Source organism: Liolophura sinensis, chromosome 6 (assembly GCF_032854445.1).
Source record: "Liolophura sinensis isolate JHLJ2023 chromosome 6, CUHK_Ljap_v2, whole genome shotgun sequence".
Taxonomy (NCBI): Eukaryota; Metazoa; Mollusca; class Polyplacophora; order Chitonida; family Chitonidae; genus Liolophura; species Liolophura sinensis.
Window position 1 is genome coordinate 71812469 of NC_088300.1, and position 144179 is coordinate 71956647.

Below are 144179 nucleotides of genomic sequence, written 5' to 3' on the forward strand. Positions count from 1 at the left end.
ACATGCAAATATGACTTATTGTATAAGATTGCAGAGCACAGTCGTAAATCATTGTGGTGGTAGAAATCGTCATTGCGGGCATTGTTTGCAAATCAGGGACAGCATTTCCTAAACTCTTCATGGAAAACAATTGGAGATATAAGTCGGACACGAATACGGATGGACAGATGAACAAAATTACTACAACATAATACACTCCTCCTAATGGCAAGGGCGTAAAAAAACATTACTGTCTATTAATGTACATGTATGTGAAGCTAAGTAAAAAAGCTTAACCTTCCATCTGAGTACATATATGTCCATTTTCACACCATTCCTAGACTAGGCAGCTAAAGCAGCCTAGAGACCAATATGCAGGAGCTTGAAAACCTTAACACCAACTCTGGCACCGCCACTTTCCCTTCTTCTCACAATACCTCTCCTTACAGGCCAGCTAAAAACAATTATTATATTTACAAAGAAATCTTATTCTGGGTCTTTTATGTCATTTGATACCTTACCAACCAAAATTTTTATTTATTCCTCAAGGCCAAGAAGATACTTTTAATATTTCTGTATTAAGTTTGCATTTTGCATATCATTATCATGTTTGTCCTTAGCAAAGGCAAGTTTTGCCTCTGCTAAAGCAATTTCAGAGGAAGGACCTCCTCCTTCCTCAAAATTGGAGGGCTTTATGATGCAAATGGAAGGTTTAAAACATGATCTGGGTGTTGAATCCCTTCAGTGGCCAGTTCGTCTATAACTGTTGTACCTGAAATGAGAGCACTTTGGTTTTACCTTGTAATATTGTTTGCCTAGAAGTATGTATTAACAATGTTTCCTATCTTCCTTTTCTGTAACTAGAAAATTAGGCCATTGTTAACTGTTTGCTTCTCATGACTCTCCCTTGCATTTAAAATCGATGGAGAAATAATTAAAATTTAGTTGAGATTGACCAATAAAATAGTTTTCTTCACATCCACACTGGGTTTTCTAGAAACAAAAGGACATATAATAATACTTTTGGTGCCGAAATCTACATTTCTCAAAGTATGAAATGTAATGACACAAAAACAATATAAAAACAATGGTCTTGCACAAAATCATTCACAATGAAGCTCTTTTGAAGGAAATTTGGACGTCTGTCCTCCTTGAACTCCATGTTGGGGAATTTTAAACTTGAGGGTGGTGTCACGTGGTTAAAGTGGCGTCAATTCATTGAAGAAGCAGCTTTTCACAGGGAACATCTGAGAAGGAGCTCATTGACTAACAACAGAGTCACCCTAGTCAGGTAAACGTCATGTACAGTAATAAATACGCGCGTTGAGAACAACCCTTCCATTCTCCTTCAAAATACCACCTGCTGGTTCCACCAAGTAGTTTAATTAATCCCTCAAAAGAGCGTTATTTTCATATTTTTGACAATCCCATGCCAAAAAAAAAAAAAAAAACGCGAACTGTGCTACAACAACAAGGGAACAACATAGGTATTTTTCCCTCTTAACGAATAAAAGACTTCTGCGAATGCCCCAAAGAACGTTAAAAATAAAGTCAGTCACCTAAATTCACTTAAATATGTTGGAGGGAATGCAATTGACCCGACTTACCAAGTACACTTCTGTAAGTATGCTTCTAGGCCCAAGTGCATTTGGTCGAAGTAAACTTTTAAGAAACCGGCCTGAGGGCTTGTGCTTTTTCGTGCATGTGATATTCGGAACAAAAGTGCGAAGAAAGTTTCCAGGAGATGTGGGCCCGGTTGTTCAAAACTGGTTCAGATTTAACTTTAAGCCAAGACTTCAATTTTGTACTTAACCTAGAAAAAATTGCGTAACATTTGATTAAATATGAACTAAAACTGATGCTATTGTACTTTGATTTTGGAGAACTGCATTGGCTAAAAATGTAAATATAAAATATGACTTGATACCAGTATTAGCTAATACTTTCGAACAACTTTCTCCAAATATCTGAAGTCAGTATGACCATTTGTTGAGAAACCTATTGGAATGTTCTCTTTCAATTTAAATTCAGCTGAAGCAGATATCTTAATTGTGGTTTCACAATTTGGACAAATTGAACCCCGGTATCAGCTGACTTTGCTGTGTTTTTGTTGTTTTTTTTGTACATGTTTATGGAGTGTAAGCAACTCTACCAAACTTTCTTTGGCGTCTTTGCCAATTGTCTTACCTCATTTAGAATATTTTATTGGTATTTCTGGTATATTTCTACTTGAATGCACATGTGCTCATTTTTACCATTGCCACTTTTATTATCATATAGCACTACTGTTATTATCGTATAGCACTACTGTTATTATTGTATAGCACTACTGTTATTATCATATAGCATTGTATTTTCTGCTTTCGTGAAATTTAGACTTATTTTTTGGCATATCATGACATGTTCATGTTTGTTGAGCATGTGTTTATATGTTGTTTAATCATATGTTTTCTAGTACACTGAACGGGTCCACCACATTGTATATCAGGGAACATAAATGGGCCAATCAAGAGTATACTGACCAGTGTATGTAGTGTGTGTTCATGCCTAAGGCTTGCTTTAGTGTCAACTTGCTGCCAAAGGACAATTTACAAGTAAATGTTGGTAGAAGAAAAGATCAAGGAAAGTTATCCGGTTCACACAACTCTATGGTGAGGATAGCTTACCTCATTTAAATTGAGCTTTGGTGACACAGAATGCAACCTGCATCCTAGAAATGTGTATTTTTATGCACTTGGTCAGGTTTTCTTCGCTAAAGGTAAAGTGAACTGGTAGTACAACCATTGCATACTTGTTACTTGTTGCTGTGAACATGACCTAATAAACAACTATATAAGCATTGATAGATTCAAGATTTGCTAACAATGACAATGATCTTAGCTCATCCTTCCAGATATTCTGCCCCCTTTTCAACAAAAGCAGGTTTTTTTAATGAAATATTATGAAGAGCTGTAAATGTGGCATGTGGACTGTCAAATACTTCTGGTTAATGATGTTCCCTGTCTCCTCCAGATGTATTTTTCTGGATGATATCGAAATTGAGACCAAACCGGGAGATGATATAGTTCAAAATCCATAGGCTTCTTGTTTTGATGTGTAATATGAAGTCATGAGAAAAATTGCTTATGACTTTTATTGTCTTGTTAAAGCATTGCTCAGAGGTTGAATGCAACCCAAAATCTCCAAACTTGTGAAATGTAGAAAGACATGTTTGAATGCAGTTTCAAATTACTAATAACGGCACTAAATTATATTTGTATAAAATTGCATCATGGCATTGTGGAAAAATGTGACGGATCTTCTGTTTTGTGACTTGTTTCAGCTGAACCTGCAACTTTGTTCACCTTTATATATATATATATATATATATATATATATATATATATATATATATATATATATATACATACACATATGTAAAATGTACCATTGGATAGGTTTTGATTTTGAAATTCTCTAATTTAATAATTTGACATTGAAGTGGCTTTTTTTGACAGTGTCATAATTTTCTCTTCAGTTCAGAAGCTTTTCTTCAACACCTATATATACAAATATGTATGCTTGATAACTTTATTTTTCAGATTTTAGAACACTTCAATTGCATTGAATTAATTTGGATATGATCTTCATGACATACATTCGAGGTCATTACTGTAAGACATTGTACTAAATATATTCTTGTTGGTTATTAATTGCTTTATGTTTATGTCGACTTCCTTTTGGTTACTTCATCTGCTTATTATGGAGATGCATACTCTTGCTGTTGTCATATGTATCAACAAATACAGTCGCATTACTGGGTCCACATGGGTCAGATAGGAATGAAACAAAATAAAATAATAATAGAGTTTTAAGTTCAGTTAACTGTTTAACAAACAGTTGACATTCTGAAAGAGTCAAAAAGTGTTTACACTTGCTTATAAGCACAATTTTAATCATGTAACACACTGGTGCACATCGTCTTTGGTGCTGAATATGCATTTTATTAAAATTATGTTGCCCTGTATTTCAAGAGAATGTTAAGTAAAACTGTTGAATTTTAACTGTTTGATACGTTAATCTGCTGAATATTAGACGTATTTGTTGCTCACCAGCATGTACATTATATGTACCTGTATATGTATATATTGCAAAAGTTAGGTGATTTCTTAATGTAAGTAACGTTAAAAAAAGGGACTTGTGAAATAAAGGTCTACGAAAAGTGAATTGTTGTGTTGTTTCACGTTGATAAGGATGAGCTGTATTATAATGGAAGACCACTGATCTTCAGGTATACTGAATTTTCCATATTCCCCAGCCTCCATCGATGATCACTTTCCTCCTCTGGCTACCACATGACATCACTTTCTTCCACTGCCACCCATTTGCCTCCACTGCCACCCATTTGCCTCCACTGCCACACATTTGCCCCACTGCCACCCATTTGCCCCACTGCCACCCATTTGCCCCACTGCCACCCATTTGCCCCACTGCCACACATTTGCCTCCACTGCCACACATTTGCCTCCACTGCCGTCTACTGTAATTGCCTCGAATGAAAACAAGTTGTCTCCGTCGGCTATCACTTGCCAGGTGTATCGACAACGTATGTGCGTATGCATTAGTTCACGAAAATGCCAGAGCACATTTCAGTATAGGCTTAGACATCGTATACATATAAGAATTGGAAGCAGCTTTGCGTCAGGAGAGTCGGCAGTTGCCCCTGGTACCTACAGGGTGTGCTTAACATCCTCCTTTGTGCATAGTCGGGAGCGGTAGATCCAGGGTCAATCCTGGGTCGAGTCACACCTAAGACTTTAAAAGAGGAAGTTGTGACTTCCTCGCTTGGCTTTCGGCATGAAGGGGATAGTGTAACGACTGGTTGACCCGTATCAGTATAGTGGTTTGGGCGGGGCGCTTTACTTGCCTTCAGTAAGGCGTCTCGGTGAAGCAGTACTAGATAAAAGAGCAGTGGAAATCCGTGCGCAATTACATGCACTCTAAGGATTCTTTCGTCGTCATATGACTGAAAAAAATTTAAGTACGACGTTAAACCCCAAGCGCTCACTCACTCATTTGCGATTAGTTCTTTTACAGTATATTGTAGTCTCTCTGAAAACTTTTTATGGAATTCCTCCACACACTACTGTCGTACATGGTTTAACCACAGTCGATTTTATGGCATAAATGCGGTGGCCCATTTGTGACTTACAACGATTTGTTTGACAAGAAAGAATTTCAACTTCATACACCGCGAATTGCACAGAAACAGAAATAAAATAGGTAAAACTGATACATTCAGGTAGAAACTTCTGAAAGTTTTTTTTCTGTGATGTAAGCATCTCCATGCATGGCAGAAATGTTTCCTACGCAGGGTTAACGCTGTAGCGGAATTGCCCTTTTTACCGCGGTATAAGCCCTTTTTTGTCTTCGCGGTGTATAGGTTTCCTACGTCATGGGAATGCAGTTTTCTCGGAGGTGGAAATATAGATGTTTCTTAATGTGAACATTTTCTCGGTGGTGTAACCGTTTCCTCCCGAGGTTTCTCGGGTGGAAAAGTGTAAAAGAGAAATGAAAAAGATGGATGTAGCTGGAGATTAACTGTCACGTGGGTTTCCACTGCATGCAGTTGGGGGAAAATTACCTCGCGGAGAAAACCTCTCCGCCTCAGAGAAAATCTTACCAGACATAAAACATTTCAAGTATGCGGGGCAAACTCTTGCATCGTGGAGAAAACTGTTTACTGCAAATTACACTATGGGCGACCACATACGCTGTTCATTATAATATTGTGTTCGTATAATGTTTATCTGAACTTTGTCTTGTCCAAATACGCCTGACAAACTCTTCGAAAGACGAGCATTTATCCTCTTTATATATACCGATTATGCGTGTCGTATATGGGTGATTTCCATTGCCCAGCATGCAAGTGCATGCTTTTAATACGAGATTACTCTGACGAACACGCGTTAATTCCTGACATTTTCTGAAAGCATGTATAGGCTTTAAGGAATCAAATGCAGACACAATACAGTCCTGTCATATCATTGGAATCCGAATGCTACACAGACGGATTAGATAGGACCGTATAAAACATACGCAACTCCCATGAAGGTTGACACAGCCGTATTAACGTACAGAAACCGAATCTTACACAATCCAGTTATATGGTTCATAAGAGGAAGGTCAACTTTTTGAACTTGTACATTGTTTCCAGTGACTCTGATGGAAGAAGGTAAGAATGACGAATCATCTGGCGACTGTATAGATTGTTGGGCTCCTTCTTTGTCATTTCATTTTAACAGCATATACAAACTGGCTAGCAAAAATTAAATCGATTTTAATTTCACAGTTTTAGTCGAGATGCCAATGGCATGAATGCGGTAGAAGGGACATGACTTTGATTTAGGCCTACACCCGGTATATATTTTGGATGCCGATGTTGATGCGTTCTGCTTTTCCTTTTCTTTCTTGTCCATTTGACACGGTGCGAAAAGGGTAAACGTTCGGGCATGCTTAATGCATTATTCGCCAGAGGTTATATTCTGACAAAATGAGACACGGTCAGGGTAGGGGTGGGGTGGGGGTGAGAGGCTATGGTATGGGTGGCAGGATGACTGAAGGGAGGCCACGTAATACACCGGTCACGGAGAGGTGAAACCCGCCGTCTGTTGACTTGGGTCATAGACACCCCGATAGCTACAAGTACAGTCTCACGATCAGCTATTCTTCACCGTTATATGTAAATTAATCAAAGTCTATACCTGTAGACCCATCAAAGGCCCATTTCAGAAAAAAATAATCTGTTAAATTTAACAGAAAGTCTTTGGTTTGAATGTTTCTAGCATATATTCTGTTAATGCAACTGAGTATTCTGTTAAATGCAGCATACGTACATTGTCTCTGATTCAACATAAGACTGTATTAGACTAACAATTAAGACATGTTATGTTGAATATGACACGGTGGTGTGTTAGAATAAAAGAATACATTATAGCATCACTGGAACAACAGAATTTCTGTTAAAATTAACAGATTAATTTTTTGAGTGTGAAAACAACGACCGATTTTACAAAGCTAATTCAAGCATAAGTTGGAAATCATATTTATACACTTATTTAGACCATATGAATTAAAACTGGTCAACCATAACGAAAGTTATGTAAAAACAAATATATCTAAATTTGAACACTGGAAACTGTAAACTGCGTAGGCCTACGTGTTTAATCGAAGTTATATATTCTGACAACTGAACAATCGATTTGTGGAATCCCCAGATTATCATGCAAGTTAAACTGCTGACACCAAAAACTAAGCCAAACTTAAATTTTGGGAGTATGGCGATAAACCCAAATAAATAAATAGCAGCATGGTTAAGCGTGTTGTATGTACCTCAGTTGCTGCGTTGAACAGTGTCATGGCTTCCATTTACACACGAGGTTATCCTTAGAGTTGAGCCATTGCGCAGTGTACCATCTCGCAGCTTGAAGCGTGTCCTCCCAGCGTTCGCGTGACCCTTGAACTTGCTCGCTCTGGTCAGCCGGGCGGTTTAGAAATAGGGAGGGGGCCTGGGGTTTATGGTGTAATCGCTCCACTCAAATCAGCTCGCGGCCATTCCCTGGTGGACCTAGGACAGTTTATCTAAACAGTTCACGGAAGGCCTTGTCTCATTCTTTGTTGGCTCCTGTGAAATTAACAAGGAAGCTTTAATCCCTCCTGACCTCCAGGCAATATTCCCTCCCCCTCGTGTCTTGGAAATGCGTGCACTCAGCTTCGTTTTCCACATATTTAACCCGTCCTGATTTTTTATGACCTTTGGTTTCGATTTTATCGTGCCAGATAACATAAAGCATGTTCATCTAATACAATGCCAGTAAATACATACAGTGAATGTTGTTTTTGGCGGGAACAGAAACTTCAGCGGGGATCTGTACCATACTGATTTAAATACTTGATCGCCATTTACTCAAGACTGGAACACACGAGGTGCTGGCTCAAACCCAGCCGTGGACATGGAATTCATAGACCCAACCCCCACCCCCAACCCCTCCCCTCGTTCCTTCTCCACTGCTTGTTACACTGTAAGGTAGTATGCTTTTGGCTAGACCACAGTTGTTTGAAATAGGGTGTCACTTTGGGTAAGCCATACCGATGTGTTAAGGGGGGATGCTTTGGTTAGACTACAGTTTTGTTAAAGAGGGTGTGAATTTGGGCAAACCAAAGAAGTATGTTAAGGAAGCATGCTTTGGTTAGATTACAATTATGTTAAGGGGGTATACTTTGGTTAGACTACAGTTGTGTGAAAGGCGGGGTGACTTTGGGCAAACCATACAATTATGTTAAGGGAATATGCTTTTGGTTAGACTATATTTGTTTAAAAGGGGGTGGGGGAGGGGTGAAAGGGGGTATGGCTACGGTTGTGTGAAAAAAGGCGAGGCTTTGGGTAAATCATACAGTTGTGTTAAGGTAGTATGCTTTTGGCCAGACCATGCATTTATGTGAAAGGCGGTGTGACGTTAAGATATCATGCATATCATGCATTTTAATAAACAAATGGTGCGGATGTATTCAAATGGAGTAAATAACAATAAGTAATTCTGAACACGGCTTCATTGCTGGATCTAATTTGTCTGTAATGTCACACTTCACATATGTTACCGTCCATAAGAGTTTAAACTGGGGTGTAGTGTATATGTCCGCATTTATTTTAACCTTGTAGTTATTGGTTTGGAAGTCAGCACAATTATCAAGTACATGCCTGCCCAAGGTCAGCTGGTATACTGTTCCTGAATCGAGTGTGATGTCTGGTGTCTTCGGCCTTGTGTTCCAGTGAGGCAGCACTATATGAAAAGAGACAACAAGGAGAAAAGCCTTAATTGTGAATTTAACGAAATAATGGTGAAAATAACGTTAAGCTAGAATCAAAATGTCTCATATGAAATTTGAATATATATATTTTAAAATATCAGTATTGGCTTGCACTTTACAGGCGTCATGATGGTTTCCTCTATTCATCTGATGAGCCACAATGTTTCGTGCACCGCAATAACCCAAAAGTTAAAGCGTGTGCCACAGTAGCCTGACATTCGGATAAATGTGGTCGTTTATTAATGGCATGCAATTTTGAATTTGCATTTATAAATATACTTCAAAGTACGATCGCCAACAGCACAGTAAAAATGAACAATTTTTTTTAGAGAAAATATTCTTAACAAAAATTGCTTACTTACAAACACTATTTTTGCAAAGAATCTTTCTTTTTTCAAATGGGATATTTTTTCACAGAAAAAAATAATTTACACTGTGCTGGAAATAATTTTTGTCTGCGAAATGTTTCGACCTCAATGGAAATATTTCAACAGCAGTGGGAATTGGTCTCCGATGAAAAAAAAAACATTCTCTGTAAAATTGAATTTCCCCTGTAAAACAATTACGGTGTTTGTAAAAAATACTTCTGTTTCTAAAACAAACCCTTTTCTATGTAAAAGAATATTTTTTGTGCTAAAATTATCTGCTAAACTAACACAATGTGACTTCGGAATGCCGTCTCAGTGAAAAGTTTTAAAAAATATAAGCAAAGGCATTCGTGAGACGTCGATTGTAACCCGTTACTTTGCGTGCTTTTAATTGATTATCGATGTGAAGATTCTTTTCAGTTTATATTTTCTACATCGTTTGCAGTGTCCACTCGTACAAGATTGTAGTTCATGCTATAAAAGCAGTGAGAGTCAAAAAACCTTCCATTAACTAACACAGCAGACTGCAGTAAGTTTTTCATCTATTGTAAAAACAACTTGAGTGAAAAGACACGAATGATATTCAGGAGCATAAACATCGTTAGCTCAGTAAAGAGTACTGTGACTTCGTACGAACTTTTCTCAACAACAATCGTAAGGCGAAGGGGTGCGGAGTGACGAAATTCAAGGGAAGATATCACCTTGCAGTGCTGGGAGGTGAACGAGAGGTCACGAACGTACCCGAGTCGTCCAAAGATGGTTCAGTTCCGCACTTCCGTCTCTGGCCTCTGATACCCCGATTCGAGAATTTCAATAATTTTTCACGAGGTCATTTGCTGTTCATCCGGGCATGTAAATGTAGCCAAAATGTCAAGTTTAGAAAAACATTTGCAGACAGTCTACAGCGTATGTAGTTGTGTGGAAAACATTGATCCGGGATACACTTTGTGGCATTGTGTAAGAAAATTATTATATGTTCGGAATATTAAATGTTTACCAACACATGATCTTAATGCAGTAGTTTGTAGACGTCTTAATTGTTTGTAGGCGTCGCGGGGTGGGGGAGTGGTTCGATACCCGCCTATGATTTGAAAGAGAAACCAGCCTTCATGTCCGAAGAGGGAATTGCATCAGAAACCCGGTCCTTGCGCCATTGTTATTGCATTAAACAGAGGCTACTCGTGTATCGGTTGACGAGGGGTGTTGCAGACATGAGCCCCCTTAACCTCTTCATGACCTCCAATTGAGGAGGAAAATAAGTTAAGATTTGGCGTAAATTATCAATAAAATGGAATAAACAGAAGACAAAGGGCCCTCGCAAGCGGACGGAGGAAATCAGGTGGTCAATTCATTCAATCAATCACTCAGTAAATCTGCAAACAAGACCCTCTGGAATTGACCTATTTGTGCAACTGGAGAGTAGTAAATGTATATATATACGAGGTAGCATAAGCCGATTATGAGTGGTATAGGTCGAATATTACAGATCACCTGGATATACATAAATACAGGTATAGGTATATACATATGGGTCCTATATATATCACATAATTTTAGCGTTCAGCGGTAAACAAGCTGAACTTAAATGGCCTTTAAGGCGATCAGTGACAGTCTAACTACCGTGTAATCTGCCGTTTCACCTCAGTCTGAATGTTCTTGTTTATAATATAGCCATGGTTAAGGTCATGACTTTCTCGATATAAGTGGGCCTATTTACAGTGTATACTGATCGTGTATAATCTCATACATCACTGTCTGCCATTGCACATAGTCCATGCATTGCCCTCGTGGTGTCCCTGGACACGCCAGCCCTGCAAAGTATACGTGCACAGGAGGAGTATAATTACACGCTCGCTCTTTATGGTTAGATAATGTTTGTGCAAAATGTATCACTTCGTAGTATGTGTTTTTAAGTTTTGAAACATATACATAACCCGCTTTGGCTGCAAAGTACATGTAAGTCACCGTTTACAGAATTTCACGTGAATTTCACACACCATGTTTAAGTTTTCCTACCCCCAGCTGCAGACTGGGGCGCGTGTATAGATCTGTACTTTCAGACCAGGGCGTTTAGAGATCGTGGTCGAAGATCAGGCTTGGAAGGCCACTCTTTCAATAAGATTACAAATGATGTTTTCGGACGTATTCTAGTAAATTAAATCCCCATTTTGCGATAAAATGCAAACACCGTTTACCGAAACTAAGGGTTACCCTGTTGGTGCAATGACTGACGAATGCAATGTCGTGCAAAGAGATTTCCCCCACATTGCAAGACCCCTTTTGTTATATAGTCACGTGATACCGGTACCTTCATATATTAGGACTTAAATTTAATTTCTGAATAATCCTTTTCAGCAAACCGTTGTGCTCAATGGCAGTCAAACTGGTCTATAAAAGATTCAACTGGATTAAATCATTTGTTTTCATTGAACACTTACCTGTTTGAACAATTGCCTCTTAATTTGTATTGAACGACATTAATTTTGTTTGCGGTTTAGGTCGGTTGATGATTAAATACTTTATGTGACTGCTTGATTTTATGTAGTGTATTTTGGAAAAGGGACTGAATTAATTGAGCACTAAGTCTTTAATTAACACAGCCTTGCAGGATAATTATTCTCACTTGTGCTCAAAGCCACATCCGGGTGACCCACGGCTTTGTTGTACCAGATACCATCTCATGGAAGGTATATTTGTAAAATACAGAAAATACGGAAATTTTAGTTTTCTTCAAGAACAAGAAGCCTTGAGATTAAACAAAAAATATATATTGTAAGGCAATTTTAAAAAAACTGCTATGAAATAAACGCTGTTGTTACATGGTGCGGAAGTTTTCCATTTCAGCTAGATGATGGCTTTCTCAGTCGGCATGGGAGGGAGTGTTGTGGGGGAGGTGGAAGTGGTAGTCTTCGAATTCACGTGAGTCAGTGAAGCGGGCAGACGACACTTGTTTACTGGGCGACTCTCAAGGGTCAAGGGGTCACCGAGGCTTCGTTTAAAAATAAATTACCTAACATGGAGACGGGGTTTGGACGTTGCTTTGTGAACAGGAGGGGCATTTGGGGGTCGTTTTGCATAAGAAAAGTTTCACCCGGTCAAATGTGGACGACCTGGTATAAAATCTCGACTGTCGACTTTTTTCACGTTTATACGAGTTCGGAACTGGACATCAAGCAACTAGATCATCAATTATATCAGCATATATTGTCTGCACCCTCACGTGAGAGATTGCAGTTTGAATTCATTATTTTGATGCCCAGAAAAAAGCCTAAATAATCTTACAGATGTATGACCTACCGGATTTGACTGAGAACCAAACAACTGATTATAAACACAGGTAAGCAATTCGATTGTTATAACTTTCTTAATTATCTAAAATTATTTTTTGTACCAAGACATGTATAAATTAAGATTTTATGGTTTAGCTATTAAACTATTTAAAACGTTCCTTAATAGTTAAAAGCTGACATAATTCATTATTAAAAATTCTTAATTACTGATAGATATATTTGACAATGAAGTCAGAATATAGAAAGTATCTTTCCATACTGTGCTTTATAACCAGCTATCCACTTTCGCCTCCAAAGTACCAATTTTAATTCCCCTGTCAGTTACCTTTTTAAGTGGGTTTCTGATACTTTATGTTAAACTACCGAAAAAATGTTGGCGCTATGAGTTCGTTTTCTACTATCTCTTCTAAAATGTTTCCTACATTAACTTGCGCAAAAAGATGTAAGTGGAGAAGTGATGATTTTTGAGCATATGTTGAGTATAAAGCTTGGAGTGTGAAAAGGTTTGAGCGTTGTCACGCTTCATACAAAGTAATAACTGTACTAATATACAGTAATATACTAAGTAACTTGAAATACATTGGTATATTTATTTATGTACATTTCTCACGCTAATATAGCTTTTTATGACGACGTGTACCCACAAAGATATGAAACGGCATTTTCATGTATGTTGCATGGTCGGTGTGATTCAGCCATGTTCAGACAAGGTGCAGATTTGTGTGGAAAATGAGATGTATAACCAATGGTCACTGAGTTCAAGTTCAAGTTCAGCTGGCTCGAACAGCAGCATGTAATATTACCTAAAGGTATAAGTGTACAGCAAAGAGCGCCGCATTAGCACAGTAGAAATCCACACAGATTCTCCACGGTTGATGGCCATCATGCAGGCATAGGCGTTTCCTATTGGAATTCGGATAATCCTGGCCTAAAACCGAGCAAATAGAGGGACACAATTACCACACACCCAACCCTCCCCCGCTTGCCCGCCCTTATGAGTGCTTAGCTCTCCCACCCACGATTTCCTGTACCAGAGCGACTCTGTCCTTTCGCTGACCCATTCACACTCCTCGCCCATCTGTCCCATCGGTACATTGCTCTCTGGGACGTCAAGCACGATTGTATGTCTCAGCCAATTGGCACAATGGTCCAAAGCTTACCTGTGGAGTTTATGTTGCTCGTGCTTCTATACACTTCAAGGAAAAAATATTATATGTCCTGAAATTTGTTTTTTAATTCCTTGTTTATTTCCTGAAGTTTATCAGGTACCTAATGAATTTTCTACTTTTCTGCTGATCGCCACGTGCTATGATTGAACAAATCTTTTATGAATCCAGTCTTTCATTTGTGTGACATGATACATTCGCTGTTAACTAATTATTGCACCTATTGTACAGATGTTCATTTAATCATTCATTCTACTAATGAAGCTATAATCACCGCTACATGATTACGTTGTAGAGTTTTTGCATTATTACTCATTAATGGTACGTTTTCACCTATCTAATTATTCGCATCTTGGAGTTTACATATAACTGCACAGCGCACGTGACACGGTTCATGTTTACATTTCAGTCTTTGAACGAATAACTAAAATGCATTTTAAAAATTGACATTTCAGTATCCCATCCGAAGGAAAGACAATGCTGGAAGATGTCGACTCGAATATTTACCAGCAGGTATCACAGATCATCATCTCGACTCTGTTGCCGTTCATACTATATGGGTTATCCTGCAAACTCTGGTACTTCTACAACGTTAGCACGAAGGACAGTAACTGTGACCTGCCTCTGCCCCCCGGCAGTATGGGCGTGCCCCTTGTTGGAGAAACCTTGGACCTTATATTTGGGGTAAGTTGTTAGCGCCTTCTCTATTTTAACTTTCGATAAAAAAAATCCTTGATTTGTTTTTAATGCTGTACTCGAGAAATGTTCACTACAGTAACGGCACTCAGGTTTGCAGGTGGAGCAAACCGGGATGCCCGGAATAAAACCACCTACCTCCGCAAAATACCTGTACCTCACAAAATCCCAGTGTTAAATAGCAGGCGAAACTGTCACTGCTGGCTTCCAACATGCGACTTTGTTGGAGCAGATGGTCGTAGTGTATTGGTGATATAATTATCTGAGCTAGCGAGGTTCCAAGTTTGATCTAAAGAATGCAATTGTTAGTAAGGGTGAATATTGGTATACATACGAATTATGCTGCCAATAACTGTCCCAATATAAAATTACCATATATGGATTTGTATACATGGTTTACGTTTTTTTCTTTCAGGGCAGCAGATTCTACAAGTCTCGCTGGAAGTCGTACGGGAACGTTTACAAGACGCATATCCTCGGACGTCCGACAATCCGCGTCATCGGCGCCAAGAACGTCCGGAAAATCCTGATGGGCGAGCATACTTTGGTGACGTCAAACTGGCCGACAAGTACCCGGATGATCATGGGAGAGGGCACCTTGGCCCACTCTGTTGGTGACACCCATCGCCTGAGACGTAAAGTCGTACTGAAAGCCTTCAGCCATGACGCCCTGTCCAAGTACGTCCCTTGCGTCCAGGAGGTTGTACAAAATTCCGTTCAACAATGGTGCCAACAAGGGTTCGTCTTCGGCTATCCCGAGTGCAAGAAACTGACATTTGCTATTGCATCAAAGGTGCTGCTTGGGTTCCGTATCAACGAGAGGGAAACCAGTAACATGCTCAATGTGTTCAATCAGATGGTATCCAATCTGTTCTCCCTGCCCGTCTGCGTGCCTGGATCTGGCTTGTACAAGGTGAGTTTTAGGGAGATAATGTGAACATGGCACTAGACCACAGTTGCTGATAGGGCAATAATCACGTTATCTCTCTCATGTAGGCAGTTATAATTATTACGTACAAGAAGGAAGATTTTTTAGTTAATTATAACGTTTGTAAACTACCATATAATAATGTAGGAACTAACAGTTAGCAATTTCCTATACATTTGCTGAGCTTGTTTTCAGTCAAAAATTTGCAAGTAAGTATCTCTTTTAAAGCTTTACTTCGGGTGAAGTGGTACATGGCGTGCTTATATAGTTTTGTACACCTTTCTTTCTGACAGGGTATCAAAGCGCGCGACTACCTCCTGGAGAAAATTGAAGAATGCATTCGAGAAAAAGAGAGTCGAGGGACTGTGAACGATTTCACCGACGCTTTGGACCTGATCATGAACATTCAGGACGGTGAAGAAAGTATGAGCCGAAGAGAAGTCAAGGAGTCCGCTCTGGAGTTGTTATTTGCTGGTCATGAGACCACAGCCAGTGCCTCCTGCTCGATGATTCTTCACCTGGCGAAGAATCCCGATGTTGTGGAGAATGTGACACACGAACTTGCGGCACATGGGCTGCTGAGGCAAGATGCCCTCTCCCTGGACCTGGTTGTTCTCAATAAGCTGACCTACACCAATAACGTAGTCAAAGAGGTCCTGAGAATATTACCGCCTATTGGAGCGGGATTCCGGAAAGCTCTGAAAACCTTCGAGATTGAGGTAGGTACTACATGAAATATATTGTTGTACTATATTTGGATTTAGCCCAGTATCAGGCTACCTATGCGTGGAACCATGTATATTCCACGCGGAAAAATTCACTGATCCTTACAACTCGAACACGTTCTTAAATTTGGTTTGCACTGATTCTTTAAGTCATGCGAAGTGTAGACATGTTAAAGCCCACATCGGTGAACCATCTTATAACGGTAATCTAGCCGCTTATAATATTAAATCGAACAAGTAAAACCAACATCCATCATGTTTTCAATTCGAGCTTCCGCTATACAACAAGGTGGTAGGACTTTTCGTTGGGAATTTTTTTGTATTTTGCTTTCTGAGCTTTCAAATGTAAGATTGCTATAGCACTTTGATTTCGTTGTGAACACGTAGGCATGTCTACCTTGCCTGATCTTCAAGCATGAAACATGACAGGCCTTAGTTCGACGTCCGGATTCCAAATTTCGGCTGCATCTTATGAACTCGGATAACTTTTGAATTCATTGTATAACGAACATTTAGATATACCAATCATTTGTGAAATTTTCCGCTGTTGGTATAGTTAGTATAGCAGTGGGCAACAGTTAGTTCCATTTAGGTGACAGGTTGCTTTTCTTCAACAGTGTGAATATGAGGGTATATGGACAAAGGCAGTGTCTTCGTGTAAATATAGTTGAGGAAGTGTATTAATCTGAAAGACAACAAACACTTCTGTGTGTATCTGTGCGTTCAAACACGCAAACATACAGACAAGCATCAAGGAAATATAAGCTCGTACATTTCTCTTTCCCATATCCGAAAAGAACGAATATGGTGAGTCTTTCCTTCCACCCGAGCTAATCTAGACGCACCAATCATTTTTTCAGTCAACTTAGTTTTCAGTCCAAATACAGAACCGATGTATATTTTACACAGATCGTTATTTTTGTTGGCACAGGGTTTTAGCCTATATTTCATTTGTTTGTTTTTTCAGGGTTGTCAGATTCCAAAAGGGTGGACTGTAGCATACAGTATACGAGACACACACGAAACATCAGAGTTTTTCACTGAGAGTGACAAGTTCGATCCTAGCCGTTGGGAAGCGAAGGCGCCGTCCGATCTATTCCACTACCTCCCGTTTGGAGGCGGAAGTCGGGCTTGTGTAGGAAAGGAATTCGCCAAGATCTTACTGAAAGTGTTGCTGATTGAACTGAGTAGAAGCTGTAGCTGGAGGTTGCTGAACGATTCGCCAACTATGAAGCGACTTCCGGTGCCCCATCCAGATGACGGACTTCCGGTCCAGTTTACAGAGGTGCCGCCTATGAGACAAAGAGCGTTCACCTTTTAACAGTAGCCTTTGTTAATCGGGTTTGTAGTTTGTTACCAAAGTACCATCCCCATTGTTGTCACTGTAGCTTTGTGAATGACTGTTATTCTCAAGAATGGTGGGCCTGTATACAACTGTTTCATGTAATACCTAACCTAATTGTTAACTGGATTATGAATTGTCACATTATATGACATCAATATGCCTCTATATCAGAAGTTTTGTGAATGTTCACTCAATTTTATCGTATGTACTTGTACAAGGATGTGGTTTGGAAGCAGTTTTGGAATCATATTTTATATAATTTATTGTGAGGCGTGAGGTAAATTAAAAGTGAACGTGATATGAGAGTTGAATTGCTTAGCTTTAAAATATTTTATTAGTTTAACATGAATGTTACTAAATTAATGTACTTGATACATATCTTATATTTATAATTTCAGTATATGCATGATACTTTGAATGGTAAATGATATAGTCATTGTTTAGAGTAATCCTTATTGAGGCATTGTTGAACTTGCGGGACTATAATGTATACATGCTACCCTAAGTAGAAGTAAGCTTATTGCATGGTCACGGTAAATATGGAGCGTCGATGAGGAGACGAGAGGAGTCTCCACTCACCACTCTCAACCGTTTCAGTATTAATTCAACTCCAGTACAAAGAGTCGTTCACGTTTTTGTCATTTCACAGTTCATGGTTTTACATAGTACCCTTGCTTTCAAGTTGTTTATATGGTATAAGCAATATGTAATTCGAAATACCTGTATGAAATAATTTATTCACCTGTCATACGTCATCACTTTTTGTTATCGCCATGAATGTTCAAGGCACCAGCTGTGCATAATTGCAATTTGGCCGAAATCTAATCAAAGCGGTGCTTATCATTCCGATGCATTTCGTAAATAAATAATTCTTCACACCAGCACTTTTTATATTGACCTCTTTATAGAGTGAGTGGATAGAAGTTTATGCTCTACTTGTCTAATTTGACATATCTATTTATTTGATTGGTGTTTAACGCCGCACTTAAGAAATGTTCTCTTTTGAGATGACGGTAAGGACTATGGGTGAAGGCAACCAGAGTGCCGAGAATAAACCATCGCCTTTCGCCGGTGCTTGTCTCGCTATTATTATGACGGTGGAACCGAAATAGCGAGAGCTGCATTCGAATAGGCCTACGCAAACTCATTGATTGGAAATTAAACACGCTAAAGGGGGGCCCAGCTGTTTACTTTAATACATATAGAGATATAGTCACGAGATAAATCATGGATTTCTGACCGATTCTCACACTGCCTCCGGAAAGGTAACGAGTTTAACCGCTGTCAGAGCGAGATGGCATCAGCTACGGAAAAATATTCTGGTACAACAATTTCTACTACAAACCCACATTGATAGAAGTCTGCTAATTTGCTAGCTATCAGCATTATTTCGTTGAAATTATGCCTGTAAGAGGCCTTATATGTTAAGCTGGAAGTCAGGAAGTGTACAAAACGTCTTAGCCATGACCGAACTCAGGACTGGAATTGGGTCTTCTGTTAACGAGGCGGACGCGCTCACTCAATGACCTTATCGTTTGTGGAAGTTTCACGTTAAAGTTGTGTTTTCTGTTACAAACTTCGCCAAGTGATAAATCATAGCAAGTGTGTGGAATTCAGAATGCGGGCATGAAGTACTCTGACTTGTTGGCAAAAGTTTTTGATGGAGAAAATATCACCTTCGATGTTATTCCTGAAAAACATACGTACGTCAATCTTCGGATATCATTGCCGTCAAATAAACGTTCCTCAGTGTGTAACTTTCACATATAAATGTCTTAAGGCACGTAACGTGATATTCTTGACATATCACCTTTATTCTGGTCAATATATGCGGTATATTAAGCATGACAATCCTATTTCTCTACCGATAAATCAGTCACTTTATCAACAGGATTAGCACAAATACGAAACTCTCCAATGACTGTCTTCTGAACAGGGTTGCTCTTTTTGCCATCGTCCATGTAGTATTTTACTTTTAAGAGAACCTTAGTAAAATTAAGCGGAAGTGGATAGCTTCGCAGCTTAACACTTGACAGCCACCGGCCAGTATGCGAGAGCTGCATGTGTAAAGGATGTAGTGTTTGCTGGTTTTACAAGATTCAACTGAAACTACAGGCTAGAGTGTACTCGTAAAGTGGGCGAAGTATGGATATATAACACACGAGTCCTCGTATATACAAGTTATGACGTATATGTCTGATTTAGTTGCATTAATTAAACAACACAATCTTGTACCCAAAGCTTGGTTTCACGATTTATTAAAGGCTGCTATAACATGATTTATCAGTCGTTGCGGGTTAAACGTTGTTGGCTTGTGTCAAATCATTTCTGTTTTTTTGTTTTTGTTTTTTTTTTTTTGGTAGTTTTTATTCGTTTTATTCTGTGGACGTTTGTAAATGATATATGTAATACCTGGTACTTCTGACCGAACGGAAATAGACGACCTAGGCTTGTAAGCAGGACGCTAGAATGGCTCGAAGGCTTGTGGACTTGACCCATGTGCACGGTTGAACGCAGATTTGACACAACAACTGGCCAAAAGCAAAGGTATTGTGCGACACGAAAAAAAAATCACGTTCCAACACTAAGAGTTCACATGCAATAAAGGGCAACCGGGGTGAACCGGGGCATCTATGAATTATCCAGTGTTGTTATCTCTCGGAAGTACCAGTGTGATGTAAAATCTTGTCGCCACATGAATTTGAAGCCCATGTCACATTTTCAGTGAACTCTATCGCGGGCAGACTAACCTGTGTTTTGAACAAAATGTTGGCATCTTGTAAACAAGTCAGATTTAAACCACTTGTACTCATGTACCCTGACCTGTTGCCGGCCGGAGACCTGTAGCCATTGCTGGTAGGGGTTGGGCATTGGGGGTGGGGGTGTGTTTTGGTGTGGGTCCTGGAAGAGTGAACGGCAAATTCTGCAACTAAACAAGGACAAGCAGTTGTTCTGGATTGCAAGTATTTACCACCTGGTATAGGTAGTCCTGTTATTGTTAACGACACCCTAATGTCCTGACAACGTCTCTCGTAACTTTTGTACTATAATTTATTTAATGTGTAAATACATGTAGTTACTGTACCTGTGAATGTCAAAATGTCTGGCCATTAGCACTATTAAATGATTCAAGGTTGAACCGTTCAATGTGTCGAACTTTTGAACTTGGTGAAAACTTGAACTTGAACTCGATCAAGTGTTCCGTTATTCCAGGCACGTCATTTATACTTACATGACTGAGATAGCTCAGGCATGTATGCATACATACTCAGTGAAGAGCGTTGTTTACTCCAGCAGCCATAGCAACGCCTTGCCCAGGTTAAAATCCCACATTATATTATACTAGTCATTACCTATAGTTACATTAACATCGGAAATTCCAGTAAATATATGTTTTAATTCAGTCCAGTCTTGGGCTGCTTGACAGGTAGTTTCTTCATGGACTGAACACTGACCACTGAACTGAATTGTAAATTTTTATTTTATCCCCCCACCAACGAATACGCATATACATGGCATATGTTCATTACAAACAAATGCAAATCACCTGGAGTCACCATTAATTACTATCAGAAAGATTTCCAAGCGTTAGCCGGGACGACAGCATCGAAAGCTATACTCATATTTTTCCGGACATAGATTGTGTTGATTGTATATAATTGGGAGCTATTATTTTTATAGTCATGTAGGATGTAAATGATATGCCTTATTTTGGGTGGCATTATGACATTTCACATCACATTTGCACCACACATTATGTATACACCATAAAGGAAACTTTACAGTCAAACTCCTAACCAGCAGTTGGCTGAGGGACCTGAGTCCATCCCTGAGGCCGCATATCACATTGAATTTAGGTCGAGTTGACACCTTATCAGACGAAGACGAAAGTGAACCTCATTTTCTGGTAAGGAAATATTCGAAACTCGATAAGAAATTTGGTCTTGATCAATATTGTTCTATGTTGGTTTACAACTTTATTTTAAAGCTGACGGGCATGAAAACAATACTGTAAAGTAAAATGCTATATACATGTACCAATCAGCCGATAGGTTATAAATGCCAAGCAGGACGTTGGGGTTCAACCCGATTGGGTAATGTCCTGAGATACACAATTACTTGTGTCAGCACACCCTGAATGGAACGGTTGTGATGTCTTTGATATGGCGTTATAGTGAGGCAGCCTGGTAAATTCGTCGACATTAGAACTTGCCGAGATACAAAGATATATCATCTTAATGGATGGTATCTCCAATCCTAAGGTTAGAGTGAGTGAATGAGTGAGTGAGTGCTTGGGGTTAAACTTCGTGCTCAACAATTTTTCAGTCATATGACGACGAAGGAATCCTTAGGGTGTATGTAATGTACCTCCTTGTTGCAGGACGGATTTCCACCACTCTTTTATCTAGTGCTGCTTCACTGAGACGACTTACCGAAGGCAAGTAAGCCGCCCGGCCCGAGCCATTATACTGATATGGGTCAACCAGTCGTGGCACTATCCCCTTCATGCTGAACGCCAAGCGCCTAAGGTTAGATACAGTATAACTGTCCTGTATGCACTGATTGCAATGTTGGCACAAATTGGTATATTCTACCAAATCGCCATGGTGAAAGAATGTCAATATTCAGACACTCTGGATCGGCCAGAAGAAAAGCAAAAATAGACATTTGAAATAAGAAATCCACTTATTTTTTGAAATTATTTACATAATGACCACAATGATGAATTAGGCAGAGGAGCAAATTTCTTATTCTTATATTTTGTCATTCACACAAACTGAAAATAAACTTTACAAGTATTAATAATAATTTACAGTGATTCATGATAAATACACATGCATGTATATATTATATTCCCAAAATATAAAAGCTTTATTACAAATGTGGGGAACACCTTATTACATTAAATACCCTCATTTTCATAAATACACCTGACAATAAATGCGGTTATAAATTTTGGTCGAAGAAATTTGATCTTGAGGATCTGCATATGAACTTTTACCAGATTAAAACCTGGCAATTCTACTTTTAAGGCTTAAACTGTGGTCTGAAATACAAAGTTTCTGGATTATTCCTTTTGACAGAATCGCTGATTCGAGCCCAACCATCCCTGTTACTCATAATTTCTAAATTGTCAAACTCTGCGATGCCGTAGGGATCGGTACCTACACCCACAAAACCGCTCTTGGGACCTTGGGGTACAGAAGTTGTGAATAGTGTTTCGTTGTTCAACATGCCCGTAATCCCGTTGGACTGGAAAATGGAGAAAACATATCGAGGTAACAAAGACTTTATACCATTTACTATTTGACTGTTATTAAACTAATAACGTTTATGAAGTAAATTCACAGACTCAACATATTGGGCAATAAACAGTTACATATACACTACTGTATAGGGTCTGTACACTACCAAATCAGTTTTGGTAAACCGTAATGCTTTATATCAAATCCACACTATCGCAAAAATTCAACTATATTATCAAGAAAAGAGCGAGTACTGAAAACTTGACCCGCAACACCTCAAACCTAGATTTGTATTTATTCACTCCTCTTTCCAAGCCCAGATTGTTTTAAGAGTTACTTCCCCTATATGTACATCCCATTGAGAATGAAATTCACACAATGTAGTCAATAACATCCCCGTAGTTCTCTGTAGCCAAGGTGTTTATAAATAATAAAAACATCACTAAAGCTGAAAAATTATATAAAGATTGTTTAAAACAAATGGCCGTCAGAGAAATGTTGTTAACAATGAAAAAATATGCTTGGGACGCCGTACATAAAACGTCATGAATCCTCGTCATGAATCTACGTCATAGCCTTTGTAAATCCAAGTCGTGGGTTTTGTAAATCCACTGAGCAATAGTGCCAGGATTAATTCCACAAAACTCCCTAAAGCAATTCAGCTTTGTAACTCCACTGGAAATGTCGAGAACCACTTTCACACAACTTCATATATCCAATGAGCTTTGCAAGTCCACCCAACAAATTTGCCAGATACCACTATCACACAACTCCATATATTCAATTATAACAAAACCTCATATATCCAATGTAAATCAATCGAACAAATAAGCCAGGGACCACTTTCACAAAACTTTGTAAATCTCCAGAAATCACCTACACAAAGCTGTATCCACTAAGTAAATATGTCCGTGATCAATTTCACAAAACGAAAACAAGTCATTTTCTCGTCCCTTTTTCTGGAATGGCACTGACCATATTACAAGATTATAGCTTAGGTGGTGAGTTGAGCGAGAATCGCTACGGTAAACCCGAGTTACGAAGTTTTGTGAGTGTGGCGCCAATATATACCTGGATGAGTAAGCCTAATGTATTCCAGTCTGAACTCGTCTGGGCAAGACCAGATTTCAACACAGTCTTCCCACCTATAAATGATAAAAGTGTTGATTGTTTAGCCATTGCAATCAATAAGGACTCGTTGAATTTATAACATTTGATGGTCTTCTTATAGGTGAAATTTTCTCTAAAAGTTTTGAAATTTTACAAGAAGAAATAATGAATAATAATAATGACTCTTTGTCTAGTCAGTGTCGTAAAGTTGAAGGGTTTTAAACTTTAGAACGAGGTGCTGAAGAAAAGTGAGCAAACGAAGCACAAATTAAACAACTTTCTTATCCTCTGATGCTACATTCACTTATTGGCTGTCTTGGGCGACTGGGAACCATCAACTTCCCAAACAAACCACGCTTGTTTAAGAGAATATTATACCATGTGTCTTCTTCATTTATCACTTGTCGTGTATAATTAAGGTGATCAACGCTATACATCCGTTGACATAATGTACTGTGATACCATGATGTATCCTGATTGGCAGCATAGAGATACGCAAAAGGATAGAAGGGGTATCCAAGGAGAGATAACCTAACGAGATAAGTCTATACCGATCCACTTATCTAATAATACACGTAACCTGAATTTTAGACAAGTCCGCTATATTCTTCTCCGAACGAAGCACAGGGACGCAGTGATTAGGCTGGCTGCTGATAATTTTCCTCCTGATTTCAGCAATGCTCTGTTTAAAATTAAACCAGTTAGAAGATGAGAAGCACCTACCCAAGTCATTAGTGAGTACATATCGTTGTTGTGACGGATAAATATATAAGAATATTCCCCTTGTGTCAGCGGCTTGACAGCCTCCCTGGCTGACGCGAGCCGCCACAAACACACCCCGTGCCGCACTCACGGTCACAGTCCTCACGTCACACTGCACGTAAATGTCAGTCCTGCCAGAAGAAATAGAACAGTTTACATTAAAACTATAATGTATACATTTGTTTATTTATTTATCTGAATGGCGTACTCACTTAGGGTGGCAGGAAACCAGGCTATGTACATTTATTCGGTAAACTAAGACATCCCCTGGACAAGGTGTATTGTATTGAATACGTTCATATGACCCATTGCGTCCTCTCCACTCATCAGTGGAAAGGTTTGCCAGCAACCTACGGATGGTCTTCGGTTTACCACGGGCTCTGCTCGGTTTCCTCCAACCATAATGCTGGCGGCGTCGTATAAGTGAAATATTCTTGAGTACGGCGGAAAAAACAATCAAATACATAGATAAATCAGTAAATAAATAAATATATGAAATGTTACATGCTGCATGCCTCAAGCTCTTTATGTATGCGTATACGTATATGTCTTTCCCTGCCTTTTGGCGCTAGAACACCTTGCAGTGTTAATATTATTTAAGACGCGCCATTTAAGAACCAACTAAAATAAGTGTGTCCTGTAAATTCCTGTACTGAACATTACCAATGTTTTTTCCTCAACTTTTTTTGTTCAAATCTCACACCCTTCCATTTTTCTTCTCCATCATGGGGGATCAAATTAAATGTTGGTGCTTATCCATGCCTTTGGCAGAACTAAGATCTTTACAGCACCCGTTATTCAGCCCTGATCTATTAAAACTTGGCAGGTACAATATATTTTGGGGATATATAGTTTCCCTACATTCAACAATCAGAACATGTGTGAGAGGCATTTAGAAGTTGGCACGGACAACATTCAAGTGTTGATACCGATGCTAGAATCTGCATCCAAACGTCCTGACAATAAAACCAAGAAGTTGTAAATCCATAAGCAATGCTTTGTCCAGAGTATTCAACAATTATGTCTCAAGCTGTATCTCACACGTGTCAAGGGCGATAACTCAAAATCAGGACTAAATTATCTCCCTGGAAAGTATTTGTCAATTTCATACAAGAATGCAAAGTGATGTGAAGCCATAATCATTAATTCATTCTCTAAGAATGAAGGTCTTTATTTGAGTGTCTTATTATTAAGCCTAAGTTTAAATCACCATGACACCAAAACCAATAAGTGGGTAAAACCTAAATTTCCAAATTAGAATTATATCATATAAAGTTAAAGTAACCTCAATATAAATAGGAATTTTTTTTGTTTAAGACCTCACTCTGTTGAAGGCGAAAGGTTGTCGCCGCAATGTCAGTAAGTAATATACATTGTCCAGTAGAACAGTTTTATAGTGTTATCTTTTAATAGTATACTATCCTGGATGTGTGAAAATCTACATTCCTATATATAATATAAAGCTGATGCCTATCTGGACGATGTATAGTGTAGACATTTACCAGTTGGGACTGCCGATGATATTAAGCGTTCTGTTTCCTGTCTCGGCCGCGCACCAGTGCACTGGCTCCTGAACGACCACCTGGCGAATTATCCCACCCCTATCCGCGTCTCCCTGGACCACTTCCCACACCCCAACCTGCTGGGCCAGGTTATAGGGCTCGGAGTTCACCTCGTAGTCTAGGAAGAGAAACAGCAAATACGACACATGACAATTCTGGAATTGCGTTTCGTGGCAGGAGAAATGCGCCCTGGTTACACTTTCAATGTTTTAGTGTCCAGGTGTTCAGGTGTCCAGATGTCCAGGTGTCCAGGTTACAGGACAAACACACGCACACAAGAAGAGTAAAGGATTATGTAATAAAGAGTACCAAAAGCGTTACACAGATAAAAAATATTCACACGCAGAACAGCTAATACTGATGAGTATGCTGTCCGCTTATATAAAAATATTTTAATTTCCAACCGATCAAAGAATATAACCTACTATCAAAATTATCTTTGTAGGGTAAGGGGAATGGCTCTGAAGGTGGTGGATCGGGGGCAGTGCCCTTTTGTCCAGTAGATACCGTAGTCAGGGTGTACATCTCATCTACTCCCAGAGACAGTGTTACGGCACCATTGACTACCTGGGGAAGACATCAGTAGACAAACATTCACTTTTCCTTGTCACACCAGTCCGACCTTTCTTCTACTACCATACTGTACTGTACATATTTTATACTTCCGTTGACCACAGCCCAGTATTTTTTTCACAAGAGTTACCATTCCATCAATTTAAGTTACTTAAATTTATTAACTTATTTGATTGGTCTTGTACGCCGCACTCAAGAATATCTCACTTATACAACGGCGGTCAGTATTATGGTGATAGGAAACCGGGCAAAGCTCGGGGAAAACCCACGACCATCCGCAGACTGCTGCAAGATCTCCCCATGAGAAGAAGGCAGCATAAGATCAAAAATCTTGACTTGAACTCACAGCGACCACAATGATGAGAGGTTTCAGGGACATTGCGCCGTGCTGACGTGCCTCACAGACCCCAAGTTAACCATTCTAGTGTTATACCAACAGAATATCAAAAATGAAAAAAGTTCAAATATGAATAGAACTCACATCAATTTGGGGCATTTCTTTGAAAAATGTGCTGGGGTTTCCGTCAAATCCAATTTTTGTGTACCAGACATTTAGGGATGTGACATAAGCCTGGCAAAAAAAAAAACAACAAAAAAAAAAAACAACAAAACAAAACATATGTTTAAGTGGCAGAGATATAACTACACAACGCTGTCATTAAAGCCAGTCGTGATCATATTAGGTTTCGGCAATGTACTTTAGGTAAGGAATAAGAAGAAATCATTATGAATGACTTCATTTGGACAAAAAACACACATGGGACTTAAGCAGGGTATACCTGAGATTGTTGCAAAAAATCGAGGGACGCTAATCCATTCGAATTTGCTATTGTTTTAGAATAGCGCAAAAATCTACCCTCCACAAAATATCAGCCTCGTCTGTGCACGTGTTACCATTCAAAATCCGTATTATATTTCCTAAGATTTCTACAGCATTATAACTTTTTTCAAACATTTGAATTATTCTAAGGCTATAAATAATACAGGTAGGAATGTAATATTTACTGAAAAGTGATATTTTGAGATATTCTTAGTATATACAGAAAACTTGATGAGAAACTGTAGATGTTTTTATATAGCCTCTTTAAAGACTAAAAGGATACTTAAATACTGGACGAGCCCTGCTTTACAAGGGCGGCTCCGTTTCAAGGGGCCAAAGTATGACTCAGTTTCTAACCGATCAAAGTGAGCGTATTTGATGTGGTTTTAGGTAATACTTGTCAATACTCACAAAGCTGCCAGACAGCTTGAAAGTGGCGTTCTGTGGGCTTACATCGTACTTGGCTAACGGTGGTCGAATACAAATCGAATGGTTATGGCTCTGGAAAAACATGAATTAACATCATTTGCAAGATCATGTGAATTATATGTATGTGTGCGTGCGTGCGTGTGTGTGTGAACTGCATTGTGTTTGGCAATATTTGTGAGGAATATATACGGGTCAATATACGAAGAAAAAGAAAACAGTATGTGATGTAGCAGTGTAGCAGAAATGACAAGTGATCAATCATAACCACTGAAGTACAACCACTTAACAGCGTCATATAAATTACATGTGGTCACACATAACTGCTGATGTCCATTTACTTGACGGATCAGACACATGGCATGAGGCAAAATATAACCGGTTAAATTCTCTTACCATAGTTTCAATGACAATAGTGAGAGATTGTTGACTGATGTTAGTCAGGGACACGTAACTTCCTCCAGAAGCCAGCTTCCCTACCCCGTTACCGTGAGGGAGGTACCGCCATCCAGGCTGGGTAAACTGTGTCGTGTGAGCTGCGGACAATACACGCAAAAATATGAGCGGTAAAATCCGCAAACACAAATTTTAACACTTCGAATTGCCAGACAGTTTTCTTGTGAAAGTCAAAATAAGATTTTCATTTATCCACCTGCCTTACTTAATTAGTGAAATGACAGATTGAATGGCCGATGATTATAGTCAACTTCTTCATTATTCAAATCAATATTAATCTGCTCAAAAGTTCCTCAAAAGTATTACTAAATTAATGCCTTGCTAAATATAAGTTATGTCATAATATACCTGATACCCAGATAGGCGCCTCGATAATGTAATTGCCACTCCATGGCTCCACCGCTGTCATGAGACCGTCACGGTAAAAAGGGAGATTAGCGTAATACGACGCTATCAAATTCCATGAAATGGTGCTGTTGGCAAACCAAAAATGCCACCATCAGTGTTTAAGACATATACAGCCATCCGTTTAAAAGTCCCACCAGTGCTGCATTTACAGCCCATTACTCTGTGTTATATGATTTCCAGGACAGCAATATTTGCTTTAAGGCTCTTGGTGTTAAAAATTCACGGGACTGGTGATAGCTTTTATTAAAATAGCTCTTAACATCTTGACCGTTTAGCGTCTCCATTCAGGATCCTCTTTGGACACAAAATTCAAGACACGTTAATGTACATAAAACATACCAAGACAGAAGTACTTCGAGTCATTTACTTACATGGATATGCCTCCTAAAACTGTATAGTTATTATCTTTGACATTGCATATGGCTCATTTATTTATTTATTAACTTATTTGATATTTAACGCTGGACTCAAGACTTGTTCACTTATACAACGCCGAAATGGTTAATGGAAAACATTGCATGCGCGCACAGTTTGTATGCACGAAACTCACGCAGTCATATATCCATTTACGTAGTTCTGGTTCAAAATCTGAAACAAGAAAATCCAAGGTGAGTAAATAGCGTTGAAACACGGATGAGTATCAACTAACACCTTTGGTTCTTATTAAATAACACCTTCGCAGTGAGTACTCAGTATTGCTCTGTACGGACTAAAACATCCTTATCAACATCGTCTTTCCCACCATATACAAAGTCCAACAATGTACAGCTACCGGAAAACCGGAGTGCCTTGGTTAAACTGACGAACTTCCCATCCAACGATACAGCCAACCCGATCACATGAGCGTTGTCGACCGATCATTTTTGACCAAGGACACAAGAGTTAGTGAAGGCAGGAGCACGTCCAGAGAACTATTATACGCAGATGATGACAATCTTATATACGGACGTAAGAAACTATACAGGACCACCAGACGATCGGAGTATGCCCTGTCAGTTAGCCGACAATCTACCGGACTTCTACCTAGTTTTGAAAGCAACGAACCGTGAGTAAAAGGATCGTCTGCTTGTTACCGATCGTCTGCTTGTTACCGATCTTCTTCGTTTTACCGATCGCCTGCTTGTTACCGATCGTCTTTGTGTTACCGATCGTCTGCTTGTTACCGATTGTCTGCTTGTTACCGGTCTTCTTCGTGTTACCGATCGCCTGCTTGTTACTGATCGTCTACTTGTTACCGATCGCCTGCTTGTTACCGATTGTCTGCTTGTTTTCGATCGTCTGCGCGTTACCGATCGTCTGCTCGTTACTGTTCTTTTGGTCAACATTGCATTCTCGTTCATTTGTTTGAATCATGAAATGTTTTGCCTTCCAAGTTTACAGAAGCAGAAAAACAACTTGATTTAGGATTGTTTAGGTAATGAATGAAGTACACAGACGTACCCTCGCCCAACATCCACCACCAGTATTGTCATTGAAAGTGCTATAATCTTCAGAAGCCCACAGCTGTTTGTCTGTCTTCACAGCACTTGGTGTACTAAATGTCCCGGGATAGTGTGTCCTGTACGAAACAGATTTAAACAGTTCTTTAAACGATTAGAATAATGGTTCAACTTCACGTATTTAATTGTGTACTGACGAGGCTTAAAATTTTTAAAGTAATTAGGGACATCGTGTAGTTGGAGATAGATGTGCACCAATATGACTTCATTGGTTCAGAGTTAGTAGACTGTTAGAAATCCATTCTACGTTCAGATGCACCTATTTATTTCTTCCATTATCCTTTCAAGAAAGGGGCCTCCGTGGCTCAGATGGTTAGCACGCTAGCGCAGCGTTATGACCCAGGAGTCTCTCACCAATGCGGTCGCTGTGAGCTCATGCTGGTTTCCTCTCCGGTCCTACGTGGGAAAGTCTGGCACCAACCTGCGGATTGTCGTGGGCTTCTCCCGGGTTTCCACCCACCATAATGCTGGCCACCGTCGTACAAGTGAAATATTCTTGAGTACGGTGTAAAACACCAATCAAATAAATAAATAAATAAATCCTTTCAAGCAAAAAAGCGAATAGACAGGTATCCTAGATATCTGTTTTCACCTTTGTTGTACTGAATTTTCGTTTATCTGAGTTGATCAGATTAAAAGCGATCTCGTGTCTTTGAATTTCATACCCAAAAATTAAAATAAAGCATAATGTGTTGCCTTTTCCCGCGCAATGTCGACTCCCCGTTTGAAACTGAACTGACCACTGTTCTATTGCAATGCATGAGTAAAACGTTACTAGTTTGGCCACAAAACGTCATCATGTAGAACGACTGAAGAACACACCACACTTTGGCCCTATTCACTTTAGACAGGACTGAATAACAGACCACACTTTGGCCTGTTTACTTTAGGCAGGACTGAACAACAGGCTACACTTTGGCCTGTTTACTTTAGACAGGACTGAACAAAAGACTACACTTTGGCCCTGTTTACTTCAGACAGGACTGAACAACAGACAACACTTTGGTCCTGTTTACTTCAGACAGGACTGAACAACAGACAACACTTTGGCCCTATTAACTTTAAGCAGGACTAAGCAACAGACCACATTTGGCCCAATTTATTTCAGGCAGGACTGAACAACAGACTACACTTTGGCCTTATTTATTTTAAGCAGGAAAATTTACCCACATTGAATTCAGATGTAGCCTAGATTTGGTCGACTTAAGGGTCGGACGCACACATGAATTAATGTTATGACGCAAGTCAGAACAAGTTCAACGCTCACAAAACATGTATGTTCAGTTCTGAAGCGTGTTAAAGCACTCATAGGCTGGAGATTTACTGGTTATTAACAACACGACTGACCCGATGTAATCCATAGATGCGGCCAGCTGAGGGTCCTTCAGAACATCATCAGCAATTCCCCACCCTCCATCTGCCGCCACAATCTGGACATGGTTCATACCTCGCTGGTCCAGAGTTTTCCGTAACGTCTGCACAAAAAAAAAAGAAAAAAAAAAAAAAAAAAAAAAAAAAAGAAAAGAAAAGAACACTGTCTTATCGTTGGTCTCAAATATGTTATTATCACGTGTAAATATAAGCGTCAAGTCCGACATTCCTATACCATTCGTAGTCCATAAAGGGCGTTCCAAGTCGATAATCGCAAGGTCCATTTCCACAACGTTTAACACTAACTCCCGAAGACAAAGGTATGTAAGAAATTATACAAATAAGAAATAAAGCCGGTAACACACAAGAGAGAAGCTGTCATCAGTTTTCAATGATGCCTGGCAGACAATGAATATTCCAGGCATGAATTACATATCAAAGTTCAAATTCGTAGTCCGTGAATGAGTTCCATGACAAATAACAGCTAAACAAGTATCTCAGTCGCGCTTTAATTGCAACTGTTCATAATGGCATCATGCTGATGTAATTAGCATGGCTACCTTTACGGCCCCTAGCCCCAGGTTAAGCGGTATTAGATACAGTTTGAAAATGACGAGCGTTACAGACCCTAACCGATCAGATTATGATTCAAAAGTAACGGACGATTACGTCTTTCCCGTTAATATGTAAAGATCTCATGCTACAAGAGGCGCCATCTATGATGTTACACATGACATACAAGATAGACGGTTACACTGGGCAACCAGCGCCATCTATGTTGTTAAATACCATTACTTAATGTTACAAACTAACTGTGAAAATGGATTAATTTTCAGAGTAATATTTAAATATTGCATGTAAAAATGAGTCATAATGGACACCATGTGCACACTCAAGACCTTTTCCCCTTTGTTGGGGAGGGAGGTAACCTTGATATGCCATGTCGTTTAGTCGAATATTCAAATTCAGTCCGTATTCAATGAGTATTTGTTTATTTTGATGGAGTGGGGGGTGGGGGTGGGGGTGCGCAATGGCCCGGGAGCGTCCCACGAATGCTGTCGCTGTGAGTTCAGGTCCAGCTCATTCTGGCTTCCTCTCCCGTCATATATGGGGAGGTGTGTGTTTCCCCGAGCACGGTTTCCTACCACCATTATGCTGGCCGGGGGCCCTCCGTGGCTCAGTTCATTAGGGCGCTAGCGTAGCGTAATGACCCAAGAGCCTCTCACCGGATGTTGTGTGTTCAGATCCAGGTTATGCTAGCCTCCTCTCCGGCCGTACGTGGGAAGGTCTGGCAGCAACCCGTGGATGATCTTGGGTTCCCCCCAATAATGCTGGCCGCCGTCGTATAAGGGAAATATTCTTGAGTACGGCATAAAGCACCAATCAATTAAATTTGGCGGGGTTGGAGGGGGGGGGGGCGGTAGGGTGGAGATAAAACAACCAAGATAGCATGTCCTTTAACTGTATCGCATCGGCTGTTGATATCAACTTAGTTTAATATCCACAATAGCCTTTTGGAAGAGGGTCTGATGAGTAGACTCAAACAGTCAAGCTTTTGTAGCACTGTATCTAATCTATAACCTTCTAGACTTTATCAGTGAAGTCAATGGTAATAAGGGTTTGTGGGACAGTCAGGCTGCCATTATATATCAGATGCAACACGTGTTTGCGGACTGCTGTAATGGCACGTATGCAATCATGGCTGTGCCACTGACCTCAGTGTGAAGGTGTGTACAAAAATTAGTCCATCTGAAAGTATCTCCATAAATCCGACTCGAGTATCACCCGACCCGAGTTTGATCCCAGGTTTTCTGACTTCTAGGCGAACGCTCTAAGCACTTGGCCACCGAAGCAGTTTGTAAGATTATATATGATTAATAAACGAATAATACATCAAATCACAGAATAGAGTGTTCCACAGATAACAGGATGAAAGAAACTGGTCGATGTGCAAGTTGCCTCGATCAAACCACCTGGCGGACCCTACCGCTCCACAATCAACCACCCACGGTACCATATTTTGTGAAAAAGTATGACCCCAAGTCTTCCTTGAATCTTTCTTGAATCCTTGTTCAAGTTCCCAAACGCCTGTTCTCGTTTTCTGGGGGGTGGGGTGGGGTGGGGTTGGGGTGTATAATAAACGTTGTTGTTTTTTCGTACGAACGTTGGTGATGCAAAAAAAGTAAGACTGCAGTTTGCTCGGCCATACACATATGAGTAGCATTTACTTGATGATAGTCCTTCTACGATGTCACTCATATACATCTTATGATGTCAGTGATGGAAATCATTCATTTTTCACATCCACTGGCAATTTGGCTATTAGGACTACATGGTGCACCCTCTTAATATTATACAAACCATACTAAGGCATGATCAGCTAAATGATTAGGTGGATTAACCTATATCTCTACTTATTTCTAAAACGAACGGTAATGTTTCAAACTACAGTCGGAATAAAATTTAATGTATGTAGAAAGTCCAGAAGGTTTTGTATTTTGTTCACGCCACATCAGAAAAACAGCGTACGTATGTACATGCATACAATAATTATATTTATAAATGGCTTAAAATAAACAATACATAAAACTTACCTTAATATACGTTATGTCATAGTTTCTTTCATTCCAAATCTGGAAAAATTAAAGAAAGATAAATAAATAACAATTCAAAGCTTGGCACATTAATTTTTAGCATATTTTTAAAAAAAATATAAACTACAGTAATAGAATCTTTGCAGAGTGAACAAACCACTGGCCAGTTAGCCATAAAGCACACCAACCAAAGCAACCACACAAACAAATTATAGCTACCACAGAATTTACGCTCTTCTCACAGAGGAATTTGTATAGGCTACTTTTTCATTTCACAGTGGAATAAAGTAGTGGCCTACAGCCAAGGCTGCTAAAGGAGCGTACAGATGTAATATAACATAAAACTTGAAGTAATTCAAGGGACTTACACCAATGTAGTCCAGTTGCAGACCATAGTAATTTTTGGCGCCAGCAATCCAGCGAGCGATGTAATCGGCTGTGATGCTCGGGGTATTGTACGGACTGTTTGTACCATTACCGATCCAGCCCGGAAATGCCCAGGGTAAGCCATAGAGAAGGATATCAGGGTTACGCTAAGAAAGAGATATAACCATTTGTCATTTATAAAATCTTACCCAATTTCAATGTAGATCATCAATGTCCGAATAAGAACAATACATAATTTCCATTACTAAAGTAAATCAAGTCAGTATTGTTTTTTTCCAAAACTTCTATGTTAACCCACAATCACTGAGTGGGCTATACTGCACGCCACACGTTGTAAAATTATCTTACACTCTAAGCTTTTTTGCATTTATCACTTACAAATTAGTTTTCTTGCGATGATGTAAGCAATAATGGCATTTGTGATGTTTTCTTACCGTCACCACCATACTTGTGGAGTAAACTATGACAGAATATACACAAATCATTCACACCATGATCCGCATAGACTCCATGATCTGCACACTCACTTGTCGACCATGATCTGCATGCTTACAATGATCTGCACGCTTACCATGATCTGCACACTCACTCGTCCACCATGACCTACACACTTATCATGATCTACACACGTACCATTATCTGCACGCTTACCAGGATCTCCACACTTACCATAATCTACACACGTACCATTATCTGCACGCTTACCAGGATCTCCACACTTACCATAATCTACACACTTACTATTATCTGCACGCTTACCATGATCTCCACACTTACCATAATCTACACACGTACCATTATCTGCACGCTTACCAGGATCTCCACACTTACCATAATCTACACACTTACTATTATCTGCACGCTTACCATGATCTCCACACTTACCATTATCTTCACACTAACCATGATCTACACATCTTCCATGATCTGCATACTCACTCGTCGACCATGATCTGCACAAACACCATTATCTACACACTTACAATGATCTGCGGGGCCTCCGTGGCTCAGTTGATTAGCACGCTAGCGCAGCGTAATGACCCAGTAGTCTCTCACCAATGCGGTCGCTGTGAGTTCAAGTCCAGCTCATACTGGCTCCCTCTCCGGCCGTACGTGGGAAGGTCTGGCAGCAACCTACGAATTGTCGTGAGTTTCCCCCGTGCTCTGCCCGGTTTCCACCCACCATAATGCTGGCCGCCGTCGTATAAGTGAAATATTCTTGAGTACGGCGAAAAACACCAATCAAATAAATAAATAAACAATGATCTGCATACTAACTCGTCAACCATGATCTGCACACTTACCATGATCTACACACTTACCATGATCTACACACTCACCATGATCCAAATACTTACCATGACCCACACTCGGAGGATTCCGTGGCTCGGTTGGATAGCGCGCTAGTGCAGCGTAATGACCCAGGAGTCTCTCACCAATGCGGTCGCTGTGAGTTCAAGTCCAGCTCATGCTGGCTTCCTCTCCGGCCCTATGTGGGAATGTCTTGCAGCAACCTGCGGATGGTCGTGGGTTTCCCCCCATGCTCTGCCCGGTTTCCTCCCACCATAATGCTGGCCGCCATCGTATAAGTGAAATATTCTTGAGTACGGCGTAAAACCATCGTCTACACACTCACCAATACACAGATTTGCCTTACCACCGCTAAGCGTGAAGTTAATAATTCCAAATACGTCAAATGTAAGCTGTGAATCAAAGCATGGCGTGTGATCTTCTATGCAATATACCTTTTTCGCCTCGACCATAAGCCACCACTCATAACCTCTGCGGTAATTTTCGTCCCAACTCTCGTGCATGTGCGAGGACTCTGTACCATCTGCAATGCAAGCATAAAGTGTGAATAGCAAGACAGTATCACGTAACTGTTACCAGCTACCACGGGCACTCCATTCTCACAGTCAATTCTCCTTCACTGCTACCTTCACAATCTCATCATCGCACCTGGTTTGGGAATACAACGCCATAAAATCGTTTGAGGAACGTATATTTTAACGTTTATGAATGTATACATGGGTTACATGACGACGGGGATTCATTAGGTATCTTCTTGCTTAGGGCTGCCGCCCCTGAAGTGTATGTAGAAGATACCATATACTGCAACCTACCAGGTCTATTATACTGACACCAGGTCAATAAGTGCCGTTCTTTACCCGTCTAACAATATATCTATCGAACAAGAGGATAAAGCGAGGCAGCAGCAAGTATACAATTTTTAAAGTCTTAGGTATGATCCGACCCGACCCGACCCAAAGGCGGACGCTCTAATCATTAGACCACCGAAGCATTGGAAGATATATTGTCAGATGGGTAAATAGGTGTGAAACCATGCAGTGTATATAATCAAATCATCGATACACTGCCTTTCAATCGCCAGGAGAGACGAGGTATACGTTCAGTTCCTGTCTCGGGCACGGTATCTGTGTTTTCCCCGCTTTCTATTTTGTTGAAACCTTATGCGACGGAGTTCGTATGGCAGAATGTGTGGTTTCGCCATCTACCTATATGATATATTTGTGCCTCGCATGTGAGAAAGTTTGCCAGTTACTTCAGAAAGGTTGACGGCTTACTACCGAACAACCGTTTATAAACAAAAAAATTTACATGCAGAGTATAAACCTTAGTCCAATGTAAAATACATTCAGGAACTCATTTGACTATTTCTTTTGACTATTTCTTCTTGTGCTTAGCCAAATTCACAATAGGGTTTCAAACTTTAAAAAGATTTCAAAAGGCAAATTATAAATAATTCAATTAAATGTTAATGATGTACATACTTACCCGTGCTTTGAGAGTCTCCACCAATCTCCACCTTAAGTATGTGTAGCGAGGCGCCATAGTTTGGCTGAAATAACACAGCATAAAACATAACTCCTTTGGAACAATTTGTACATCCATCCACATGCCACAATTTATCAGTTTTGGAGTCTTCTTAAGAGAAATGTCTGTCCGAAACAAACTAGCACCTGATAACATCGGTTTTCGCCTTTTTGGTGTGAGCATTTATATATGACACAATGAGTGAAATTTTGAGAAATAGTTCTCAAGTTAGTTTAATCATAACATTAGAATTATTGTGGAAACCAGAAAGAGCCCTTGACAAACACACAGCCATCCGCAAGTCTTTCACACGTATATCAGTGATAAGTGGGAATACACATATGCATGTATCTCACAGACTAAACATGAGTAATTACACGTAGTATCTAACGAAATGCTGTTCAAGAATGATTCTAGAATCTATACAGCATACAAAACCATACAGTTGCAAGTCATATATGATTACAGGTGGTTAGCATGGTAGCGCAGCACAATGACCCAGGAGTCTTTCACCAATGCGGTTGCTGTGAGGTCCATGCTGGATTCCTTTCCACTCGTATACGTGGGAAGTTTGTGGGCAAACTACGGATGACCGGTCGTTAGTATTTCTCCCACCATAATGTGGCCCACCGTATTGAAAGTGAAATATTCTCGAGCATGGTGTAAACATTAACGAATGAAATCAATAAAATAATACAATTATGTGAGCAGAGGTTTTGTTACTCTTTACTGAATATACTGTATCAATACTTCGAATTATACTATTGTTTTAGTAATATATAAATGCTGTATTAATTTACTGACAATTACATGTTCGGTTCATCATCTGATTTGACAGTGGGAAAATAAAGAAGCGAGAAGTTTTTTTTGGAAAAGTCATGCTGTGTACTCTAAGCGATAATGTCCATGCAGTCAATGAGGGATTATAATGATTATGCCCCATATACCTTGAACAAATAGTCAAGAATCTCGTTTAACTGCTGTTCTGGATAGTTCATCAGTAGTTTGGAAGTGGCCTGAAACAGAGGACACATTACTATTAACATAAGCATGCACAAAATAATGTTTAATTAGCATGTCTATCTTTCGCCCAATTTATACAAAATTTACACGAAGGCAATCATATCTGTGCCGACACTGGTGGACATCAATTTTCTTCGCCAAGTATTGGAAAATTCAACTAGGTGAAAGAATAGCAGGTATAATTGCCTTAATAATATGTGAATGATGTTTGACAATATCTTGAGTTTTAATCACATGCATATTTTGAACTTACAAGGCCTTCAGCCCACTGTGGATACTGCACTCTACTTTAGCAGCTGTTGCTAAATTGCCCTTGTTCAGGTTAATATATTTCCACTTTGATGAACATTAATTTATAGAATATCTAGAGCATGACAAACTTATAAAGATTCTACGGATAAACTATATTTCTAAAATCAATATTAGACGAATAACATTTTTCCATAGGATATATGGATGGCTTATACGTATCTTATTTCAATATTTAAGAGTTAAAGTTCTGCGGAAGATGTAGTGACTGCCAGGTTACAGGGAAACTCTTCAATGCCGATGGAAGTAAACTGAAAGAACGTTGACATGATGTATGTGGAGATAAAGACGATGTTACTATATGGCTTTATAACTACATAAGTTTATTCTTCAGTCATTGGGTGATATCACTTTGGGCCTGCCCATTTTGTGTGTCTATCAAAAGTCAGATATCTCTTACGGTTAGTACTTCACAACACTTCCTGAAAGGCAACTGAAAGCTCAGTTTCTTTGTTTGCTTGGGATATTACGTTGTTATGTTCTCTAGTTCAGCTGAGCCATGACGGTGTTTCCCTGTAACGTACAGGTCTCCTGTAATCCCATCTCGTTTATATGGTGACGCCTCTTTAGAATGTCATGCCGTTGATACACCAGTGTAACTCCTCGTCCAGTAACAGCTTAGTGACAACCGGCCAAGGAGCACTTTGACCAATTTCTTCCCCATGAGAAACAATACAGGAAGTACTAGCGTTTCTAATTTTAAACGTATCTTATCTTTGACATAATCCGATGTAATGTCAAACCAGTCGTCCTTGTTTGATGCAACAGAGTATGATTTGTTTCGTGTGCAACATCTGGCGGGGTTCAAGACTATATCACTTATATACGACGCCCGCTAAAACCATCCGCACTTTGCTGACAGACCTTCCTCTGTTAGACCTGAGGGGAAGCCACCATGAACTGGACTGAATTCACAGCTATCAGAGCCAGGGGCCCCCAGTTACTGTTCTAGGACCTCTTGCACAAAGCGATCGCGAGCAAATGATTGTAACTGCCGTGGCAACGTTTATCTTGACCGTACGTGTTTGCCATGGTAGTTAGGCCTACAATCAAATTACACTACGATCACTGTGTGAAAAGGGTCCCAGCGATGCTACGCTAAGATTGTCCGTCATACTGGAGGTGTGTTAAAAATGGGCAGTAGAGCACCACGCGTTAAGTATGGCTGCTAAGTAATGCAAATCCTCTTTAGCTATATAATCAAACATGTTTGCATTACAGTTATTTTGTAACACCAGGTATCTCAGGATGTCCCCATGCATGTTAACAGTCCAGTCTTCATGCACATAAACCCACAAACCTAAACATATTGCGGATTATTGTATCAGAGCACTTGACACATGAAAGGCAAAGATAATCCATAAGAAGTAAGAACTTTGAGATAAAACGAGATTGTAACTGGAGATAAAGCTGCAAGTATCTTGTCAATACAACCATGATAACAGAACTCTAAATTTCTTGATTTAGGGAGCATGTGAATTGTCATGCCGTATCCCTGTTGTTTTTTCCATATATGTTATATATATATATATATGTACATTTATTTTCATGGATCATGCATACCCCTTTTCCCAGGGTTCGACCCTTTTCAGTCGAAACAACTATCCTTAGGTTTTGTACAAGAAAACTCTTTGGAATCGATACTGAGATATGTCCTCCAAAACGACTGACTTTAGGGTCTATCTTATACACATAGCCGTTACAATTATATAAAATGATTTTTTTGAATTGTTATTTAACCAAACGATTACGAAATGGTTACAATATACATGTATGGCGGTTTTATAAAGGCGGGAATAAAACCCATCAGGCCTAGATCTATCTCTGAATTCTAATAAAATTTATGTTAATGAATAAGGGGAAATTCCAAAGTAATATTACCTGTGCAACTGTAATTAGAATATAGCAACATTAACATTTATTCTGTACAACCATTATAAATACGTATAATTTGAAGTTCATTTCATGAGATATTTATTTATTTATTTAATTTTTTATTTGATTGGAGTTTTACGCCGTACTCAAGAATATTTCACTTATACGACGGCGGCCAGCATTATGGTGGGAGGAAACCGGACTGAGCCCGGGCGAAACCCACGACTATCCGCAGGTTGCTGCAAGACATTCCCACATAGGGCCGGAAGAGGCAGACGACGTCAAATTAGTCTGCTGACGTCTCGCCCAATATGAGGATTATTGACACCAAATATTTGCGTATCCTATCACTGAGTAACCATTTGACAACTTTAACATTGTGAAGCAATTTATTCCTTTGTCGACAACCTTTTTTGTTTGGACAAAGGCAGGAATGCTCTTCACGCAATGGCCGAGATACAAATCTCGTTGAAGGGTTGACTATCAAGTTGTTCGTTGGTGAATATTTTGAATCCTTTCAACTAGATGTATATAGGTAAATGCTCTGGGTGGTAAAATAATATTTACAAATAAGAGCATAAAAGGTATTTAACTATATGACCAAACTTATAAAAATTTTCCACTGAATCAAAATGTAGTATGTCACAACGTTGGTGGTGAAATGATGCGGTTAAAAATTTCAGATATTTTATTATTTATTTATCTGATTGGTGTTTTACGCCGTGCTCAAGAATATTAAACTTCTATGACGGCGGCCAGCATTATGGTGGGAGGAAACAGGTCATGGTCCGGGTGAAACCAATGACCATCCGCAGGTTATTGCCAGACCTTCCCACACATGGACGAAGTTAAGATATTTTAAGGTTATTATGTAAGAATTATTTTCCATGACATTTGCTTAAGGTTATTGCATATAAGGACAATATTTAATGTAATTGTAGTATTTTAATTGCTGTTGTTTTTTTTTTAAATATTTATAGCTGGTTTAAAAGGCGTGTGTTTCCTCTTTGTTATGATGTTGAAATTTAGATCATTCTTGTGCGTTTTATGGTTCTGAAAATGTACTGGGAATGTAGCTTTGAACACTAATCATTCATCCCACCACTAAAAATTAAGTATTTAATGAAAATCAAAAAAGGTGCTCTTTTTAGAGTAAACTATTAAAGTAAACCTGGTAGACTACCCGTCGCCCACGGGGAAGGAGAAGGCGACGTGGGCGTCATCGACAGCTTACTGTCACCGTCCCCAAGATCGTTGAGAACGGGGAAATCCACATTGGCCATGTCCAAGTCTGGAGCTTTAATCAAGATTATTAAAACTTTGCGCCTGGACCTTCTGTTGCCATATAAAACGTAGCCTACTACTCAACTAATATCAGTTTTATTTACCTCCTTCCCGGAAACCGTTGTCTAGACACCGACCTCCGGGAGGGAAATATGAGTTTTCTCAACAAAGCATCCTGACAAATGCATTATGATTCATATGCTCATGACATACAGAACATAGATCATAGTCAATACTCAGGTGCTCATGTACAGTGGATTTGAAAGGTCTGCATACTGCCTGACTAATGGTAAGTTTATTTACTAAACGTGGCGGATGCCATCAGTAAGCTACATCAGGATTATCAGGCCAGCGTAACGTTACGACCCATTCGAGAAACCGGGCCCCGGACAAGATCTGGTGATCGAGACGTGGAATTATTGATGCCCCTCTCGTTGTGAGCCTCACACACGCACCCCTGACTGTATGTGGCGGACTTACCCCTCCACCGCTGAGGCCACCTATCCCATCAAACCGGCGTCCGTAGCCTGCTGTGTCGTTCACATTATAGACGTTGTCCAGAGAGACGCATTCAGGCAAGAAGACGATCATTAAGATCACAGCCCAGCAAGACACAAACATCATGCTGTCGCTCAGCATGCTCCTCTCGTCGGCTAGTATAACTGCGTTGTGAACACAGTGTTCATTCCTGCCGAACCCACCATTGGAGAATATCTCGTATTTAAATAGAAGCCATCAGCGATCGACAGCCGGAGACAAGGGACGTAACTCTTGGCGCCTACTGACATTGTATACTTTTGCTGCAATGGCTGTAGGGCAGAAGGAGGTTATTTTCACCTCAGGTGATTGTGTGAGTAGCCAGTTCTCACTGAGAGTAGAATGTTAGCCCGCCTTTGTAGTCACGAGAGATTGATCACATGCATGGTATTGTCGGCTACCGTAAAAAAAATAAAGTGCACAGTATAACCAGCTTTCCTTCGTGTGGTTGCCTACATTTATCAATTTTCATACCACCTAAAAGCTAGGACTTAATTCTTTGTCGAAAGTCATTACTCGTTACTATATTGTAAGTTATGGAATCAGATCGTGTTGCCGATGCATTATTTGACACACAACGGGTAACAAGTGCATGTTAACAGCGAAATTTAAGCAGCTTCCGAAGGCCGTAGGTTATACAAATCTTATCCCACACGTCAACAAATGCCCTAAACCGACATATCAGCTGAAAACTTATCCCTACATGTGCCACCTCAAACCTTATCCTCACACGTCAACCAATGCCATACTCCGACATGTCACCTCATACCTCATCCCCACATGTTAACCAATGCCATATCCTGATATATGTCACCTCAAACCTTATCCCCACATGTTAACCAATGCCATATCCTGATATATGTCACCTCAAACTTTATCCCCACATGTCACAACAAACCTTATCTTCACATGTCAACCAATGTCGTATCCCGACATGTCTACCAATGTCGTGTCCCGAGACGTCCAGCCAATGCCATATCCTTACGTCACCTCAAACCTTATTCCCCTCATGTCAACAAATGTCATATCCTTACATGGCACCTCAAACCTTATCCGCACATGTCAACCAATGTCCCTATCCCGATATGTCACCTCAAAGGGGTATCCCCCAGATGCCAATAAATGCTCTCTCCCGATATGGCCAATGCCATATCCCCGACATGTGACACCTCAAATCTTGTCCTCGTGTATCGACTAATGTCTTATCCCGGCCATATCCCCACGTCAGCGAAGGGTGTGGGAAGACAGCTTACAATTAAGTAACCTGTCACGGTACAGACTTTTATATGCATGTTTGCCTCGGATGGATCTGGATCATCTTCATAGACATGAATGAAATGCCGCTAGTAAATCTTTTCATAAATGTATACGCAAATTTTGATCCACGCCCACCTGATTTTTACAGAGCATTGATATTTATAGTTACACCGTCATTCGCAGGACCTACCCCAGCGTCTAGCGCCCCGACTCCATCAAACCGCCTGCCATAACCATTCGTGTCAGTTACATCATACACGCTGTTGTCAGTCCCGAACGTCCGTCCCAAACTCAGGCACACCACAGACAAGCAGACAACTGTGTTACTCCAGGACGCCATGTCACCACTTGTATGCACACGCGTTCACGTCTGAAGTCGAGGTTACAAAGATTCAGCTGGTCGCGAGTTTGGGGACGATTCAGTTGTTAACAGGAACCCGCCAAAGTAACAACATCCTTTTTTTGTTTTCTAACTGAGTTTTATCACGAATGGCTAGGTCCCTCCGACTTATACATGTGTAAAGTTAGATTGTATAAATTGGTTTGTCACCTGTATATGCCAAACACCTGACGAGTGCGAATTTCTGATTGAATTTTGTGTTACAGTCGTAACACGAAAACTATAATAAAATTCTGCCCTCTGCTACCTCTAGCTAAAAACGGAGAGATCAGGATTTTCATGGACTCAATGAACGGTCTTGTTTGACTAAGTATTGTAACCTAGCCATTTTTTGTTTACATTAGATCCAGGTCAGAAGCTTTTTGTCTTTTTGTGGGGGAAGTTAGTTCGTCTGCAACTCTTAAAGTTTTACACAATCCACACATGAAACATGTATTCCTAGGTTTTGCCTGCATGTGTACTTATACATTACTGTGAAACAAATAAACCCAACCATATCAATATGTATCGTATCCTCTGTTCAGTATGGCGAAGTGTTTAACAAATCACCATTAAAATGCATATTTTGTTCCCGATCCTATCGCATAGATTCCTGGCTTAAATGGATTACCTCTCGGGGCATGAAAAAATTTTAATCCTGAAGTTTTTATTGAAAATTCACTCGATCCTGAGTATCCACGATGAGTCTTCACGTAATTATTAATGGTCAATTTAATTGAAGGAAATGATCAGTATTTTGATAGCATGACAATCAATAGGCATGTAGATTGTTATATAAGTAAAAGACCGCGAATTCTATCAAAATCTATCTTAGCAGTATTCAGTGGACACTCCCTGTTGTGGTCTACAGGTGAAGTGTTTGGAGGTCAAAGGTGATAGACATCAGCTTATCGCCAGACAATAGACACATGAGGTGAACTTTGCCCCACCTGCCGGGGTTGACCTGAACAGAAAAATGGATATCAAGTATGGAAGACCATTTGCGGCATAAACTTAAAATATTCAATTTAAACTTAAACTTTAAATAGACCTATGTCCAAGTTGCTTGGAAATAATGTCATATCCGATGAATTATGTAATATTTTCTTTAATCTACACCTGGTATTGTTAATTAAGAATTCAGTGGAATCAGCATTGGCTTCTAAAATGCAAGGTTATTGTTAAAGATGACAGAATCCTTGGGGTTAGATGGCACTATTAATGCCTCAGGTGATTTTTGCGTTGGCTTTCCTCTACTATCAGGTCATTGGTCAGTTCTACACCAGTTTTTGCTGCGGGCTGAAGTCGAGAGGCTTTTCAGATATCTGCTGAAAGTGGGTGGTTTACTCAGGGCACTCCCGTTTCCTCTACCCATAAGCCTGACCGCCGTCATGAATTGAAAACTTCCTGAGTAGAGCGATGAATCAGTCGTTTTGTTAAAAATTCCATGATCTAAATCCGTTTTACCCTGAGTTTTTAAAATTTATTTGTATACTTTTTTATTTATTATTTATATAAATATTTATTTATTTTTAAAGCCATGCTTATTTATTTCACTTATTCCATGGAGGTCAGTTTCATCATAGTTCAAAGAACCAAAGTGACAAGGACAAACCACAGATCTATGGCAAGCTGCTGACATCCTTTCCTCTGCGTGACGTACACACTTACATGTTCTGCTGGAAGACAATTGGTCTTTGACGAACGTAAGACGTAAACAGTAGCAAATTGTACACTTTATTTATTTATTAACCACTGCTGGCTAAAGAACCTACGAATCTAGCGTTGATAACCTCCTGAGAAAGCCAAACAATCAGGTTTGGATTATCTGAATAAATTGTCCAGTGCACACAACGCGTTTTAGTGGCAGGGGCTGTAGTCTGAAAAGAAAAGAGGAATACCTGTTACACTGATTTGCTTGAAAGGTGGGAGTGGGTGGTGCATTCAGAATGACAAATGTCCCGTTACACTATGTACAGCACATCATGCTTATGTTCTATGGTGCAAGCTCAACTGCTAAATCCGGGTTCTAAATACTTATTATGGTTTTCAGGCCAAGTATATCCTCACTTTTTAACAATTTTAGAACAGCTTGCTATTTGTGTTATTGGTTATTTAGAAAAGCCACCGCAATGCCACGCCCAAAGGGAAAATTATTACACAGGGGCACGGCATTCAAGTGTTATTTACTTCGTATAAGGATGAATATGGTATTAACATTTACGACAGGTGTAACTTAATTAATACACTTTTGAACAACCATCCCCAGAATCACACATTTTCCTGTCCGAGGAGCCCTTTCCGTCACCATTTACAAATTGTAACCTCCCAGAACAGTTATTGTGAACTCTGAACATAAAGTCCACTTACCGTGACATAAGTGCGAAAGCAGTTCGCTGCGGACCTTTCCGACGTCAGTCCAGCTGTTGACTAGGAATGCTTGGACAGCAGTGTTCCCCTGAATCAACATGCTCACTCCCGCCGAGTCTACCTTGTTCCCAATACCTACGCTGAAAACTCGAACACCAGCATTAGCAGCTGTAATCGCGTGTTCCGCAGCTTTCACCGGATTATGGAATTTCCCGTTGGTAAGAAACACCGCAACATTGGGTACGTAGTCTCGGTCTCCCAAACAGTCCTTGAAAGCCACAGTGTGGAGTTCATTGAAAGCCTTGTCCACTCTGGATGTGGACCCAGACTTCTGGATGTGGAGAAGGGACTTCATGATTTTGGACTTCTCATAGGAGAAATTCAAAGGAAATTCAAGGACAGCGTCATCGTGGAATTTGACAGCTCCTATCCTTGCCTTATTGTGAGCAATGCGAAGATCTTTGACGAGTTCCGCTGAGAAGTTTTTGGCCAGCTCGAAATCAAGACTTGAAATGTCGACGGAGGAGTCAAATACAAAGACGATATCTCCGATTACATTACAACCTATGGACAACAAGAAAGAACAATCTGGAGTAAATACCAGTTGTACACATATTCAAGGCACATTTAATTATACATTTAATTATATATATATAAGACACACTAAAGTAAACACCTGTGATGTTGTTAATGAAATATGGAGGCACATGGACTGTTATGTTTTGTTAGTGCCATCACCCTATTAACAATGCCATAACTGTTACAAGAACAATCTTGGGTAAGTTTATTTCAGCTATTGCAACATTTTTCGCTGTATTTTAAATATTGTGAATACGGTAGGAATACCGGTTCTATCAAGTTTTCCTCAATCTGACTTACATTGATTCATCTAATACTTACCGAGAAGCCTTAGCGTTGCGCTACTATAAAGTGTGGATGTCAGCACAAACAAACCAATCTTTACCATTAAAGTTTATTTAACTTTTAAATATATGCATAAATTTCAGGTTTGTATGGAAAACAGAAGTTTTGTCACTGAAGACGGGCACATATTGCATGTAGCCGTGCCAGGGCAAGGGATTTCATTGGTTTCAGCCATCGTGGTATCTTGGACGAAAATAACAGTTCCCTTTCACCGACAATCTGGTAAAACGATAAAACCATATTACCAGATTTAAGGCTGGCAGGAGCAGGGGTAACGGTGACTGTTACGGCATTGGTGTTTGGTCGAGTTATATCTGCAAATGGATACATATGCAAATAATGTATAAACGCGTAAATCATAAAACACCCATAAAACAATGGCGTAAACAGTTTTAAATCATTCCTTACACCGGTGACACGTGAGAATTCTGTGAAACTGTTGTGATGAGCTGTAATGGGCACCAAATACAACCGATCCTATTGGCATTAACTTTGAACACACACTAAAACCATAGAAACACCTACCATTACAAGAGGTGTCTTGAAACTCTCCTAGGATTTCCTGTAGCCCATCAAAGTTGTCGACATAGTGGAAATAGCGTTCGTCCGGATCGCTAGAGATCAGGCGTAGTTCGTTCTCATCTGTCCATCCAATACCGATTGCAAACACTCTGACGCCCGCCGCCTTCAGAAGCGCCTGTTCTGATGCAGTTTGGTCTGGGTGAGTAGACCTTCCGTCCGTGATCAGAATAGCGATGTTGGGTATACCAGGTCGGTCCCCATGCTCTGACGTGAAGCCTGTCTCTCGAGCGATTCTCAGTGCAGCGTGGGTAGCGGTTCCTACTTCTGTGCCTTGGAGAGGAGCAAAGGCGCTCACGACTTCCTCCTTCGTATGGTAGGTGTTGAGGTAAAACTCGAATCTCGCGCCGTGGTTGTAGATTATCAGTCCTACTCGAACTCTGTCCTCACCGATTTCAAAATGGCCGATGACACCCAGAAGGAACTGTCTCATCTTTTCAAAGTTCTCCGGTCCGATACTGCTGGATGCGTCCATCAGAATCATAACATCGGCGGCATATGGGCAAGGTTTTTCTGAAAGGTACAGCTGTATTGGCAACGGATTTTGTTTCTTTGCAATTTTCTCTCCAGTCACACTGCACGCTGGTTTTTTGGTAAAACTCGTTCCCATTGAAGCTTTATTATTTGTAAGAATGTCGATTTAGACGAAGGGCTATTTGAGAGGACCATGGAAAGGAAGATCCAAGTTAGATAAGCTATTCATGATTACGATGGGTCATATATGGAGGATAACATCGACAAACTGTTGAAATAACACTCACTTGTTGTAGTTATCGGTGCCAAGGTTGTCGTCGGTAAGGGCGTTGTTGGAATTGGTCGGGTGATCTCTGAAAGTAGGATTATCAAGGAAAATACTGGATTACTAGAAAGAAGATGGTAAAGACGACGACAGTATGCTTATAATACACAATGATATCTTGTTTTACAAGACATTACCCTGTAATTATGTGCGGATAAATCCAAATACAACTTGTCTGAATCCCAGTCTTAGAATGTAAACCGCCCTCGTTTAAAATTTAAACGGAATTGAGGATCAAGAATGACAATGACCTTTCCATTAAATTTACCATGTGGTTCATTCTGCATTAAGCAGCAATTACTACCTTAACAACATGCACTGGCAGCAGAATAAACATTTGTTCCACGGGAAAATGGAAGTTGATGCAATGTGGAAAAACAATGTCTTAAGGGAACAAACATTCACAAGAAGTTGTAGATTCAAGTACCTGGAAAATATAGAAATGTCTACACGCAGTATATGAACGTGCCAAATGAGTGTTTAATATTTACCGTCTGATTCCTTTTGGAAAATTTTCTAACACGATGTATTGAAAATATTAATCGGTTTCAGGCGATTGGGGTTGTACGTGCTCTCTGGACTGACTCACCGGCGCAAGATGTTTGCTGGAATTCGGCCAGAATCTCGTCAAGACCACTGAAGTCCTTAACGTAGTGGAAGTATTTGTCCACCGGATCGCTGGCGATGAGTCGTAACTCTGCTTCGTCCACCCAGCCAATACCGATGGCAAACACCCGGACTCCAGCGGCCTTGAGAAGCGCCTGTTCTGTCGCTGTCTTGTCTGGATGCGTTGATTGTCCGTCCGTCAACAAAATGGCGACGTTGGGGATGTCCGGGCGGTCGCCATTCTCGGCCGTGAAGGAGATCTCACGCGCATATTTCAGGGCCCTGTGAGTGGCTGTACCTTCGTGTATGCCTTGAACATGATCAAATGCCTGGAGAACCTCTTCTTTGGTACTGAACTGGTTTAAGTTGAATTCGACCAATGCTCCGAAGTTGAACGTGATAAGTCCAACGCGGACGTTGTCTTGGCCTACGTCGAAATGCTGAACAACGCCTCTAAGGAAGTTCTTCATTACCAGGTAGTTTTCTGGTCCAATGCTGCTGGAGGCATCCATCAGTATGACGATATCGGCCTTGTATGGACAAAGCGTTCCTACAAACAGAGGTATTAAAACACTGAGGGATTGATGTGGATTTCAATGTACAGTTTGTTATCAAGGAGAAAAACTCTGAAAATCCAGAAAACAGTTCCCTTACTAACAGAATCATCTAAAAGGTACATTTCGGTTGCAATTTAAAACCCGACTGCCGACTAAAATATTCTTAAGCACGGCGTCATGCACCAAGCAATCAACCTATACCATACGGGTTCACAGCTTTATCTTAGTTGTTTTCTCAATATTGTGTAGAAATTGTAACTACACTTGCAATGACCCGTGGTACCTCCATCCCAGACATCGGTTTCATAGTTGCTAGTAGGAAAACATTAAATTATCAAGGCGATTACTACAGTTAGACCGAGGAATGAAGTGAATAAAATTCTTCAAATCTTTCATTTTGTGATATTTCTAAGAATTCTACATCTGTAAACAATCAATTGTGTAATTTTTATTTTTACAAAACTGCAATCAGCCGGTCTTTCTGGCAAAACTTTCTGACATCACGTTGTGATTAATTCCTCAGTACACTTAGACGATGAATGCTGAGCCATCTTACCATCATGATCTGTATGAGTCTTCGGGAACACTTCCGTGAACGACTTCACTGTGCCACCTTAAACAATGAACACAACAATTAGCAGTGTGATTATCAGCATTGTAGGTTAGTTTGTCTCTACAAGAACTCACAGTAAGTGGACGAGCCATTCCATAAGCTCAGAAAGGAAACGAGACGATGTGTCGACAAATGCTAGAGACGAAACCAATTTATTGTGTTAGGGTTTGTACATGTTTTTCACATTGACGATTATTTCCTCCATGAGCCCATCTTTGAACAACGATGTTTCGCTCATATGACAATTGTGTGTCTTTTTAACATGACGATCCCGACACAGTGTGGCTCTATTTCACGACAACAACACAGCGGAAGTTGTTTCAGGAATGGAAATGGCTTCGCTCATATCACCAGGCTTGCACATTGATTGTTTTACATTTCCACAACATCTTTAATATTGTTCCCCAAGATGTATTTTTATTTGAGAACTTACCTTGTCCAAGTGTTGCAATGGCGGACAAGACAGCCCAAAACACCACACTAAGCATGACTCAATTAATAATGACATAACTGTTAAAAGAACAATCTTGGCTAGATTTATTTTGGTTATTGCAACATTTTGCGCTGGGTTTAAATATTGTGAATACGGTAGTGATACCGGTTCTATCAAGTTTTCTTCAATCTGTCTTACATTGATTCATCTATCACTTACCAAGAGGCCATAGTGTCGAGCTACTATAAAGTGTGGATGTCAACACAAACAAACCAATCTTTACCATAAAAATTTGTTTTAACCTTTAAATATACTGAGAAAAATGTCACAGCATAAATTTCAATGAACTTTTGTCACTGAAGACTGGCACATATTGCATGCAGTCGTCACAGGTCAAAGGACTTCATTGTTTTCAGCCATTATAGTGTCCAGATCGAAAACATAATTTCTCTCTGACCCAAAATCAGGAAAAACGATAAAACCACATTACCAGATTTAAGGCTGGCAGGAGCAGGGGTAACGGTGACTGTTACGGCATTGGAGTTTGGTCGAGTTATATCTGTAAATGAATAAATGTGCAATAATGTATAAACGCGTAAATCATAAAACACCCATAAAACAATGGCGTAAACAGTTTTAAAGTTTTAAATCATTCCTTACACCGGTGACACGTGAAAATTCTGTAAAACTGTTGTGATGAACTGTAATGGGCACCAAATACAACCGATCCTATTGTCATTAACTTTGAACACACACTAAAACCATAGAAACACCTACCATTACAAGAGGTGTCTTGAAACTCTCCTAGGATTTCCTGTAGCCCATCAAAGTTGTCGACATAGTGGAAATAGCGTTCGTCCGGATCGCTAGAGATCAGGCGTAGTTCGTTCTCATCTGTCCATCCAATACCGATTGCAAACACTCTGACGCCCGCCGCCTTCAGAAGCGCCTGTTCTGATGCAGTTTGGTCTGGGTGAGTTGACCTTCCGTCCGTGATCAGAATAGCGATGTTGGGTATACCAGGTCGGTCCCCATGCTCTGACGTGAAGCCAGTCTCTCGAGCGATTCTCAGTGCAGCGTGGGTAGCGGTTCCTACTTCTGTGCCTTGGAGAGGAGCAAAGGCGCTCACGACTTCCTCCTTCGTATGGTAGGTGTTGAGGTAAAACTCGAATCTCGCGCCGTGGTTGTAGATTATCAGTCCTACTCGAACTCTGTCCTCACCGATTTCAAAATGGCCGATGACACCCAGAAGGAACTGTCTCATCTTTTCAAAGTTCTCCGGTCCGATACTGCTGGATGCGTCCATCAGAATCATAACATCGGCGGCATATGGGCAAGGTTTTTCTGAAAGGTACGGCTGTATTGGCAACGGATTTTGTTTCTTTGCAATTTTCTCTCCAGTCCCACTGCACGCTGGTTTTTTGGTAAAACTCGTTCCCATTGAAGAGTTATTATTTGTAAGAATGTCGATTTAGACGAAGGGCTATTTGAGAGGACCATGGAAAGGCAGATCCAGGTTAGATAAGCTATTCATGATTACGATGGGTCATATATGGAGGATAACATCGACAAACTGTTGAAATAATACTCACTTGTTGTAGTTATCGGTGCCAAGGTTGTCGTCGGTAAGGGCGTTGTTGGAATTGGTCGGGTGATCTCTGAAAGCAGGATTATCGAGGAAAATACTGGATTACTAGAAAGAAGATGGTAAAGACGACGACAATATACTTGTAATACACAATGATATCTTGTTTTACAAGACATTACCCTGTAATTATGTGCGGATAAATCCAAATACAACTTGTGTGAATCCCAGTCTTAGAATGTAAACCGCCCTCGTTTAAAATTTAAACGGAATTGAGGATCAAGAATGACAATGACCTTTCCATTAAATTTACCATGTGGTTCATTCTGCATTAAGCAGCAATTACTACCTTAACAACATGCACTGGCAGCAGAATAAACATTTGTTCCACGGGAAAATGGAAGTTGATGCAATGCGGAAAAACAATGTCTTAAGGGAACAAACATTCACAAGAAGTTGTAGATTCAAGTACCTGGAAATTATAGAAATGTCTACACGCAGTAAAGTTTTAAATTATTCCTTACACCGGTGACACGTGAGAATATCTGTAAAACTGTTGTGATCAGCTGTAATGGCCACCAAATACAACCGATCCTATTGTCATTAACTTTGAACACACACTAAAACCATAGAAACACCTATCATTACAAGAGGTGTCTTGAAACTCTCCTAGGATTTCCTGTAGCCTATCAAAGTGTACACGCAGTATATGAACGTGCCAAATGAGTGTTTAATATTTACCGTCTGATTCCTTTTGGAAAATTTTTTAAAACGATGTATTGAAAATATTAACCGGTTTCAGGCGATTGGGGTTGTACGTGCTCCCTGGACTGACTCACCGGCGCAAGATGTTTGCTGGAATTCGGCCAGAATCTCGTCAAGACCACTGAAGTCCTTAACGTAGTGGAAGTATTTGTCCACGGGATCGCTAGCGATGAGTCGTAACTCTGCTTCGTCCACCCAGCCAATACCGATGGCAAACACCCGGACTCCAGCGGCCTTGAGAAGCGCCTGTTCTGTCGCTGTCTTGTCTGGATGCGTTGATTGTCCATCCGTCAACAAAATGGCGACGTTGGGGATATCCGGGCGGTCGCCATTCTCGGCCGTGAAGGAGATCTCACGCGCATATTTCAGGGCCCTGTGAGTGGCTGTACCTTCGTGTATGCCTTGAACATGATCAAATGCCTGGAGAACCTCTTCTTTGGTACTGAACTGGTTTAAGTTGAATTCGACCAATGCCCCGAAGTTGAACGTGATAAGTCCAACGCGGACGTTGTCTTGGCCTACGTCGAAATGCTGAACAACGCCTCTAAGGAAGTTCTTCATTACCAGGTAGTTTTCTGGTCCAATGCTGCTGGAGGCATCCATCAGTATGACGATGTCGGCCTTGTATGGACAAAGCGTTCCTACAAACAGAGGTATTAAAACACTGAGGGATTGATGTGGATTTCAATGTACAGTTTGTTATCAAGGAGAAAAACTCTGAAAATCCAGAAAACAATTCCCTTACTAACAGAATCATCTAAAAGGTACATTTGGTTGCAATTTAAAACCCGAATGCCAACTGAAATATTCTTAAGCACGGCGTCAAGCACCAAGCAATCAACCTATACCATACGGGTTCACAGCTTTATCTTAGTTGTTTTCTCAATATTGTGTAGAAATTGTAATCATGTTGTGATTAATTCCTCAGTACACTTAGACGATGAATGCTGTGCCATCTTACCATCATGATCTGTATGAGTCTTCGGGGCCACTTCCGTGAACGACTTCACTGTGCCACCTTAAACAATGAACACAACAATTAGCAGTGTGATTATCAGCATTGTAGGTTAGTTTGTCTCTAAAAGAATTCACTGTAAGTGGACGAGCCATTCCATAAGCTCAGAAAGGAGATGAGACAATGTGTCGACAAATGCTAAAGACGAAACCAATTTATTGTGTTAGGGTTTGTACATGTTTGTTACATTGACGATTATTTCCTCCATGAGCCCATCTTTGAACAACGATGTTTCGCTCATATGACAATTGTGTATCTTTTTAACATGACGATCCCGACACAGTGTGGCTCTATTTCTCGAAAACTACACAGCGGAAGTTGACTTAGGTTTGAAAGTAGCTTCGCTGACATCACTAGGCTTGCACATTGATTGTTTCACATTTCCCCAAATATTTTATATTCTCCTGAAAGATATATGTTTAGTTGAGGACTTACCCTGTCCAAGTGTTGCAATGGCGGACAAGACAGCCAAAAAGGCCACACTAAGCATGACTGGTCAGCAGTAAAACTTCTACACTTGCACAGATCTCTTGATTGGCTGTACAAAACAAAACAATTACGACTGGTAGGTTTTTCTGGTTCGCTTACATCATCCAACTGAGCATCATCTTGTGCCTTCAATACGGCCAGCCTCCTGTGCCGGATGATTAAAGCGTCGTTTTGCTGCAGCTAGCATGTCGTTGACCAATGAGGTCGAGTGTTCGAACCCAGCTCTCGTTTTTTGAGCAGCGGCCTTAAGTCAGGAGAACCTGTTTCTGGCGAAGATCAATGGTTTACTCCGGACACTCCGGTTTCTCCCACGGATAAAATTGACCGCCGTCACATGAGTGAAAACTAGAGTACGGCGTTAAATAAAATACAAGCAAATAGATAAAATTTAAAAAAATGCAGTTACTCTATTACGAAGCCTGCATAGGGATATTTTCAACAATAATTTCCATTTGACCTAGGTTGGTTGTTTACACGAGCCATTCTCCGACCCTAAACTTGACTCCGGAGGACAGATTGCCTGTTGAGTTTTGTCAGATATTAAAATGGAAAGGACTGTTGCGTATGGGCTCTACTTGATTTTGTCCTCATGAAGCTGATCGTCACCAAACCGCTAAAATACTCTTGAGTACGAGTATTGAAGAAATTTGTGATATTGTCGAATAAGTTAGTTTATCTGATATACACTCAAGACATCCATCTACGTGTATAGGCCTAATGCAGATCAATCCTGAAAATGGGCGTATTTCGCTGGGTTTTTTTTTCCGTTTAGATAACTGGCATTTAAAAGCTGACAAAATATTCCAGACTGCATATAACAGACTATACCAGGTAACTAGCGATGGGTAAGGGGAACATTAAATATTACATAAAAATTCACCTATCCCTGTCTTTTCGTTTAGAGACTTAAATTATATAGATTTGTAACGTCGTATTTATTTTGCCAAACTGATGGTTATACAACCTTTCGCGTAAACTTTGTGTTTCCTGACATGGATGTATAATATTCGACATCAAATAGACTCGGGTGAAAAGAAAACAAACCTTTATCACAAAATCTTCCAGACACAAAGCCACATTTGTGCTAAATTCAATCACGGTTGGATTCGATCACGTACTCTCATATGATCCACCAAGTGCCAAAATAAATTATTAAAATGTTATAGTCATAAATAAACGTTATTTCTACCTTCTCACCTTGGTGAAATCCAGGAGAGGTATGGTTAAGTGACCTGTGATCAGATTCCTGACTCCGGTGTAAGGGTTGTGACATGGTACAGGAATTTATAGGCCAACCTGGACCCGGGGATCATGGCATTCCAAACCCCAGGGGGGCATGCAAGGAATCAGGAACAAAATAAATCACCCCTTCATATCGAAATTCCTATTCTTCTAAAACAGCGCACCGATAAGTGAGACGAATGATTGGAAAAGATAAGTCCCAGGTCGAAAACTTTATACAAACCTTTAGGTCATGACACGCTTCTTACGTCTGACCGACGCCATGGGAGTATTATACTGCTGGGTCAGGGTGAAGCTGTATAAAAGTTAGTAGGCATCTGAGCCCATTGCTACGTTGTCAGTCTTATAAAACATTTTCCTGACAACTATCTACGACAACTGACATATTTCCTTTTGAATAAACAAGTCGACGTGGTGTATCCGCCAGCGTCCAAGAACTTTGCCTTGAAGAGAGTTCCCATATCAACAAACCGTCAATATACAATCCCTCTACAAACAAATCTGTGTTACTAGATGGCTACATAAATCAATGCTAAGTCTTCCATATGCTATATTTCTCGATATGTTTTAACAAAAGGATCACTAATGGCAATGCGCATTGGAATAAAACCTCTACGACTCCAAAACGTTGGAATAGGTGTTGCAAATTCAATGCAGGAAGTGGCCAGGGCATTTCTACAATTCCCCGCTTTCACTTTCCCAAGAGCTTTAGTGGCAATAAGCGACCAACGGCGCTCCTGTCGCTTACGCAGCCATACGTTCGTTGAGGACTGGTACAAGCGTTTATGTATTTATTTGATTGGCGTTTATTTATTTATTTGATTATTTATTTTGTTTATTTATCTAGTTGGTGTTTTACGCCGTACTGGAGAATATTTCACTTATACGACGGCGGCTAGCACTGGTGGGAGGAAAGGTTGCTGCAAGACCTTCTCAGGTACGGCTAGTACAAGTATTTACGTGTGACGTGAGAAATTTGGTCAGTAACTTATCATAAGTTCAATGGGTTAGCCCGTGAACCATTGTTTCCGACCACCATGGTGAAAACAATCTTGAGTATAGCATTAAACATAAATCAAACAAATAAACGCCAGAGGGAAGGAAGTAGTCAGCGATTAGCTTATCTTTCTCTGAGGTGAGCCGCAAAATTCTACACTGATCTACAGTCAGGGTTATTAAAGTTTGAACAATGAGATCTGCTCGAGCAATAAGGAGCCTTGTCAATATCTGACGATGTCTTGTCAGGTACTTGACGATATGTCAAGGTTTCTCCCATGTCTTGACAGATACATGACAATTTGCGGAGGTTTTTCCCATGTCCTGTCTGATGACGAGGTGCGGAGATTTCTCCCATGTCTTGTCATGACACATGACGATGTGCGGAGGTTTCTCCCATGTCTTGTCAGACACACGAGGTTTCTCTCATGTCTTGTCGAGGGGCCTTTGTTACTCGGATGGTTAGCGCGCACCCAGGATCCATTTGGTCGCTGTGAGTTCAAGCCCAGCTCATGCCGGTTTCCTCTCCGGTGAGGGAGTGCATCGGGTTTTACGTCGTACTCAATGATTTTTCAGTCACACGACGACGAAGGAATCCTTAGAGTACATGTAATGCGCCTCCTTGTCGCAGAACGGCTTTCCACTGCTCTTTTATATAGTGCTGTTTCACTTTTATATAGTGCTCCTTCACTACCGAAGGCAAGGAAGGCGCCATTATACTGATACGGGTCAACCGGTCATTGCACTATCCCCTTCATGCCTGTAACGTCCTCTTAGGTGTGACTCGACCCAGGATCGATCCTGGATCTACCGCTCCCGAAGATCTAGGCCCGAACTAACTGTGCTATCCGGGCCGGTCCGCTTCCTCTCCGGCTGTAAGTGGGAAGGTCTTCAGCAACCTGCGGATGGTCGTGGGTTTCCTCCGGGCTCCGCCCGGTTTCCTCTCACCGTAATGCTGGCCGCCGTCGTATAAGTGAAATATTCTTGAGTACGGCATAAAACACCAATCACATAAATAAATAAATAAATAAATAAATAAATAATGTCTACATCTACATGAAGATGTACGGAGGTTTCTCTCATGTCTTGTCATCTACATGACGATGTGCTGAGGTTTCTCTCATGTCTTGTCGGATGCGTGGGGACATGGGGATGTTTCTCCCTTGCATTATTAGTTATATGGTTACTCAGTGATGGGATAAACAAATATACATGGCGAGGTGCGGAGGTATCTACCCTCTGATTTGTTAGATACATGACAAGGTGAAGTTGTCTCCTTTATACTGGCCATAGATGTACGGAGGTTTCCCCATGACTCGTTAGATACAGGTCGAGGTGAGGAGGTTTATCCGATGACTTGTTAGGTACATGATGAGGTGTGGAGGTTTTCTCCTAGCATGGTCAGATACATGAGGATGAGCGAAGGTTTCTCCATAGCATTGTCAGACACATGGCGACTTGAGGAGATTTCTCCCATGTCTTGCGAGATACATGACGACATGCGAAGGTTTCTCCCATGTCTTGTCAGATACACGAGGAACTGCAGATGTCTTGTCACGTACATGACGATGTGCCAATGTTTCTCATCTCTTGTACACCAGGCACAACCTATTTCCCACGCGCTTGTGTAGCAGCAACACACCAAATACAACCCGTTTACATCACGCGTGTCTCCCAGTAATACACCAGATACAACCCATTTACATCACGCGGCACACCAAACATAACCCATTTGTATCACGTGTTTCCCAGTAACACACCAGATACAACCCATTTACAACACGCGTGTTTCTCATTGGCACACCAAACACAACCCGTTTATGTCACGTGTCTCCCAATAACACACCAGATACAACCCATTTACAACAGGCTTCTCCTAGCGACACACCACAGCCAACCCACTTAAAACGTCCGAAACACATCCGTCATTCATAGGGCATCCAGAGTGCAGACAAACGAAAATCTTGTTATTCTTATATTTTACTATTCAAGTCAGTGGTTAAAGCCTAATGCTATATGTATGTATGGATTTGCACAATGGGAGTAAAATGCCCTCATATTGGCGAAGTAGCTCCTGTAATTTCACGGCGATTTCACTGTACATCAAGTTGATTGGAGATTTCGATTGCCCCATCCTAATTTGATGTGGACCTCCTTAAACACGTTATTCAAGCTATAGAATAAACACCATTCCTCTTGTACAGCAAGTTGTAGACTTTATTTAGTCATAAATGTAAAAAGTAGACAACCTAACAATTGGAGGTAGACCTGTAAGTCATGATGTCCATCGATTGTCTTGACCATTGGCTGTCCCATCCCAATTTGATGTACACGTATTTGAACAGCCTATTAACACACTCATCTGTAAGTCATGATATCCATCGGTTGCCTTGGCCATTGGCTTGTATGTGTCTTGTTTTTCTAAAGACAGGGGCTGTAGTCTGAAAACAGTGGAGACAATAATTAACACCTCCATCCTAATAAACATCGTTAGGATATCTCTTTTGCTTGGTGGCCTTTCACAGTATTTCGTGTGAGCTAGATGTTTTTTAATTCCCTGCAAATGCTACGGTAGTCAGGTTAATCGTTTCCACTGGAGCTCGCACTGATACCTGTAGGTACCGGTCGAAGGTACAGACAGAAACCATCGTAAACCAAACAGAGCAGTGCAAACTGGCCATAGACCAGTGCAAACTGGACAGAGACCAGTGAAAACCGGTTGAAAAAAGCGGAAACCGAAGAAACCAGTGGAAACTGGCCATAGATCAGCACAAACTGGACAGAAACCAGTGGAAACCGCACAGAACCCAAAGGAAACGGCCCTTTTACCTGACATAACGATTAAAGTGGAGTAGTAGCCGAATCAGCGGGAACTGGACTCGAACACATACATATGAAGCCCTGTGATCTCCTCCGAGAGCTCCGTCTGACAGGACTGAGTGAGAGAGGGAGCTTACCAATCAGTTGTTATTTCGCGCTGGAAAAATACGTCCCGCATACTACTGGGATTAGAAAATAAAATAAATACATTTAAATAAAATAGATTATAGTCAACTACCAGCTTATAAAGCTGATGCTTGCCCAGGTCGTACTCCTTGTGGATTCTACAAAATACTTAATGCTCTTACCGTGACATATGTGTGACAGCAGCTCGCTTCGGATCCTCCCGACGTCGGTCCGGCCGTTGATTAGGAATGACTGAGCGCCGGTGTTCCTCGGAGCCAACATGTCCACTCCCACGGAGTTCACCTTGTTCCCAATACCTACGCTGAAAACTCGAACACCAGCATTAGCAGCTGCGATGGTGTATTCTGCAGCTTTCATCGGATTCTGGAAGTTCCCGTTAGTAAGAAACACCGCTACATTGGGCACGTAGTCTCGGTCTCCCAAACAGTCCTTGAAAGCCACGGTGTGGAGTTCGTTGAAAGCCTTGTCTACTCTGGATGCGGACCCAGACTTCTGGATGTGGAGAAGGGACTTAATGATTGTGGACTTATCATAAGAAAAATTCAAAGGAAATTCAAGGACAGCGTCATCGTGGAATTTGACAGCTCCTACTCTGGCCTTATTGTTGGCAATGCGAAGATCTTTGACGAGTTCCGCTGAGAAGTTTTTGGCCAACTCGAAATCATAGATGGACATATGCGAGGAAGAGTCAAATACAAAGATTATGTCCCCAACAGCATTACAACCTGTGAAGAAAAATTTCAGGCAAGTATTTATAAAAATGGTTTAGCCTCGGAAAACTGCATCGGAGAGTCCGTCTACACGGCATCAAAGATACTTAATACTAAAATAAGTAATAAATTATCTGCCATACAGGTTGTAGAGTTACATATGAATAGTTTAACACCGAGATTCGAATGGGCACACATGCCTTAATATTATCTGCAGAATTCTTTTTACAATAACTCAGTGTACATGTGAATACGTACCAACAGGCCATGGAGTTGCTGTTGCTGTAATGAAAAATCATGAAAAGATCAAAACAATATTTATGAATTAATCACAAAATTAACTCCACCTTCATGTTTTATACCTGCACACATAATTGTCGCCGTCATATGAAATAAAAGGAATTAATAGGAATTTAATTAATGGAAAAGAATCAAATTTTCTGACTCCAGATCAACTGGGAGATGGCAACTACTGTCAATTATTCAAATCTAGCCCCTAATAGCATTGATGTGACCCAGCATTTCAAACGGTTTGTCAGGTACGATATATGCTCTGTTTTAACACAAAAGTATTACATAAATCGTTTTGCAAATAAAGAAATGGCTCCATAATACTTGGCAACACGATCTCCTCGGGTCCTCCATGGCCGAGGTAGTTAACGTGCAAGCTAAGCGTTGCGATCACCTTGAGTTCAAGTCCAGCTCATGCTGGCTTCCTCTCCGAGCGCACGTTGGAAGATCTGGCAGCAACCTGCAGATGTTCGTGGGTTTTCACGGGGCTCTGCCCGACTTCCTCCCACTTGGCATAAAACACAAATCAGATAAATAAACCAATAAATACGATCTCTTCTTCGGCAATCTGAGTTTCCTGCACGTGGCAGGAAGCAAATTCCAATACCAAAACTGGAAAATCTTACCATTGCAGGTCTTTCTCTGCAGCTGCGCCTCGATAGTGGCCAAACCGTCGAAATTTGCCACTTCGAACACATAGTCATCCCTGCTGGCCAGAACTTTCAGCTCAGCTTGACTGATCCATTTGCCGATGCCGATAGAGAACATCTGAGCCCCCGTTGCCTTCATGAGGTTGGCTTGTGCTATGGTGGCGTTAGGATCACGAGATTGACCGTCCGTGAGGGTGATGACAAGCTTTGGGCTTCCCACCCTGGCCCCGTTCACTTCCGTCAGCATCACCTCGCGGGCCGTTTTCAGAGCCTTATCCGTCCAGGTTCCCACGGCTGTCGGGTTCAGATTGTCTATGGCAGCAAACATGGGTGCGTGAGTATAAAAGGAGTTTAGCTGGAACTCAATGTGGGGGTTGACATTGTAAGTTAAGAGTCCGACACGAACTCTTTCCTGACCGATGACGAAAAACTGGAGAAAATCTTTGACAAAGTTTTTCATTGTGGTGTAATCTTCTTCACCAATGCTACTGGAAGCGTCCATGATGATAATCATATCGGCCACATGGCAGTAATCTGAAACCAACAATTGCAAAAGTTCGATATTACTTGAACGAATAGGGTTTTGGGCCACATTTCTATGAAGCGACAGTCTAAATAAAGTAGCTTTATTATACGTAAAAGGAAGCTGTAGACTACTAACTGGCCTGATTATGATGTTATTTAGGTCTGTAGATAAAGTTACGTTTTTTTTGTTTAATCTTTTGTTCAAAATATTTCCCATTCTACAGTGTAGTTTAATATTTTCTTTGTGCGTTCATGAGTACAAACTTACCACAGGTTTTGTCCACTACTGAATCTTTGATGGCAGACAGCGCGTCGAAGTCGTCGACAAAGAATGAGTGCTGGGAGTTGGGCTCAGACGAGATCGTGTCTATCTCTGTGGTGTCAACGTTACCAACACCGACGGCAAAAACAGTGGGTCCTTGGGCTTTCAGTGCAATGGCGGCGTCTCTTGTTAAGTCTGGTTGTCTAGATCGACCATCAGTGACGACTACTACAATGTCCTTCACGTCCGGCCTGTCCGAGGATGTGCCGAGCACTCCAGTTCTGACCTGATCCAAAGCCTTATGGGTATTTGTTCCCACTTGGATAGTCGTGATGGACATGATGGCAGATATCAGTTCGTCTCTTGTGGTGTACGTGTCAAGATTGAACTCTATCCTGGAGAACAGATCGAACGTGATGACGGCAACTCGTACACTGTCAAGCCCGATGTCGAACTCGTACAGAATGTCTATGATGAACTCCTTCTCTCGCTGAAGGCCGGCTGGACCGACACTGGATGAAGTGTCCAGGACGAAAACAACATCTCCCTTTGACAAACACACTAGAAAAAATCAAGCAGACTATTACATCATTTGCTGACCAATGTCTAATAAAGGTCTCCCACTCACCCCTTTCATATCTCGGACGTACCACGTTGGCCTGATATATTTGATAGGTGTTTTACGATATACTCATAAATATTTCCCTTATACGACGGCGGCAGTATTATGGTGGGAGGAAACCGGGTAGAGCCCCGGAGATACCACATTGGCCGGTCAAATGGAGCTACCAATCAGAAATCTCACCAATTCGGTCACCGATAGTTTATGTCCAGCTCATGCTGGCTTTCTCTCCCTAGGTGAAAAGGCCTGTCTGTAACCTGCGGACGATCGAGGATTTCCCCTGCGCTCTGCCCACTTTCCTTCCATCATCATGCTGGCCGCCCTTCTATAAGTGAAATATTCTTGTGTACGGCGCAAAACACATAAATCAAACTATGCATAAATAAATCAATCTTTACATGTATCACAGCATTTATTTACAGAGTTCACAGCAACAGCAGAGCTCTTTATTTGCAAAAACTCCTTCTGTATGTATTTACAGATACGTACGGACTAAATTTAGTCTCGTGAATGTCCAAAAACATATTATTGGTTCTGCACTGGTACAAAAATGACATAATTTAAAGCTAGTCGCAATAAGTCAGATTTGCGCAAACAAAGAAAAATATTACTGAAGCTAAGGTACTTACGATCTGAGCGTCCAGGTTTCAGCTTAGCAGGAGGAGGAGTGGGCTTGGGCGTTTCCACATACGTAAGGGGTCTGGTTATATCTGCAAAGTTAAAATGACACACTTGTTAAAACTGGAGATTTTATTTTCCTCAGGTAAACAATTTTTACCCACGAATCTTAAAGATAGTGCTAGAATTGATATACACTGTAATGTATTTCTATATTATTTGCCTTCGGATCCACATTTATCTGGGACTCCTTGTTTCTGTTTCTGGTGAAATAAAAAATTCCATCGTGGCCTATTTTTCAGGTAGTGGAGGGGGCGAGACAAGACATTTTAATACTTTTTGGTCTCTACTTTTTCGGGGCTGGTGAAATAAATCATCAAAACGACCCAAAGTATTCAATCATCAGAGTATGAGTATCCAAAAACGATGACATACCATTGCAAGAGGTGTCTTGAAATTCTCCCATGATATTTTCCAACCCATCAAAGTTCTTTACGTAGTGGAAATACTGTTCGTCCGGATCGCTAGCAATCAGGCGTAGCTCGTTCTCGTCTGTCCAACCAATACCGATAGCAAACACTCTGACGCCCGCTGCCTTCAGAAGCGCCTGTTCAGTTGCAGTTCTGTCTGGGTGAGTAGACCTTCCATCCGTGATCAGAATAGCGATGTTGGGTATACCAGGCCGGTCCCCATGCTCTGACGTGAAGCCGGTCTCTCTAGCAATTCTCAATGCTGCGTGGGTAGCGGTTCCTACTTCCGTACCTCGAAGCGGGGCAAAGGCTCGAATGACTTCTTCCTTTGTGTGGTACGTGTTGAGGTAAAATACCTGTCTTGCGCCGAAATTAAAGGTAATAAGGCCTACTCGAACTCTGTCCTCACCGATTTCAAAATGGCCGATGACACCCAGAAGGAACTGTCTCATCTGTTCAAAGTTCTCCGGCCCAATACTGCTGGACGCGTCCATCAGAATCATAACATCAGCGGTATACGGACACGGCTTTTCTGAAAAGAAGGAGGGTTTCTTTATCGCCCTTCTTAATTCATAATGGAAGTAGTTTACTGGAGAGCATAAGACTGAGTTGATTTATTTCATTTCTAGAGGTATTCAATACATGACGCCTAACAAAATGCAACTCCTTAATACGCGGTTAAAGAATGTAAGTTGATATCAACTGAAGACAAAAAGTACTTAAAGCAGGGATATATAACCGTTCAAAAATATCTTTTCCGCTCTCTATGGTGACAGTACGTACTTGTTGTTGTTGTGGGTGCTAGCGTAGTGGTGGGAACTGGAGTTGTTGGTAGAGGTCGAGTGATCTCTGAAAGAAAGATACGTCATTTACGCAAGTCAAAGATGACCCAACTTTTCAACCATATTTATTTATTTATTATTTACTGAACTCCGTAATCAAACATTGTATGACCGCAGTAAAGTTAACAACACGACGAAACCGATCAGAATTTTTTGAAAAGCAGCACTATTCTTCAGAAACCTGGATAAATACGTGCAATAAAAAGACATATAAAGTCGCTCATGGCGAGACCTTTTTCCGATGCAACCATTAGGTGATCAGTTACAGCCCGCACTCAAGTGCTCATTCATTCCTGCACAGGAGAAAGTATATAGCAAAGCACGACCACAGGACTTAAATCACCCGTAAGAAATGAATCGGCGCTAAACAACAATCAGATAGACAAATAAATAAAAGAAACCTGAAAGCCTTAATATGGAGCATACGATTCCTTCATCTTGGTTGTAGAGTAATCTTGTCAAAAATTATAAGGGAAATAGGGCCTGCATTAGGCCTCGCCAAGTACCAGTTAAACTTGCTCACCGGCGCAAGATGTTTGTTGGAATTCGGCCAGAATCTCGTCAAGACCACTGAAGTCCTTAACGTAGTGGAAGTATTTGTCCACCGGATCGCTGGCGATGAGTCGTAACTCTGCTTCGTCCACCCAGCCAATACCGATGGCAAACACTCGAACTCCAGCGGCTTTGAGAAGCGCCTGTTCTGTCGCTGTCTTGTCTGGATGCGTTGATTGTCCGTCCGTCAACAGAATGGCGACGTTGGGAATATCTGGGCGGTCGCCATTCTCGGCCGTGAAGGAGATCTCACGCGCATATTTCAAGGCCCTGTGAGTGGCTGTACCTTGGTGTATATCTTGAACATGATCAAATGCCTGGAGAACCTCTTCTTTGGTACTGAACTGGTTCAAGTTGAATTCGACCAATGCCCCGAAGTTGAACGTGATAAGTCCAACGCGGACGTTGTCTTGGCCTACGTCGAAATGCTGAACAACGCCTCTAAGGAAGTTCTTCATTACCTGATAGTTATCGTGTCCAATACTGCTAGAAGCATCCATCAGTATGACGATATCGGCCTTGTATGGACAAAGCGTGCCTACAAATAAAGGTTATATATGAGAACATTGCTGCTGTCCACTTTAACTAATTTATAGGAAAGAGCGTGTGTCCGTAAATTTATTTATTTATTTATTTGATTAGTGTTTTAATCACTAGTCAAGAATATTTCACTTATACCACGGCGGCCAGCATTATGGTGGAAGGAAACCGGGGAAAGCCTGGGGGAAACCCTCAACCATCCCAAGGTTGCTGGCAAGCCCCCGGCAGGGCCGGATGGTGCCCGTAAAAAATATCATCCGTGAATAAAGCTGAATAAATCTGCTTTACCTCCCACTATCTGTACTCCGAATAAAACAATATCACGTGAGCTGTATCAACAAATACCACGTACTGGCTAATTAAAGCACCTATACACATGCACCTCTGACACGTCTCGTCGCCTGAACAATTTTTCTTCTGTGTAGAATTTATACCCTAGAATCTTACTGCATGACAAAAAGGGCCGCTATCTTTTTCTCAAACCTTTCTCATTTCTTCAGTAAGGATTCCCTTACCGTCGTGATCCGTGTGAGCCTTCGGCACAATCCTCGTCGAAAACTTTACCGCACCACCTACAAAAATGAATGAATGCTTGGCGTTTAACATTATACTTAACAATTTTTCTGTCATATGACGACGAGGAATCATTGAGTGTGAGTATATACTGTGTCTTCATGTGGCAGGGTGAGTCCATGTCGCCAAAGTGACGCCCGCACTGAAATATCATGCCGAAATACCAGAAATAACACCACACCCAGTTAAGTTATACTGACACCAGGCCAACCAGCCCTGTTTCCTTGCTCTAACCGCTCAGTGCTAAGCGCCAAACGAGGCAGCAACAAGTAGTATTTTTAAAGTCTTTGGCATGACCCGACCCGGGTTTGATTGCTTTTTGACGCCGTATCAATTAGGCCACCGAAGCAGCCCTTACAACAATGAACACAACAGTTTTTTTTTTGTAAATACTGGCACTGTACCTTGTTCGTCCACAGTATGACAAATTGAAGATCAAAACACCGTGCACGGATAGTATGAACATTTGGCAAATAATAGAGCTTCCTCTTTTCAGTTCCACTCGGCGAAGTTCTCTCTTTACGCCATCAAAAGTCCCAAGTCACAAACTCCCAAATTTATTTCAATGAAATCGGAAAGATATAAATTATAAAACCTTTTATTTCGAACCTGTCAATAAATTTGTTTCATGTATACCTAGTTCTGGACTACGTAAGCCCTATATAGCGGCACGATATCTGTCGTATCTCTGTGATCTTTATATTTACCAATACCTAATGATGAAGGCAATATTTTCAAAGAATGAAATTAAGGCAAGCCTTTCAAAGAATGAAATTAAATCTGACAATGAAAGTAGACGGAGCTGTTTCAGTTGTGTTATCCTTTCCGGGATTAGTTATACCTCTCCACTTCATTGGTGTGGATTTTGTCAAACCCAAGTAGCGTGACAACTCTCCATAAACGAGGTAAAATTGTGCATCTGTTTGATCAAAGTGTCACCTGCAAACCCCATGAGATGTGTCATAATGTGTACATCCAAATTCCTATGATGGAGCATTGTTGAGATTCTTTAAAACAAACTTTCAAATATTGAAAACCAAACATGGAAATTCGGCCTGGTTTCCGAATGTTAGGAGCCGTAGCTAATATATACATCTACTTGCTCTAGCAGCATCACAAACCACATAACTCCTCTTCACGGCATACGCTATTCAAGCAACGTTCATGATAAACCCGAAATAATGAGAAACATGAGTTTTAGTCAGCAAAGACTTCCTTTAACCATAAATTTTCCTCATTCGTGACTCTCGTCACTCACCATCCAAAACCGCAGATTTACGCGTACTCACGTTGTTCATGTTTGAGAAATCAATCACAAAATCACCTTGTCCAAGTGCTGAATCACCTTGTCTAAGTGTTGAATCACCTTGTCCAAGTGTTGAAAGTTAAGCAGAAAACGTACACTGCCTTGAAAAAATATTTAAAATCTAGCATAAACTTACATTGTCGAACTGTTGAGGAGTTTGCGCAAAGTCTTCTTGCCAGACTGTTGAGAATTCAGGAAAAGTCCACCTTTTCTTAGTAATGATGATCGATATAAACTCTAAGAATCGAACAGAATCTCACCGGCTACAAACGTTCAGGTTCAAGCACAAAAAAGACTTTGTCAAGCCATGAAACTCCAGCATAAAGTAATCTTCTTCGAGTGTTGACATTGTTGAGAATCGAGTAAAATCTCACCTTTTCCAAAGGTTGAGAATCAAGGAAAAATCCCCATGACCAAGTGTTGATATTTGAGCGGAAACACGTCACACAAATGACACTTTGCCTTATCCAAGTGTTGATAATCAAACAGAGGTTCACCTTTTCCAACAGCTGATTAATTCATTTATTAATTACAATAAAAGAGAAACTTACCTTGCCCCAGAATTGCAAGGGCAGATATGACTGCAAAGCACAGTACACCAAACATGATTGCGTTGAACAGGCCGTATCGCACTATCTAATGTTTTGGCTGACTGTAAAAAAAAACAAAAAAAAAAACAACACATAAAATCTACTTGGAAAAAATGTTATTTGAGATCCCGACAGACAATCACAGCAATTATGAAATACACTTACGAATTGTGGACTTTAAATTAAGCCTGAAATGTGAAAAAGCAAAACGCAGGGAAATAAGTGTAGTACAGCATACGGTCTATAAAAGATAAAGGGTGAAATCAGATATGTAACCCTAATTTAAGTCTCCGAAAAACTGAGGAATAAAATATTTATTGAAATCTAAGCAGCGTCATTCAAAGAGATGCAGTTCGCTCTTATATATATAATTAAGAAAACCTGGAATTTAACGACATTTAATTTAGGTCTCTAATTTTTTTTTCCAGATTATCTATGGATATCTACACAATTTTTAAAATGTAGGTCTCAACTTAGTAATGGATATACGAGATCGTGAAAAAGTATCAGGCAAACATACCCAAAATATAATAGAAAAATAATTACAAATATAGCTGTGAATAAGAAAAAAGGAAAATCAATAATCAACAACAACTGACTTTAAATGACATATTAAATTTCAGAGATTCTCACCTTGTTGGGGACTATGAAGGAAGAACCGTGGGATATGAATTCACTTCTGCTTCACATACAGGCTGATACTGGTCAGACGAGGGGTTATATACACCTGTCGGGTCCCAGGGGAGATGACATTAGACATTCCCTGGAGGCTCAGTGGGAAATTTACAAGTCGATACCATAAGCAAATATACTATATCAAACAGGTGATTCATTGTGGAATTTTTAGCTTTCTGACAATGATTACTTAATCTGGAATCAATGTGATGAATATAAGTTATCATAAAATGATCCAGGTCCAAAGGTTTGAAACAATTTTTAGGGTCATGACACCTCTAACATTTGGACCTGTCCCTGCGGGTGGGAATGACCTTTTGCCAGGGTCAAGCTATATACATTTCAAGCTTTCTAATAAGGGGCTGAGAGTTCCTTGAGCCGATGTCAAGATTCTAAAATTTATACCCCGAGGATAGCGATGAAAATTAAATTGATGTCACTGTTACGTTATATATTTCCTACATTGCAAACAAATAAGTGCAATAAAGTTAGGGATATGATTATCAATGTCCTCGACAAATGACGAGTATAGGCATGTGTACAAAGAGAAAAAGTCTGCTATTTAGCGTTTCATGGCCATTTTTTGATGAAGAATAAATTTTCTAACAATTATTTTTGTTTTATTGTTGTTGTGTTTACAACCGCGCTTTCTTGTTTAAGACCCTATAAGCATAAGCGGGTGGATTGTGGCATCGGCCTTTCAATGGCTTGGTCAGAAGATGTGTTTGATTCAATCCCAGCCATGCACAGAAGTTTTCGGGTTTCCGTTGTTTTCCAAACCTTAGTAGCCATAAGCCGTCGACATGGCTTTCATCGCCATTGAGATGTTCTCACATGAAGTTTGCTGCAGATAACGTGTCTTACCAAATGACAAAACCATGCTCACAGATTTCCCTCAGCAGTTATACATCCATTTGTGGGTAAAGCTCTTCAATTATCTGACGAAGGCATGATTTGTTTGGAAATAATTTCAGAAGGATTGTCAAGACGTGTGCTTATAAAAACCCTCAAAAGTTATATTGTTGCACTCCTGGACATGATTTCCCTGAAACGTTTCAAGTTGTAAGGTCTCAAATTTTATGGTTACCAACATGTGAATAATAAGACACAGGTGGTATGACTAGGACCAAATTTGAATATACTCGACTTGGGGATCACCAACCTTGTTGAAAGCATGTGTCAGTCTCATTCTAAGACACATTTCCTGCAGTTAGCCTGTTATTACACCTTATCCAGTGTATGAACTCCGTCATTATGATTGTTTGATTGGACCTTATGTCTCACCTTAAGTCACATTTCCGTCAGTTAGCGCGTTTATTAAAGGTTACGTTCCACACGAAGTCAATCGGCATTATATTTTGATTTTTGAGAATTTCATAAAATGGTGTATGCATGACGAGACTTTGATATGGGGTTTAGCACAGCCACCATGAAGAACTTTTTCTGTTGTGGAAAAATAGTGTTTGGGCGGGCGGGTGTCCATGTAATTAGGATAAAACTTACAAATTTGCTATCCAAAGTAGGGTTTTGATCCCGAACCTCGTGGGTCCTAGCAATCGGAAACAACCTCCACTATAACCACTAGATCACAGCTAGCACCCCCCCCCCCTCCCCCTGCCCCCACTGCTTTTTTGCCAGCACAGACGTTTTACCCATTCGATCATAATGTGCGGAAAAGATAGAGAGAAAGTGTTGAAGGACTAGACACAAAACATCAAAGTCTAACTTTTGCGGGCTTGTCAGTCTACTGTTGACACAAACCCGAGAGCCCTGTCAATGGATATGACACGTTCATAAATAATATTGTATATTACACAAACAGCAATTTCATGACGGTTTATTTATCTTTCTCTGTTTCCTTCAGATGTCAGGTTTTCCATGCTTTCAGACAAATGCACACTGCGTCATATATCATCCAGAAGCCCCAGATGTATAATGGTGGGAACAAGAGGTTTCTGCACGGGCTGTTGTAGAGCAAAAGGAAATAATCTGTTTTGAACATTAAAGATGATATAGAGGACATATTTGGCAAAAACCGATCTGCGCAAATTTAATGCTTTTAGTTTAAAATAACCCAAATAATTAGCATTCGTAAAATATGTCTCGTTTGTGAACGTCTGATCGTTGAAAAAATCGGTAATAAGGTTGAAATAAAATTTATAAAGTTGGTCACATTTTAACTTTTTCAAATATTCGAGTCATTTCCACACTGCATAAACCATGCAGGTATACGTGTCTGATATTGGCAATAATTTGAGCTATTCTTGGTAAACACAGAAAATTTTATCTGATTTGCAAATATGGATTATTGGCTAAAAATCTTCGGGATAAGCCTCTGTAAATCTAATGCAGTGACAAAAGCGCCTATAACGCTGCCGAAAACATCCCAGCTCTTGGAAGACCAGGTCCCGGAATCTTAGATTGGAGACAAAATTTCAATCACTAAATTTGCTATGTTCCCTTTCCGGTATTTGAGCTGGAATTTGTTTTACAACTTACCCAGAATTTACGTTGGCATGCAGTTTTTCGACTTTGCTACGTAAGAAATATATATTTTAGCGTGATTTGAAATTTTGACTTGAGTCTAAGATCGCTTCTTGATCCCGAGGCCTGGGCAAAACGTGGTTTTGTTTAAGAGATGTAACAGGCGTATAGGTTTTTCCTTTATTTATCGGATTTATGTTTTACACTGTTCTGAACGATATTTCCATATCAAGATGTCAAAGTCATCTTATTGTAACTTTTTTCGCAAAAATCTGTCTTCGTTAGAGGTGTAAATTAACGGGATTTACGAGAAAAGTTCAGAAAAATGATTTCACAAGTTCTGTGAAGGTGGGTCCAGGTTTTCACGTGGAAGAACCCCGCCCTTCTCCTGGGACCGATATCACAAAGTCATTTCAAAAAATAAAACCTCTTCACTATGCTTAGTTTTTGGTACTAGAACGTGAAATTTTGACACACTTGTTTTAAGATAACACTGATGAAAAGGTTTAAAATGTTATGGTTTGACTTCAAAAAATTTTAAAATCGTATAGTTTGCGTCAAAAAAAGACTTTCTCAAGTCAACCATGGGTAATTCGTGATTAACAGTGGCTGGTCTTATGATAACATTGAAGAGACTTTAAGCTTTAAGCTCGTATTTTGACTTGCGTCGACTTTGAAGTTGACTAGAGGTACCTCCGGATTAACAGTGGCTGTTCTTATGATAACATTTATGAGGAGGTCAAAACTTTAATTTCCAGGGCCAAAAGAAAAGTTATAAAATTGCATCCTGACCTGGGCCAGAAAAGGCTTTGTGGAGCCGGCCTTAGGTACTTCTCAAATCTCATAATTAACAGCTGCTGTCTACCGGTCGAAGCTGGAATCTAACAATCCACAGCATCGGTGAACGAGGAAGTGCTTGGGGTTTAACATCGTACTTAACAATTTTTCAGTCATATGACAACGAATATGACTCCTTAGAGTGCATTCAATTTGCCTCCTCGTTGCAGGACGGATTTCCATCGCTCTTTAATCTAGTGCTGCTTCACTGAGACGACTCACTGAAGGCAAGCAATCCGTACCGTCCGAGCCATTATACAGATACGGGTCAACCAGTCGTTCCACTGCGCTCTAAATGCTGAACGCAAAATGAGTGCGAGTGAGTGCTTGGGGTTTAACGTCGTGCTCAACAATTTTTCAGTCATATGACGACGAAGGAATCGTTCGGGTGTATGTAATGTACCTCCTTGTTGCAGGACGGATTTCCACCACTCTTTTATCTAGTGCCGCTTCACCGAGACTACTCACCGAAGGCAAGTAATCCGTACCGTCCAAGCCATTATACAGGTACGGGTCAACCAATCGTTCCACTACGCTCTTAATGCTGAACGCCAAATGAGGAAGTTACTTTCTCATCTATGGTCTTAGGTGTGACCCGACCTTGGACTGACAACGATATACCGCCCCCGAAGTGGACGCTCTACCAACTGAGCTATCGGGGCCGGTCACCTCAGCATTGATGTATGTCTATTCGTTAGCATCGAAAGACATGCATCTGACGAAGAAGACATCATGGGCCCACTAATGAACACAACGTCATGCATTCTAGTAAACGTTTATGCCAGTGCAACGTGCTGTTTACTTAGGGTTAAACGTGGCTTTCAGCAGTATTTTGGTCACATTACAATTGTGTATCTTCCTAGTAAACCGGGGACCTCCGTGGCCGAGGAGGTTAGCACGCCAGCACGGTGCGATGACCCAGAAGCCTCTCACCACGCGGTTGCTGCGAGTTCAAGTCCAGCTTATGCTGGCTTCCTCTCCAGCCATACGTGGGAAGGTTTCCGAGCAACGGCCCTGTTTCCTCCCACCATAAGGATGGCCACCGTCGTTAACTGAAAAATTCTTGAGTACGTCATAAAACACCAATCAAACAAATAAATAAATAAATAAATCCTAGCAGACCGGTTCCAATCAATATTGTCATAGTTATGGTGCTACCTCACTGAAGAGCTATGCCGAAGACAACTTAACGCCTACTCAGTCACAGCAAAGCACTGGCCAGTACTGGATGACTAGGAAAATATTTATGTAGAAATGCTAATCGAGAAGCGAGCAGACTTGGTACCAAAACTGGCAACGTTAACGTTTTCGGTCTGACTCTAACACAGAATGACACAGAATTGCGAGGCAGATAATCCCATGGCATGACACTGTGGATGTGCCGATACATAATCAATGATATGTACCACCATAATCTCTACTGCACTTATTAACGCGTGTAGATGGCGAAAAGCAGTGATTTGTCCGTCGTTGTATATTACAATTCTTTTAAGTTTCAAGGCAGATATTGGTGGTGCAGAAGCATTCTCAATTCTCAATTTTTCAGAAAAGTGAAGATATGTATATATATTTATTAGATGTACTAACCATGTGGGAAAAGACAACCTGCGAAGTATCACATGAATATTGGATAAAAATGCAAGCCACTCCAGATGTCCCAAAAATTAGAAGTTCATTAAGAATTACAGTATACAAAATATTCTTCAGTACTGCGTCATACACCAATCAAATAAAAAAAAATAAAGGAATAGTACTAACATACTTTATACTTTGCCTGATACTCGAAACACATTCCTATGCCCACACAAATACAGAAATTGCTACAACCCACAGAGCATGAAGTTGATCTGTTTCTGTACAGCACAAATGATAAAAAAGAAAAACATGTCTCCTAAATAAAATATAAAATTATACTTTACACTTTCTTTTTAGGAACTTAAAGATCTCATATTCACTCTTCTCTTCACTCTTCTTGGACAAATGGTCCACTATCACAACCTGCAGCCTTTCCACAAACACCTGCAGGTCATTGCGGTCACAGTCAATAGCACTGGCGCACAGAGTTAACAACCAGTCATAAGACCGATGGTGACGTACAGACAATATGGGAGAGTACAACATATACTGTTCATAGGCCTTCTCAAAGTTTGCCATCAGTTCCTGTTTATTGAACGATGCTGAGGATTTGGACATCTTAGTTTTGGAGACGACTTGAAGAACTGCCTCTTTAGCACGATGACGCTTACGCTTCTTGCGTCGGCGTCCCGATGAGGAAAACAAGATTGCATACTCAGTATCAGAGGCGCGAGGAGCTGGAGGAGAGAATGGGCTAGCAAAAAGGTCCTGCGAGAGATTGCCTTCCTCATCATCGTTCTCATCCTCATCCGAAGAACTCTTACAAGAGGTGTGAATAGTAAAGTCTGTAAGCCCTTGTTTGTCCAGTTCTTCCAAAAAGTTCTGTTGATGGGTTATGTACTTAAGTGACGTTTTCTTGAAATCGACCGTGGGCATCATTTCAGATGATGCACATGCCGGCGAGGATCTCTTTGGGGAGTCTACCAGGAACTTGATGGGGTCTTCTTCCATCAGCGTAGCTGCAGAGGATGGGTCATAAACCTGGGGTGCTTCAGCTATAACCGTCTTGTGAGGGTTCCTTTCCTTCCACTTCTCTTGAAGCTGACTGAAGCACTTTTCAATGGACTCCCGAACATTCTTAGAATACATAGGGCCTATAAAACAAAAGATTAACATCACCAAGTTAATCTTAATGTAATTTTATCCTCAACAGCAGGAAATTTCTTGCACGACACCAGTGGCAGTGTAACTGTTAGCTGGCAATTCTGAGAATTTATTTAGCATGCTAAATATGCAAACGTATGCATGCAACAAGCTGGTTTCCGATCTTCGTCAGTTAACAACATGAAATTGAACTCAAAATTTTATTAAAATCTGATAATATTTTAAGAAGTTCAGTAATCCAACACCAAGCAGAATAAAGGAAATCGTTAAAAATCCAAAGCATATGAACGAACCTGGGTGGTTTCAACTTGCGCTGAGGTTACCCTTAACATATTCCTGAAGACAAAATTTTGTCAAAATCGAACACTCAACGCGGTCATTTTATTTATTTGATTGGTGTTCTACGCCATACTCAAGAATATTTCACTCAAAATTATTATATTTTTATCAAAATCGTGCAACATTTGGAGGAGCACGGAAACTAATTCGTAACAGAGGGACTGATAGATAGACAGAAAATATGTTCTTCAGAAATAAGCTCTTAAAATGGTAAGTATGTATAACCTGTTACAAAGCTGTAATAAGTTCGAGGTCATTTGATTATTTTTCACTATCTATTTCTAGCAACTAGGGCAATAATACCTTATATTGTATCCCAACTTCGACCGTCTTGTTTTTGGTCGGCAAAAACCGAGGCTTTGGCGCTTTTGCTCGCACCACCACGCTTACTCGCTCACACACAGTTGTGAAAACATTGTCTATAAACAACATGTCGAGTTAATACAAAACTCTGCTTCGCGGCCTTTGTATGTCCAAATCCAGGTTTTGTTGACGTCCCCAACTTATATTTGCTGTGTACATTAGTCTGAGGTCTTACACACTGTATTCTCTGGCTATTATCGACTGTACTTCTTTGAATATCATCCGTTGCTGTTCTTTTCTCTACGCGTTTCCATGTTATCTTTTAACACGACAGTTACCATGAGATCAAATCTCTAGAAATTGGCCAAGTCAACCATTTTTTTTTTGAAAAAAAAATATTAAAATCTTGATTTCATGAAAATGTAAAGAAAACTCTCGGACCTCACATACAATGAATACTGAAAGTCAAAAATCTGATAATTTTGAAAAAAAAATTCACATATCGTTTTAGACTTAAGAGGACTACATTTTGAAAGCCTATTCAACATGTTCATAAAGTTTCCTGACGACATGGTGAAAACTGCGCGCCCAATCGATCCACACAAAACATCTTCCTCAGAGGAGACATGTACGGATAGGTTAAGTCTGAGCCCTGGAAATTTATATCATATATAAACTCATCAAAGCATGTTCATCAACATGATGCACTGAACACTATACATCAATATAAAACCTCTGGGATCTTCACTAACCGGAAAATGTGACTTTAACAAAACACCTTACCCAGTCACCAACATTCATTAAATGAGCATAAAATGTCTCTGCCAAGAGACAGGCAAATGAACAAAGGTAAAGATGGATGAATGGAAAGGCATGGACATCATCTGTAAGTGCTCCCAACTTTTCAGATGGGGAACAAGAAGCGTCATACTCTTCTTTTTGCATAGCTCTGCTGATGTGTGATAAAGACTGTATTAGCGATAGATTTATTCATTTTCCATATTGGTGTTTACTGCAAAGTTCAACAATTTTCACTCATCATATCAGAACTGTGAGGTACAAGGGTGTTGGGGGTGGGGAAGTGGAGTTACCAGACTGGCCTGAATGCATAAGTACCTTTCATCAGGTGCCTCTACCTGCATTAAGCATGCAACCAAATGTCAGTAGGACGTGCCCAAAGAAAATAAATATTCCTACCTCTTGTTCCAAGATACTTTTCATCATGGCGACTTCTTGTCCAGCTGAACTCTTTCAGCTGATTTGTTAATGTTCTCACATCTCGTACTTGTCGAACACTGCTACAAACACAAGGGCAGAAGAGTGATAATCATTAATTTTTAAAAACCGTCATTCTTTCACTTCAAATGTGTGTTATGGTGAACCACTGACCAGTTGGTCACAATGGGATTAGTGTGTTTATGGTGGACAACAGAAAAGTCAGTGATAATTTGATTGTTGTGTTATATTGGACAACTGACCTGTCAGTGACAATGTGATTGGTGTGCTATGTTGGACCATTGACCTGTCAGTGACAATGTGATTGGTGTTTTATACTGGACAACTGACCAGTCAGTGACAATGTGATTGGTGTGTTATGTTGGACCATTGACCTGTCAGTGACAATGTGATTGATGTTTTACACTGGACAACTGACCAGTCAGTGACAATGTGATTGGTGTGTTATGGTGGACAACTGACCAGTCAGTGACAATGTGATTGGTGTGTTATGGTGGACCACTGACCAGTCAGTGATAATGTGATTGGTGTGTTATGGTGGACCACTGACCTGTCATTGACAATATAATTGTTGTGTTATACTGGACAACTGACCAGTCAGTGACAATGTGATTGGTGTGTTATGTTTGACAACTGACCAGTTAGTGACAATGTGATTGGTGTGTTATGTTGGACCACTGACCTGTCAGTGACAATGTGATTGGTGTGTTATGCTGGACAACTGACCAGTCAGTAACAATGTGATTGGTGTGTTATGTTGGACAATTGACCAGTCAGTGACAATGTGACTGCTGTGTTATGTTGTGCCATTGACCTGTCAGTGACAATGTGATTGGTGTGTTATGTTGGACCACTGACCTGTGGGCCACTGACCAGTCAGTGACAATGTGATTGGTGTGTTATGTTTTGACATTGACCACAGACCTGTGGGCCACTGACCAGTCAGTGACAATGTGATTGGTGTGTTATGTTTTGACATTGACCTGTCAGTGACAATGTGATTGGTGTGTTAAATTGGACAACTGACCAGTCAGTGACAATGTGATTGCTGTCTTATGCTTTGACATTGACCTGTCAGTGATAATTTGATTGTTGTGTTATGTTGGACAACTGACCAGTCAGTGACAATGTGATTGCTGTGTTATGTTTTGACATTGACCTGTCAGAGACAATGTGATTGGTATGTTATATTGGACAACTGACCAGTCAGTGACAATGTGACTGGTGTGTTATGCTGGGCCACTGACCTGTCAGTGATAATGTAATTGGTGTGCTATGCTGGGCCATTGACCTGTCAGTGATAATGTGATTGGTGTGTTATGTTGGACCATTGACCTGTCAGTGACAATGTGATTGGTGTGTTATGCTGGACAACTGACCAGTCAGGAACAATGTGATTGGTGTGTTATGTTGGACAACTGACCAGTCAGTGACAATGTGATTGGTGTGTTATGGTGGACAACTGACCTGTCAGTGACAATGTGATTGGTGTGTTATGTTGGACAACTGACCAGTCAGTGACAATGTGATTGGTGTGTTATGCTGGGCCACTGACCTGTCAGTGATAATGTGATTGGTGTGCTATGCTGGACCATTGACCTGTCAGTGATAATGTGATTGGTGTGTTATGTTGGGCCATTGACCTGTCAATAACAATGTGATTGGTGTGTTATGCTGGACCATTGACCTGTCAGTGACAATGTGATTGGTGTGTTATGGTGGACCACTGACCTGTCAGTGACAATGTGATTAGTGTGTTATACTGGACCATTGACCTGTCAGTGAAAATTTGATAGTTAAGATAAGATGAAAACAAAGATGAATAGTTCATTATGCTCTTAGAAGAGCAAGCCATGATCCTACATTTTAAGTAGTTTTCAAGATTATGGGAGGGAGGAGCAAAGCTCGAACCAGACTTACTGTCGATCATCCAGGACAAAAGAGTCCCAACTTTCAGTTCTTGTCTTCTCCATATGCTGAAACCAGTCTTCCCAGACAAATAGGGGCTGCTCTAAAAACAGACAAAAGACATGATTACAAACGATAAAATCAGTAGGGACTTAACAGAAATAAGTTACCATGCACAATAGGAATTGTTTTATATTGGCACAAACCAATTCCAAAACAAGAGAACATGTGTACTATGGGCAGCTCTGCAATACTTCCACCACTTCATTCCTTACTGATATTTTTTCATCTCCATCTCTCCCTCTTTGCAATGTTGTAGGACAAATGTTGTAGGACAAATGAGCAAAAAGTGTTTATATAAGTGCTGCATGCTATATGAATACAAGTAACTATCCAGTGACTAGTACTTGTATGGGAGTGGACAGTTTCATGCTGAATGTTGATTGTAAGGTAATTTAGTATGATATCCTTGCTTTCAATGAATAATTACATGATAATTAAAATTATCTTTTGAGTGGAAAGAAGAAACAAAATGAGAACTTTAATGATTTATTTTATTTAGTTGATTGGTGGTTTATGCTATACTCAAGAACATTTCAGCATTGTGGTGTGAGGAAACCAGACACAGCACTGGAGGACACCCAAGACCATGCGCAATCCGTTGTGGAGCAACAAATTGGTGAAATGTTTGGTGGGGTGGTGGGTGGGGGCTATGTGTGAGTAGGTCATACTGAGCCAGCTGTTGTTTCGTGTTACAATGAGGGACAGGTGTATACTAAAGTTTTACCAATGTTAATTAATGAAGCTTTGCCCTAGCATTTCTCAAGCAACCCCAGAAACTTATTAGCAATTTGGTTGCAGGGTATTCCAATTAAATCCTTTAATACATACTCAAAGAAACGACCTTCATCATTTTTCTTGCATAGGTTGAAAGCTTCCTACAATTAAAAGAGAAAAATAACCCTACAGTATGAACACACACACAATGAGCAAAGCAGGTAAAAACTCCCTGACCAAAGCTGGTACTGAACCTACAGTTTGTGAGACTGGCAATTAAAAGAAAATCATTTTTTTTACATAATATTATCATTTTACAGAAACTCCAAGACTGTTATGCAGTTCTGACGCCCCTAGATTGCCAAACAAAAATCTCCAGATTCAAACTCAAATATGTCCTTCTGCCCACAAAAAGGCTGAAAGGCTGCGATTGTACAATCTGTTAACTCTACTGGCTGGTTTCAGGTAATACAGAATAAAGGTAGGGCCGAAGAAAGTCAAGGGTTTGATTTGATCGATCTATCTTTCAACATACATTTATGGCATCGTCAACTCAGGTTGACACATATGTGTCAGAATATAGATCTGCCACAATGAAAGCCTTGACTTTCTTCAGAGTTACCAATTCTCTATGTGATTGTTCAGACAGACATACCTTTCTGTGCTATCATCCAATCCCAGCAGCAGTTTTAGGGTTACTATGATGTAACCCATGGCAACAGTGTCGTAGCTTGTGATTGGCTCAGCTTTCTCTTCAGCTGAACTGTTTTCCAGGGTTAGTGGTTTGTGTTTGAATAGTTTAGCTGTGATGCCATGCATGTCAGCTGAAAATGATGGGCTTACTCGTCAAAAATATTACAACAACAGTACACAAACAGGTATCACTAACTACATGTGAACAGTATTCATCAGTTTACCCTTTTCACAGATAAAAATTTATCTGTTAAATTTAAATCACATTTCTAGGCTTACCTTTGCCTATCCTAACCGGCTGAAAATTCTGCCACAATTCCCAGATCTAAGATAATGCTGGAGTTTAACAGGCAGAGTCTTTACCGGGTTTTTGAAGGTCTGGAAGTCCTGAACCATTAACCTGACTTTCATCCAATATGTGAAATATACTGGAGTACAGAATACAACACCAATCAAATCCCAAAGGTATTCAATTCAATACAAGTCTTTCAATGAGCAATTAAATTTTGCATGATTATCATAGTATGACTTCCATTTCATAGTAAAAATTTTCCACTGAAAAATATGTACAGGTGATGTGAATGAACATGGGGAAAATAACAGCAACTTGCATATTTTTGTTCTCTTATCTGATTGCTGTTTTTTAGCTCATGTAAAGAACTTTTACTAGTGCACTGAGGGCAAGTTTTATGGGTTGTGGAACTGTAGCCCAAACAACTGGCCTGTAGACTGCAGTTTGTTAACTGACAATGCTCACCTGCCTGCCAATATACAGACCAGACCATATGTTTGCACCAAAAAAACAATAGTTAACAAATAGGTCACCTTTCACCTGAAAGTCCTTACATATGTCATATGTTGTGTACATGTATGTACTCAAGAAACAACAACCCACCTGGCAGCTGTAGAGTTAGCAAGTGTTTATGAATCAGAGTCCTCATGTTTGGCACTGGCAGGCTATCCTTTATTTTCAGCAACGCGGCCAAGTTGCCTGCCATTTGACGGAGTTTGCCTGTTGATGGAACTACCTGAAATACAGCCATTTCAAACAATATAAATGAAAAAGTTGTTTGTACACAACAGCTTTTGAAGGAAATGAAGTCTGAAATAAGATAAGTTAAAATTTTTAACTGCATTGATAGGGTAACAGAAATCGTGTAGTGTGCCGTGTTAAAAAGATTAACTCATTTTATTTGCCTGTTGTTTTAATGACATACTGAACAATTTTTCACTTATATGATGGCAGTCACTTTCAGGGGGTGGAAGAAAAAAAGACAACTAAAGGATAACTCATTGAGCAAGTTAATACAGACATACATCCCCATGTGATGTACAGGCATACACACCATAATGGCAGAAGAAAAGTGGTCTTTTAGAAATATAAAATGGTGCAAACAGCCACAAAAGCAGGTGACAATGTCAAATATATACATAGCCATACATATATAGTGCAGTCAAACGTGCAAATCTGCATGTGTAACTTGCCACAAGTTGGTGGTTTATCCCAGTCACATGGTACCACATTTTTCCACAAATAGACATGACCACTACCGTATAATACAGTGGAAAAATATGTGTACAAAAGTGGGGTATAGCATTAAAGAGTTTCACTCTTGAAGGAAGAAATTTCATTCATAGCTGTCTACATGTAGGCTATATAAACAGATGAATGGAAGTTAAGATGGTAGTTAATACTGCTTGGATTATGGAGAGCGAAAAAGTGATCCGAACCATCCACAGGTTGCTGGCAGACCTTTCCACTTATGGCTGGAGAGGAAGCCAGTATGAGCTGGATTTTAACTTACAGAGGCACCTAGGTCATTGCGCCCTGCTGGCATGCTAACCCTTTGGCCATGGGAGCCCCCCAACTATTTAGACTGACCTCATTCACAGGAACATGCTGTCCGCACACACAAGGGATTAATTTCCACTTCATAGTTTACAGTTTACTCCAGTTAGCAAGACAGCAGTAGATACAGATTCAGACATGGGGGAACATCTAACACTTGAAATGAAGTTATCTTTACAATAACTATCAATGGTCAGATGTCATTACAAATTCCACACAATTACCTCCCTTTAAACAAATCGTACCTGTGTTGCGAATGTGCTAGTATCATAATTGTAAAACTTCATGCTTTTCGGCAAGACGGATGAGGCAGAGTAAAATGGTAGTTTGCCTTGTTTCACCCATCTGTTAAAATATAAAGGTATAACAGATCACAAAATATCAAATGCATCATGTATAACTCACGCACTTACATGTACCGGTAAATGTTGCATTCAGCGAAGAAAATCATTTAAATTTAAATCAGCTGAAATTTCTTCTATCAGCTGATTGAGGTCCCACTGGTAAAACAATTATTTCTGGCCATATTGGTAAAAGAGTATATACTGATTTCCCTTAAAATCAGCTGAAATCAGTTGATCAGCTGAAAGATCAATTTGCTGATCATTAAGTGATCTCTGATGCATCAAACTATAGGACAATATTTTGTTCTGTTTCTCTGCTATATATTGAAGTAGATAACATATCATAACAGTTTCATTCAACTGTTTACTAATTGTTCTGGAGCAACAATTACAAAACATTCAAGATTGAAGTGAATCACACTAAGTCCAATACTAAAGAAAGCAGTATTAATTAATGGATACATGTATGCAGGCCCAGGCGGGAATCTTACCTGATTAAATCGCCAGGTCCACTTAACGAGCCTGTGTACAGGAGACCCAGGTAACACAGACCTAGCATAGTCATTAGCTTGATACGAGCCACATCTTTATAGTAATTCCGCACAGAGCATACAACAAGTCTCGCATTTTTCTGCCAACATATCAAACCAGTGGATAAAATTTGGTGAAATTATGATGCAAAGTTTACTAAAATTACCTGTTCTAATAAAACCAAAAGCAGTTCACTCAGGTAAGAAAAACAAGTAGCTGATTGCCATAAATCAATACATCTGGATGCACAAATTACAATTAATGTTGCTGTCTAGAAAGGCAGAGGAGTCATGAAGTCGGACTTTTCTCAACAGTTATTTTTAAAAGTATGACAAATATTCACACACATGTACATGTGGTGATAATTCTTTCAGAGCATTTATACGTCTGTTGTAAGCTTTAATATTTGAGGGTCAGACACACTTTGAAGAACGAATTCAAGAAAATAGGTAGTTGTGTGTCATAAATCAATATATTTGGATTCACAAATTGCATTTAATGATGCTGTTAACTAGAAAGACAGACAAGTTATGAAATCTGAATTTTCTAAAGTTATTTTTAAAAGTATGTTGAATAACCCTTTACACAGGTACATTAAATCTTCAACCATGTCAACCTCTAAAGCACTTGTTCAGTGGAATTTATGCATTCATTTATTATAAACATGGTGGTAATGATTCGTTTGTGTCACGAACGATGTACGCTTTATAAAACTGTGCAAATCAGGGCCTACTTGTAATACACCTCCTTGACATTATGAGCATGCAACTACCAGGGCAAACACTGATGTCGTCATTATGTGGCCATGATACTTATGAGCTTCATGCAAGTGAGCCAGTATCTCTGTGGAACTCAGAATGTTCTCAAATCTTGGATGCAGGGCTGCTTGAATGGCTTGTAGAATAAGGGCAGTTCTTCTCAGCAATATTTCTGCAATATCGTGATAAGATCCTCTTTAAAACAAGTGTCAGTGTAGAGACATTTTGAAGTCCATTTGGGATAAGCCTACATGGTAAACTGCTAGCACTGTACCTGTCCCGGAGCAGGCTGACATCCCTCTTTCCATCCAGGTATGTCATGGGCATTCCACAGCAACTCATCCTCATCACCAGAACCCTCAGACTCCTCAGCAGGGTTATCGCCCTCGTAGAACTCTTCTGTTCCCAAGGAACTTGACAACTGTGATTTTTCCTGATAACGGATAATCAAAGTGTTAATTGAAGGCCTTGTAATCACATCATATCCAGAAAAAAGTGTCAAAAATGGAGCTGACAAGTCTTTTTAATACTGTATTTCCTCTCAATTTAGCATGAAAAATGCACTTTCAGAGACACATAAACAAAGTTAAGCTCTTATAAATCCCAAAGTGGCTTTGAGCCAGTTTGACATCGTTCGTGTAAACACAAAGTGAGGCCATTTAATCCGATTCATTTTCCCTTGCATGCAAACGTGGCTTTAATCCCGTTTCAGGTCTTGAGCGAGTTTATCTGTGTTGTGTGAGTGCTAACTGGATTAAATGCCCTGGGTACGTGGAGGTCAGGATGACGGCGTAATTACTAAACTGGCTTAGACCGTGTGAACGGGCAAATCCCTGAACTGGCATGAAACAGGCTTGGACACATGGTCATGTCAACGCACACATTTTTAAAACTGGCTTCGATTTAAACCGGTTCAGACTTGATAGGGTTTTAAATTTTGGTTGTGTAAGCAGGGTGTTACATGTAAAGGCTTTAAAAATGTTGATTTAAACTTGCCCATGTGTGACTACCTCATTTATACTCATTAGTCATTTAACGTCTTTTTTTCGACAGTGCTTCCTGGATATGACAAATGACTGAGTACTTCTTTTGGACACTATCTTGTTGCTTAACACTATAGTCAAGAATCTGTCACCTAAAGGTTGGTTGTCAGATGTGTTGGTGGAGAAAAATGGTCTGCTGAGGGCAGACAGCTGAACTTTGGCAAGTAAACTTTCCCCGGTGTAACAAGCCTTCAATGACTGGAAGACTGTGTAAACATACTGATGCCACAGTCTCTATGAACACTAACTGCAGGGTAATCTACAAATTCCTAGTCCAGGGCAGGAGTTGAACTGTGTACCTTAAACCTACCATGTTCATGCCGCTTCCCTCTCTGGATATGTGATCACTATGTATAAACTCTTTAAAAAGTCACATTTGTTTTGGGCATATTTTAGAAATATGATGTAACCAGTCTATCTACGACTCTTGCCAGTCACCAACCAGCTGTTTTTTCTATACTTTTTGCAGGGTAAAATGTGACAACTTTCTCTAGACTAACATATAGCTCATCAGTATCTCATCAGCTGTCGCACTTTCCCTCCACATGATTTAACCAGTTAAGCCTGACTCGCTAACTCAATTGTATTTGAGACTTTGTGATATGACTGACACGTACATTAACATGTATTAAACTTACCAACTGTTTTTGAGACTTTTTACTGGACACGAGTCATGTAAGTCAATAACTAACTGTTTTCATGACTTGTCGTTAGACTGACACATATGTACATGTTTAAACTCACCAACTGTTTTTGAGACTTCTTACTGGACATAAATTGGCCACCAAACTTCAGTTGCATACTAGTCCTGTAACGGAAGGGTCTCACCTTCGGATTTTCTATGCTGCCTGGATTCAAATCTCTGAAGATGGGAGAAAAATAAAACAAATCAATGTTAGTTAGGTCACACACACCTCACAGCAAAGTCCCCCCCCGCCTCCCACTGTCAAAATACAATGGTCAAACCATCTTGGAACCAGCATTCATTTTCCTTCAAAACCAGATAACATTTTCAGGTTAAATATACGTGGTAGAGACTGGTTACTTGAATTTGACCATAAATACACCGCTTTTACTTAAAATATTATCCAAGCTCAACATTTTGTTGGCTCTCCCCACAAGTCCATTTCAAATGTCAGAAAGTGTATTGTGGAAGTGTGTTGGAATGCAACTTGGATCATTCAGCCAGGGATTACAGAAATGTCAGTGAGTGACATAACAAATGCATGCACTGACTAGTATCTAGGGGTAACGTATATAACCAAGGGTTACACCTGCACATTGTACATGAGGAAACGCCAGGTAATATAAAGAAGGCATGCACCTACCAGTGTCTGGGGCAGCATATATAACCACTCAGGCAAGGGTTGCACCTGCACATTGTACAAGAGGAAACGCCAGGTAAAACAGAAAAGGCATGCACCTAGCAGTGTCTGGGGCAGCATATATAACCATTCAGCCACGGGTTGCACCGCACATTGTACATGAGGATATGTCAGGTAACATAAAGAAGGCATGCAAATACCAGTGTCTGGGGCAGCATATATAACCACTCAGGCAAAGGGTTGCAAATGTCAGGTAACATAAAGAAGGCATGCACCTACCAGCGTCTGGGGCAGCATATATAACCACTAAGTCAGGGGTTGCACCTGCACATTGTACATGAGGAAATGTCAGGTAACATAAAGAAGGCATGCATCTACCAGTGTCTGGGGCAGCATAAATAACCAATAAGTCAGGGGTTGCACCTGCAGATTGTAAATGAGGAAATGTCAGGTAACATAAAGGCATGCACCTACCAGGGTCTGTGGCAGCATATATAACCACTCAGGCAAGGGTTGCACCTTCACATTGTACATGAGGAAATGTCAGGTAACATAAAGAAGGCATGCACCTACCAGTGTCTGGGGCAGCATATATAACCACTCAGCCATAAGTGGCACCTGCACATTGTACATGAGGAAACGCCAGGTAACATAAAGATGGCATGCACCTACCAGTGCCTGGGGTAGCATATATAACCACTAAGTCAGGGGTTGCACCTGCACATTGTCCATGAGGAAATGCCAGGTAAAATAAAGAAGGCATGCATCTACCAGTGTCTGGGGCAGCATATATAACCACTAAGTCAGGGGTTGCACCTGCACATTGTACATGAGGAATCGTCAGGTAACATAAAGAAGGCATGCACCTACCAGTGTCTGGGGCAGCATATATAACCACTAAGTCAGGGGTTGCACCTGCACATTGTACATAAGGAAATGTCAGGTAACATAAAGAAGGCATGCACCTACCAGTGTCTGGGGCAGCATATATAACCACTAAGTCAGGGGTTGCACCTGTACATTGTACATGAGGAATCGTCAGGTAACATAAAGAAGGCATGCACCTACCAGTGTCTGGGGCAGCATATATAACCACTAAGTCAGGGGTTGCACCTGCACATCGTACATGAGGAATCGTCAGGTAACATAAAGAAGGCATGCACCTACCAGTGTCTGGGGCAGCATATATAACCGCTAAGTCAGGGGTTGCACCTGCACATTGTACATGAGGAATAATCAGGTAACATAAAGAAGGCATGCACCTACCGGTGTCTGGGGCAGCATATATAACCACTAAGTCAGGGGTTGCACCTGCACATTGTACATAAGGAAATGTCAGGTAACATAAAGAAGGCATGGACCTACCAGTGTCTGGGGCAACATATATAACCACTAAGTCAGGGTTTGCGCCTGTACATTGTACATAAGGAAATGTCAGGTAACATAAAGAAGGCATGCACCTACCAGTGTCTGGGGCAGCATATATAACCACTAAGTCAGGGGTTGCACCTGCACATTGTACATAAGGAAATGTCAGGTAACATAAAGAAGGCATGCACCTACCAGTGTCTGAGGCAACATATATAACCACTAAGTCAGGGTTTGCACCTGTACATTGTACATAAGGAAATGTCAGGTAACATAAAGAAGGCATGCACCTAGCGATGTCTGGGGCAGCATATATAACCATTCAGCCACGGGTTGCACCGCACATTGTACATGAGTAATCGTCAGGTAACATAAAGAAGGCATGCATCTACCAGTGTCTGGGGCAGCATATATAACCACTAAGTCAGGGGTTGCACCTGCACATTGTCCATGAGAAATCGTCAGGTAACATAAAGTGCACCTGTACATTGTCCATGAGGAATCGTCAGATAACATAAAGTGCACCTGTACATTGTCCATGAGGAATCGTCAGATAACATAAAGAAGGCATGCACCTACCAGTGTCTGGGGCAGCATATATAACCACTAAGTCAGGGGTTGCACCTGCACATTGTCCATGAGAAATCGTCAGGTAACATAAAGTGCACCTGTACATTGTCCATGAGGAATCGTCAGATAACATAAAGAAGGCATGCACCTACCAGTGTCTGGGGTAGCATATATAACCACTCAGCCAGGGGTTGCACCTGTACATTGTACATAAAGAAATGTCAGGTAACATAAAGAAGGCATGGACCTACCAGTGTCTGGGGCAGCATATATAACCACTAAGTCAGGGGTTGCACCTGCACATTGTACATAAGGAAATGTCAGGTAACATAAAGAAGGCATGCACCTACCAGTGTCTGGGGCAACATATATAACCACTAAGTCAGGGTTTGCACCTGTACATTGTACATAAGGAAATGTCAGGTAACATAAAGAAGGTATGCACCTACCGATGTCTGGGGCAGCATATATAACCATTCAGCCAGGGGTTGCACCTGCACATTGTACATGAGGAATCGTCAGGTAACATAAAGAAGGCATGCATCTACCAGTGTCTGGGGGAGCATATATAACCATTCAGCCAGGGGTTGCACCTTCACATTGTCCATGAGGAATCGTCAGGTAACATAAAGAAGGCATGCATCTACCAGTGTCTGGGGCAGCATAAATAACCAATAAGTCAGGGGTTGCACCTGCACACTGTCCATGAGGAATCGTCAGGTAACATAAAGTGCACCTGTACATTGTCCATGAGGAATCGTCAGGTAACATAAAGAAGGCATGCACCTACCAGTGTCTGGGGTAGCATATATAACCACTCAGCCAGGGGTTGCACCTGTACATTGTACATAAAGAAATGTCAGGTAACATAAAGAAGGCATGCACCTACCAGTGTCTGGGGCAGCATATATAATCACTAAGTCAGGGGTTGCACCTGCACATTGTATATAAAGAAATGTCAGGTAACATAAAGAAGGCATGGACCTACCAGTGTCTGGGGCAGCATATATAACCGCTAAGTCAGGGGTTGCACCTGCACATTGTACATGAGGAATCGTCAGGTAATATAAAGAAGGCATGCACCTACCAGTGTCTGGGGCAGCATATATAACCACTAAGTCAGGGGTTGCACCTGCACATTGTACATAAGGAAATGTCAGGTAACATAAAGAAGGCATGGACCTACCAGTGTCTGGGGCAACATATATAACCACTAAGTCAGGGTTTGCGCCTGTACATTGTACATAAGGAAATGTCAGGTAACATAAAGAAGGCATGGACCTACCAGTGTCTGGGGCAGCATATATAACCGCTAAGTCAGGGGTTGCACCTGCACACTGTCCATGAGGAATCGTCAGGTAACATAAAGTGCACCTGTACATTGTCCATGAGGAATCGTCAGGTAACATAAAGAAGGCATGCACCTACCAGTGTCTGGGGTAGCATATATAACCACTCAGCCAGGGGTTGCACCTGTACATTGTACATAAAGAAATGTCAGGTAACATAAAGAAGGCATGCACCTACCAGTGTCTGGGGCAGCATATATAACCACTAAGTCAGGGGTTGCACCTGCACATTGTACATAAAGAAATGTCAGGTAACATAAAGAAGGCATGGACCTACCAGTGTCTGGGGCAGCATATATAACCGCTAAGTCAGGGGTTGCACCTGCACATTGTACATGAGGAATCGTCAGGTAATATAAAGAAGGCATGCACCTACCAGTGTCTGGGGCAGCATATATAACCACTAAGTCAGGGGTTGCACCTGCACATTGTACATAAGGAAATGTCAGGTAATATAAAGAAGGCATGCACCTACCAGTGTCTGGGGCAGCATATATAACCACTAAGTCAGGGGTTGTAACTGCACATCGTACATGAGTAATCGTCAGGTAACATAAAGAAGGCATGCACCTACCGATGTCTGGGGTAACATCTGAACGCTCTGGGATTCTCCACTGCCTTATCTGTCTTAGTAAAGGCCACATCTACTTTTGACAGGTACAGCATCCATAACCTCCATACCACCTCCTGATAAAGCATAAGAAAACCTAAATTATATTGGCATTCATTGTGCACATGGTAGTAAGGTAACTCAGACTGCTTTGGTTCCTCATATGGATGTAAGGTCACAACCATTACACCTGGGTTTGACAAGTCATTTATTCAAAAAAAAGAAGAACGCATTTTAATTTGATCATAGCTAGATGTGCATAAGGGACGACTTTCACAAAACTTTTTTGTCACTTTTCTCGTAAATGACGTCTCCTTATAACACTATAACCCAGACGTCTTTCACTAAACAAGTGATGAGAAACGTGACTTATAAAGTTTTGTAAAAGCGGCCCTTGAATTTTTTGTTCAGTTGAGCAAACAACTTTTATCATGTAACACATGACTCAGCGACATTCAGCTGGGAGATATTTGTGAAATTCCATTATTTTTGGCACAAGTGCCTAAAACTCATTTGAGTATTCTGATTGGAGAAAACAATCACATGACCTGTCAAAATTGAGGTCCCAACCCTTCTGGGTAGAATCCCCTATGTCAGAATATTAATTTAAATATTAAACTAAATGTGGAAAAAAAAATAAATAAATAAAAAAGTACTTTTTGGCCATTCAAGATTCCTGAAACATTGGTTTCTCCAAAAGACCAGATTATGAACTTTCCCACACTGTTCCTTAAGCATCGCATATACATAAATGCACATGTATACATGTATATATACTACAAGTTCTGTCATGTGGTAACCCACATGCCTGATGTTATTCCCATGGGTACAGGAAGCTGGACTGGCTACAATAACCATATACACGTGTATCTCCTTCCTCAAGCCAACCCCCGTGACTTAAAGCGACAATCACAACAGCATAAAGTAATCACAACACAATCACAGCAGCATAAAGTAATCACAACACAATCACAGCAGCATAAAGTAATCACAACACAACCACAGCAGCATAAAGTAATCACAACACAATCACAGCAGCATAAAGTAATCACAACACAATCACAACAGCATAAAGTAATCACAACACAATCACAGCAGCATAAAGTAATCACAACACAATCACAACAGCATAAATTAATCACAACACAATCACAGCAGCATAAAGTAATCACAACACAATCACAGCAGCATAAAGTAATCACAACACAATTTTTTTTTTTTTTTTTTGATTGGTGTTTTACGCCGTACTCAAGAATATTTCACTTATACGACGGCGGCCAGCATTATGGTGGGAGGAAACCGAGCAGAGCCCGGGTGAAACCCACAACCATCTGCAGGTTGCTGACAGACCTTCAAACGTACAGCCGGAGAGGAAGCCAGCATGAGCTGGACTTGAACTCACAGCGACCGCATTGGTGAGAGACTCCTGGGTCATTACGCTGTGCTAGCGCGCTAACCGACTAAGCCACGGAGGCCCCCACAAAACAATAACAGCAGCATAAAGTAATCACAACACAACAACAACAGTATTAAGTAACACATGCTAAATTGTATACATGTACAGAGTATATGATGTACAGTATAAAGATACCTTTATGTTTTCTCTGGCTCCCAGTTTGATGAGGGCATTCACCTGCTCCAGTAAGATGTATTGAAACCCTTCATGGATCATCCACAGGCGACCGGGTTCCTCCACTGTCAACAGACAATTGCATGTGTCTGCTACAGAGTCATGCTTTACACAAGTACCAGTGTAAAGGAGTCCTTTCTTTTGCTTATGGGCAGAGAAGCTTATGGGAAGTGCAACGTATCAGGGAAACTATGTACATTGATACCAAGAGGTATTTGGCATTTGTCCTCAATATAGCCATGATTGAACATTTCTAAGTGCTTAATTTGCAAAAAAAAAAAAACAACATCACTTGTCAACATTTAGCAATGTGGCCTGTACACAATATTTCCAGGCCGATTAAATTCAAGCATTGATTGGTGCATATGATCAAACTGGTCATCACTTTTATATCATTATCACACTAATTACAGGACATCGAGACCTACTGCCTACTACAGAAAAATAAGATCAGTATTTCAGCTCAGAGTTACATCGTTTCTCTTTCAAAAACATTTTTAGTCATTTATTTTCACTCTGATCTGAAGTGTATACCAGCTAGATTACATATAATATCATTATGTGTAGATGTCTAATGTACCTTTTTTTGCAGCTGCAGACTTTGCTTTATGAACTACAGCATGACTTCCGGTGCTCACAACATACTCAGTTTCCTCCACACGAATGTCCTGTAATAGAAAACATTTATCTCAACTGACACCACATGACAGTGGCTATAACCTCTTACATAAGGAGCACATGACAAAGAGCAGAAAATAGAATATATTACATTTTAAGTCATTAATAATGTACTATCAGAAATGATTCACATATTCTACATGTACCTGTATGAGATATCCAGGTGAAATACAAGAAGTACAGCATTTATACAGTGGCATCCAAACTTATCCCTATAGATCACAAAGCATACAAAAACTCAAGCATATATGTATATGGTACACACTTGTGACTGTGTTTGACACAGAGAACAGTAGAACAATCCATCGATACAGTCAAACTCATTCTCTCCACACTGCAAGCAGGTCGGCATTATTCAAATCAAAGGCAGTACACCTGAAATTTAACAAAAAAGAGGAGCACTCAAGTGTAGTTCAAAGTCATGCAGATTTTGATACCACGATGTTATGCATGCATTGATTTTGTTGAGACTAAAATACAAAATAATATTATTTTCAAACAGGGCAATGGGATAAACATTTGGGAACCATCCCCTAGAACCAGACAAGAGCTACATGCATTACTGAACATTTGTGCAGACGGTCGTGGATTCCTTAAGGGATCTTCTCAATTTCCTGCCTCCATAATGCTGGTTGCCAACATCTACATGTTCTGGGTTTGGTCTTGACTGGTATAAGTGAAATATTCCGCGTATGGCATAAAACACCTATCACATGACCCAAATACAAAAAAAAAATTAAAACAAAACATTTCATTTTTAAGAACTAAACTTTATGGGTTTCAGTGTGATCTGTGTTACATGAGAATATAATTATATGTGGATGAATTTTTCATGGATTGGAATATACCAGTACCAAATTATATGTACAAGTCCAGTCTCTAGCTTCATCTGATTAACAGAACCAACACTAAGGATTTATTTCATTGCGCCGGTACCTATATGTACAATATATGTACATGTAATTCATATTTAAATGGCGGCTACCGTACTGACTTTGTTTCATCTAATTTGTCTATTTGAACTCACTGATGTACGGGCCTGCGCAAGAACACCGTACATCAAAGTGTAGTTCGCATTTCAAAAGATGACAGTCCGCAGTAGGCCTACATGACCAAATTACTTATTTTTATACTTTCAACCTGATATGGCGATGTTGTTGACGTTGTTGTTGAAGTTGTGGTCCCGCGTGGATGAAAATAAGTTCTATATTGAACTTTTCCGAGTCCAGTTTAATAAATGCGCCTTCTTAGAAACTTAGCCTCATTGTAATTAGCTTTTCAAACAGTTGACAGCCATATCACTTAACATGTGATGAAAGGTTCAGATACATATTGTTCGGTAGGCATACATTTCATATTTCGAAACTGGCACACATCGACTACCGATTCTTGTGGCGATTACCTCCCTTGGCTGTACGACACTGGCGCTGCAGATTGGACGTCAATGTCGAAGAAAAATGTGAAACGTTGACTAGGGTTTACGTTTCAAGTGGTCAAGTGTGTTCTGTCGGGCAGTATGGGATCAGTAGAGATAGGTGAACTTTTTGAAAGCTCCAGGTATGTCAGAGTACTTCTCAAAGGAATCAGTGCCGCATTAGAACTTAGTTACTGCCTGTGTCATTCGCTGACAACGACAACAACAACACGTCATTATTATATATACGTATAGGCTACCAAGCTGTTATATATACATGTATATATCTAGTTCTAGGTTGCTTTAGGTTTGGCATAATTTTATTTAGCCATGGCTCCAATTCATCGCCACATAGCCCTCCATTTAAATTCGGATTCATTTGTCTTGATAACTTTTTAAGGCCTTTGAAGCAAAAATAACACGTCAAATAACATCATGTCGTGTTTTTCGTGATATTAAAACATTGAACACAAGAGCAGAAGTGAAGGCGTTGAAAGTTAAAGTTACTACTGAACGTACTACTGTATTAACAGAATGCCTGTCGGAATCTGGAATCAAATTTAAATTAATAGAGATCGTCAAACAAACATCTCATTCATTGACACGAAAATGTGAGTACCACCAAAACATGTGACAGAACGGGTACATATGCTCCTTTCCTTTTTTATCTGTCGATGGCAAATACAGCATTGAGCAGGTATTTCCAAGGCTACATGGTTACAAATTTGTTTTAGTAATTCTGAAAGTGACTGTAAAGTGACATGCTGTAAAACTCGTCGGCATATTTGATAAGTTAAGGGGTAGTCCAAATTCTTGACTACAAACACACATTATATTTCTGAGACCACCATGAATTTGGTGCAGGTGTTGAGACCTGAGTTAAGGCATCAGTCCTCTCCAGCCATTTTCCCTGGCAGGACAAAGCACTGCAATTTCACGGCAATGTGTTGAAAATGTCAATGTCATTGACTTCTTTCAAGTCGCACACTTCAACTGATGGGAGCATCAGTTTTAAGTACCAGCCCAGGTACTAGCATGACAATGGGCAGGTGGAATAGTATGATGATTTAATGTTTACTTGTTATGTCAAGACCTGTTTAATATCTGCAAAGCATTCCCCTTACCTTTCCTCTTCAGATAAATTTATAGTATAAAACATTAGACATGAGTGTCGAAATTGATGTTCCTGGATGCCTTACCTATTTGGCTTTATACCTACGCAAAATTCGTTTGGGCGACATCCTGGGTAGTTGTTGGTGAAAGTTGGTAGTTTTCACCCAGCTATAATTGTATGGGAAATATGCTTCTGTGTGAATCAAGAATTATAAAAAATATGGCTCATGACGAATTTGGGGCTAAACTTTGCTGAATGCTTTTTTGCCAAACCCAACATCAACAATCTCAGACAATCTCAGATAAGTGAAATATTCTTCAGTTCGGCATAAAAAACCAATCAAATAAGTAAATATATTATGATCACACTTCCTAGAACCATGCTATTGCCTAATAGTGTCCTGAACAGATACCTGTAATTACATTCATGTACACATCGAAAATCAACACTCAGACTTTTGTTAAAAGAATTCCTCTATGATTTTCATGTAATAAAGCTTAAATATTCAGTACAAAGTTAAAGCAAAAACTGTAGAATTAACTCTGCCAAGCTGAATACTTCAAATCAGGAAATTTCAAAACATTTCAAAACTAAAAGAAATGTACACTCCAGATGAATATGCCAATTTTTCATTGTCTCTATTTTATCAAATTACTTGTTTTGTTATGATTGAATATTTTGTTACTGTATTAGACCATAAATTCTTTGTTTTACATCTCTTTTAATATGAACCTAACACAGTCCAAACAGGAGATGGAAATGGACCATCACCCACTCACTTTGGCTGTCTTGGGTACATGTAGATATGCACTTGAGCTTCCCAGTGCATAGCTTGGGAGGCAGTATGGGTACTATCTGTTTACTATTAACCATTCACATAATTGGGTTAACCATCCTCATAATTGGGCCTGTCTGTTCTTTCAGATTACGTTGCACATGGAGTCTTCTACCTTTGGTGATGTATTTCCCACTAGGCATAGTTTTGGCATTGGTTCGTTTCTTCATTGGCCTGCACACTTTTTTGATCTCCAAACTGTTACCAAAGTCTCTGACAGTCAGAAGGTATATACTAAAGTAAAACAGTTCTGTCATAATGAGTCTCATTGGCATTTCAGAAGTCTCATGAATTCACATAGGTTTAGACGAGATAGGTTAGTGGCTCTTTCAACCTAACGCAGCTATTAAAGTGGTGCTTTTAGGATAGTTGCTAGACTGAATATAGTTCTCGCATAGTTTAGTCTGTCAGCTCAACACAGCAGTTAGCAGCTACCATAATTTGATAAAGTCATGTCTTTAATAGTTGCAATAGTTTGTGGGGGCCTCCATCTTACCTCTCCTAAACCTGAAAATCCAGACTCCTGAAATCTGATTTGGCTTACACAGGGACCATCATCAGTGTTCTTATACAAGATGTAAATTATTAAACTAATGAATGATGATTAAGATCAATTTTCTTTTTCCCATATCTAAATGTACATGTACAGTACACAATACTACAAGTAATTTAGACAAGATTGCGGCCATGTTGTTCAATGTAGAGTTTTTAAAATCGGCATCAACATTATAAATCTCGTGCTACACTGTATTTACTGTTTGAAATCAGGTCATACAAATATAACTTCAGATTTCAAAGGTGCCTTAATAATAGTATTTTTGTACTGTGACATGAACAACATGGAACCCAGCCCATATTTGAATTGTTGAACTGATATTTAAGTTTTATTTGTTACAAATAACAAAAATTACATTCCTGTAATTAAGCACATTGTGATGTTGATTTGTTAATCAGCTAATTTCTTATACCTTGAGAGTGTTTGCTGATAGGAATGTGTGTCACACTCCTGCCTTGTTGTGTTTTCCAGGTATATATTACGGACCATGTGTGTAGTGCTAGGCATTGCTGTCAGAACAGAATGTGCAGGAAAACGTAGTAAAAGTGCCAAAATTCTTGTAACCAATCATATCAGCCCGTTGGATCACCTGGCTGTTAACCTGGTTCTTCCTAATGTTACAGTAAGTCGCTATCAGGTTTCTTGGTTTTTTTAGTGACGTCTCCGTGGCCTATTTGGAAGTGTGCTAGTACAACACAGTGACCCTGGATCCTCTCACCAATTGCTGTGAGTCCATGTTTTAGATGTGTGGTCTTTTGTTTTTGCTTGGGAAGATCTGCCAGCAACCAGCTTGGTCATGGGTTTCCATGAGACTGCCCAATTTGCTCCCACCATTCTTGAAATATCCATTTGAATATATCGAGGATTAAAAACTCCATGTGCATTCAGAGTGGTACTTAAGCTATTGCATCATTCAAAAGAATACAGTTCTGAAGAGTCAAAATGGCTAGGACTCAGAGCCTTTAATATTGTGAATCAGAGTTAATGAAACTTAATATATCTGCAAAGGAAGGGGTAAAATATAACATTAGCTTAGTTTTAAGTTAAAACAATAACAGTTGAAAATTTTGTGTCAGGAAGGAAGCATTTGGACTTCTATCACTTCCAGGTGTTAGTATGTACATGTGCATGCATGACAAATTTAAGATGGGTGTGATAAGGGTGTAATTCACGACAGCATATATAGAGGTTATACAACGAGAGACCCTGTGTTATGCTGGACATCACTTGCGTCTATTAATGTTCAGAATCATGAGCCTCCAGGCAGCAGATAAATGTTATATTGAAAATATTGTAGTGAAAAATAATTTGACAGTAAATACACACATCGAAATTATAAATACTGGTACATGTGGGATGTCATCGTCTATTCGAGCTTTTAAAAAAACAGCAGTGATTGTAAATTTATAATTTGTACACTGTTATCTGACCTGTAGGCCTACACCCCCATGGTAACATCGTACAAGACTTACTGTACAACTGTATGTAGTCAATATTTTGGAGTTCTATTTTATCTCTGTACATATACTTCCACATTGCACATGAGGCAGTGCAAAAGGCTTGTTAGTGCTAGGAAAAATGCTTTGGTTCTTCTGAATGCAGTATCTCTTCCTCTCTTTCAGCCCTGTGTATGGGACATTCCAGATGGCTTAGCTTGGGCTATGGGTTTCAAAGACATGGGAGTTCGACAAGGTAGAGACACACTTCTCAGAAATGTCACAAAACACTGCCAAGGTGAGTCCACGGCCTCATACAACTAAAGATTGATGTGTCTCCCTAGTGATGTTAAAGACATTCTTTCTGTAAAATTCATATTACATATATGTTCATGTGTTTGTGTACACATAATTAATTTAAAAATTGTGTTGTTTCATAGTGAACAGAATTTGTCTCTACTATATCTTTGGAAGTGTAAATCTCAAAAGCCTTTCAATGAAAGTTAAAAAGTGCCTGAGACACAGAATTTAAAACTATGTGAAAATATAATTTTCATTTTTTTTTTTTTTCGGACAGGTAAATGCCTTCAAATGATTGAATTGTGTGTGTGGTTAATAATGGGCTATACTCTCAATGAGTGGATAATCTGACGTCACCTTTTTTTTTCATAAGTATTTTGTTGACGTTGTCATTACCCAAACACCAGCTGTTTGTTTCTTGAAGCCAATAGTATAATTCAAACATTTTACTTTGCATTAACACATTTAAATTAATGCATTTAATTCTTTTCAAACAATCTAAAAAAAATTACACAAAAGCACATGAAAGTATGTTTAGGCCCCAGTACAAGAGACTGTGCACCTCAAGAAGCAAAACTGACTGTAGCTGTAATAGACAGCGGCTGACACACTTGTAAGGCTATTTCTTTTTTCAGTTCTGTTTTACTTTTCTTTTCCTGTTAAATGGCAAGCATACATTCAAGAAATATATAGGTCATAAAATTGAAAAGATGGTAGCCTGCTCTGGTTACACTGAAATATCTTTTTATACATTAGACACTGTAGAGTGTGAAAAATCACTGTATCACAAATGTAACTTTCTGAAAAATTCTCAAACTTGCAGTTATGCATCATTCAGTGAAATACATATATAACATCTGTTCAGTCTAATACTTCCTTTGTGCATAACATGTTAATGTTATCTAGAGGACCACATGTGCTCTCAACAAGGATTCACGTATGATTTCTCTATAGTTGACACACATTACATACATGTGATACCATGGCTTAATAAGTATCCACTCTGATTCATGATAACACTTTTTTTAATTCAAGACAGAATATATCTTAACCTACACACTGTCATGAGGTGAAACCTGTTCTCCATAATTATGTTGTTAGTTCGTTGTAATATGAAGGATACCTGACAGAGTATTGACGAAATACAGATTTTAAACTTGCCGAAATGTGACAAAACTGATCACATTATAAAGTTTATGTTTTACATATGAAGACAAATGTTAACGTAAACGAAAATTTGACAGCACATAGAAATACACAGAAAAATGTTTCAGTAAAGATATTTCTCTGGTTAATGTTGATGTTCATACCGTAAATTAAAGACACAGTGCCTTGTTTGAATGAAATTTTTTTTGTTTTTGGCAAGTTCTTACTATGAAAGCAACCATCTCTTTTATAGCCATATAACTTTTATGGGTGATGTGACCAAGTTTTGTACTTCCGATTTGGATATTTGCTGAATTATGCTGGGATTTTGTCGTACCTCTCTGGGGCCAGTTCTTCGCCTTACTGTCCCATGTCCTTTATGGTCATTTAGAGTAGTTTTCAGTTGTCCCTGTGATGAACCTTGCCTCGTTTCTTAGCTTTTATTGACTGTAACCAAATGAAATTTTGGGATTTTATTGTGTTGTTAAAGACTATCCTTGTTTGAAAAGTGCATGTGTTTCCAAAACTCCTGTGCTGGATTCAAGTCTGAATTGAAGCTGAATTTCACATCCGAGGACCATTTATGGGTTTGAGGTTCAGCCTGTTGGACAATATCAGCTGTAGACTCTTCCTTTCAGATTCCAGTCTTCCAGTTTTATCACACCCTGAAGGAGCATCAACGAGTGGAAAAGTGGGACTGTTAAAATTTAGGTGAGAATTCATCATTGTAATGTAAAATATGAGAAAGATTTATCTGTTTTTGCCATGTATCTGTCTATTAACTTGTACTGTTCTATTAGTGAAATAAAATCCTTTAATTTGCTATACAGAGGGATAAATCATTTCTCAGTAACGATAAATGGTAGCAATCTACTGATACAGCTAATTCATTTATTGATATTGAGAAAATCATTTATTGATATGGATATCTATAAATAGTGTTTATTGTTGAGTTCAATGGAAATGACTGCTCCCTCTGTGATGTTAAGAAAGACAGGCAGGAAAAAACATATTCCTGTTCACAGTGATTGACGTAGCATGGTCAGTCATTGAAGAAGTAAGGCGGCAGAATCAGGGCCATCTGACCGAGGGCGGTGATTTGATGCAGCAGCCTGCGCAGTGCTTATAATGGACATACTGTAGCACGAGTGATGCAGGTTCTAGTATAATACCTGAAAAAAAAATCAAATTGGCAAATTTCATTCGTATTACTCGGTTCTGCTAAAATTTTAAAACTTCCGGTTAAAAACATTATGACTTGTCGGGAAGGAGCAGTAATTATTAGAAGGCTAAAATGGCGGAAATTATCGATATTGATAAATTGTGGTATTTATTGATAAATAAATGAGCAGTATCGATAATTGAATTATTGATATTTGCTAATTCATTTATTGATATCGATATGGGCTACTATTGAAGGTGTAGTACACACATGGTAATTACATGCAATATGTAATCGTGGTAATTATATGCAACATGTGACTATGGTAATTACATGTGATGTGTAACCATGGTGGTAACAAGTGATGTCTATTAACTAAAGGCTTACTGAACAAGGCTTAGGCCTTTAATGATCGTCATCAGCTGTTCATGTTCAGTCGTATGGAAAGATTTGCTTGTAAATTTACAGACACATCTAATACAGACAAAGTGGATTATTGCATCAAGATTGCCACTGTTATGAGTTTAAAGAGTTGTTCAGAATCTAGTAAACTGTATGGGAAAAATGAATTTTACATTTTAATAGATATGCTGTATATCAAACCTCTGTTTCACTGCCTTTTGAAATTTTATAGATTGACAGTATCTGCCATTTCTTCCTTTGTAGTACCTGGCCATTCATGTTGGATCAGTCTGTTCAGCCAGTAAGTACATATACAGTTTGTAGAATCATGCTTAGCACGTGTACCCATATCAGTGTACACTGTACCTGTACCTCTTAGCTCCTGTTCCCATATCAGTGTACACTGTACCTCTTTCTCGTGTTCCCATATCACTGTACACTTTACTTCTTAGATCTTGCTCCCATATCAGTGTACACTGTACCTCTTAGCGCCTACTCCCATATCAGTGCACACTGTAACTGTTAGCTATTACTCTCATATCAGTGTACAGTGTACCCCTTAGCTCCTACTCCCATATCAGTGTACACTGTACCTCTTAGCTCCTATTCCCATATCAGTGTACACTGTACCTCTTAACTCCTACTCCCATATCAGTGTACACTGTACCTCTTATCTCCTATTCCCATATCAGTGTACACTGTACCTGTTAGCTTGTGCTCCTATATCAGTGTACATGTACCTCTTAGCTCCTACTCCCATATCAGTGTACACTGTACCTCTTAGCTCCTACTCCCATATCAGTGTATGCTGTACCTCTTAGCTCCGGCTCCCATATCAGTGTACACTGTACCTCTTAGCTCCGGCTCCCATATCAGTGTACGATGTACCTCTTAGCTCCTGCTCCCATATCAGTGTACACTGTACCTCTTAGCTCCAACTCCCAAATCAGTGTACACTGTACCTCTTAATTCTTGCTCCCAAATCAGTGTACACTGTACCTCTTAACTCCTGCTCCCATATCAGTGTACACTGTAACTGTTAGCTCCTGCTCCCATATTAAATTAATGTTCACTGTATGTTTTAGCTCCTGTTCCTGTATTTCAAAATTCTTGACCACACACCGATAAAATAAATATGTAAATTAATATGTGTCCTCTTGTTGGCAATGTTTTTTCTCTTTGTTAACATGTGTAAGGATTCATTATCTGTCCTTTGGTCCTGTTTCAGCTGACTCTTACAATTTCAAGGTTGCCATTTTTGCAGATAACTGTGGTGAGTACCATGTGCTGAACAGGAAATGGGTTATTCAAGATATTTGAGGGATTGGGTGCTCTGAACACAATGCTGGCCAAATGACTGAACATCTGCCTTATATTATGAAGGGCTGGAGACCAATCCTTGGCTAGGTTGTACTTAAAACTGACATAAGTTCTACATGCACAAGCCAGCAAACACTATTTGAGTGGCACCTGACAATGACTTTGTCCCTGACATTTATTAGTTTTGTGCTGGACGATTTTTATCCTGATTTTCATGGAGATATGAAATATTCAGTAGATTTCTTGCTTTACTTTTTCGCCCCAAATGAATAAACTTCTAAATTCTGCTCTGAATGTGAAATTCATATGATTCTGCTGATTTGACACTTTCACAACTTTATGCCTACATGACATGGCTAAATCTTACCACTGACCGACCATGCATGCATAATGTGGGGACGACAAAAATCTGTGCGGTCATGTTTTGAACCTCTTTTGCTTTTTAACTGCATAAGACACTGCATGCTGCAGGATGATCCATGGAAGTGAGGACAATGTATATGTTGGGTATGTAATGACCCAGTTTATTTTGAAGAGCCCAAGTAATGTGTAGATGTGCAGTGACGAAGTATTGGGACTTGGATCATGTACAGTGCCGTAAGGTTATCTCTATGATATTTCGTACTCAGAAATGACGATAAATGGTGCTGCTGACAGTTGAATGTTCTTGTATTGAAACAAGCTCACAAAAGTATGGCCACGAGTAGATAGTGACAGTTACGCAACTGAGTATCTCCTCTTTTTATAGACCTCTGAATTTCTACCAAGGAAAATGTCCAACTGCTTATTTGCAGGCTTGCATGTATTTTCTTAGTTTTAGGGAAGGGTCAATGTCTTGGCGATTTGTTTTCAGTTGTAATGTGATGAATTAAGGCATCTAAATTATTCAGTTAGGCAGCACAAAATGTGTATGTATGACATAAATGGGAATTTCATATTACCAGTAAACAATGTTTGTGGAATGACAAAATTAATACTTGGTTCTATTATCAATAGCAACCAACATTGCGTGATGTGTATATTTCTTTCTTCATTTTCTTACTTACTAACTCAACATTGTCATTATTAAAACTACAACAAGATTGCCAATGCCACTTCCTTGCTTAACAGAAGATTGTAAATGTTGCCAATACCTCATTAAACAGAAGATTGCCAATGTTGCCACTTCCTCGCCTAACAGAAGATTGTAAATGTTGCCACTTCCTATATAACACTACACTGTCAGCATTGACCCGTAATTAAAAGGTGATTGTCAGTATTGAAATTTATTCTCTAAACAGTAGATTTTTATTGAAACTGCCACGCTAAGAACTCAGCAGTATGGCTTCTGCGGCCCAGCAGTCAGCATTCTAGTGAAACACAGTGGCTAGAAAACCTCTCACCAATGCAGTGAGTTCAAATCCAGCTGGAGGAGTCTGCGATCAAGTTGGTGTCTGTAGGTCTACATTGTGACTGATTGGTGTCCTTTGGCATGGCAAACCATTGAGGCAGCTTATAAATACAACGACATTACTTGTGGATCTGTCCTGCGACAAAGACAAAGCAGTGTTGAAGTGAGGTTTAGTAAATTCTTAGCCAACAAAGAAAACTGTTTCTAAGGTAAATCTTAAACAAACAAACATTTCATGTGGCCTGTTTGATGTTTCAGTCTCCTCTTGGCAGCACTTGGTGGGCGGATTTGTTTTGGGTGCTCTTCCTGCCATACACACTGTTTACTGTAAAGTAAGTTGGCTTCCATTTCAGCTTTACATGCTGGACACCTTTATCTGTACGTGTGGAGTGTGTTTGCAGTGTGTAATCACTTCTGGTGCTGTCACCTACATGTACACGTACATAATGTACATGTATGTACTTCATCTCAGGTGGTTAATTCTCAGGTTTCTCTATTCACAAGTCTGACACATGCAATAAAAGAGAAATATTGTGTATTGATAGGTTAAACTACTGATTGAAATGTTAAGGAAATATGTGTTTAAAGATTGTAGTAACTTAAATATAATTTATATTTTGTCTTCATTATTACATTGTCTTCATTCAGATATTTGCCAGTTTTAACCAAGGAAGAAGAAGAGACAGTGGAGGCATTTGCAAAAAGAGCACAAGAAGCAATAGCCAATGATCTGGGGCTGCAAGTTACATCTCATTCAGATGCCGACAAAGTAGAGTATGCCAAGAGGATGTTGTTTGAGAGAAGTCAAGGTGAAGGTATTACATGCCCATATTGGGTTTGTCTGTGTCTTGTCTGCTAGTGTACCTTTCTTTTAGTTGGTTTGTGTGGTCTTCCAGAGGTAATTATTTGCAGGCTTGTATCCAACTCTCACTAGATGACTGTGGCTTTTACCTTAGCCCGTTGGTTTGTGTGGTCTTCCATAGGTAATCATTTGCAGGCTTGTATCCAACTCTCACTAGATGACTGTGGCTTTTAACAGCCTGTTGGTTTATGTGGTCTTCCATAGATAATCATTTGCAGGCTTGTATCCAACTCTCACTACATGACTGTGGCTTTTAACTTAGCCCGTTGGTTTGTGTGATCTTCCAAAGGTAATCATTTGCAGGCTTGTATCCAACTCTCACTAGATGACTGTGGCTTTTAACAGCCTGTTGGTTTGTGTGGTCTTCCATAGGTAATCATTTGCAGGCTTGTATCCAACTCTCACTAGATGACTGTGGCTTTTAACAGCCTGTTGGTTTGTGTGGTCTTCCATAGGTAATCATTTGCAGGCTTGTATCCAACTCTCACTAGATGACTGTGGCTTTTAACAGCCTGTTGGTTTGTGTGGTCTTCCATAGGTAATCATTTGCAGGCTGAATGTGCTCCATTCAATTATATAATAGATACATGTAAATAAATTGGTGCCATCATGTCTGCCTGCAGATAGTCATGGGTTTTGTCCGGGCTCTGTCCAGTTTCCTCTCACCGTAATTCTGGCCAGTGTCATGTATGAAGTGAAATATTTTTGCCTTGAACCATTGTCAGGACATAAGCATAATACATGGCTTCACTTTGTTTCTTTTTGTGTTTCAGTGCTGTAGATATGAGTGTTAAATGTAGAATTTGCTGCTTTCTTTTCTTAATGCAGAATCCTGAAAACCCCAGTTAAGGGTATTTATGAATCTGTTGATAAGTGCAAGTATCTTCTAATTGGGTTTACAGACTGTGGTAGTCCCAGGTTGACTGGCTAAGTGATGCCGTCACATTAGACATGTTTCCTATCTTTCTGACAGCACAAGGAAAGTCATCTTCCAGCGGTACAGAGGAAGTGAGTGGTACAGCCAGTGCAGCCCTTGACCCCATTCCATTGGCTGACCCAGAAACTAGACGTATGGTAAAACAGGTTAAAGATGTTTTGCCCCATGTACCGGCCGCTGTCATCATGTCAGATCTTGGTCAGTTCTTCTATTGGTCAGACAATACTGTAATTCTTCAACGTTTTCAAATGTTTGCAAGGTGTTTATTCAGGCATATTATGAAGGCATTATGTTGTAAATCTTTACTCTCTATGAATCCCTGAATAGGCCATCCCAGCCAAGTTAATGTTTTTTTTTAATTCTGCCAAACTTTTCCGTAAAATTTCAGAAAACACGTAACGTTCATATGAAAGTTTAGGCTAAGCAGTTGGGCTGTTCTCAGGACATGATGATTCAGTACCACAATCTTCACTACATCCATTGCCCAGATCACCTTCTCTAATGCCTCCTTTGATGAGAAAAACCAAAAAGATCAAATTTAACTGTTAAAAGCTTTTAGTATGTGGTTCCATTTGGAATGGATTACTAATGACATAAATGTGCATTACCCACATTGTACATGTACCGGCCTCTATCACTATTTACATGTATTAAGCAACTTGTGATTTAACGGTAAGTCACAAGTGTTTATTTAGCCAATCTCAGAACAAGAAAAAGCTGTGTTGTTCTGCAGTAAGGAATCAGTGTACAAATGTCTATCTATCTCCCTAGAGCAAAGCATTTTTATTGTAGCTGCATTGGAAGATGTATGATAAATATTGGCCTAGGGCTCAAGAAACTTGGCTATGAAAAATGGTTTCTCCAGAGATTGTGCAGTTTCCTGTACCAGTAATCTACTTTAATTCTTCTAATTTTAGGAGAGATATTAGTAGTGTTAAAAGCAAAGAATTATTTTTCTCTCTCCCCATTTTTTGGGGAAAGTAAAGATATAAATATGTTGTTCATTTGATGGACTAAGCCAGTGAAAAAGAAGATACTAAATATTGCTGCTACAGTTTCATGTATATTGGCTAGAAAGAGCAGGCCATTTGTAATAAAAATTAGAAGAATTAGGGTACCTCTGTATTACTCTTGAACCATTTAAAATAAATGAAAAATATTGAAAGGTAGGGTCTTGAATTTTCTGCAAACAGCCCCAGAGAAACTATTGTGAAACTTTGGAATTGTTTCTTTTTGTAAAATTTTTATGAAGTGAGAGTTTGTGTTACAGAAAAGACGAGGAATGTTGACGTGACTATAACAAACCTTGTGGAGGGTAAAGTGGAGTACACTTCTATTGAACCTGGTCAGTCTTCAGAAACCAAGAATTCTGCCCTGGTAAGGATGAACAAGTGATCTCTTTTTTGAGAAGAAGAAAACAAACATGCACAACTCTGGATGAAGTTTTGAAATTTCTGAGCTGGTTTATCACATAAAAGACAGAAGTATCACATAAAAGACCAGAGTATCACATACAGGGCGAGCTAGTTACATGCTGGACAAGCTTATCACATAATGGACAAGTTTGTCACATGGGGGGCAAGCAAATCACATCGTCTTTCATGTTGAAGTGCAAATGTTGACTTTTGAGTAATACTTCATGATGACAATCATAAAAAGGAAAACTTATAATGATTTCTTTATTTTTTATTTATTTTTATATTTTCTTTTGTTTTGATGTCAGACTCAAACCAGGTTTGCAGCAGATAAATTTGGGAAAAGCTCAAATGAACGGCAGATGTCCTTTCAAGATCGCAAGAAGGCTATGCTTGAAACAGCTAGAAGGAAGTTCTTGGAGAAACATGCTCTCTTGTAATGTTATGCTGTCAGAATTTTGGGGCAAAATTGTAAACAGGTTGATGCCTGGCAGGTACATATACATCTATGATTTGTGGATTTCGTTAGCTCATCGAACCCTGAGAGGACAGAATGGGACTAAAATCAATTTATATTTGACATTTATGACATGCGTGTAAATATCTTATAGAAACACCAATCTTCCACATCTATTTTTGCCCTGGTGAAGTTCATTGTCTGTACCATCAGTGTTATCCCAGAGGACTATCACAGTGTGCCTTCCGTGGGTTTTGACAAACTTGTTCCAAGGTACCTGAGAAAGAGATAAATACAAGTATATATATATATATATATATATATATATATATATATATATATATATATATATGTATGTATATGTATATATATATATATATATATATATATATATAAATTGTTCATGATTTCTTTACTATACCATATATATTGGACAGAGTTCAGAATGTTTGATACTTTAAATGAGTGATGACCTTGACAAACTTGAGGTTATCTAATGTGATTTAAAGGTGTGAGATGTATTACATGACATTCACTATACATTTGAAAGTAACATGGATGTGGATAGAAAATAAAAATTAGTTAAATGTCTTCATAATACAAGGTTATCCTTACGGTAATCTGGGCTTTAATTTGAGGTCATTTTTGTTTTGAGCTCTTAAAAACGAGTGAATGAACAAACATTTTTACCTCTGTTAAAGCCACCTTCACAAAACCTTTTGCATATATTCAGTTGTTCAAGTTGAGAAGAGTTGTGCTCATGCCATTTAGCACCATACATTAACTCTTGTTGTGGGTGTTAAAAATATCATGTGAACTTTTGTCCCAGTGGTATATAGATGTTATAGGCTGATGTGGCTTATTGCCAAACTGCTGTTAAGATGTTTGGCCAAGTGTTAGCTTTAGTCTGAGCTAAAGTCTGATCAGTTTTGTGTTATGATAAGACTGGTATTTTGACTTTATTCTGAGTCAACTTTAAATCAGGCCAACAGTCTCCTGGTCGTGACGGTGGACTGGAAGAGTCCTGTAACAGATAGAACGAGCCTTAAATGGACTGAACATTAGCAACTTTAACACTGGGCTCTCTGCTTGCTGATGTCAGTATAGTCTGAGTGGTGTCCTGTCAGGTGTCCATGACGTGACATTCCAGTGAGGCAGCACAAAACAAATAAAACTGGCTTTCTACATGAAGACTCATGTAATATTGCTGAAAATGTGTTTTTGGAATATTAACTTACAAACTTAACACAATGGCTTTCCAGAATATGAAGATATTCCATGCTGGTCATGACACAACCTGCACCAAACCTCAGTTGATGTATGTATGTATGCATGTATGTATGTATGTATGTATGTATGAATGCTTGTTGGCAATTCTTATGTCACATATGGCATGACGTGTATAATTATAGACTGAGCTACATGTATGTGTACCTGGAATGCCCGTGTGTGTCTATTGTTAAATCAAGGCATTGTCTTTTAGAAACAAAATAGTAATTGTCTGTTGATATAGTAAAGGTACTCCATGCATAGTCGTTTCTGGCAGTTCCATATAAGTCACAGAATGGTTGCTGGCAGATGGAATTTTGTTTGTTTGATGATTTTCTCACATAAGAAATGAATATTGCATCAAAACACACACGCAAAGAGAAAGACCACTCTCACAAGGGGAAGAACCATTGTGTGTGAAATGTTGTGAGGATTTCTGTATTACTCAGTGGTGAAGTCCTGGTACACATCTCCACTGAGTATTAAAGTCCTGGTACACATCTCCTCTGAGTAATACACTCCAGCGTTGTGGATTGATGAACTTAGTAACATCAGGTCGTGGTTCATTAGACGCAGACATCCATTTCCATACAGTCGTGCCAATCCTGTCAAGAGAGAATAAAGCAATTTGCATATGTATACACAGTAATACACATCATGTTGTATTCTGACTAATACTGCACAACAGACTCGGTATATATACACGGACTGAATGAGTTCTCGTCATATGACTTAGAAATTAAAAATTAGCAAAATAATAAATAGGACGGCTTCATGGTTAGAGCGTCCGCCTCGAAGTCGGGGGACCGGTTGGGCTATAACATGGTACTTGTTATGGCTTCGTTTGGCCCCCAGTACAGAGAGATAAGGGAACACGACTGGATGGCCCGGTGTCAGTATAATGTGAATGGGTGGGGTGTCCTGCCTGGTATCTTCGGCATGATACTGCAATCAGTGGCGGCAGCAGTTTGGTGGGATGGACTCATCGCCTATGTACATACACCTAATGATGACTTCTCGTCATAAGACTAAAATTGTAAGTACGACGTTAAACCCTAAGCATATATACGGTATATTTTATGGAAATGACACAATGATTTGGCGGTAATTCAGTTATATTAATTATATATGACAAGAAGAAGAAACGGCTTCTTCAACAAAACCAAGAACAGGGTGGCTGCAGCAAAATGCGGAACAAAGCTTGTCCACTAACAACTCTTTAATGTGACAGGATAATCAAATTTTTTGAGGTAGTCAATCATTTGATGGAGTGGAATTCTAACAGGTGGCCAAACAAAAGCACATCACCAGATGATACAGTTTGAAACAAAATGCTGAAAAAATCTAAATATAACATATTTACAGAGAGAGAAAACGAATCTTAATCACAAACATAAAATTTGTACAGTCTTGGCGCAACATGTATGAATGTCATATCGTGATCTAGACGCTGTCATCCTAAATGTACTGTCACTAGTACTTTCACTAAACTCTTGAATATCCACACTCCGGGTCATTCCACTACTGACCGTCAGTAAAATATCCGACTTCGGGAAGCAACACAGGCAAACATCATCTAATTTCACTTGGACATCAAAAGATCCGCTTTACAGGCAGAAATGCACTACGCTAGAGTCTTCAATTCCATTGATCTATCGCCAGAGTTGAATTTCTCGCTTTCATAACTTTTCTGAATGTTTTAAATATTTTTCTGTCATACCCTTGGCCTGTCTGTTTTTCTGTATAGACAGGCCTATATACACATAGTGGCAGAATTATGTTCAGTTCAAGTAATTTACAAGGTTGTCCGCCAGAAATTCCGTCCATGCCTGTACTTCAAGCATATCCACAAAGACTAAGTAGACCTTCTCCTTAGAAGACCAGGATCCGAACAGAAAGGCAAATCCCAGTTCATAATTACCCTACTCTAGGTATTTAGCATATACATTCTTTATTACCGCAACAATACACACGCTCTTCTACGAATGGACTTCGTTCATTGTACTGGGCTGAGGGACGGTCATTGTAGGCCTTTAAAATATTATAGAAGCTGAATCGTCTTGAAATTCTTCATACCAAACCCGTGTCGTGGCAGAAAACATTAGTTCCGCGATCAGAATTTTGCTCGTGACGCGTTGAAATCAACGAACGTTACTGTATATATAGCCTACGTCGAACTTTACGATCAAATAAAATAAGCCCACAGAAATATATTATCGCGTACTGACAATTTAGTTTGCATTAAAGAAATTATTACTGTTGTGTTGATTTCCCCAAGTCACAATTCTTGTCAATTCAAGAATCGGCGGTTGACCATCCTCGTGAGGCCGTGTTGAGAATATGCGGTCAGCGATACTCGTGAGGCCGTGGTGAGAATATGCGGTCAGCGATCCTCGTGAGGCCGTGGTGAGAATATGCGGAGGGAATAATCGACGTGAGAACACACGCTTGTCTCCTCGGTATGACAGTGGCGTGACAGGGCGAGGGTTATATCTGGGACGACTTTCACGAAATTTCGTCAATTAATTTTTTCGCAACTATTCTAAATCTCGCCACTTGCTGGTGCTATAAACCACACAGTTTTATTTACGAAAAACGTTACCAGCATTTTGATCTATTAAATTTTTGAAACTGTCCCTTGATCTCCTAGAAAAAGAAAAACGCTACAGCGAGAAACGCTGAAAGGTTCAAAGCAGACACCATCGTGACATGAACAAGTGATGCTGACAGCAAGAGTTAAGAGTTGCCAGTAGAAACTTCCGTGGTAATACTGACTGCGACTTTAAACAATCTCCAAATACATAGATATATCCCAGACATCTAGGTAACAACAGGTCTGCAGTACAATTCACACCTCAATTAGACCTCAAGCCGGTCACGGTTGATGAGTCAAAACGCTTAGCATCCAATGGATGCGTTACACGAAATGGGTTCAGTTCCTACTCTGAACCTACATCTAGTCTGATCCACGCTGCCAGTGTTTGTGGGGCCTTGGTGACGATAAGCGGTCAGCTACGCCGGTGTGGCCGTTTGCACGGTCTTACGCTCATTCAAGAGCTCTTGTCTTTCACAAATATGGGATCGAGCTCTGTATGCCACACGTGGTCGATGGTTTAGTTCATGCACTCGACCCATCAAAATGATCGTGATGTTATAAGTGGTGACTTCCTGAGTACAGTATGGTATTAAATAACCATCGTATACATAAAATTAATCACGTTTTGTTTTATTCTGAAGTGCTTCAAAGACCCATGGTTTTCCGCCTAGATGTGGTATACATAAACCATTCCATGTAGGCTTATGTCCAAGAAAAGGGTATCGGTCATACATACTGCGAACAGTCACAAAACGGTAACGCGTTGATGTGTTCATATGTATGTTATTTGTACCATCTAGATAATTGTCTTTCAGTGTGGAAATGCCTTCACTCACACAACGACAGGATATTGGCCCTCTGAAATATTTTGTATCAACTTGTCCTCGACGATTTCACCACTTAAGACTTGCAATGGAGAGTTAGTCATCCTAGTGGAATACATTATGTAGTCAAAAGTCATTCTTCAGGACACGCGGGAAAATGCACAACGAGGTCATGTATGGTCCAGGGGAAAGCTCAACAAAAATAACCAGATCATCTGCATCCTTGACAGCATCAGGCAAAAAAAAAGATACAGTTGGAAAGAATTTATGGAGTAATTACACAAAGATGAAACAGACTTTGCTGTGTGTGGGACTATCATTATATCTATATATATGTAGTTTTAATTGTGCGACAAACAAGTATCTGTCGTCATCGTATGAGTGAAAACTTGACAGGACGATATCCAAGCGTACATCCACGAATATCACACAACTATACACTGGTAATAACCAGTTGTAGGAAGCCACCTATTTGTACGTATTAAAATGTTAACATTTGCCGATATCTTCGGTGGACTAATTGTTAGATCGTCGACTCTAATCAAACCCGGATCGGGTCATAACAAAGGTTATCAAAATGATACTTGTTGCTGCCTCACTTGATCTTCAAAGAACTGAAAGGTAAGGAAACAGGAAGGGCTGGGCCGGCAGCTATTTTAGCACTACATTAAGGCATGTATTATATTTAGGCATTGTCTTCTGGCAATTTTCAGCCCTTTACATGCTCTCAGTGAATCTTGACGTCAGCGTACAAACCAAAAACGCACTTATTCTAACAAAGGCTGAGGAATATCGAGAATCCCGCTTACGGTTTTGTGCTGTCGAATACGACAGTAGGTTTGTACTGTCGAATATGACAGTAGGGTACAAAAATCGCACGATGAAGTACGACAGTTTAAAATTGTGGGTCTGCATGTTGCTCACGTGTATATTGCTCACGTGTATGTTGATCTCCTAGGTTAATCACCTGTAGGTTGATCACCTGTATGTTGATCACCCAGAATACTCAATAATGATTACGAGGCCGCATGGATTTCAGTACAGATATCCATGTCTGCCCAAGATTTTCATGCCGTAGTATATCATGCCAAAAATGCAAGGATGTCACAGCGTTTAAGTAAGGTGACAACGAACTACACGGATGTTCTTCAAAGGAATTGTATATTTGGTCTGATATGTGGTCATACAAGTCGCGTCCTTAACTGAGTGTTAAATACCGTGTGATTACCAGAGCCAGTTCTGATAGGAGGTTCCGCTGACGTAACTGAACGCCGGGTGGGTAGACCGTGTAGTCCATTCGCAATAATCTCCGCCGCAGACAGTATAAGAATTGATGAAAAATCTTCGATTCCTGAAAAGGAATAAATACATCACACATGAAACAAGATAATTGGGTGTACGTGCAAAACGATAAATACATATATTTAGGCTTGTCACAGAGAGTAAAAGTATTCCTGAAAGCAAACACAAAACCGGTCCAAGTGCTTCTGTTCTAAAATATTTCATAATTTTCAAAGTTTGGCTTAAGAACAAAAAAATCTGGGAAATGGGTATCAAGTATAATGTATTGCCGATTTCTAATAATGTAACTAATACCTTACCTCTGCGATAGTTCAGTTCTTCTAGTCGTTAATGATCGAGTGTTTGTAGAAAGCGTTGTTGAAGGGAGAGCTGAGGTTTAGATACCGGGTCAAGCTCACCTCAGACAGGTTCGGGGATGGTTCAGACACTCAGGTATTGTACACGGAGACACCTGAATCCGACGACACCCGTAATACAGGAAAATGAATACTTTCTGTTTAAGAGGGAATGTAAACTGATTTTAGTGTGGGTAAAATAATACAGCGGTGTAGAGCCACAGCTGTTTGCTTGACTGTTGTTTTGAAAATTAATTTTCGCTATGCAGCCTTCCTGCAGAAAGCCGATTCAACTGTAAACACACTGACCATGCCCTTTCTATGTAACAAATTGCTACGTACCCAGCAAATTCATCGCACAGATCAGTAGTTCGCTTATCCTCTTTTTTTTGAACTGCCAAATTTACCAAGTTCAAAGTCCTAGATTTTTTTTTCTTTTGACAATTGCTGAGCGGACATAATTCTTGTCAATTTCTGTGAGGGGCCCACTAGGAAACTTCTTCACATAGCTGGCTCCACATCAAATGTTAATGCGTGTAACTTACCTATACATTTATCTGATTGGTGTTAATTTTAATGCCGTAATTTTCATTATTCACTTATGAAGCCAGCCAGTTTGATATATAAGTAGGGGAAATCGTATTTTCTGGAGTACACCACCACTAGATTCCTTTCCACTAAAACCGTCTGATTTAATGTCGCAGACTAGCGGCGAGAGCTGGATTCGAACATCCGACATTATTGATCTGCTACGCACAGCGAACCAAGACGAACCCATAAAAATGCAAAAACAATTCACACACTATAAGATATGTGTAGGTCTTAAATGTTTTAAGATATGTTAACAGTGATTACGATTTACCACTAGACAAATGTAATCTTGACTAAAGGACGAGCATATATTACAGAAATCATAGGAATCTGTCATGGGGGGGGGGGGCACAACCATCCGCAGGCTACTGGCAGACCTTTCCACATACGGCCAGAGAGGAAGCCAGTATGAGCTGAACTAGAACTCACAGATGGTTAGCGTGCGAGCGCGGCGTAATGACGCCGCGCTCGCACGCTAACCATCTCCACCACCGAGCCCCCCACAAGAATCTAAGAAATAAAGAACCAATCAGACCTCTTCATAGCAAAAGTATTTACCGTCGTGCCAAGAATAGATTTCCAAGTCGGAGTTAAACCAAGGTTGTTGTATCATGCCAAGGAGAAGACAGTCTGTATTCTGCTTCACGGCAAATGCTTTACATGTACCTCCAAGGGCCACGCATTTGCTCATGCACTCCATGGGTGATGTGTGAGGCATGGGCTTCAATTTTCTCCAAACTATTGCACTTTCGGCATGACGTTTACATTTATTTATTTTTTTGATTGGTGTTTTACGCCGATTTCAAGAATATTTTACTTACACGACGGCGGCCAGCATTTTGATGGGAGGAAACCGGGCAGAGCCCGGCGAATACCCACGACCATCCGCAGGTTGATGTCAGATCTTCCCACGTACGGCCGAGAGGCAGCCAGCATGAGCTGGACTTGCCTGACGTTTATAGGCATAACGAGCGTTGTTACCCTCACAAGTACTTACAGAACTTGTAGTGATAGGCCCCACGGCATTTGAGCCAAACAGTACGGGGAGCGTTGCTACTATCATGTTCACTGATGGAATGAGGGATAAACAAACGTGTTACAAACACATCTTTTGGCCTCGTAGAAGGATTGCAGGCAACTCTATCACCAGATTTTCAGACAATTAATGTCACTTTTGACAGGCATTTCAAAAAACCATTAATGTTAGAAGATACAAGCTAATGACGCTTAACAGTGATCTGAAGGACCGGGCAGCCGCGGCTTCCATTAACATCTGTTAATCAATAAAAGTGGGCAAATGTTGTGGGTTTTCCAAATCTTCAAGTTATAAGAAGTATACCGACAAAAATATCGTTTAAATAATAGTCATGGAACTAGTCTGAATTCATACGCAAGGTAGAGAAAATAGTAGGGAGGAGAAGGGTAAAAGACATAAAAATCGACTTTCAACAATAGTAGAAGTTTTGGCTGGGTGAAAAATGCCCCACTGTATCATTTGACTTCTCAAAAACATTGGACACGTTTTGGTGACGTTGATTTAATGATCACATGTCTCGTCCTGTTCCCAGTGTACAAATGACACCACTTTTCCTTCATTACCTCCTTAGAGTCACAAAGTTTCAACTCCTCATTTTCCACAATCGTTCCCTGACGTATTCTACGTACCGTAAATGTTAATAGATTAGCGGTGTGACGCCAGGGGGAGGGAAACAGCCACATGATACAGTACAACATTTTTACCATCCTTGATAAAAGAGTTCATACACGAAACTCCTTGCGTCAGAAGTAAGATGGTATTCAGGGTATAGCCTAGATTTCCCACATGTCACATTCGATAGTGTGTCGATGGGAGGAAAGCTGCCACAGCTTATCATTGCGAGACAACGTGTGCAATAGACGTAAAATATACCATGTACCAACATCGTATGCGACGGGCAAAGTTAACATGTCCGTCACAGGCACTTGAAACCAACCAGCAGAGCAAAATAAAATGCTACATTATTTTGTGCCCTCGAAAAGTAGATGAGATTCGTAGGCCTAAGGTGCGTCTGAGAACATTTGAGCACGAATGTGGGCCTCATGACCAAAAAAAGATTTTGGTTGTGAATAACGTCACAAGTATTCATAACAACATGTTGTTTCAAACATATCTATATCAGCATGTACAGTATAATTCACACTTTATTAAATAAGGGATAATTACTTTCATTATTAAACGTTATGCGTCCTGTTGTACTCATCTTCCTACCAACAAGGTTGATACTTGCTACAGGCTTCGTTATCACCCTTGCGCCATAGTAAATATAAAAGTCGTCAGAAACCTACTCTTTCGACAGCCAATGATATTGCGGTCCGCGTTCTTCCGCCAGGGCATTTTCAGTCCATCACTGAACGTCCCTAATAAGGGTGTATTTTGTTGTTTCGAAGTAAATACATGTGCGCTCGGATCCGATTTTTCCTTGTCACAACATTATACAACAGCAGTAATCAGTGCTATCCATGTGCTTTTTTTGAAAAGAATAAGCAGTGGAAAGACAGCGTACTATCTACCGGTGATGGTGAAAGATTCCGAACAACCGATAGATGTATCCACGTGGGTGTGCAGGGAGTTATTATTATTTGTTTTTCGCTAGCATTTCTACCTCTGGTGTGAAATGAATGTATTCCATACACTACATACTTCTCACTACAGCCATACCCATTACAGTTGTTTTGAACTCCTGTCAGTGTCAGTAACTCGGGTGAAATCTGAATGAACCGTGGATCATGTACATTTGTGAAGGACTGGGCTTTGAGAATTAATGTGACTCAGTAAATCAAGGTAGATGATGACGGATATGGTTAGTTTGATTATATGAAGATAGCTGTATATGGCGTGTTGTATTTGATTCTGTTGCTTTACCTACCTGTCAAAGTCTTGACTGGAAGAGAAATATTAGATCAATAGAGAAACTATTGGTCGTAGCTCAAATCCGTTGGCATACTACTGAAAGAGCATGTCTTGGGCTACAATGTGGTGCAAGTTTCACATTTCTGGCTCTCATAGTTCTCGAGTTACAGGTCATTGAAATTACGTAACTAAATTTGGTTTTTGACTATATCTCAAAATGTTACAAAGATATGCAAAATATAAAAGCAGATTCGGAATCATCGGCATACATCAGAATACGTTAAAAAAATTGAAATTTCAAACCTATTTGTGACGTCACAGCTTCGACCAGTGGCGAGCTTCTAAAGTTTTCACCGGAAGTCAACGATAGGTCAGCTTATTCTAACTACCAACGGTCTAGCTGCATATCAAATTTCAAAACAATCGGATCTGTGGTTCTTGAGAAGAAGATGTTTAAACGATTTCATATATAATCCAATATGGCCACCAAACCACGTGACATAACAAAAATCGGGCTCTGTAGTGCACAGCTTCAGACATCGAGGAATAATACTGCAAAATTTCAAGTCAACCGGTCGAGCGGTCTAGGCTGCAGGCTGCACACAAAATCGGTGGAATAATACGAACAATTTCAATAGGTGTCCCGCCGGACCCCTAATAATATTTTGTTAGACCTTGTGATGAATTTCTTCCCCATCTAATATGATGAACATTGAAGTCAAACATATGATTGTTTAAAGGCATACAACATTGACTTAGAATGACTCTCTTAAGTGTTATTACATATACAGGCATGTATACTGGCGAGGAAAGCATTAATCAGGTTCAATTCTCATGGGCTCTACATGTTTTCCTTCCACCATACCGGCCCCGATAGCACAGATGGTAGAGAGTCCGCTTCGGGAGGCGGTAGATCCAGAGTTAATCCTGGGTCGGGTTACACGTTAGACCTTAAATGAGAAAGTTGTGACTTTTTCGCTTTGCCTTCAGCATTAAGAGGATAATGCAACGACTGGTTGACCCATTTCAGTGTAATGCTCGGGCGGAGCGGCTTACTTGACTTTGGTAAGGTGTCTCGGTGAAGCAGGACTACACAAAAGAGCGGCGAAAATCCGCCATGCAACAAGGAGGCACATCAGATCCACTCTAAGGACTCCTTCGTCGTCATATGATTGAAAAATTGTTAAATACGACGCTAAACCCCAAGCACTCACTTATTCACTCCTTCCACCATAATGCTGGCCGCCGTTGTGTAAGTGAAATATTCTTGAGTACGGCGTAAAACACCAATCAAATAAATAAATTAATTAATCAACTTCAAGAAATCGGTTGATCATGATTATCAACCGATCTCGTAAATAACTTTACGTATATAAAATATTTTCGGTTCCCCTTGACACATATTACAGCTTGATATTACAATGTGCTTTGGCTGACGTTGTATATTTCATGTAATGCACGTATGCAACCCCAGCTTTAATTTAACACTGACTTCTCCGTATTCAACAAGTGACTTGAGCGCCTAGAGTACTCAAACCAACATCAGCTCATTTAAAGTTAATCGCTTGGTTCAAGATGCTATAAAAAGAAAAAAACATATACGGATCAACAAGTTAAATAATAATATTTTATATTCAATCCAGGGTAAAATGTGACAGCAAAGGTTCAATTCATAAAAGTATTTTCACACTATAGATTTTTGAGTGAGTGAGTGAGTGTTCAGGGTTTAACGTCGTACTTAACAATTTTTCAGTCATAGGATGACGAAGGAATCCTTAGAGATGCGATGTGCCTCCTTGTTGCAGGACGCATTTCCACCGCTTTTTAATCTAGTCATGCTTCACTGAGTAAGGCAAGTTGCACATACGCCCTCGGTTCACGTCCAAACAGAAAACGACCCCAAAAGGGTATGGCACCGCCACCAGGTTATCGTACATGTAAATATTACTATGATGGAAAGTAAATGGGTGTTAGACAATATACCACTCTTTAAGAGAACTGAAGAAAAATAACGCATTTCAGCTACCAAATAGGTATTTTTATACCTTAATTTTTTCCCCGAAATCACTTCGTGCGGGAGTATGTAAAGCCGTATTCATAGTTATTACTAACTGCAGCACCACATATTTAATGCCTGAAAGGTTAAAGAGTTTAAGTGCCAGTCCGTTGGAAGTTTAAAGTCCATTGACCAATTAGGTCGCGTTTCGAAACCACACCTAGCTGCTTTCTTGGCTGGAACATTCAAGCGGTTTGTCGGGTTAAACACAAGTCAAATAAATAAATACGAATTGTAGTACAGCTATAATAGTTTTTATGTTGAAACAGTGTTCTATTAAATTAATATATGTTCATTTTCTTAATGATTTTGATCTGGCTTAAAAATTATCTTTTTTTTATAGATGGCTCCCAAGTCTTTACACGGCATGGCCCTATTTGCTAATGCGCGCGCTCGTCACAGGTTAGCTCTGGCTGCCAAGGTAATATTTACATATACGATAACCTCATGGCGGTTTGGACGTGAATTGAGGGCGTACGTACAAGCTGCATGACATGGTTAATTTCCGAAATCCCACCTTCCTCTCCCTTAAGGGGCTTTGCGTGCTCTCTTATTTTCCTGTATCATATGTTGCCTTTTTTCGGACCCACCTTTGCGGGTTATAATTGCTTTAACATGTATTAATTACAAATAATGAATTCACAAGATATTTTAGCCTTCATCTGTTGTATTTATTTTAATATCTTAATTTCAACAAATTTGTCATTTTTTCTGTGTGACCATATAAACCAATTCTGTCCATTCTGTGGTAAGAAGCCACCACCAGGTAACTGGCATATATATATATATATATATATATATATATATATATATATATATATATATATATATATATATATATATATATATATATATATATATATATATATATATATATATATATATATATATATATATATATATATATATATATATATATATATATATATATATATATATATATATATATATATATATATATATATATATATATATATATATATATATATATATATATATATATGGGACCTCCGTGGCTCAGTTGGTTAGTGCGCTAGCGCAGCGTAATGACCCAGGAGTCTCTCACCAATGCGGTCGGTGTGAGTTCAAGTCCAGCTCAAATAAATAAATATATATATATATATATTCATGTTTATGGCTAATGTAGTTGTTGTGATCAGTGTTTAAATATGTGTCTCATCTATATAGCAACAAATTCAAAGCGTTTCTCGCCAACAGGTGTTGAATAATAGCACGTGTGTCACCACACGTGTATCGAACGAATAGGCCTGCTAAAGATCTACATACCTGTTTCTACAAGCTATGTAACTATAACACAACGGCATGGTAACTTATAATACAGTATATAGATGGCGGCATGGACTCGCCCTGCCACAAGAAGACACAATATATGTACGCCTAATGACTCCTCGTCGTCACATGAATGAAAAATTGTTACCAAAAGTATACATACATACATATATATGCCAAAAGGGTGTAAATGTATCAATAGGGTGGATTTAATTTTTAATCAGATTTTTCAACTGGAAAAAATACAACAGTAATTTACAAGTGATCAGGTCAATTTATTTATTTATTTGATTGGTGTTTTACGCCGTACTCAAGAATATTTCACTTATACGACGGCGGCCAGCATTATGGTGGGTGGAAACCGGGGTGATCAGGTCAAGGACTGGGAAATGCGTACACGTGTTACGAGTTGCTGCGTAACGGTAACTCGTGACATTTCCCAGTCGTTCCCCTTACACATTAACTCATGATAACATTTCCCATTCGTGTTGCTTATACAGTAATTCGTGACCACATTTTCCGGTCTTGCTGCTTACACAGTAACTCTTGACAATTTTCCCCAGTCGTTCCGCTTACAAATTAATTCGTGACCACATTCCCCAGTCGTTCCTCTTACAAATTAACTCGTGATCACATTTACCACTCGTTCCGCCTACACAGCAACTCATGACCACATTTGTCAGCCGTCCTGCTTACACAGTAACTCGTGATCACATTTACCACTCGTTCCGCCTACACAGCAACTCATGACCACATTTGTCAGCCGTCCTGCTTACACAGTAACTCGTGATCACATTTCACACTCGTTCCGCGTACAGGGTAACTCGAGACTATATTTCCCAGTCGTTCCGCTTGCACAGTAACTCGTCCACAAATTTTACAGTCGTTTGGCTTACAAAACAACTCGACCCCATAATTCCCAGTCTGGGCCTCTTACCCCTGCCCATGCTTGGTCACCTTTCTCATACAATCGGCAGTACCTTGTTTTAGTGTTGTAGAATACCAGTTCACACTGTACTTCACAATATCGAACACACATGGTCAGTGTCGGGCACGTCTTATCTAACAAAAATGTCCCGACGGTTCTGACAGCCATTTGAATCTTTCTGAAAACTACATGCAAAATAATTTTTTTAAGAAATTAAGAAAATCTGTTTAAGAAATTCGTTTACAAGAAATGGCCAGAAGAAAGCCAATAAACACGTTTTTCAACAGATTACAATTGATATTTAACTACCAGGTAGTCGATAAACTCTATTGGTTTATTTGTTTAATTGGCCTTCACGCGTTTCCAAGAATATTTCGCTTATACGGCTACAGCCAATATTATGGTTTGATAAAAATGATAGACTCGAAAAAACAAAAGTCTAAATTGACACTTAGATAACGAAAAACGTAACGAATCAGGTTTATCTCGTCGATATAATGCAAACGACTTAGGATCAAGCTACAAAGAGTTTAATTATTCAGGATGTAGCTTTCGCCAAATTCTTGTGTAATGAAATATTCTTTATGACAAGTAAATTGTTACCTGTTTGAGTTCTGGATCCAGATCCCTTGGGTTTCTTTCGTTTAGGTTTTCGCTTTATGGTATCTTCAAAGGTAATTAGAATGCAAAGGTTAGCTTAAGGATTGCACACTGTAATAACTGCCAACATGTAACATGTTCAAGGTGTTTTTATTTCTTAGATATATGTATACATGTATTTATTTTTTAACGGAGTGATTTGAGTTGTCATTGTATTTGATCAACATTATAAAGAGGCTTTATTACCTGTTGTTGGATAAGCAAGCTTAAGTATGTTACAATTAAGCATTAAGCACGTTTGTTATATATTGCAAAGAGATGTTTATCACGCTTTCAAATGTTAAGTATCTAGGGGAGAAGGGTCACTGTAAGATGGTGATGGTGAGCTAGAAAATGGCTGTTATATTAGTACTGCATAGTTCTATTTTTACTTACACTCCAATAGAACTATACATCCTTATGTTTACTTTTCTTGGAAAGATTCCAGAGTTCTGCCACTTCGCACCTCATGATCTTATCTTGAGTCTCATGCGAAAGTACAAACCTGCACAAATATGCGCGCTACAATATCGGTGGCCTAACTTTTATTTCTTAGCCTCAGGATTTCCGATGCGAGAGAAAATAAATTATCTGCACGTGCAAATTACGTTGGAAAACGAGTACAAATGTTCACTGGTCCAAGTGGAGGAGTGTCTTCAGTTATATTTACTTAACTTACAGAGATAACATTTGCATAACAACGTGTGTCAGCTTACGATGCTACCCGGAACGACTCATATACCATTTTCCACTCTGGATTATGTTAATTATCCACGTGTGTCAGATTTGTAAGCTCTTTCAGCAGATTTGGTAGACGTAAGCCACGGGAGTCATGAAGAAATTATCTGTTTCAGAATATGACACTGTATAACGGTCGTTAAGCAGCACGGCGTCGTTGGTATGCTAAGATAGAATGAAGTATAAGTGTGGCCTGCATGACGGGCTACAGACTACATGTAGCTACACTACTGCAGCTGACAGTAGTTTAATGGCGTAATCCGTTATAAATGCTACACACACTTCAACTGTAAAACAGGCTGCATTTGGAAATGAAAGAACTTGATATTTAAATTTTCAAAAAGTTCTCGACAATCAAGCTACAGAATTCTGTTTTTATTTTGACAGGATTTTCTAGTTATCAGCGAGTTTTTCTGTTTTGTTGATCTCCCCCCCCCCCTCATTTCAAGGACAATCAAATTTGGCTACGTCATTTGCGTAATCGTTTGACGGTCGCAACTTCAACCAGTAACGCACTGTTTAAGGGTGGCGTAACTGCCCAGAACATGCTGAACCATATGTGCGCTGCCTGTCTTCGTGCCCGATGTCCTTATCTTGGTCCTATTCGAACACAGGTAAACCGTATTGAACGTGTATGCTGGGCACAATCACACCTGTGCTGGAACCACAGACAATGATATATAAGGTTGTGTTTTTACGCAGTGATTTGCCGACGGAGGAGTGCGATCGTAACGTTGGAACGGCGAACGTCACGCCCAGGGCTGGATTGGCCGTTTTTGTGATGGAAGCGTAATGGTTTGCAGAGAGGTTATTTGTGGAAACGCCAATGCAGTGAGATAACCAAGTCCTTGTTCCAAACCTGGAGCCGTTCATAGCTGCTCAAGTTCCCGGCCTTCAGTTCCAACATGGCAATGCAACACGAAATTGTTGTGACACTAAGTTTCATGCAAAAAGTGGGCATTGACGTCAGTAAGTGGCCATCGTGGATATGTTTGGAAAATAAAATAACACATGTGAAATTTCTTTATTTGTTCAGTGTATGAAGCATGTAAAATGAACTTAAATTTAGAACTGTACCACAGTCCTTTCAGCTAAATTAAGACCAAATGCTGATCGTCATTGGAGTACTGTTACCATAGACGAGTGCTCTCCTTAACTATAGAGAGATCAGCTATCTGGCCTTTTTAAAACGCATATTGCGACAAAACTGTCGCTCTTAGTCGTACTATTTTACTGAACTAAATGGAGAGCAGTAGGTGATCTATCTTCTGGCCAATCCTTCTGCCTCAGAACACCTATGGTTTCCGATCAAGTGATCTTCGAAAATGAGACTAAAGCCAGTTTTAATTGCAATTTACAGAAAAAATAACAGGCCAAAAAACATCTATCCTTTTTCAATCTTCAAAAATAGATGGCCACATGATTTGAACAACCAATAGCGATCTTCCACACTTCTCGACCGACTTGAATGAAATTTGCAAACCTCATACTCCCAGTTGTCTTGCACATGCATATCAATGTCCAGTGCAATCTACTGTATGGCGGCTAAGTGGGTCACAAGTGGGTGAAGTTTTTAACTCCAGCAGGTAGCTCAAGTAATTCGATGATGAACATGGGTAAGAAGTTAAAGCTGTGATACGCAGTTTTCTCACAAAACGACAAAAACACACGTCAGAGAAGTGAATCTGTCTCATTCACTAAATGGTATATTGGTAATCTGCTAGCTTTAAACAATCCACAGGCTGTAAAATAGAAGATATGTAATGAGTGAACTGAAGATATCAAATTTATTAAAAGAGAGTAGTAGTTTTTATTTGAACAAATGAAAACTACTACTACTGTTAAGAAAAATAATGGCCTGCCCGATGTTTCCTTTTTGGGGATTTTACTTAGCCTTCGTGGCGATAGCTCCATATCGTAGTTAACGCCGAGGAATTCCCATTGATTCAATTATCTCTTGTCACATTTATAACTCTGGCGCTTCCTTTTTTGTCAATTTTTACGATATGTCCTGGTCGAAAGTCGGACATGTTGACATTTGCAGACAAGAAAAAGTTGTAAAAAAAAAGTAGTGCCTTACAGCCGAGTTGTAACTTTTCATTGGTCGATTTGATGAATAAAAAGATACACGGACCAATCAAAGTGTCGGAATTTATATTACACGTGGTGCATATCAAAACGATATGTCATGCCTTTATTACCCGGAAAAATCAACATTTTGGGGATAAAGATATTTATCCACCGATGGATTTAATCGAAACCACAGATTCTCCACATGGTACGTCTTATCTAGATTTATATTTGTACAAAGGCCAAAAAAGATTTTCTTTCTAGCCTTTATGAAAAGAGACGATTTCAATTTTGATATTATAAATTATCCTTAGGCCTACCTTCCCAGCAATTTCCCAGCAATATACCAAAGAGTCCTGCATATGGCGTGTTCATATCTCGCCTTGTAGCATTTGTTAGATCCTGTGTGTTGTGTGACGATTTCAATCAACGTCACAAGTTATTACTGCAAGAACTAGTGGGTCAAGATTATTCCATCCAAGGCCTTCACTGTAAGTTTCTTAAATTTTACGATTAGTATATTTTTCGTATAATTAAATACGGACAGAGCGTCGAGAATCTCTGGCACTCTGCTTCATGACTGTGTCTAATTTCATCTAAGCCCATGTCTAAGGACGGTATATCCTTCGTGTTGAATTAGTTCGTCACGTTGGATATATGAACAGTTGCTACAACTTACATGTATATACTAGCATGGTACGCGATTTCAATACTGATTTCACTCATTCTCCCAGAACATAGCTTGCATCTTTCCACCATCATTGAAAACTGTTGAATGCTTCTCCTTCCATGATTCCGTCCTATTTTCGTACTTTGTAGATTTTTCAATTATACGACGGCGGCCAACATTATGGTGGGAGTAAATCCAGCTTTGAGCTTGGAAGCCTGATAACACCGTGGGCCCGTTTGCGCCAATCCCTCTTCGCGATAAGAGCAAGTCACTATCATGACAACCAAGCAATGTAGTCTTTTAACATTCAGAGGGCTTTTTAATGTTATTTTGTAATGTGAAATGGTATGACAACAGAGTAATTGGAGTAACCCTCGATCAGTGACGTCTAATGAACTGCAAATAACATCACTGCATTTTTTTGTACCCAATTCTGCTTAAGCCGTGGTGCTAGTAGGCGTATAACTTGCCACTCTTTATGCATTTACATGAAGAATTACAATAAAATCCTGACCGTGGCAAATTCACAAGAGGACGCATTTCACCGGTTAAGTATCACCATTTCCCAACTATCACAACTGTTCTGGATTTGCTCTCTATGCTGTACATCTATCATCGTATTACACAAGTGGGCTGTGGTGTAGAATCACATTTTTGCTTAGAAAGGCCTGTGATATTCTTTTAGTTCGGGGTTCTTCCCTTTGCTCAGAAAATACCAAACTACACCCAGATGTTTTTACAACCCTTCGCAACTTGCCTCACAAATATAGCAACTTTAAGACATACGTCGCCTCACAATAGACACTTGACAGAACTCAGCACAGATCTGCGTAAAACAGACCCAAGAACGTTTCTTAAATTGCCCTCCTTCTAGAAGATTGTTTAGTTTTGGTTTAGATGTTAGGTTGGTGAAAGGCGAAGAGCAAAAAAAAAAAGCGATAATCATTCCGTACAGGTTTAAAACTGTTTTACACTTACCATATCGGCAAAGGAAAGGGGCTTTTACCGAACATTTATACTTCGTCCAGTAAAGCGCTTTTCTATCTCGAACTCTGCAGAACTGAGCACATGACTCCTTAAAGCCTTGGAGTAGAAAAAGAAGTCCATTCGTTTCAGGCCATTTGACAGCACTCACTGTTGAACAATGGTTTAATAATCAGATCAGCTCATGTTCTTTTTAACTGGTCAAATATAAATCAAGAATCGTTATATAATGAATTGTCATTACATTTGTCAGTTTAGTAGTATGAGTGGTTATCCATTAGCTCTTACGGACAATGTCTTGGCATAACAGAACTTTAACAAATTCTTGTTACGTGTGGTTACACTAGATTATCTGAACAATATCTTGGCATAACAGAACTTTAACTTTACAGTTGCAAATGTTGTTACATTAGTGCATCCATGCAGTATCTTTGCATAACAGAACTTTTTGCTGGCAAATATGGTTACATTAGATTATCCGACTAATGTCTTGGCATATAAGAGAACTTTAACAATTCATTCGTACGCGTGGTTACATTAGTTCCTAAGTATACAGTGCCTTCGCATAAAAGAACACAATTCTAACGTAATGACAAGTTAACCGAATCAATATGAAATTACGCGCTGCTGACCTCAAACACACAATATACTTACGCATTACGACAATTTATAAGCAATTACGGGGAGACTTATAAGCAATTACGGGGAGACAATTTGTAAGCAATTATGTGAAGACAATTTATAAGCACTTACGTGGAGACAATTTGTAAGCAATTACGTAGAGACAATTTATAGGCAACTACGTGGGGACAATTTATAGGCAATTAGGTGGGTACAATTTATAAGCAATTATGGGGAGACAATTTATAAGCAGTTTAGTGGGGGGGGGGGGGGGGGGTGGCAATTTATAAAAATTCATAAGCAATATGTAATTGGCACTTTCAACTGACGTCAGTATAAGCACTGAGCGATCAATATATGGGATATATTTTAGTATTTCTTGGTATAGTGTGGTGCAAAGTAATTATTTAATTGTTCCAAAATACATCTTTTAAAATGACATGGTTATTGTCATACGCACTTGAAGACATAGCGTCTTGAGGATTTTCATCGTACGTAGCCATCCATGCACAGCTTGTGGAAAGTTTAGTTCGGATATAGTCCATTAAGGTAGCCTCTGCAAAATGGCCCAACATCGCCACATTTAAATACGCCAGTTTTCCGCCTTGTTTTTGGCAGAACTCATTCGCATCAGTATAAACCATCAAGTCATTATTCCAGTGGTAACAGGAACCTTGGAATTCAATGCCTTGTCGACACCGCGAATACACGTAACCTGGAAGTTAATACATGAATGCCTTGATTGCATGATGACGTCATTAGCTGTTTCATAGTTAAGAAAAATATTTATTTATTTGCTTGATTGATGTTTAACGCTTTAACCAGGGATATTTTCCTAATACGTTTAGGGGTGGATTAAACCTACCATAGCCAGAACATTCATCAAGACAGTGTACGAATCTCGAATATTGCGCCAGCACCACATTCATCATTCGATTCTCGAATAACACGCTGGCAATATAGAAGTTAGGGAGACATTCATTTTTTCTTATTCTGTCTATGTATTTATTTGATTCTTGTTTTACGCCGTAATCAAGAACATTTCACTTATACAAGGGTGGCTAGCATTGTGGTGGGACGAAACCGGACAATACAGGAATAAACCAGCGACCATCCCCAAGTTGCTGGAAGCCGTTTAGTTATTTGAATAGCGACTATTGTGCTGGCAAGACATTCATTATTCGAATCTTGTGCCAGTAACGAATGTCATTCTATAGTCTGTTTTTAGCGAGTCGCTTATATTCAGCTCTCTGTAAAATATGGTGCAAACACCTTTTTTGTTAATAGGATCTAAACCAGGACGATTTCTCGAATTTTGTGCTAGCGGATTTTTCATTATTCAGGGCCTTAGTAACATGTTGGCTCAAATATGGTTCCAACACATTTTTCGTTTTCACATTTTTTGTAACGTGCTGGTTCGAATATGGTGCCAGGACTTTTTTCGTTATTCGGGCCTTCAATATGGTACAGGCTCGAATATGGTACTAAACTTACTGGTTATTCATATCTCAGATATGGTGGTCGCATGTTTTTCAACTCTTCAGTGCTAACTGGAATGTAGCACTAGCACGTTTTTCTTTATTCAGATCTGAATAAAAAAAAGTTTACGCAAGTCTAGAGCTTGCACATTTGCGATATCCATCAGTTTAATAACCCTCTGGCCCGAATATGGTACCAGCCCGTTATATTCGTTTTTTGGGTAACGAAAAACGAATATGGGGCTAACTTCTATATTACCAGCACGTTAATAAAGCTCGAGCTAACATTTTACTTAGCACTTTACTGAAGAGCTGGATATCGAGAAACATCGTGGCACAGAATTCCAGTAAACTTATCTAATAGCATAATAAGGTTCCAGCACTACATTCGAGCCTGTTACTTGAAGTATGTGTTCAAAAGGTGAACATGATGCTAAATTCGAAATCTGAATATCGAATTGGTTGCTAACGCGATATTCATTAAGCGAATTATAACGAAAATGGCGCTAACTTTTATATTGTCACCACGTTTTTCGAAAAACGATTTAAAAAAAACGACATATGTACGGCTTTTGCCAACTGTAAGCAATTGTGTGAAGAGAGCTTCGAAGATTGTTAGTATATGCATACGCTTAAAATACAATAGCGGTGAAGCAATTAGATATATGTAGAAGGAGACTAATTAGAGAAAGTAACATTGCCAAGAAATACAAATCTGTCAGCAGAACCATAACTGTTGTATTTACTTACTTGTTTGAAGAAAGATCAAAAATAATATCCCCGAACAAGAAACCTGTTCAAATATGGTCCGATGCCGATCTGTCCTCATTTTGACTTTGCTGTTCATCAAAGGTCTGTTGGAGTTATTTACACTCACTGCCGTTCTTTGTATGTAAGAAATCTATTCTACTGGACAGAACATTTATAACCTTCCTTTCATACGATGACCTGTATGTTCCGGGCTGAGATGTATGTATTCAGCCCAAATTTGAATTATTTAGGGCCTACTATAGTCAAGACAAAGCGAACAAAAGACGCCTTGTTTAGATGTAAGTGGATTCAGAAAGAGAAAACAAAAACCTTATATTTAGCTGATAACAGTCACCAAACATATTATAATCACTAATCGTTTAATCGATGGAATTAAGCGGGTGTTTTGGTAGTAGTAAAATAAATTTACATAATATAGGCACTAACACTGGTGTGGCTGGTTCTTTTCGCAATGTTCTCCTTTTGTCTATGTTAGCCGCACTAGGGCGACAGAGGGCGATACAGGTCTTTCTCTCGATACATTCTATCAATCAGTCATTTATATGTGTCATGTATCATTTGACAGAAACCGTTGTTTGAAATTTGGTTTCACAATCAGATTGAAAAGAGGCAAGGTTTGTCTGTTAACTTCATGGAATTTTTATTGTCGTTACTGAAATGTATACCATCAGCTAGTTCTATAGGTCACCATGCGATTGTGTTACAGCTACATAGCTTGCGGAAACAGGTGATGTTTAGTATTCGTTCCATATAAGGTGACTTAGTATGAATCGTAAATCACTGGTAATCAAGTGGTCACACCCGTGCTGTTATATCACTTATTGGCGTGAAACGCCTGGAGTTAGTTAAAGGGAAGAGCACGGTAATAACAATAATAATTTGTTTTTCCATTTTTTTATGTATAACATATACATTTGCCGTAATCGTGAAGAAATAAATATGGGTTAATGCATCTTTAGACTGTAATAAAATCATAATAATAACGATAAATTTACTTCTATATGGTATGCCGAAGGACACTAGTTGACGTCAATTTATTTTCCCAAGCCTCTCTTGTTTTGGGCCATTGGACCATTTTCTGTCATCAGTTTAATCCTATAGAAATCTAAAGAATCAATTATCCACTTTGTGACAAGCAAGCATTAATGAAACATGAGCCAGCGGGGCGTAGGTTTGCTAAAGTGTATTTGGGATGTTAATTATTTATGGACTAATCGTTCGTCTAAGGTTGAAACAAACATCAGGAGTGCATTTGTGTAAGCAGGTCAGACGATCTGAAAATACAGCTTATGAAAACATGGCTACTATTCACTCATATAGGGAACATATAAAAGAGATAAAATGCTCTAAAACGTAAACCATTCTTTATGAGGCCGACATCTCTGCGCTAAATCACAGTTATCAACTCTTAAAACGAATGTTTTCAGACATGTGGAGGAAATTGAAACTACAGGTGACATTCTTTTTTCAACTGAGTACTGAGATAAGTGTTTCATTTGTGCCTTTTCTAACATGTCAACTGAACTTCTCCGATGAACGTAATGCTGAAATATGTAATATACGTATGCATGAAAATAGGTATAATGATTGAAGAAATGAAAGTTGTGAGACTGTTTGGCCTGTAACAGTTTTAAAGTTAGCATGCTGAAATATGCACCTAACTGTAGAGACTGAGCAGTTCTGTATTCGGGTTTAGGTGTTTTTAGGTGCTGACTCTAATTGGTTACATGTGTTTCAGGTTGTTTAAATTTGCCTCATAATTTTAAATATTTTCAATCAAAATAACATGGAGGCATTGTGCCAGGCTACAGGGCACTTTCTACTGCAGTTTATTAGGGTACGGAATTTTGATCGCCGAATATCAAAGCCACAATGGCGCTGTTTATGGCATACTGAATATTATGCCCAGTTAGCACGAATGTAGTTCTATGTGTTTTAGTTCATGTAGAAAATAGCAGATGGACACACCTTGAAATGGCGTAATCTATGTTCAACTCTTAACAATGCGGCCGCTGTTAGTTCAAGCCCAGCTTATACTGGCTTTCTCTCCGACCGTTCGTGAGAAGGCCTGCACCAACCTGCAGATGGTCGTTGGTTTTCCCCGCGCTTTGCCCGGTTTCCTCTAGCAATGATGCTGACCGCCGTCATATAAGTGAAATATTATTGAGTACGGAGTAAAACACCAATAAAATACATAAATGAATAAGTGGTAGTATATAACAGTTACATCTGCAACAGTTAATTTTCAAAAATTGAATGGTATAAACTGAAATCAGGACGAAACTGTCGGTCTTTAGCCATACTTTAAATCATACATTGATAATTATGGCAGAGGACCAATAGCTGGAATTTGTCTACTGATCCACTTAGGTTTAAAAGACGGCAATTCAAGTATGTTTACAGCACAAAGCTATTTCTTTCCTGCAACTTTTCTGCAAGACCGGCATCTTGAAAAGTATGTATGCTAGAGAACTAAAACTTAAACGTCTTCTAAGATTCAGATAAATTTTTGACTGTATTATGCATCCGATGTCGCTGTAAGGAATGTAATAGATTTGCAATTAATGCCAAACTCCAGAATATCTCACTTATACGAATGTAGTCGTCCCAAATGCGCCAAGCAAGGAGGCTACAACTTCCTCTTTTAAAGTTCCCTGTGTGACCCGACCAAGGATTGACCCTGGATCTACCGGCTCCGAAGCGGACGGTCTACCGAGTCGACTACAATGAGGTTCCAACAATACTTTGTCGAAAGTACCGTGAAAGTATCGCTAACTCGTCAGCGTAGGCCTATCGCCTTGTTGACTTTTCCAATCTTTCCCATTCGAAACCCTTCCTCCATCTCTACCAATTCACATCATCCACTGTGGGTTAATTTCTAACCTACTCTCTTCCGGTGGTGCATAATATATAGAATACTAGAGGTCTTTAAAGGCCGAATTGAGTACAACAGACTATATACTAACCGGACTCGGGTGTCATCGGTTCTGAGGGAATGCTACCTACACAATTAAACTTAGAATGTTTCCATACAATCTTCACACTCATAGCAATTATGTGTTTGGTGAGAGAGAAGTTCATGCATTTCGTTTACAAGTATCACATCTTTTCAGATTTATTTCATGATACTCAATTTGAAACATTTCAACTTTAGCTCCAAATATGGAATCATCTATTACATATACATAGAGACATTCACCACTAATGTCTTTATTTATTGGTTTATTAGATAAATAACCACTATATGAAGTTGGTAGACACGTATACGCATATATGTCAAATTATAATATATATTAATAGCAAACTACTTGTTCAAGCGTGGCTGAGAACAAAGGGACAAACCTGTGGACTCTAGATAGAGAACAAGGAACATAAGCAAAACTATGGACTCTCGATAGAGAACAAGAAACATAATTAGAACTATGGACTCTCGATAGAGAACAAGGGACATAATTAAAACTATAGTCTCTCGATAGAGAACAAAGAACATAATAAAAACTGTGGACTGTCGATAGAGAACAAGGAGCATAATTAAAACTATAGTCTCTCGATAGAGAACAAGGAACATAATTAAAACTATAGTCTCTCGATAGAGAACAAGGAACATAATTAAAACTATAGACTCTCGATAGAAAACAAGGAACATAATTAAAACTATAGACTCTCGATAGAAAACAAGGAACATAATTAAAACTATGGACAAATAAATAGTAAAGAAATGAAGACAATGATAAAAGTAAGGAAAACTAGGTTAATGCGGAGACACAATCTAATAAAAACAATAGACCGAGAACTAAGCCAATGCTTTTGCCATCGATTTCCATGCACCCCAAACATCACAATCGTATTACCAATGTGTCAACCGTTTTTATCTAATTAAAATAACAACTTTGGCATATATGACTGCTGACTAACAAATAAAAGCGCATTTTAAAGAGAAGCTACTGACTAACAGATAAGTAGGTTACTAACAGAATACTAGTAGCTGTCCACAAACATAAAATGTCGGCTAACAAAATAACTGTCCACTTTCAGATAAACTGTCGGTTAACAAAAACGCTATCCACTTCCAGATAAACTGTCGACTAAGAGAATAGCTGTCCACTTCCAGATAAACTGCTGGCTATTAGAATTGCTGTCCACTTACAGATAAACTACGGGCTTACAGAATAACTGTCCGCTATTGAATAGAACGTTTGACTGAAAAAGGCTGTAGGCCCTATGTATACGCTAGTTTATTGTTTATATTGAACCACATTTACAAAACCACAGTATAAAAGCATATTAAAACACAATGGAAACATGTGGCAATCCCGTAAACGTTAAACCTATAGGTCTGACAAAACACCACACACCGTCATGTAGTCAACACCGTGAAAATGTTTCTCAGTTGGAAACGGTGATTTTGATTACATGTGTGAATTCTTTCTCAATCGATTGGATTCATTGTACACGTTAATCTAACAGTCATCAGTTTTGCATGCGGATGATATAACGTAAGATTTAGAAGTTGGAGTTGTGCGAGTAGTCGTGGGGATATCCCTACGAAATCTCTCCCGGGCTAATTCCCAGGCGCGTCTGTTCATGCAATAAGCGAAAAAGATCATCACCCCTTGGCTTCCGGTCAATACTGTAAACACATACCAGAAAACGTCAGACTGGAAAATTGCAGTCACGATTCCAAATAGCCAGGTGAATCCTAAAAGAACAGATAATCTGATGTAAACGAAAACATGGTGTTTGTTTGCCTTGTTAGATGCACTCTTAATGTCTGAGAGTGATCGAATTACGAACAAGACACAATCTGGATTCAGGATACGAAATCAAAGTTTTCGATTGTACTTATGGAGAATGGGTAAAATATTTCGGTTGCTGTACATCGCTCGCCTTCTCCAGTCAAACGCTCTGGATCTCCCAGTAGTGGATTGAAGTCTAGAAGTATGTTAAGAGGAAATGGAATGTCTGGTGACTTTACGCCAGTGCAGCCAGCGTTCTTGTTACATCTTTCACCAATGCACACGCCACAGAACACATTCTTGTACCGAGAATAAAAAGCATCGGATCCGTAGAAATCAATTTTATGCCAGAATGAAGTACAAAGATTCTCCACGACCGGAGACACGTCTGTAAACCATTTTCCTGTGACATTGCATTTATCAATTTCTGGGTAGTAACACACTCTCGGCGAGATGTCACCGGGTGGGTGCTTTCTGACATCACACGCATTGTTTCCTAGAACCACAGGCCACAGTTCATCCATGGACCTCACTTTACGCAGTGTAAACATCGCGTCGCAGGTTACTTTGTGACTCCATGTCTGAAAGTCGGTGACACTATGACATTAGGCACAGAAGATCTTCTTGTATGTGAATCCCGTCTTGAGATCTGACACGGGAGTCGATGGGACTGGTCCTGTATATCAGCATCTTCACGTTTTCTCTTTGTCGATTCACTGGAATTCACCGGTCAGGAGCTTACCATTAGGATTTTTGAAAAATTTACAAACTTTGTCCAAGACCCTGTCGAACACGAAACATACGGTCACGGATTTGACGACGTTTCTGGAGAATCCTTGAAGAGCTCGTCGGGACAACAGTCTCCGTGGACGTGGCACATTTCGTCACAATGACATGTGTGACATTCGGCAATGCAATGACCTTCCTCTCGCCACACACTTTTGTCGCAGAGTTTTCTCGTTCAACAAATAAACTTTGTTTGCGTCTGTCGCCATGACTCGATTTGTGGAATTAACGTTTATCGCACAAATGTTTTTCAAAAACGACCAAGGTATGTTTATCAGGGGCTGGGTGGGTAACGGCGTTCTGACGGTTTCGATCTCGTCTTCCACTGCGTTTTTAGAAAAACTAGCATTCGGGTTCGAATGAATGTAATTCTGGACATGCAAAAGCAGGGCTAAAATGAACAAAGATCCATGTTTCCCCCAAATAACGCCATTCCAGCAGACTCCAGGAATTTTTTCTGCAAAGACGATTGAGTGCGATCAGCTTTTTATAGCTTGTGAGATTATTTGCTATTACCGATTAGTGTAAATGTCTTTGTTATGTTAAACCAACAGGTAGGCTCATTTGCCCGAAAGATCATAGCTCAGGACAAACACTTATTACTTTTCTCAGCATGTAGCCAGCATGAGTGATGATGCTGGACAAAGCATGGAACCATTCAATATTGACTTAAGCTTTTCAGACAATGTATCTAACGTTGTCTTATCTGTTGGATAGACATCCCAACCAGAAGTTTACATTCTTCGAACACAACCTTCTCACTGAATGCCGAATCACCCGAATCATCTGACATTTTGAGAGCTAGGCCTATACAAACATTACCCTGGGTGATGGCTGTAGCGTTTCTCACTGACCTAGGTGCAGATAGTTTCTTTGGATAAGTATTATTCTTTAGAAATCGTTATGATTCAAAGACCACTGTACGAAAACGTTTTTATATGACAATGATAAGTTGTGTGACTAAGACTCATAAACATTAACTTTATGTGCTAAACGTTTTGATTGTCCACTCTGTACACAGAGTGTTCTTCAATACACAGGCACGGTACTATTTGCAACAGTGGATATACAAAAAATCGCACTGGAAAAGCCGAATTCGCACATGCATTTGACAGAAGATCGTGAATGATGAAAAAGTTACACTTTATGGAGACATGTTCCAATATGGGTTCGTTCCGTTCTATTCCAGTACATATGGATTCGACTAGTTTCCTATATAGTTTATAAGGATTCGACTGGTTCCATTAGAGTATATATGAGTTCGACCAGTCCCTATCCAGCAGATACGCATTCGACCAGTCCCATTCTAGTAGATACGGATTCGACCAGTCCCGTTCTGGTCGATACGTATTCGACCAGTCCCATTCAAATATATACGAGTGTATACACACTTTATATATATGAATTCGACTAGCACCGTTCCAGTATATACGGATTCAACTAGTCTCATTACAGTTTATACGGATTCCACTAGTCCCATTACAGTATATACAAATTCGACTAGTCCCATTCCAGTATATACAAATTCGACTAGTCCCATTCCAGTATATACGAATTTGACTAGTCCCATTCCAGTAGTATTGGATTCTACTGGTCCCATTAAAGTACATTCGGATTTGAATGGTCCCATCTCTGTCGAGCCATGGCTCAGGTCCCAAAACAGTTCCCCATATATAGGTCACACAGGCTTCACAATTGAGACTTGTCCCAAGGATTGGCTAACACATTCTACGGGGTTACTGACACACGCGCATCTGTTTGAGAGACACAGCAAAGTAAATCGTTTATGGCCTCGGCGAAAGGAATTTTGACAGAGTAAAAGTTGGCCTTTTATTAATATGGAATTTCATGGTTGATGTAGAAAGTAGCACTTTGAAATCAGTTTCAAAGTTTCAGCATTTATTACATCTCATGTAAGTTTCAGTTAATGTGGAATTTCCAAATGTAGTCAAAAAAAAGGAAATAAATTTAGGAAAAGTTTAATTAAGGCGCAGTTCGGCATTAAATTAAAACGTGTCGTCTAAATTCAACCAGATTTGAAAAAAATAGTCAAGGCTGTCAGCTTATGTGTAGTGGGTGTGTAGTCGCTGTAGCGGCTGTACTGGCTCTGATGGCTGCGTAGTGGTTGTAGTATCTATATAATGGTTGTAGTGGTGTATGGTGACAGTAGATGTAGTTGTTGTACAATGACTTCAATGTTTGTACAGTGTCTGCAGTGGCTGTATAGCGGATATAGCGGATGTATAGTTGTTGTAATACCAAATTGAGTCATACATACAACTTTAACATCGGTAACCTTGGTTCTGCCTCGCTTGGCTCAGCAAAAGACGAATGCACTTGGTACTACTTCACTTAACGCTCAGCATAACCGGAATGCACTTTGTGCTGCATCGCTTGGCGCTCAGCACAAGAGGAATGTACAAAGTACAAAGTATGGGCAGGGGTCAGTATAAGATGAAAGAGTAGGTCCCAGTAATGCATGGTGGCTGTATATAATGGTTGTAGTGGCTGTGTGTGTGTGTGTGTGTGTGTGTGTGTGTGTGTGTGTGTGTGTGTGTGTGTGTGTGTGTCTATATATATATATATATATATATATATATATATATATATATATATATATATATATATATATATATATATATATATATATATATATATATATATATATATATAGTAGCTGTGTTGGCTCTGTTATGGCTGTAAGTTATTGGCAAGTAGCCCTATATTTTAATCATGAATTCTCTGTTAACATCGTATGTACGTACACTCAGTGAATATTAAATCACTGGATACAAATGTGCTATTGCAATAGCGTCAGTTATGCCCCTGAGCCAGCTATTCCACACGTTCAACGTTATCTGATTTATCTCTCACTCGTGATTAGTCAGGCATTCATATTGATACAGCCGACAGATATCCTATGAGAATTATTTAGTGTAAGCGACAAGTGTGCTATTCATAAATCAAGGTTGCCTTAGGAATATAGGAAACAAGGAATATTTGCATTTCATTATATTTAAAGAAAAGTACAAGCTATCGGAGCAACACTTGGTATAATTAGGTATATTGCACGATTGAAGCAGCTAAGATGTGACTTATGATTTAATTTGCTCATTGGGTGATAAATACCGCGTTCAAGAATATTTCACTTATACAACGGTGGTAAATGTCACTCAGGAAGGCGTCAATGTGACGGCTGGCTGTACGGCTTGTAAGTTAGGAAGGCCAGGCGTCAATGTGACGGCTGGCTGTACGGCTTGTAAGTTAGGAAGGCCAGGCGTCAGTGTCATGTATGTTATTCGATCTAATTCTGCGCTACGTTCGGTGATCCACGGTGGACTTGGTACATTGCCAAAGCGAATGGGAACAGTGAGTATGGAATTATTGCTATAATTCTGAACACATGTTTTTCAAGAATCCAATACTCCTGTTTTGCTTCCCCATTGTCTTGTGGCTACTTCACTGTTCCGAAGCATTTTGGTTCAAACGGTTTTTAATTGTGTTGCAATTTTGTGCCATCATCATCTGTCTCACTGTTTCACATTAAATAATTTTTCGCTCTTGGATACAGCATCGTATGAAAGCTAACAGTTTGATGACATTTGTAAATAGTTTATTGCTTAAGATAGGTTTAATGCGAACAGTATCTTATCACGAAGGACATTACGACGGATATGCTCTGGAAAATCTAGTGTTCTGGAATACTGAAATTAAGATATTTGGAAAATTCTCAACAAAAGTTCATTCCCATAGAGTCCTATAAACTATTCCGCGTCAGTAAACCGATATACATTTTTGATCTTTCCGTTTCTTTAAGCGTTGTAACCTCATGCTGCCGTCGACGATGTTGGTAGCAACACTCCTGATATTGTTCGGCAGCATTACCGTAAAAGAGGTCATCGCAGTAGTTAAGTGCGACGGCCAAATTCACGAGTATGCCTGTATACGCGATGCTAGCAATACCAGAGAATGGCGGAATATAGTTTGGAGGACGCTGACCTTCATACATCATATATCATCTGTTACGTGCGCAAAACAGTGTTTGCTCTTGGGAAATACATGTAAGGCATTTGCCATCAAACAGAATACAGGCTGTCTTCTCCTTGGACAATTAACAGACATGATGGAGCGGCCTTGGGTTAACTTCGATGGAAACTGGGAAGTCTATCCTTGGCAAAATGGTAAGCCATTATCACCGACATGTTCATGTTTAGGTCAGGAGCCGTTTTTTTTATGAAAGTTTGCTTGAAACAAATGCCCTTAGGTTTCTAACCCTGTTTTCCGGAGTGTGTGGGACAAAATGCTCTCCAGTAAACACTTTCAACGCAACTTAACTAGGTGAATTTATTTTTAATGTTAGATGAGGCCTTATAGAAACTCTTTGCGTTGAAAGAAGAAAATGCCTTTGATGTACCGTTGTTCGCAGTTCGCTTTTTACATTCTGTGCGGCTTTGTCAAAATACTGAAAATTACGACCTACAGAAATAAGTAGCCTGTCACCAAGATTTTCAATACTATTAAAATTTGTAGAAGAGGAGGAAGAGCAACCGTGCGGAGTCTTGTATAAGATGTAGGGCAAACAATATTCCTGTCGACCGGAAACGATATTTCTTATTTGTGTTTTAGCGAAAGCTTTCACATGATTGGTACTGTCAAGAAAAGTTCATCTACCCACTTTAACAGTGAGTTCCTTCCTTGAGTAGAAACAATGAATTGCTGACATTTTCTTTCCAAACTAAATTGAAGGACGGTTCAAGTTCATGGAGTTTTACCGTAACCTGCTTTATGCGGTCATTTGATGGAGGTTTCAAGGTCGAATAAGGTCTACAATTAAGAACCAATTTAGACGAAATACTTTCACGTATAAAACTCAAACAGCAAAGTCAGCCCAGTATAGTTTTGTTGTTTGACAGTGAATGTGAAAATCCCTGTATTGCGAGTGTCTTCAAGTTCCGGTGTGTCCGTGTACGATACATGGGTGTCCGGACCATCCTCCAGTCTGTCCGAGGTCGGTCTGCATCTAAACCTCAACTCTCCCCTCACCAACACCTTCTACAAACACCCAATCGTCAACGGCTGGGAGAACTGGAATATCGCAGAGGTGAGGTATTAGTGACATCATTAGGAATAGTTGAGTTTTTTTTTAAAATTTATGTTTGACTAAAAGGTAAACTTATTGTGATATCATTTAGGGCAGAGTTTGCTGAGAGTTTCTTTTATGTATGGATTGGTTGGTTGAATACTTCTAGGATTGAAGGACAAATATTTGTTGCTAAAAATATGTGAAGTTTCAAGTTAATGTAAAGCACTGTATTAAGTCATTAACTCATGTGAGACAGTCTGAGGGCTTTGAATATTAAGAACGGTGGATGTCTGAGCTTGGAAAATGGCTGGAGTCAAACTTTATCGTGAGTTGGCTGATTTATGATCACAGTAACACAGAATTAGCTGTATCGGTTAAATCTTCTGGTATATTTTACTATCACAATCACACATTTATAACGACGCGTTGATTTTGTAAATTCATTGACTTGACTCATTAACTGATATTTGAATGGTGTCTATGGTCAGGTGTCTGTGGTCAGGTTCATGAGTGAAGGGAGTCGGAAGGCTCTGAGTAAAGTATCACACATTGTCAGACATTTGACAAATCACGTGACTTAAAAGCATTACGCATGCGAACATTGGAGAGGTGGATTTGCGTCTTCGTCGTAGGTTCGAATAGGATAAAACTGTCACCTGGAGCTAAATTCCCGTTTAGATCACGTAGTAGTCTGTGGATTGTGATTAAAGCTTGTGATGGTAATGATGACAAATCCTGCTTGGACTAATCTGAAAATTGCTTGAATATGCACCAGCGGAACAATTCCTACTAAATCTCCAATATCCAAATAACGCACTTTTTGAGGAATATTATCTAAATATTTTCGTGACATAGAGACGTCATCAAAGAGAAATGTATAGTACAATGTCCTGTCCATGTATGGAACACAGACGCTGACGGAAATGAATGCTATAATTCTGACGACCAATAATTTACATGGAAAACAAGACGTAACCATCAGCTGTCATTTACTCAGGTTCGGATAATTTTGTACAAACACATGATAGAGGTTGTCAGTCTTACCTTCGACGGGTTGGACACTAACGCTATGAGCTGGTTTGCCAAATCCCAGCTTCTGACATCGCCCTGGAAAGACCTGAAGGGAAGCTCAACCAATTTTTTGGGGATAGAAGGCTCGAATGGGTAAGTCAGTTTTTGCGCTCTTCGTGCGTAGCAACAACAACACTTCTAGGGATATCTTTAATATACAATTAAAAGACGAACTATTATAATGCACAAATGCACGTGAGGATGGTTGTTCCAGTCCCACTGCGTTAAACAATACAATGTTTGCGTATTTAAGCCAAACTGTGGTAATATGAAACTATGACAATGTTAACCTGTGATGACACTGAATTGTGATGACGGTAAACCGTGATAATGGTAAACTGTGATGATGGTAAACTGCGATGATGGAAAAATGTGATGATGGTAAATTGTGACAATGCTACAACCTGACACTGTTAAACTGTGCCACACCAGATTTATCCACTATAAACACACTTTGTTCTCCATGGATATGTTTAGAACATAAAGTAACACATGTGACGTTTCTTTCCTGTTCAGTATATTTCCACGTGTTATCAGATTAAGAGCTTTTTCTATCCTTGTCGAGCACACTACCTTTTTTGCCTTGTTTCATACACAATGTCATTATTACATTCACTCTCTGATCATCTTTTACGAGTGGTAGACTTAATCCAATGACCAGCCTAGTTTCATGTGTAGTATATTTATTCCTTTCCAGGAATCGAAGATTTTTCATCAGTTCTCATTATTCTGGCTGCGGTGGAGATTATGGTTGGTTTGTAGTCCTTGATGCCGATGACCATTGTGGATGGACTACACGATCTGCTTACCCGGCGTTTAGTTACGTGAGCGGAAGCTCTAAGCAGAACTGGCTGTCCGGTAATTAGACGATATTTAAACTCATGATTAAGGAACGATTTAATATAGATTTGGACTACCCTGAAATATCTCGAGACTAGTGAAAATCCGGCCTCGAGTCAAACTCAAAGTCACGATTTGAGGTGCCTTTCCCCATCGCTCTACCAACTAAGCTACGACGCCATGTGGGGAGGGATCGCTTGTTCCAGTGCGCTTACATGCAAAAATAACTTCTACACCTGTAGAAGTGTAGAGTGTAAAACCAGAGCAGCGACGGCATGCAGTGTGATAGCTGGCAAATGGTCACTCATAGCCTGTAAAATCTATAAGCTCGAAGACAGCTTACATATGCATGTCTATACTGGAATAATTCTTCACTGTATGTAAAATGACTGTTACAAGCGAGCTGCATATAACCATGTAATCCAGAACGTATAATCAACGTAATTTACCGTCTCCTAGTGTCAGATGTCTACAAATTTGTATTCGGCTATATCGTAGTTTCAACGATGAAAATCTCATAATTATCTAAGCGTCATCCTACATTTGTATAACATACGTAAGTCATGAAGGGGTGATTCAAAATATTCAATAATCACAAAACCCATTGCTAAGCAATTTAACACGCCAGTCCCCAAAACAGCATGTAAGAACCCAGAGAGGTACGATAAAAAAGTGCAAATTTCCAAATCCCAACCAAATTTTGCAAATTTTGGAGTCAAATGAATAAAACTTAGACGAAACGCACATAATTGTTATATGGCCATAAAAGAGACGGTTGCTTAGTTATAACCCGCAAAAAATCCACTTCGACCAACTGTCAGCAACTGTTATTCACAGCTATTATCAGTTTCGATACTTCAGGTGCACAGTTTCTTGCATATGGGCCTTACTATACCCGGTCATTTCAAACAGTTTCAGTCGTGATTTTAATTGCAAGTGTTCACAAAAGTATTATTTTCATGCAAAAACAGGAATGATTGTTGTACCCCTAGCCCCGCGTGTAACGGAATTAGATACAGCTATATGACAACTGTGAAATTGATCGTCAGGATTCTTGAACACTGAGTACACATTTGCCAATCCCTATCAAACAGCAAATATCCAAAGCATACCCTTAGTTGTTGTTTTTCCTGATGAGTAACCATTTTCATCTTGATCATTATGATTCAATTCGCCTCAAAATCATTTCAAATTGTATCTGATTTTGTGTCTTTTTTTCAGGTGCCGTTAGGGATGCAGATGATCTGGTTATCTTTGTTACCCTTTATCTTTGACCTTTCATAACTTCTGAAAGCATTTTCCCGTCCTAAGCATAATTTCAGCTACAGGACAGTTTACAACCGGCATCGGAGGTTGCGCAATTCTCCAAGGCAACTCAAATGTGAGCTCAAATGAGAAATAAATATGCCCACTCTAGTACATCCATATCATTGTTCACTCATGTTGTCACGGCTAAAGTGAAAGAATTGTATGGCTGTGAGCCACGGTTTAGGGCCCAAAACCGTTCCAGTATATAGGACATACATGCTTCACAATTCAGACTTGTTCCAAGGCTGGTTTCATTCTACCGGGTTACTAACATAAGCGTATCCGTTTGAGTGAGACGACAAAGTAAGACGTTTATGGCCTCGGCAACTTTACTCTGTCAAAAGTCACGAGTTGGTCTTTTTCATTGGGGATTTCATGAGAGTTGCAGAAAGAGGCACAAATAAAAGAACGGGTTTAAAAAAAAAACAGCATTTATTAGATCTTATGTAAGTTTCAGTTATTGTGGAATTTCCAAATGCAGTCAAAATATGTAAATAAATTTCAGAAAAGTTTAATTAAGGCGCAGTTCGGCATTAAATTCGGACGTATCGTCTAAATTCAGCCAGATGTGAAAAAATAGTCAAGACTCTCCGCTTACTATCAGAAGTAGCGGCTGTAGTGGCTCTGATGGTTGCGTAGTGGTTGTAGTATCTATAAAATGGTTGTAGTGGTGTATGGTGACAGTAGCTGTGTAATGGTTGTAGTGGTTGTACAATGACATCAGTGGTTGTACAGTGTCTGCAGTGGCTGTATAGCGGATGTAGCGGCTGTATAGTTGTAGTTTAATACCAAACAGAGGAATACGTACAGCTATAACATTGGTAATTTTGGTATGGCCTCGCTTGGCGCTCAGCATAAGACGAATGCACTTGGTACTACCTCGCTTGGCGTTCAGCAGAAAACGAGTGAACTTGGTACCAGCTCGCTTGACGCTCAGCATGAAACGAATGCGATTGGTATTAC

At 39.7% G+C, this 144179-nt stretch overlaps 7 protein-coding genes across 10 annotated transcripts; 3 read left to right on the forward strand and 4 right to left on the reverse strand.

Moving 5' to 3' along the window:
- The first annotated feature begins 12045 nt into the window (after positions 1-12045).
- Positions 12046-17320, forward strand: LOC135467532 (cytochrome P450 26A1-like). Its single transcript, XM_064745303.1, has 5 exons — positions 12046-12113; positions 14106-14334; positions 14762-15259; positions 15568-15993; positions 16967-17320. The coding sequence occupies exons 1-5, from the start codon at positions 12046-12048 to the stop codon at positions 17318-17320; spliced, it is 1575 nt and encodes a 524-aa protein (XP_064601373.1).
- Positions 17321-22186: 4866 nt separating this feature from the next.
- LOC135469384 (galactocerebrosidase-like) lies at positions 22187-43965 on the reverse strand. Of its 2 annotated transcripts, none has more exons than XM_064748019.1 (18): positions 43869-43965; positions 38341-38409; positions 37355-37418; positions 36304-36392; positions 34540-34704; positions 34172-34210; positions 31554-31681; positions 30148-30265; positions 29258-29295; positions 28648-28772; positions 28240-28379; positions 27829-27918; positions 27079-27168; positions 26450-26591; positions 25965-26142; positions 24424-24593; positions 23662-23735; positions 22187-22597 (listed from the first exon to the last, which is right to left on the reverse strand). In XM_064748019.1, exons 2-18 carry the CDS (start codon positions 38389-38391, stop codon positions 22373-22375), a joined length of 1926 nt encoding a protein of 641 aa, XP_064604089.1. In that variant the 5' UTR covers positions 38392-38409; positions 43869-43965; the 3' UTR covers positions 22187-22372. The 2 variants fall into 2 exon arrangements, with proteins under 2 accessions (XP_064604089.1, XP_064604088.1); XM_064748018.1 differs by lacking the exon at positions 43869-43965 and adding an exon at positions 42365-42562.
- Positions 43966-47459: 3494 nt separating this feature from the next.
- On the reverse strand, positions 47460-54793 carry LOC135467533 (collagen alpha-4(VI) chain-like). The gene is made up of 10 exons (XM_064745304.1): positions 54739-54793; positions 54250-54306; positions 53363-53929; positions 52531-52596; positions 51716-52282; positions 50397-50505; positions 49319-49908; positions 48692-48757; positions 47877-48443; positions 47460-47665 (listed from the first exon to the last, which is right to left on the reverse strand). Exons 1-10 carry the CDS (start codon positions 54791-54793, stop codon positions 47460-47462), a joined length of 2850 nt encoding a protein of 949 aa, XP_064601374.1.
- A 4431-nt stretch (positions 54794-59224) lies between these two features.
- On the reverse strand, positions 59225-69262 carry LOC135468108 (collagen alpha-6(VI) chain-like). The gene is made up of 12 exons (XM_064746175.1): positions 69182-69262; positions 68510-68610; positions 66595-66651; positions 65511-66077; positions 64929-64994; positions 64111-64677; positions 63687-63767; positions 62442-62996; positions 61625-62182; positions 60966-60989; positions 60159-60722; positions 59225-59471 (listed from the first exon to the last, which is right to left on the reverse strand). Exons 2-12 carry the CDS (start codon positions 68562-68564, stop codon positions 59452-59454), a joined length of 3114 nt encoding a protein of 1037 aa, XP_064602245.1. The 5' UTR covers positions 68565-68610; positions 69182-69262; the 3' UTR covers positions 59225-59451.
- Positions 69263-74139: 4877 nt separating this feature from the next.
- On the reverse strand, positions 74140-93980 carry LOC135468130 (TATA box-binding protein-associated factor RNA polymerase I subunit B-like). 2 transcript variants are annotated; one of them, XM_064746207.1, is made up of 15 exons: positions 93944-93980; positions 92860-92969; positions 92497-92584; positions 91878-91981; positions 90251-90363; positions 85809-85926; positions 84296-84454; positions 83224-83363; positions 82634-82733; positions 81435-81567; positions 80502-80670; positions 79961-80007; positions 79082-79172; positions 77123-77223; positions 74140-75273 (listed from the first exon to the last, which is right to left on the reverse strand). In XM_064746207.1, exons 2-15 carry the CDS (start codon positions 92944-92946, stop codon positions 74453-74455), a joined length of 2271 nt encoding a protein of 756 aa, XP_064602277.1. In that variant the 5' UTR covers positions 92947-92969; positions 93944-93980; the 3' UTR covers positions 74140-74452. The 2 variants fall into 2 exon arrangements, with proteins under 2 accessions (XP_064602277.1, XP_064602276.1); XM_064746206.1 differs by having other exon boundaries at positions 93735-93975.
- A 46-nt stretch (positions 93981-94026) lies between these two features.
- LOC135468711 (lipid droplet-regulating VLDL assembly factor AUP1-like) lies at positions 94027-107633 on the forward strand. Of its 2 annotated transcripts, none has more exons than XM_064747106.1 (12): positions 94027-94151; positions 96047-96184; positions 96985-97135; positions 98136-98247; positions 100034-100106; positions 101224-101260; positions 102188-102232; positions 103928-104001; positions 104318-104484; positions 105505-105666; positions 106739-106845; positions 107192-107633. In XM_064747106.1, the coding sequence occupies exons 1-12, from the start codon at positions 94111-94113 to the stop codon at positions 107321-107323; spliced, it is 1239 nt and encodes a 412-aa protein (XP_064603176.1). In that variant the 5' UTR covers positions 94027-94110; the 3' UTR covers positions 107324-107633. The 2 variants fall into 2 exon arrangements, with proteins under 2 accessions (XP_064603176.1, XP_064603178.1); XM_064747108.1 differs by having other exon boundaries at positions 104318-104478.
- A 31404-nt stretch (positions 107634-139037) lies between these two features.
- LOC135467534 (uncharacterized) lies at positions 139038-143312 on the forward strand. Its single transcript, XM_064745306.1, has 5 exons — positions 139038-139095; positions 139828-140015; positions 140995-141161; positions 141766-141926; positions 143130-143312. The coding sequence occupies exons 1-5, from the start codon at positions 139038-139040 to the stop codon at positions 143180-143182; spliced, it is 627 nt and encodes a 208-aa protein (XP_064601376.1). The 3' UTR covers positions 143183-143312.
- The last annotated feature ends 867 nt before the right edge of the window (positions 143313-144179 follow it).

Bases quoted from the DNA above. Each gene is read 5' to 3' on its own strand.
- LOC135467532 (XM_064745303.1), top strand. From the start codon at position 12,046: ATGGCTTTCTCAGTCGGCATGGGAGGGAGTGTTGTGGGGGAGGTGGAA. The intron at 12,114-14,105 runs GTGAGTCAGTGA...TTGACATTTCAG, and splicing joins GTGGTAGTCTTCGAATTCAC to TATCCCATCCGAAGGAAAGA. The intron at 14,335-14,761 runs GTAAGTTGTTAG...TTTTTCTTTCAG, and splicing joins CCTTGGACCTTATATTTGGG to GGCAGCAGATTCTACAAGTC.
- LOC135469384 (XM_064748018.1), bottom strand. From the start codon at position 42,523: ATGCTGAGCGACAGCATGATGTTTGTGTCTTGCTGGGCTGTGATCTTA. The intron at 38,410-42,364 runs GTAAGTCCGCCA...CCTCTGTTTCAG, and splicing joins GTGGCCTCAGCGGTGGAGGG to GCCACTTCCAAACTACTGAT. The intron at 34,705-36,303 runs GTATATTGCATA...TCTCTTTCTTAG, and splicing joins TTATGGTCGAGGCGAAAAAG to CGTAACCCTGATATCCTTCT.
- LOC135467533 (XM_064745304.1), bottom strand. From the start codon at position 54,793: ATGCTTAGTGTGGCCTTTTTGGCTGTCTTGTCCGCCATTGCAACACTT. The intron at 50,506-51,715 runs GTAGGTGTTTCT...TCATTGTTTAAG, and splicing joins TCAAGACACCTCTTGTAATG to GTGGCACAGTGAAGTCGTTC. The intron at 49,909-50,396 runs GTGATGTCAGAA...TCAATCCCTCAG, and splicing joins ACTGAGGAATTAATCACAAC to TGTTTTAATACCTCTGTTTG.
- LOC135468108 (XM_064746175.1), bottom strand. From the start codon at position 68,564: ATGTTTGGTGTACTGTGCTTTGCAGTCATATCTGCCCTTGCAATTCTG. The intron at 64,995-65,510 runs GTGAGCAAGTTT...TCTTTCTTTCAG, and splicing joins CCAACAAACATCTTGCGCCG to AGATCACTCGACCTCTACCA. The intron at 63,768-64,110 runs GTATGTCATCGT...TTAACTTTGCAG, and splicing joins TCAAGACACCTCTTGCAATG to ATATAACCAGACCCCTTACG.
- LOC135468130 (XM_064746207.1), bottom strand. From the start codon at position 92,946: ATGCCGACCTGCTTGCAGTGTGGAGAGAATGAGTTTGACTGTATCGAT. The intron at 83,364-84,295 runs GTACAGTGCTAG...ATATGTTGGCAG, and splicing joins GTCAGCCTGCTCCGGGACAG to AAAAATGCGAGACTTGTTGT. The intron at 75,274-77,122 runs GTAGGAATATTT...TTTGTTTTATAG, and splicing joins AAAGTATCTTGGAACAAGAG to GCCCTATGTATTCTAAGAAT.
- LOC135468711 (XM_064747106.1), top strand. From the start codon at position 94,111: ATGGGATCAGTAGAGATAGGTGAACTTTTTGAAAGCTCCAG. The intron at 96,185-96,984 runs GTATATACTAAA...TGTGTTTTCCAG, and splicing joins AAGTCTCTGACAGTCAGAAG to GTATATATTACGGACCATGT. The intron at 104,485-105,504 runs GTATTACATGCC...TCTTTCTGACAG, and splicing joins TGAGAGAAGTCAAGGTGAAG to CACAAGGAAAGTCATCTTCC.
- LOC135467534 (XM_064745306.1), top strand. From the start codon at position 139,038: ATGGAGCGGCCTTGGGTTAACTTCGATGGAAACTGGGAAGTCTATCCT. The intron at 140,016-140,994 runs GTGAGGTATTAG...TCATTTACTCAG, and splicing joins AGAACTGGAATATCGCAGAG to GTTCGGATAATTTTGTACAA. The intron at 141,927-143,129 runs GTAATTAGACGA...TCTTTTTTTCAG, and splicing joins TAAGCAGAACTGGCTGTCCG to GTGCCGTTAGGGATGCAGAT.